Below are 144,179 nucleotides of genomic sequence, written 5' to 3'. Positions count from 1 at the left end.
GTAGCTCTTCATCTAGGGGAGGGGCCTTAGGACCCCCAATCCATGCTGGTGTGTTAATGGAGTAGCCCTATGGGGCAACCACATTGCTGACCGTTCTTGGGTGTCGCACTGTCTCACAGCGGCTCGCTCAGTCCTCTGGCTCTTGTAATCTTTCTGCCAGCTTTCCCACTGATATTCCCTGAGCCTTAGGTGCAGGGGTTGTGTGATAGATGTCTGCAGAGGCTGACCTTGACCCAGATAACCCCTACAGCCCTCTGCAGAGGCTGACCTTGACCCAGATAACCCCTTACAGCCCTCTGCAGAGGCTGACCTTGACCCAGATAACCCCTCCTGGTGTGCCCCTGGAGGCTTGGTTCCTACGTGATTCTAGATTCTGTCCATTTGGCAGCTGACATTAACCATCATGGGGAGTGAGCACGGAAACAAAGATCATTTTTGGCAAAACATTTGGTATTCCCCAAGGCTTCTACCATCCAGCTCAGGAACTGTGGAAACTGCACTGATGGGTCACAGTCTCTTGCTGGCCAGCAGTTAGAGGAAGGATATTTTACTCATAGCTTGTCAGGACATTAGTTAGAGCTTAACTGTATTACATTTTAGCAGTTCAAAAGATTTTGTGACCATGTGAGAAACATAATTTTTCCTTCCAATATTTCCTCTTCAAAAAATTAATTAACCCAAGTACAGCTGGGGATGATTATAATTCTAACACTTGGGAGACTGAGGCAGGAGGATGGCAAATTGAAAGATAGCCTGGGTTACACAGACTGCTTAAGTAAAAATAAACATGTTCATTCATTTTTTCACTTGTATTTTCCTTAGTTCATTCATTGAATCGGAAAGCCCAGTAATTATTCTGAATTGTCTGTGAACTTGAGGGAGCAGGCTGCTCACAGGTGTTCAACACAAATGGGTCACGGGTCACAGGTCGCCACTGCTGGTCACAAATATGTCTTGCTCTGCCCACAAATCAACTGTGATCAGTAGAGAAATTACCTGGTTTCAGTATGAAATGGATCCCATGAACTTAGTGTAATCAAGAGTCTCTGGTTGCAATGGTGCATGCCTCAATCCCAGCGCTGGGGAGGCTGGGAGAAAAGAGGATTGCTGCAAATTCAAGGCCAGCCTTAGCAACATTAGTGAGTTCCTTATGTTGAGGGTCTAAACTCTGGTTCTCACATTTGTGATGGCAAACATTTTATTCAGAAAGCATTCTCCCCGGGTCTCCAGCAAGTGAGGTTTTAAGCTTTGTTTTATATTTTGTGTTTCTGCAATGGACAGGACCACATGAAATGCAGTGGTAGAGATTATGAATATTGACTGTGACGAAGAACTATGATGAGAGACGACATCTGTTAGGAACGTGGAATTAGAGCCATATACGCTCGATGCCTGTATCCTCAGCCATGTCAACAAACAGATATAGGAACATATGCTTTTGCTATTTTTGGAACAATGTTCTATCCAAAATTAGCCTTGAATTCCCTGTGTAGCAAAGGATGATATTGAATGGGGAAAAGTACTCAGGGGTTAGAAGCAGGGGAGAGAAAATGACAGCCACCTCCACACAACTGTATGTAACATAAAATTCTGAGTAAAACAAATAACTTAGAAAATGATAAAACAAAAAATAATAAATTAGGCCGGGCAGTGGTGGTGAACTCCTTTAATCCCAGCACTCAGGAGGCAAAGGCAGGCAGATCTCTGGGAGTTCGAGGCCAGCCTGGTCTACAAAATGAGTTCCAGGACAGCCAGGGCTACACAGGGAAACCCTGACTCACATAAACAAAACAAAGTAAAGGTAGGTATACCAGTTGGAAGGGTCATTTGGCCTTTGAAGAGAGCTCAGGTGTGCCTCCTGGAAGTTCTTGATTATACTGGAGCTCACAAGCTGCCCAATTGCCCTGCTCTTAGAGTGGAATAAAGCCAGGTCTATTCTAGGTGTGGCAGGCTGGATTCGCTGTTCATGGGATTCTAGGTATGGCAGGCTGGATTCGCTGTTCATGGGTCCTTGGATTTTATTCTCGTTTCAGAAGCTTCAGCAGAGCATTTTTGGTTACCATGGGATGCTGTTTATTATACATGGGGGCAGGCATAACAATCTTAGTTTCCTGGAAGATTCTTGCAAAATTACTCTTAACTTCTCCTTCAGGGTTGGTTAGAATTCGTCTTTGATACTGTCTGGGTCTACAGCGATCTCTTTCAGGAAATGTTTTTAATTGATTGTATTTCTGTATCGAGTAGAGGGCTACTGAAGTAACTTGTTCTGAATTGGTTGTGGAACTGTGGTTGGGTGGTATTTTCTATTGCATGTGAGATCCATGTTGCCTGTAACACACATAACCAGCACCATTTGTCCTCCCCTCCTGTCTGCTGCGGAGTCACGGGAGTCCCGTGCCATTGTCCTTCACTAACTGCTCTGGTGGCTTCGGTCTGTTCTCTTATTCAAGCGAATCCCACAAAAGGTCCATCAGATCCATGATCTAGCCCCACATTTGGGCTCATCCGTGCCTTTTCTGTCTTTTTAGAGTAAAAACTAATTGGTTTTCATTCTTGATCCTTTCCCCACTTTGTCTTCCTTAAATTTGCTACTCTGTCCAGGCCCCAGGTCTGTGGAGCAGAAGTTTCTAGCGTGAGGACTTTGGACAGCCCTCCCAGGATTTGTCACCTGTCACCCACAGACTCTGGAGAGACGCAGAGAAGCCTCCACTTGTGCATGGATCCATTTTATTTTACAAAAGTCTGAGGTTTAAACTGTATCCGGGGGTGAGGGGTAACAGAGGGATTAGAACACACATTTTTCTCCTTTGGTCTATTCACTGCTAAACTCCTTGGCAGCTTTCTGATGTAATGAAAAACTTGCTGTAATGAAGAAGAAAAGAGAAATTCACAATTGGGTCAAGAACCAGACCTGCTTCTGGGTTTCCACCTAAAGTTACTTTCAAATACACAAACATGAAAAATCAAGCCATGCAGACATGTCTAATGGTTAGGGATCTGTCTAAGAAGTGTGAAAGGGAGACGGCATATATGCTTTAGACGGCATAGATGCTTAGTTAGTATTTATAATCTACATTTTGGACAAACAGATTACAGCCACGAAACAACTATAAAACAGGGCACATTTCTTTTTCTAAGTTTGAACTTTTTCTTTTGCCTTCCTTTTGTTTGTTTTAAAGACTGGTAGATTTTATGAAGCTCCATTGTCTTGCTTTTGTCCCGCCCAAATCCCGCGGTTACAGGTATGTGCCTCCTGGTTCAGCTCAGCTTAACACGCTTTAATTCCTAGAGGGAAAGTCATGGCTTAGGGAAACTAAGTGGAAGATTAGACTTCTCCTGTGTGTATTAATGCAGAGTTCACTTGTGAGAAGGCAGTGGTTCTCAACCTGTGGGTGGAAACCCTTCCAGGGGTCGAACGACCTTGTCACAGGATTGAATATCAGATACCCTGCATCCTAGATATTCACATTACGATTAATGACAGTAACAAAATTACGGTTATGGAGCAGCAACAAGATAATTTAATGGTTGGGGGGTTACTTCAACAAGTGAGACTGTATTCAAGGGTCACAGAATTAGGAAGGTTGAGAACCACTGCCCTAGACCCTGGGTGGTCAATACCCTCATAGTGACCTGATACATGGAGACCTCAACAATAGGTACCCCGGGGCACCCAAGGATACAGACTTCAGGGCACTCCTAGCAAGGGTACTAGGCATGGTGCCCATTGATCTGGGAGTCCAGGCTGCACACCAGTATTAATAGCATGCTGTAGCTAATGTTCAGATTGGTAATTTGAGTTCCAATGAAAGCTGCAAGTTCTTATTTACTCATTCTCAGATAATACATATTGCTGTGATAAAGTGTCCACAGTATAGAATTAAATCCTTTCCTTCCCAAGTTGCTTATAGTCATGTTGTTTTATCACAGCAATAGAAACCCTAACACACACACACACATATGTGTACACACAAACACACATACACGCATAACCACATATATACCCATACATGCACACATATACACACAGAGATACACAAACATACATGAATACCGTCACATACATATTTAATAGTAGAATTTAAATTTTCAACTTGGAGAGTACGTTTTCCTACATAATTAAATTGTTCATCAATGCTTGAATACATATAAGTAATATCTCTATAGAAAAAAAATAAATATAGAACACATTAGCCTTAATTAGAAACCAAAATGTAGTAAGAGAAGCTTTGGCAAATGTCTAGGCTAGCATTTGGCAAAATTTTGAATTCAGATCTATCAAGGACTGGTGGGCCAACTCTGCCAGGCTGAGCCATAACGGTGGTTGGATCCTTTTGTTACAATGAATGCATAGTGACATCTTGTGGTCATTCCAAAAATTACAATTGAACATTTTAAGTAAAGTTGATCAACACAAGATGTATGAAAAATAATTTCACTGTGAAGATAGGAGGACGCTGCTCCTTCCAAATCCTCAGGGGACTAATAGGTGGTCTAGAACCTCCAGGAAGTGTATTATCTGTAGTCCGTGACGTGTGGCAGCTTCATAGGGTTCTGCAGGTAAACACATCCAACCCCAGCACCATAAGCAGTTTATAGAGTGTGTAGGCAGGGTTCCAGGGACATGTGAAAGGGTGACAACTGATCCCACTGGTGGCTTTTTGGAGATGCAAACTCAAAAGGAGCACATTTTTATGACCCCAAACGCTTTTTTTCACTAAATTTGGTAAACAACCTAAACTCACAAGAGGCACCTGACTTTCCTTAAACGATACTGACCGACAGCCGTACCACCGGAGGCCTGCTCTTTGTGTGCCAGACTTTAAGAGCCTGTATCTTGCGGGCATCTGTTACAATAGGCTCATGGGCAGCGTGATGTAAGCCTGTGTGGGCCAGCTTGGGAACTGTCTTAGTTATTTGCCTATATATTATTCTCAAAAAGGAGGGACAATTCTGCGCTCTCCCCTCCCACCCTCTGGTTTCTCCAGCCATAAAAATTAGTGGATACCGGTTGTATTCATTCTGCTTCTCTAACACATACTGACCTGAAAAAATTCTTCCCTTAATGTACGATCATTCTTGAATTCCCCCGCGCTATACAGGGAATTCAGCCTGATGTTAAAGAATTCCTTCAGCAAATAGAGTGTTAATTATCCTTTGTCCATACCACACAATGAACCCATCCTTCTAGGACGGGAGACCCCACCCCCTACCCCTACCAGGGCAGCCAGTGACATCACCAGCGTCACTACTGACAGCCTGTGGTTTCAGATCTGCATCTTCCTTCCGGAGGGAGACCAGGTTTTTTTCTGGGGTTGATTTGTGTGGTGCCATCATCTGGAAAGGCTGGCAATTTACCAGACAGCAAAGCCTTCAGGAGGCACTAACAATGCAGTTCACCAACTGAGCCCAAACGTGTAACCTCTCTGAGACCAGTTCCACACAGCCAGGTGTGGCAGACTCGCTTCTGTGGCTGGCAGCACACACCTCAGCTGGTCACACAAGGCCACAAGGCTTTTCAAGAGAAACTGCAGCTTGGTCAACCATGGGTTAGGGATCTAAGTCACTGAGTTCTTGAGCCTGGATTTCTCCAGACCCCACTATGTCCACGTCATCACTCACTTCCCTGTCCCAACAGCAAATGATAGGGCAGATTCTCAGGGCAGGCAGCCTAAAGCTCGAACTGGATTCTGAACTCATCTGGAAAGGCCCATTTCCCCTTCCTACACTTTTAAAGGATTTATTTTTATTATTTTTTAAGTGCAGGTACATGTGTGTGTGCGTGCATGCTCATGTGTGTATGTGCGTGTGTGTGTGTGTGTGTGTGCGTGTGTGTTTAGGTATGTGTGCTTGGGTGCAGGTGTCCACAGAGACCAGAAGCATTAAGTCCCTGGAGCTAGAATCACAGGCAGTTTTGAGCCACACTCAATGCATGCTGGAATCCAAACGTGGCTCCTCTGCCAAGACAGTATGTGCCCCTAACCACCGACCCATATCCCCCTCTCGCCCACACACTGTTTAATTTTAATCAGAACAGCCTGACACCTTCATCCTCCTGAAGCCAGGGAGCCGTTCAGAAATGGAGCAGCCTCCGGGACTTACCAGCGCCTCTGCACTCTGACTGCAAATGCTCATTTTCTCTCTTCCTCTGGGGGAGAGAGGAGTGTCCTCGTGGAGAGAGGAGGAGTGTTCTAACCCTCGTGGAGAGAGGAGGAGTGTTCTAACTGACATTTCAGAAATTAAGTTCCCAGTCAGTGTGGAACACAACTAGAAAAAGATCCAGGGAGCTGAAGTACTGAGAAAGAAAGTTAAAAGAATTCAACTTCTGTGGGGCCAAAAATAGTTCATATTTAAGGAGTCAAATAACCTAATAGAACATAAACCACCAAAATGCAGTTCCACTTAACCCAACAGGCTGGTACTATGGATTGTATTTACCCCTCATTTTTGGCATTCTCTCTGAGGCAGGATTTTCCTCTCATTTCTCTTCATGATCCCAATGATGAGACTTAGGACAAAAGGCAGAAAGATGAAGAAGCCCAGGATCATCCAGCTGTCCTGATGCTTGCTGAAGCGCTTTGCTGTCAAAATTATGTCTGGAAAGGAAACGCCAGAGCGGACAGGTTCATCTGAAGCTTAGACTCCTTTTATTCCACTTTAATCTCATGTATGCATAATGTGCTTAATACTTTGGCAAACTACAGGCAACTATCTTGGGGGAAATAAGACAACACTTCAAAACTACATGACATGTTTTCCATATGTCTTTTTCTGCATATTTATTTAATATTCTGGTGCTCCCTACTTGTTTGGAGGGATGTTGGTTTCGTGTGGTTCATTGGTCATATCAATAATTCAAGATGCCATTGAGCAACCTCTCCACATCCCAGGGCTCTAAGTTCTTCTAGAATGGGGACAAGACCACTGTGCCCTCAGCAGAGATCTGCAGATGACCACATGCTGGGTATTTCAAATGGAATGCGACAAGGAAAGATGCTGAGGGCTTCCCACTAAGCCACAAATGCTGGAAGAATCAGGTCTGCTCAACCTGACTCAAATTCTTAGTTTATCTATAACTTAATAGTTATTTTCATTCAAATATTTAAAAATTCACTATGTTAACAGAGTTTAAGTGAAAATGCAAGAAAATTTTGTTATAAAAACTTTGGTCCACTGCCTTGCTAAGTAAGTTCCTCTCCTTAGATGCACACATTCTTATAAAACTCCATCTTTCCATGCAGTACTAACGCTTTAGGCACACAAAGCCTCCTCTTTCCACCTTCACCACATCTGTGTGCATGTGCTGAGGACCTTGAAATAAATACAACCAAGGCAGTGAGAGATTTAGACAATGAAAGATTTAAGACACTGAAAAGAAAAAAAAACCCTGAAAGATAGATCACCTATGCTCGTGAATTGGTAGGATTAATACTGTGAAAATGGGCCAACTTACCAAAAGAAATCTATAGATTCAGTGTGATCCATACCAAAATCCCAATGCAATCCTTCATAGAACTTGAAAAAAAATTAAATCTCATATGGAAACACAAAAGACCCAGTAGAGCCAAAATAATCCTAAACAATAAAACAATCTGCTGATCATATAACCATCTAGACTTCAAGTTATGCTACAGAGCTATAATTATAAAAGTCAGCATAGTGTTGGCATAAAACATTGATCCATGGAAAAGAACTGAAAACCTACATACAAGCCTGAACTGTAACAGGCACCTGAGTTTTTACAAAGAGACCAGAAATATACATTGGGTAAAAGATAAAATCTTCACTAAATGGTGCTACTCTTATTGGCAACTCCAAGTACAAGAATGAAGCCAGATCCTCATCTCTCACTCTGCAAGAAGACTAAACTCCGAATGGATCAAAAACTTCAACATGAGACCTTATACCATGGATCTGATAGAAGAGAAAACAGGGAGCAGGGGTTGGACTCAGTGGCACAAGAAAGGATTTCCTGAGCGGGAGCCCAGCGGTGTAAATGTTAAGACCAACAGTTGACAGGTGGGGCCTCATGAAACTAAGAAGCCAATGTACAGCAAGGGGCGTGGTCAGCTATAGGCAGCCTACAGAATGGGACAATCTTTATTAGACACATGTCAAATAGAGGGTTAGTACCTAGGATATAGAGAGGACAAAAAAACAAAACAAACAAACAAAAAAAAAAAAACAGCAAACAAACTCCCCAAAACACCTGAACATCAAGAGAAAGCAACAACAACCAAATTAAAAACTGGTGTGTGGAGCCAAACAGAGTTCTCAAAAGAAGAAACAAATGGCTGAGAAACATTTTTTTCTAAATGTCTGACATCGTTAGCTGTTGGGGAAATGTAAATTAAAACTCATATTATCCCAGTCAAAATGGCCAAGAAAACGAAAGCAAAATCCCCCAAACAGATGATGACAGATGCTGATGTGGATGTAGGGGAAACAGTTATTCTCTACCGGTGTGAGGGCAAAGTTGTCTGGCCACTGTGGAAACCAGTGTGAAGGCTTCGCAAAGAGCTCCGCCATCTTGGGCAGCTACCCAATGGACCCTGCATTCTGTTAGATACCTGATTGCCCATGTTCAGGATTATTCTATTCATAATAACTAGGAAATGGACACGGCCCAAATGCCCACTAGCTAGTGCATGGATAATGAAAATGTAGGGGATTTACACAATGGAAGATTATCCAGAAGTTCAGAAAGATGAAGTCCACAGGTGAGTGGACAGAACTGGGACAGAGCATTCTGAGTGAGACAACCCAGACCCAGAAAGACAAACATTACAGTTTTCTCCCATTTCTGGGTATTGGTTTTGGGTCTTCAGATATGTGTGTTTTATTTGGAATAGCCACAGAGGTCAGAAAATTAATAAAGGGACTTGGGGGGTCTTTTAAAGGAGGGGGAGTAAAACGGTGGCATAAGGGTGAAAGGGGAGTAATACAACCAGAAGGAGGGAATAGGAGGGGAGGATGGGGGGTACGGGGAGGGGACAATAAGACTAAGGACATTTTTAAAAAGTCATATGGAAATTTACACTGTAGCAGCTTCCTAAAACTTTACATACACACAGAACAAAGCTGCAATGGACTTATGCAGTAACGAGGTGACGAAACCTCTCCTAGACACCAGAGCCCAGCAAGTGACCAGTATCTGGCATGGGTTACCTCTTTTGGAGTACTGGACCCATGATGTCTCATAGTTCCAGGAAACACTACAGGCCAATACTCTTGGCCACCCCTAGAATGAGAAGGTGAGACCCTGCTGTCGAAGACACCACACGCTCCAGTCATAGGACATAAACACAGCAGTCTGTCACCACCTGGAGGTTTGGTGTCTACTGGGTGGCTGGCGAGTGCTGTGTAGATGACCAGAAGGAAAAGTAAGCCGAGGTCTTCCCCAGCTGTGAACCACGAGAGCTACAGTGACTGGCCTGACGGGGAACTGTGGCTAGAAACGTCATAGGCCCTAGAGAAAACCCACCACTACTGGGATTCAAAAAAAAGGGAGGACCCGAAATTGGTTGGGTAGGAAAGCAGCAGAGGATCTACGGAGAGCTGAGGGAGGGTAGTGCATACGGCCAAAGTGCTTTGTTAGAAATCTTCGAGGAACTAAAAACTGAGAAAAATCTTGAATATTTTTATGTTTTATTAAATATATTTTATTATTCTGCTAAGTGTAAATAATATTAAACTGACCCGGACTCATCATTCCCGTAGATTTGGCACATCCTCCCATCCTCATTGGAGAAACTTCTTTTTGCAGTAGGTGAAAGTTAACAGAGACCCATGCATGGTCAAGACGTAAATAATAAAACTGCAGAATGCCCAGCTGTAAATGAGACAGCCACACCATACCCCTCCCCCACCAAGGCCCAAGATCCAAGATTCCCTGAAGACGAGGGCAGAATGATTGGCAGACCCCGAGGTGGGGGATGACTACAAGAGACTGTCGCTTTCCGGACACAGCAGGACAAATAGGCACTCAAGAGGCTTTGACTGAATGCCCCAGACCTGTGCAACACTCAGCCAGACAAACACGTGACGTGGAGGGAGGGGGCGCAAAGTCCCACCCGTGACAGAGCAGACTGTCAATAGCTGCAGGGAGAGGGAGAGTTGAGCTTCTTTCGTCACATAAGCCCCAGTAAATAGACCATGTTCTAGTGGAAGGGCACACATCCAAGAGTATAGGACCAGTAAAATCCATACTTCATGGGTTGCAAAAAGAGAGAGGACCCGAAGTTGGGTAAATTAGGAAGAGAGCGTGGATCCAGAAAAAACCAAGGGAGGGTGGTAAATATGGTCACAATATAAACTATTCAAAGTCTTCAAGGAACCAATGAAAAATATGAAATAAAATTCAGTTCTGGGAATTTTCAACTACAAAATCCTTTTCATTCCAGTAACCACAAGGTTTCTTCTTTTCTTCTGTGTTCTCCTGGTGACATAGTTGCAGTGCAGTGGACAGGATGCCAAACACTGAGTCCGTCTCCTTGTCCTCTCTCCCTTCCCTTGTTGCATAGCCATAAACCTAAGGTTTTCTCTACTGCTCCCCCTGATTGGACTACAGTGCTGACAGAACTGGCTGAGGGGAGATGATGTCCATCAAGGGGGGAATCTATCACTCACACTCATTATTCTAAATACTTCCCGTGGCCCGGCGGTGGTGGCGCACACCTTTAATCCCAGCACCTGGGAGGCAGAGGCAGGCGGATCTCTGTGAGTTCGAGACCAGCCTGGTCTACAGAGCTAGTTCCAGGACAGGCTCCAAAACCACAGAGAAACCCTGTCTCGAAAAAAAAACAAAAACAAAAACAACAACAACAAAAAAACCAAATACTTCCCGTGACTAGAAGACTGGGTCTCTTTGGTTGACGCGTCATTTAACGATTCTAGCCGTTCTCTCCCCCTTCCTTCCTTTCCTCCGTCCTTCCATCGCATTGACAGGAATGTTGAAGCTGTCTCACCAATTACCCTTAAGCCTATACTCCTCTCCAGTTACCCGTAGGCCTACGTTCTCCTCTCTAGTTACCCATAGGCCTACACCTCCTCCAGTTACCCATAGGTCTATACTCTTAAGATTTGACAAATAGTTCATGCAGTTTTCTGATATTATTCTGTCCTGACTAGAAACAAGAATCTAATTTTCTGTTTTGTTTTCTGCCTTTGTTTTTCAGACCAGATTTCACACTGAAACCCAGGTTGGCCTCAGACTTGGAGCAATCTTCCTGCTTCAGTCTCTCAAGTGCTGGGATCTCAGGCAGGAGCTACCATGGCCGGCTTCAACCACTCCTTTTTTTAGTATATGTTTTTAGCATGGGCGCTTGTCTCAGACACTGTGTTTCTAAAATGCCACGGTGCCCTGAAATTACACAGTGTCCTTCCCACACTAATTCCCGTGGTCACCTAAGACAAGTATGAACTATGGATTATGAGCTCTTCGTGTCCTTAGTGAATTACAAACAGCATTATTAAAAAAATGCCTTCGCATGAATTCCACAGAGAGCCAAACTGCTTGCTATTCAATTTCTTTTCCTTTGAGATAGCGTCTGGCTAGTTGCCTCTCAGCTTGGCTCAAGTGAGAGTTGTTTTGAAAGAGGAACTCTCAGCTGAGAAAAGGACTCCGGAATGAATCTACAGGGCATTTCGTTAATCAGTGACTGATGTGGGGGGGCCTAGCCCATCGTGGGTGGTGCAACCCCGGGCAGGTGGTAGTCCTGGGGTTTATCGGATAGGAAACTGAGCAAGCCAAGGAGAGCAAGCCAGCAAATAACAACCCCATGGCCCCCACAGCAGCTCCTGCCTCCAGGTTCTTGCCCTGTTTGAGTTCCTATCCAGATTTCCTTCAGGGACAGAGTGTGGTCTGAGAACTACAAGGTGAAATAAATCATTTCTTCCACAAGTTGCTGTGAGTCATGGTGTTTTATCACAGCAATAGAGACCTAAATAACACAGATAAGGGTCTTCCACTTTAACCCAGGCTAGCCTCAAACTCGTAGCACTCCTCCTGCTCCAGATGCCTGTGTGTTGAGATTGTAGTCGGGTACCACTCTCGCTGTACAAATTGAAACAGATTGTGTTCATGCTCCCTTCTACTCTTGACTCTCAAAGAAATGTGTCCAGCATCCTTGAACCTCTCGTTTCAGGAGCCAGGCATTAATTCACAACCATGTTTTAGTCATTGCTATTTTCAAATACTTGACATATTAGACAATTTATTCATTGTCCACTTATATATCTACTCAGGCCAACACAGCTGAGGCCATTGCTTTTCAGGTAACACACTTTCATTATTAAACTTCCATGTTATTGATTATTTTGACTTTCTGATCTCCATATTATTCCTTCTCCAAATACCCACTGGCGTGCTCATGGAGGAGATATATGAAGGAATAAATGATTGTACCAGCGAATGGCTTGTGACCTGGCTTTCTTTCACCATAGGAACAAGGGAAAATATGAGCACGTACTCAGAATGTGACTTACCATTATCTCCTGGTAGGGAATACACCTACATTTTGTTGTACATTTTTCTAAGTCTCAGTCAGAATGAACAGTGTATTCTAGGGTTGCTTTTCAATAATTTTCTGTTTTAATAATATGAAATACGAACCTTGCATATAGTTTTCATTAGTCTATATATGACTTTTAAAAGTTTTACTTCACGACATTTCTGAAACTTAAGGAGTGCATTTCTATTTTAGTTTACATCGCTAAGTTGGTTAGAGCTGGTCAGGGGAAACTCATTACAAAGATGGCCCCCAGCTAATTTACCATTAACTGGGCTGGGAAAGATTTCACAAAGATGTCGCTCTTCAATTAATACCACAGAAAACAACAGACTAGTTGTCTTGGAGATTTATTTGTACTGACCTGATTTGAGAACGTTTCCATCGTCGATGCTGCCCCCTGGTGACCCAATCTGTAATTTACAGTCTGGAGGCATGTAGTCAGGAAAGCATTGGCAATTACCAAAGTTATTACATACCTAAAACAGAGAAACATGTAGTCATTTTGAATCATCTTAGCAGGTAAATCTGATGTATGTGACTGAAATATGTAGAGGTTTTATAGCATCTCATGCAGACAGGCCATTGTTGTAGGCCACAGGGTTTGTATCTGGGCAATACTGGTGATTACTCTTCTCCTCCAGCATGCAGAGGACCTTCCAGCAACATGAATGGTAGTCACTAGGGGTAATGTTTCTAGCTGGGTACCAGCTTGACTTCTCATGTTTTCTCTTAGGTATGAGTGCTGTAATCCAAATAGTCATGGCTGTTCGGTCTATAGTAAGGGACCAGGAGAGGAGAGAATCTCATAAGGAAATGGAAATATAATACAGTGTTATAGAGGGGGAAAGGAAAAGCATAGGAAGAATAGTAGGAGGACGAAGTAGGGAGGGGTGGGAGAGCAGGCTACACGCGGGACGATGAGGGGGGACTTCCCGGAAACCTGCTCTTACAGGAGCTTCTTAAAATTATTTTCATTTTTAACGGTGTGTGTGTGTGTGTGTGTGTGTGAATATACTGAACTGAGTAAGAAAACGGTCATACAAGTGTATGAATAAAGGAGGATATTTGATAAATACAGTGCCATATACAATGGGCACTCTTAGAAAACAGAGACTAAACAGTAAACTGCTTATAATGAAAAAAAAATCTATGAAAATGCAGCAAACAAAATGCACCCTGTGATGGGTGGGAAGCCAGCAGCTGAGCGTCATGGAGTGCATCTCTTCCATTTCTTTACAGCATGCACTAGAGACTGTAGAAAATGCAGCAAGACAGGTAAAGGAAATAAAACACACAAAAGTGAGAAAGAGATAATGCTGTCCTTCAAGGCAGTCCGATGCAAGCTTCAGACATATGTCAATTGTTTACAGTAATGGAAAATAGGAATTTGGAATTAAAAATATAATTTTTAATTATATTCACCATTTACACAGATGAAGTGGCACACTTATTTATGAACATAATTACTTATAAATATGATTTATGTTAAGAAAACAGCAAAAATTGTACTAAACTAAATTTTTAGTAGGTCAGTGGTGATGCATGCCTTTCATACCAGAACTTGGGAGGCAGAGGCAGGTGGATCTCTATGAGTTTGAGGTCAGCCTGGTCTACAGAGTTCCAGAACAGTCAGGGCTACACAGAGAAACCCTGTCTCAAAAAAAAAATTTTTTAAGTATAGAAATGGAGAGATAATCCACGCTAATGGAATGCTTTTAGGATGTTTGATCTTACCAAAATGATCCATAGATTCACCATGACCCTAAACCAAGTCCCAGGCAAGTTATCTCATGATACAGACTACAGAGATCTGTCAAGCTAAATTATGCATTTAAAGAAAAAAGGTCTAGAACAGCAATGCTTATCACTGTTGACAAAGAGCTAAGATGAATAGCTTCATTTTATGATCATTTTATGAACCATAAACTATGGAAATCATGAAAATGTGGCGCTGATAAAGAAATAGAGAAATAAACCCAAAGAACAGTAAAGAAAGTTCAATTTTGATCACATAAGTTAGTTTTCCTTTAAAAATATTTTATTGGACACCATTCTCACAGGTCAGTCAGAAAATTAACAGAGAAATAGGGAAACTAAGAGATGTTAAGAATCGAATGGACTTAACAGACATCTATAGAACATTCCATTCAAACATCTCAGCACCTCATGGAACCTTCTCAAAAATTGACCACATACTAGGTAACAAAGCAAACCTCAACAGATACAAAAACATTGGAATAATTTCATGTATCTTATCGGATCGCCATGAGTTAAAATTAGAATTCAACAGCAATACTAATTCCAGAAAGCCCACAAACACAAGGAATTTAAACAATGCTCACCTGAATCATCAATGGGTCAAGGAAGAAATAAAGGAAGAAATTAATGATCTCCTAAAATTCAATGAAAATGACCTCACAACATACCCAAATTTATGGGACACAAAGCAGTGTTAAGAGGAAAGTTCACAGCACTAAATGCTTACATAAAGAAGCTGGATAAATACCACACTAGTGAGTTAACAAGACACCTGAAAACTCTAGAACAAAAAGAAGCAAGCTCACCTAGGAGGACTAAACAGCAGGAAATAATCAAATTGAGAGCCGAAATCAATAAAATAGAAACAAAGAAAGCAATACAAAGAATCAATGAGACAAAGAGTTTGCTCTTCGGTAAACCAATAAAATAGACAAATCTTTATCAAAACTAACCAAAAGGAAGAGAAAGAATATCCAAATTAACAAAATCAGAAAAGAAAAGGGGACATGACAACAGATATAGATGAAATCCAGAGAATCATTAGGTCATATTTCAAAAACCTGTACTCCAAAAAATTGAAAAACGTAAAAGAAATGGACAACTTTCTAGATAAAAATCACTTACCAAAATTAAATCAAGACTAGATAAGCAAATTAAATAGACCTATAACTGCTAAAGAAATAGAAACAGTCATCAAAAGTCTCCCGACCAAAAAGCATCCCAGGGCCAGGTGGTTTCAGTGCAGAATTCTACAAGATTTTCAGAGAAGAATTAAGACCAATACTCCTCAAATTGTTCTACACAATAGAAACAGAGGAACATCCTAAACTTTTTAAAAGAGGCTACAATTATCTGATACCCAAACGACACAAAGACATTACTAAAAAAGAGAATTACAGACCAATCTCACTCATGAAGATTGTTGCAAAAATACTCAATAAAATATTGACAAACCAAATCCAAGAACACATAAGAAAAATCATCCACCATGGTCAAGTTGGCTTCATCCCAGAGATGCAGGGATGGTTCAACGTATGAAAATCAGTCAATGTAATCCACCATATAAACATTCTGGGAAAAAAAGCCACATGATCATCTCATTAGATGCTGAAAAGGACTTCAACAAAATGCAACATCCCTTCATGATAAAGGTCTTGGAGACAGCAGAAATACAAGGAACATACCTAAACATAAGAAAGGCAATATACAGCAAGCCAACAGCCAACATCAAACTAAATAGAGAGAAACTCGAAGCAATTCCACTGAAATCAGGAACAAAACAAGGTTGGCCACTCTCTCCATATCTATTCGATATAATACTTGAAGTTCTAGATAGAACAGTAAGACAACAAAAGGAGATCAAGGGGATACAAATCAGAAAAGAAGAAGTCAAATTCTCACTATCTGCTGATAATATGACAGTTTACGTAAGTGACCCTAAAAATTCTACCAAGGAACTTCTAGAACTCATAAACACCTTCACTAATGTAATAGGATACAAGATTAACTCGAAAATTCAGTAGCCTTCCTTTACACAGATGGTAAATGAGCTGGGGAAGAAATCAGAGAAGCCTCACCCTTCACAATAGCCACAAATAACATAAAATATCTCGGAGTAACTCTAACCAAACAAGTAAAACACCTGTATGACAAGAACTTTAAATCTTTGAAGAATGAAACTGAAGAAGACACCAGAAAATGGAAAGATCTCTCATGGTCTTGGGTAGATAGAATTCACATAGTAAAAATGGCAATCTTATCAAAAGCAATCTACAGATTCAATGCAATGCCCATCAAAATCACAGCAAAATTCTTCACAGACCTAGAAAGAACAATACTCAACTTCATATGAAAAAAAGAAAACCCAGGATAGCCAAAACAATCCTGTATAATAAAGAAACTTCTGGAGGCATCACAATCTCCGACTTCAAACTCTACTACAAAGCAACATTACTGAAAGCAGTCTGGTATTGGCATAAAAACAGACAGAAGGACCAATGGAACTGAATCAAAGACACAGTTATCAATCCACACACCTATGAACACCTGATCTTTGACAAAGAAGCAAAAGATATCAAATGGACAAAAGACAGCATATTAAACAAATGGTGCTGGCATAACTGGATATCAACATGTAGAAGAATGAAAATAAGTCCTTCTATATCGCCATGCACAAAACTCAAGTCCAAATGGATCAAAGACTTTAACATAAAGCCAATCACATTGAACCTCATAGAAGAGAAAGTGGGAAGTGCACTTGAACTTGAAAACTTAGGCAGAATTCCAGGTACACACTCAAGATGGCTGTACTGGCTGTTTTTACATCAACTTGACACAAGCTACAGTCATTCAGAAAGAGAGACTCTTGACTGAGAAAGATGCCTTTGTAAAATAGGCCTGTGGGCAAGTCTGTAATGCATTATTTTTTGATGATTGATGTGGAGAGCCCAGCTCACTGGGGACAACACCACTCCCAACACAGCCATGTGGAGCAAGCCAGTAAGCATCACTCCTCCACGGCCTTGCTGAAATTCCTGCCTCCAGGTTCCTGGTCATAGTCATGGCATTTAAGAGTGGTGCAGCCATCAGTTCTCCAAAGCAGGAGACTGGAACTGCCCGCAGTCACCTGCATGGTCACAGTCGCCTGCATGGGCCTGCATGGGTGGAGTCACTTACCCCATTCCCTTTGCACTTCTTAGTGGCATTACAGTCATTTCTTGTTAGATCAACTTCTTGGCAAGTTCTGTTTATGCAATACTAAAATTAAACATAGGGTATTTCATGGTCACAAATGTCACATAAAATAAGCCACTATTTGTAACATAAAAGGTACATATTTGTTGCCTAAAAGATGTCCAAGGTCCGCTTATCCATTTTGCTTTGATTCTAATACCAATGTTCTAGCTTTCTAAAATAAGCCCCCAGCAGCAATGGTATCAAAGCAGGAGGAGCCTCTCTACCGGGAGCTAGACAGGGACTATGTGTGGTTGGAATTTTGATCCCTACAGTTTGAACTGACTGAAATCCGCATTGCATTTCCTACAGTGTCAATATTTGTTAATGGATTGTTGGATAAAAGTCAAAATTGCCTCCTTAAGGCTGGAGAATAATCTTTCCTATGTCTCAAATGCAATTCATAGGTTGTTTTGACTCTTTGCAGTGCACATATCAGAATTGTAAGGTAAGAGAAATAGTTTAACTTTGTTTTTTTGGCAATTATCAAACCTTGTCCTGTCAAAGTAGCAATCAAATGGTAATCGGTAATCTGGGTATGTAATTATTTTGGTCTCATTTAACTTTTTCTATTTTGTTGGGCTTTGTGGCTTATGTTTTTCAATTGTTGACACAAGATGTAATTAAGTAATTCACAAAATGAATACATCAAATGTGGATGAAAATGACATCTTTGTATTTATTCAAAATTAATATGTAACCAATAAATAAATCATAAATTGTATATACTAGCCTTTCTTTGATCCTTACATTCAATATTCAATGTAATATTAAGTATTCTAGCTGGAGCAATTTAGATATTAAAAAGAAAGAAAAGGGGGCTGGAGAGATGGCTCAGAGGTTAAGAGCACTGGCTGCTCTTCCAGAGGTCCTGAGTTCAATTCCCAGGAACCACATGGTGGCTCACAACCATCTGTAATTTGATCTGGCTCCCTCTTCTGGCATGCAGACCGAACATTGTGTAATAATAAATAAATAATTTAAAAAAAATAAAAAGAAAGAAAAGATATTCAAATCATAAAGGAAGTAATAAAATTATTTGTTTGTAGATGACATGATCATATATGTAGATCTCCAATGTACGCAGACAGACTATACAGAGATGCCCATGCCAATACACGCAGACTGACTGACTGTGGACAGATGGCTATGTAATCACACACGGGCTTGTAGATGGCACAAAGATATCTATTTAAATACACACAGGCTGACAGATTACATACAGATGGCTGTGCAAACACAGGCTGACACACTACATATAGATGTCCAAGAAAACATACACATAGATTGACTGACAGACTGTAAAGTCATGATCAGGCAAACACACCCAGGCTGACAGACTGTCCCCAGATTCATCTACCATAGTCTCATGCTACACACTGATGCCTTTGTAAACACACGACAACTTACAGACTGCCACGGAGGTAGTGCAAGCACACACAGATCGGTAGACTCCTCACAGATGCCCATGAAAATGCACACTGACTGATTATACACAGATGAACGTACAAACACACACAGACTGACAAGCTACACACAAATGTGTGTCTATAAACACTCGCACTAACACACTATGCACAGATGAGCATGGGAACACACAGGAAGTGACAGAATGCACACAGATGGATAGGCAAACATACACAGAAGGGCAAACCACACACAGATGTCTATGCAAACACACAGACTTACAGATTAGAAATACACAGGCAAACACACACACACACAAACTTGATACATCAATGAATTCAGCAGTTTCAGGATAACATATCAAGTTGAAATACATCAGGTACATTTCTACCAATTAACAATGGACAATCCAATAAAGATATTTAAAGTTTTTGTCTTTATAATAATAACACAATATTTACTTAGAAATAAATTTAGCCAAGCAGGAAGAAAGAGACAGGTTTGGGCCATAGACTTGAAAAGCCAATTCCCCCTGCCAGGCAGTGACCTGTGTTCCTGACCAGGAACAAGACACTATCTTCTACAAACTAACAACTGTAGCTTTAAGGAATTTTTTTTTTTTTCTAATTCTCCATTCACAAGGCAATCATGCTCGGCACTCTTGGAAGTTTGTTCCCACTTAGATGATAAGAAAATCTGGCATGCTGTCCTGGCAGCCGTGGAGTCTGGGCACACTATCTGGGGTGGACTAGGTCCCAGTGCTTGGAGCTCCTACCTCATAGTCCTGTGTGGAATTCTGATCATGGTATCTGGGGCTACTATCCTATTGGAAGATCTGAGTTGAAAGGTACACCTTTGCTAATGGCTTGCTCATTTATTTGGGGGTGGAGTTCTATTCTGTCCTGGTCATCAGAGTAGGGCCTACGTGCATCTCAGGCTCAGAACTGTGGGTTTCTCCATGCCTATGGCTCAAAACACCAAAATATTCTAAGACAAGGGAAACAGGCCAGGTCCACCATGCACCACACTTCCCTAACCGGATATTCTAAACCTTCTCTTTATTCTATTTGTGAGAAGTGAGCTCATAGATGTATCTCATCTATGAGGAAATTGGCCACACAAGGCAGGCAGACCCAGGAACTGGGTTACTCAGAACAAATAAGCATCTCTGGGGTTCTGGAACCTCTGATTTTGGAGTTTTGAGTTGGCTCTGTAATCTCCAAGTAAAGTGTGCTAAAGTGTTTATAATCGCTACTTTTAACCTCAAAGGGCTATTTGTGTGCTTTCAGAGCTGGGTCTCCTCATCCCCTAGACTGATAAACTCTGAACTTTGGTTCTGTCTGTGTATAATGACTATGTGAGTGTAATGTGCGCATGCGTGTACACAGCTATGCTAACACATAGGAGCCTGTCTCTGTGCAATAGCCGTTAGCCACACTTTCCTAGGTCAGCTTTGGCTCTTCCAAACTGTTCACACTTCCGCTCTGATCAGATACATAGCACATAATTTATTCAGTATGGATATGGCTTGCAGCAAAGCAAGGTGAAGTGAAAGCTCAGAATTTACTATTGGAAATGATTAGGTCTAAAAATAATAGCACTTGGTGGTTAGTAGACTCGTGTCAAAAACTTGTACGTTTTAGCTGGGCAGTGGTGGCGCACACCTTTAATCCCAGCACTGGGAGATAGAGGCAGGCGGATCTCTGAGTTCAAAGTCAGTTTGGTCTACAGAGTGAGTAGCAGGACAGCCAGGACTACACAGAGAAACCCTGTCTCAAAACAAACAAGCAAACAAACCAAGCCCAAGCCCACAGTTTTTTCACATAGGGACTGAGAAGAAGCAATGCAACCCGCTAACTAAGGCTTATTTCACACCATATCGGAAAGGAACACAAGCTTCAGGGTCAAACTGTGATCACCGTCCTGGAACACGGCTGTGGTAATTACACAGCGAAACGTAATCCTCAGCCTCTTACCATCTGGGGTCCACACACAGTGCCATCAGCCACAAACGCGTGATCTCTGCCATCTGACCTCGTAGATAACCCAGGAGGCGTGGACAGGCACACCCTGTTATGGACGTATGAATAGACCACAGACCGGGCTGCGCTTTTTTGATTCTTGTGTGGCTGAAAGCAAGCTAATTTCCCACAGAGAACATCCCTGGAAATGGAAAGGACAAAATTCATCATTTTACTTTTCAGCGATCCCAGCTTCCTTAAGTGTTGCGTGGATAGTGGCCTGAATGCTTGGCTCGTGTCGTAAAATGGGAAAAATGGCACAGTAGCAACATTGTTTTATGATGTTATAAGATTTTTTAAAAACATAAATGGCTAAATGCAAGCAGATTAATTAGCACTGTGGCAGAACTGAGATGTTTACACATCTACACATGACTCTGTTTTCTAGTGCAGGTCTTCAGGGACACTTAGGCTGACTTTAATACAGTTCAGTCAGGCTGGACCTGTCACCTGAAGTTGCCCAGTGGTGGCAAACCACGTATTCTTTCAGTATCTTTTGATTATGTGCCATTATTATTATTATTATTATTATTATTATCATTATTATATGTATATTATTATATCCCATAGAATTTAACAATACATTTGTCACTCAAAACTGTGTGTACATAGGTGCCCATACATGTATGTGTGCATGTACATGGAGGAAAGAAGACAGCAATGGGGGTTAGGCTTCAACTGCCAGTCACCTTTACCTTTTGTCTTTCGCTGGCCTCGGGCTCACTGAGTAAGTTAGGCTGGGTGACTAGTGAGTCCCTGAGAGCTGCCTTTCTCTCTCTCTCTCTCCCCAGCACCGAGATCACAGTGTCGACCACCACATCTTAGCTCTCTTCCCATGAGTTCTGTGGTTCCAACTCTAGCAAGACTTTACAGGAGCTAGAATTTGCTAGAATTTGCCCAGCCCCTTGCGACTTTTTTAAAAAATACCCAAGTAAAATTCTGGCAGCACTTGCTACAGGGCCGTCACTCCCAGTGCAGACCCAGGAGCTGTTTTATGCTACAATAAACCACGTTACAATAGTCCAGTCGAGCCATTGAGACATGCTCTGTGGCTTTACATATCAGTCATTTGGAAATAACAAACAAGGTGAAAATTTCTTTTCTCTCAACAATCATCTGTTTAAAAAAAAAATCAAAATACCCGCTTTAGGATACCTACAATGACAGACAGACTCAAAACATGAGCCAACTTTAATACTTAATTTAGAACAGAACACCCTATTTTCTGAAAAGTGGGCAATTCCTCTTAATACATTTCATCCTATTCCTCATTCAGTCGAATTCTTGGGGGAGGGGAAACTGGAGGAAAGTGAAAACTCTGAATTTCTAGGAGATTACACACACATACACGTGTGCATGGTGTTCATGGCACATGCGCACATGAGTGTGTTCATGCATGCATGAGAATATTTTCCTATCATACAATTTGATAGTTGTTTTGATTTAGTATTTGTCACTTGTCAAGCAACGGGACTCAGAAAAACAACCACACTTTACATACATACTTTTGTGCACATTGGGATGAATTTTTGAAACCACAGCTTGCCAGTTTTTCACGTGGTGAATTAACTTTCTCAAAACAGGCATAGGAGGCGCCTTTCGAACCTAAAATGGGAAACATGTCCTTTAGGTTATTATCCTTAATGCAGCCTACGCACTCTTTAGTCACCGACTAATAAAACTGTCCTTTCAAAATAGGCATGCGTTTTTCAAGCTTTGCTTGATTTTCATGGGCAACATGCCAATGTCATAACACAAAACAAAATGGATCATATCCAATGCTAGTAGTTACATTGATGTATTTACGTATTTCTTTGTTGTTCTGAAACAAGGTGTACTGTACATCTCAGACTGGTCTTGGCTCAAAAATCTCCTGCCTCAGCCTCCTGAGGGTTAGCATTAGATGCATGTCCATCTTTGCCCCCTTAAATTTTTTCTAAAAATATGTACTGTGTGTGTACCTGTGTGTGTGTATATGCATGTGCATCGTACCTGTGTGTGTACACATCTCTATATGTAGAGATCAGAGTGAAAGGTTATGTGTTGCTCCTCAGGCATAATCCACCTTGCTTTTGATTGTTTGATTATTTTATTTATGTGTATACATGCCTATAATATTCAATCCTCTCAATTGGTGATCAGATAAATAACCAAATCAGGCCTGAACAATTACAAGAGTGGTTTGAAGGCTCTCTCTCCCTAGATGAAGACATACAGGCAACCAATGGCTGATGAAAGAGGGAAAACCAGTTTCTCCTGTATCAAGCTCTCAGGTAATGTTACTCAATCCCAAGTAATCTTAAACACATGCGCACAGGCGCAACACCAAATGGGCTCAATTGGCTGTACTTGTACTACATACGTGCGTATGTTTGAAACAATAAAGAAGAGGTCATGAACTTGAGAGATGGGGGACCATGTGAGGAGTTGGAGGAGCAAGGGAGTATGGAAATCATGTAAATATAGTGCTCATGTCTGAGATTATTTAAAAATTACATTTAAAAAGAGTTTAAACAGAGTTAACTTACAATAAGGCAACTTAGCCCCAATTAGTTTTTATAAGGTAACAAGTCCAGTGTCAGGAACAGGTTGCCTCTTATGAGGTCCTATAGCTCCCCAAACATTATAGATTATTGCCATTGCTCTTGGCTACTTTCCAGAACTTAACAGGAAGATCCTGTAGCTGAAGATGCTACCAAGCTGGTATAACCTGCAAGTTTCATCCTTACTGGCTAGCTTTAATGGTACTAGTACATGATGCGCATGTTACCAGAACAAAAAAGTCATTATCCTACTTATCCATCTGAGATCTTGTACACTACAATTACAAAGGCCCGGCGAGATGTGTACACTGGTACACTAGTGGTACAAATGTCCTGGGAGTAACCAGCCACTTTCTGTTTGGATGTAAGGCCAATCCCATAAGGTGGAACATATAGCTAGTACTGTAATTTGGGATAAGAACATGTGACTAGACAGGTCATATTGCCTAGGGGAGAGACTATTGTTCTCACAACATTGACTAGATTCCTAATGACTTATGAACATACCCATACCCACTCTCTGGAGCATTTTTCTGAAGGCTCCCTCCCCCACATCAGGCCACCCTTCATGTTGACTGTGGCAGATTTTTCTTACTCTCTTCTTTGAAGCTCTGTCTTAATGAAGTTCCTCTCCACGTTTTAATTGGAAGCCAATCTTTTCCTTTAAAGCCCAGTCATGTTATCTCAGACAGGAAACTCTGTCCATCCTAACTGTTTTCCCACCTCAAAGTCCAGTCATAGCCTACACGCCCATGGGGTTCTCTGTTCATCCTGAGGCGTATTTCCTGTTATTTCCCAAACCCATTGCTCTGGTGTCTAACACTGCATTGTAAATCTGATATGTATTCAAACTATTTTAATCATTCGACATATAGATGATCATATTGGGGCACACTAAAAACACCAGCAGGCATGCAGGAGTCTTATCTGGATTTCTCTAAAATGTTATTTGAAAAAAATATGAATAAGGTCAAAACAGGAGGATGGTGAGTTCAAAGTCAGCCTGGACTATGTAATGAGACTGTCTCAAACAAACAAAATCTGTCACAAATCAGAAGCAGGAGTTCTGGCCAGGTAGCCTGTGGCTGCTGTTGCATTACCAGTTTCTTGGTCAGAAAAGAGGTTACATGTGGATGGCATTCACTTTCAGCTTTGTAAGGCTCATGTTTTCAATACTGGATTATGAATGTGGTAGATAATAGAAAATTAAGCCATCACTATCTGTTTATTTGCTACTTATATTTTAATATAATTTAGGAGGAATGGGCAACATATTTTTTTTCAAACCAAACCTACATGGCATTTTTCTTGGAAAATTTCAATCATGCTTTTAATTTTTTTTCTTTAATTTCAGTTTATCCCTCCTTAAAACTGTGACCCAGGCTCTTCCTCATTGAGGCCCTATGGCGTATAATATATACTCTACAGAGCAGTCCAAGTGCACCACAAATACAAAAGAAAGCAGTACCTTTTCCAAACAAACTGACACACTGGTCGTTGAGAGCTTGGCACTGTCCGTTGTAGCAGTACGCAGATCCCAGCCTGCACAAATAACCATTCAGCGCAAAGGTGTCAGGAACACAGTGGTTAGAGGATCCATTGCAATATTCTGTGAAGTCACATTCAGGGTCAACAGCCTTCCTACAGGGAGTGCCTGCTGGTGACAGCTAGGGACAGGAGGAAAAAAAAAAAAGATCAGGAGCTGCGAATGACTCTATAATTATTGGTCAAAGGAGTCAGCTAAACGTGTGTGGTTGTGGCTGAGGGACTGACACCTCCCCAGACTAAGAATTCTAGAAAAGTAAATCCAGGTAAAGTACCCACTGGGAAGCCCAGAGAAGGGCAACTGTCTTTGTGATAGACACAGATCCCCACGGACAGCAGGCTGGCAGCTGCCCACAGCCTTGTGAACTCTGACATGAGCAGCATGTGCATGGAGAAGCACAGAACATTTGGTTCCACCTCTGATGCTGGCAAGACCCAGAAGCCAGGTCCAGCTTTGACTCTTACTAGCTTATTCGTGTGGGAGAGACAATGAATCTCTTTAATATTTGCAAATTCGTAATGAAGATCACATTCTCATTTAATGGAACGCATGCTTAGAATACTGAACAATCGGCACATCTCACCACCACCGTTTATTATTCTGAGAACAAAAGGGTCTCTCTGCATAGTTCAGATGCATTTTTATGGCTGGTTGAACACATTTCTCATCTGTTGCCATCCATAACAAAATTTATACTTTCCAAATGTTGAACTACCCTATGTATTGAAAACACAGATACACACACGCATGCACACACATACACAGACTATAGCATCTGTAATTGAACTAATGTTTAATAATGAAAAGATAATTAATAAATAAAAAAGTATCTTTAAAGAAATGAAAGAGAAAAGTCACAAGTTAGAGTTTCATACCCTGGAGATATACGTCAAGATGAATGAGAGGGCCAGCAGGACGCTTCAGTGGACAAACGTGTCTGCTGCCAAACAGGATGAGGACAAGGGCCCAATACCTGGAGAACTCATGTTGGAAACAGAGAACTGGCTCTTACAATTGGCTCTCTAACTTCCACTTATGCTGTGGTGTACACATGACAATTCATACACACGCAAAATAATTTTTAAAAACTAATGAGAAATAAAGCCTTTCCTAGGCAAACAATAGCTGAGAGAACCCACTCTCGGTAGACCCAGATGACACAAAATAGTCAAGGGAGGCTTTCAGATATAAGAAATGCAGCATAAGGGGGGGTGTGGCTCAGTGATAGATCACTTGCCTAGCATGCACACAGGGCAGGGGTGTGGCTCTGTGGTAGAGCACTTGCCTAGCTGCACACAGGGCAGGGGTGTGGTTTGATATATGCCTAGCATACACACAGGATGGGGGTGTGACTCAGTATATGCCTAGCATGCACACAGACCTGAATTTAATCCTTCACAGAATAAAGAAACAAACCATTAAATAAGGGAAGTGCAATTAAAATATAAGAAATATGATAATCCACAGATATTTGCAAAGGGAAATGAACAGAGTAGAAAATGGAATACAGGGCGTTATCTTCTTTCTCCTTGTGTGTGAACTAAAGGATACAAAGGTGGCAGCAGCATTGATGACTACAGGAGTGTTTTATGTAGCATCTGTATAGATATGGCAGGATGAAAGGGTAGATTATTGAATCTACTCTGAAAAGAGAGAAGGGAGGATATAGATTTGTTCACTATGTAAAAGTGGTTTATTATGAGAAGGTATTATGCAATTAATCAAAGATTATTAAAGTCTGGGCAACTAGTAGAATAATAGCTAAGAAGTCTAAATAGTAAAGGTAAAAGAGAGATGTAGATTAATGATTTTATTTTGTGTTTAATTTACAAAGCAACTTAAGTATCATATGTTGGAACTTAGAGTAGAACATTTTCTTTGGAAAATCATCCTGCCATTTTCTAAAAAGTCTCGAGTCCACTTGCTGCAGGATTCAGCAGGTCTCATGACAAGTAACTAGCTAAAAGTGAGATGCTGCTTCTAAATACTGTGTATGAATATGTCACATGACCCTGCACGGGTCTATAACCGTGGGCGTGTCCTAAATACTGTGTCTGAATATGTCACATGACCCTGCACTGGGGACTGTATTAATAACCTGTGGGCATGTCCTAAATACTGCTTATGAATATATCACATGACCCTGGACCGGGGACTGTACTAATAACCGGTAGCATGCCATTGTGAGACTTTTACACTATTCAGCAGCAGAGAAGTGATGGACTGATGTGAAAACAGATCTTATGTGCATTACCCAAGATGCTCAGTTTGTATGTTTACACATATGGCTCACCTGTGATGTTTCTGTGAAAGCAAAATGATAAAAGTAGGAAAAGTTGGTGAGTGATAGGGACTGTGGGTAGACTCGGGGCAGACTCGGGGCAGACTGTGGGTAGACTCGGGGCAGACTGTGGGCAGACTCGGGGCAGACTGTGGGCAGACTCGGGGCAGACTGTGGGTGGGCTGTGCCAGGACTGTGGGCAGACTCGGGGCAGACTGTGGGCAGACTCGGGGCAGACTGTGGGTGGACTGTGCCAGGACTGTGGGCAGACTCGGGGCAGACTGTGGGCAGACTCGGGGCAGACTGTGGGTGGACTGTGCCAGGACTGTGGGCAGACTCGGGGCAGACTGTGGGTGGGCTGTGTGAGGACTGTGGGCAGACTCGGGGCAGACTGTGGGCAGACTCGGGGAACACTGTGGGAAGACTCTCTGTGAACTGACTTTTGGGAGGCTGTGGAACCGCCCCACCCTTGAGGAAGACGCTGCTATGCTGTTGATCGTGCTAACACTTAGAAACTTTCATTAATCAAGCTTTACTATATTAAATTAAATATTAATAGAAAATTTGAGCTAGATAATTAAACAAGCCTATAATCCCTGAACTTGGGAGGATGAGACTGGAGGATTTAAAGCTCTGAAGTCAGCCTGGGCTGCAGAGTGAGAGCCTAAAGACCCAAGGCCTGAGAATGTACAAGCCCCCAGGTTCAAACTTCAGCACCACAGGAAGCTGAGGACAATTGGGGGAAAGGAACATATGCAATTTTTATATATTGTTGACTTGCAAGAATGGGGATCCTGAGTATTTGCTCTCTCACCCAACCACATTGTGTTAGGGATAGTGTGGCACTACGGCTGCAATTTATGACCTAATTTATCGTGAATTTGTATAATAATAAAAAAATGCATGCAACCAGGGCTGGTGAGATGGCTCAGTGGCTAAAGGTGTCTGATGTCAAGCCTGAAACCTGAATTCAATCCCCAGAACCTGCATGGAAGAGAAAGTATGACTGCAAGTTATCCTGTGCCCTTCACACATGCATCGTGGCATGCTTGCATGCACACACACACGCACACACACACATGCCTGCAACAAAAATTAACTAAAAGGTAATCATTGCAATGCCAGAACCAATTCTGACTGCTCTCAATGTGATTTTACTTACCACCCTGTGAGGGCTTTGCACTGTGTATGTTTTGTCTGTTGTGACAATTATAATTTCCATCGGCCATCATTTATCTGACTTTGTGAGCTCTCTGACTATTGACATGCTCCACGGTGTAGTGTACATTTTTTATCCCGTTCAAGCATCTAGAAGACGATCAGCTCTGTAGTTCCCATACCACAGACTCAGAAGCACCAGTCTGAGATGTCTTCTTTCAAGCTCGCGGTAGTTTATCATGGAATCTCTAGAGCCCACATTCTTTGGATCATTCCACGTGGTTTGATTTAATCTCGTCTTGCATTACTGCGGCTCAACTTCCCTTTGCTAAGTACCAGCCACTCACCTCACAGCTTGGTGTGCAACATCGTCCAGAGCCACACTTTGCAGAGGCTTTCAGCCTGCATGTTTCAGAGTTGCAGCACTCTAAAAACTGGCATTCCTGCACTTTCGGAAGAAAGAGGATTCCGGTTAGGATAGATGCCCCAGCTCTCCTTCCTTCTCCCCTTTCTTTCTGAGACAGGCTATCACATAGCTAAGATTGCTCTACTGTACAGTGGAGGGTGCCAGTGACCCCCCTCACTTTCCAGCCCCCACCTCCCAGGCTCTGGGATTTTTGGAAAGCACCACCACCCACAACTTGATAACTCTTGCTCTTTTATCTCAACTTTAATTCGCATGCTGTGCTCCTAATTACATTCAATGAGGCTTCAGTACCCTCAGCTTTCATTATTTCCAGAATTACCGAAAGTATGTGCGACTGAAAGCACTAAGGAAATAGCACTTAAATCAGTTGTTGATCTCTAACATGAAAATTTTGGTGATTGACTCAGGATTTACTAATATGGAATGCATTGGGGTTGGGAGGAGTGTGACTTCCCAGGAGAAACACAAACTTTCTTCAGTACTCTCATTAATGATTTGTTTGCTACACATTTCTATTGAGAATGAAGCTAACCTTTAGAAAGGAAACCAAGACACGTTAAGCATTTACCCACGGACCCTTTTCCCATTGATAGTGTTGGCAGTGGTCTGTCTATGACATAAGACACCTCCATTTGCTCACAAAGTCACAGAACATGGAGTCTGTATATTAAGACGGCGTTGGAGGCTTCTGGTGCCACGGTTGTTTGAGATGCTTCTGTGATACTGTTGCTATTCATTTCAGGTGGTTAAAGTGACCCCCGCTTCTCTTGATTTCTCCATCTAAGACATAGCGGCCTCTCTTATTTTCTATCCTGGAAATTTCGGGTCTTTCTGATTGGCCTTTATTCTCTGGATGACTCTGACTGCACATGAGATAGGGGACCAGTATGGGAGGTCTATAAACTTCAGAGTAGGGCCATCTCAGGAGGTCGCAAGACATTGCAAGTATCAGTTGTAGATTTTGTTTATAGACCAGGTTTGAACACTGGGAGCAGCAGTAGACACAGTCGGCGTGACGGGCAGTAAAGCCCAGAAGGATCAGCAGTCTCAACCTGCAGGCCAGTTCAAGGTCATGCTGGGCTACACAGAACCATGTCTTACAAAGAGATGTGGGAAAGCAACTGATTTATCTTCATTCTCATATATCAGTTTTACACTAAAGATGCCATGATACGCCCAGCGTGTACTATGACAGCATGCTCTGTGCTCTTTGGATTAGAACAACTATGGCCAAACTTGAATGTCTAGTGCTCACCATGTCATTTCCACAGTCACACTCTTCATTAGCTTCCACAATTCCGTCACCACACACGGGCTGACTCTGTGGTGATTTTTGCACATTTGAAAGGCTACCAAGACATCCCTCAAAAAATTTTGAGGCGTAGTGCTTGTAGTCATGCATGCTACAGTTGCTAAAAGTCTTCACCCCACTGGAACTCCTAAAGCAAAATAATAGTCTCAGAGAAATAAACTCAGCTACTAAAACACATTTAGACAATGCTCCATTAGTAACTCATAGAACCCACAAGATGAAACAAATAGAAATATATACTTCAGCAGAGGTTAAACGTTATGGAGTAAGATATGTCACTGTGATTGGTTTAATAAAAAGACGAGTGGCCAATAGCTAGGCAGGATTGCCAGGCACCGAAGATGCTGGGAAGAAGAAGGGTGGAGAAACCAGCCAGACACTGATGTGGTATTTCTCTCTGTATACTGTGAATATGTTTTTTTTTTTTTTTTTAACCATTGGTTAATAAAGAAGCTGTGTTGGGCCTGTGGCAGAGCAGAATCGAACTAAGCCAAAAAATTAACTGAATGCTGAGAGAAAGATGGCAAAATCAGGGAGAAGTCATGTAGCTGCTAAAGGAGACAGATGCTCTAGAACCTTGATTGTTAACCATGAGCCTTGTGGTAAAATATAAAATAATAGAAATAGGTTAATTTAAGATGTAAGAGCTAGCTAGAAATTTCCTTAAGCTATTAGCCAAACACTATTGCAATTAATATAGTTTCTGTGTAATTATTTTGGAGCTGGTCAGCCAGGAATGAATGAGCAATCTCCACCCACAAGACATGGAATGAGTTGGACACACACATGGAAAATACTTTATATGCTATCTTATTAAGCATAATATAACATTCCAACTTATAATGTAGAAATTAATAAAAATATTTCAATGTTCATCAAATCATAAGATCAATATTGGAAGAATATGTATAAAATTAGTTACAACTGGGGGCTAAAGAGATGGCTCAACAGTTCTAAGCAGAGGGCCTGGGTTCAATTCCTGGCATTCACATTGTAGTTCACAACTGTAATTTCTGTTCTAGGGGACCCTGGACCTGATGCCCTCTTCTGTCCTTATTGGGCACCATGCATGCACATGGCATAAAGACATACATGCAGGCAAAATTCACATAAATAAAATAAATAAGTCTAACAAAGAACTTAAAGATAAAATTCATCATAAAAATTCTTACATGGCTCCCTGTTGCATTATGCATGGAGCTCTGGGGCAGGAACAATTACTGACATCATCATATGATAATCCTATTTGAAGGCCAATGAGCTGAGTGATAACTACCGATAATCCCTCCAAACCTATGTCTTCTGGATACTAAAATAGAGAAGATTAAATAGAAAAAATATTATATAAGAATAAAACAAAGGCAAGTGACAAATGTCTTTGCAATCACAAAATTTTATTCTATAATTTTTTATATTGAATGTACCTTGTAATAATTTTCTTTGCTATGCATATCCATGGCTACTTTAATTTAGCTGTATGTCTTTATTTGTACATTTATTAAAATAATGTGACACAAACCCCACAAAACTACACATATTGTAGACATGCATGTAACTTAACACAGAAAAATTTTATGAGTATGAAAAAACCCTAATAGGTATGCTTCCCTAATGATGTGGTATCTAAGTTTGAAACCTTAGTTTTGACAATTGAATGTTAAAGCTGGAACATGGCATGGGTAAAGACACCCAATTATGGAACACCAGATTTTGAGGTAAAATATGGAATCTGGAGTCTTAATGCCCAGTAACACAGGACTTATATGAATATTGAATAAAGTCATTCAGATGAAGAGAATCCTCAAAATAAGACACCTTTCAAGTTAAAGTGCTCAAAATGATTTCTGCAGATTTAAAAAGTGCCAAGACACATCCTTCTCTGGGGTCTAGCTTAATTATCTACCATGGAGACTGAAATAGGAATAAAAAACCTCCATCTAAAATAACTCCAAGGCCAGATAGATTCATAGCAGAATTTTAGCTAACTTTCAAAGAAATTATTCAGAATTGTAGACATAGAAAGAACAGTTTAAACCTTCTATGAAGCCAGTACACCAATCCCAAACTGGAAAAAAAAAACTGTACACAGAAACCAAGTAGACAGAGAGGGAAAACTTGGGATCTCAAGCTCTGCCGATCAGTCACTCCAGCTCCAATCTCAGATAAAGACAGCCATTGAGAAGCAGACTGCAAATCAACACGGACCCTCAGCCAGCTCGGGAAGTGTGTTGATTTTAGTGTAGAGCCCACCTGTTTTATTATTCATAGTTTTGAGTACTCAGTATCCATCTCTATTTGTTCCTCTGGCAAACGTCAGTCTAGAAGAGCAAAGTCTTTTCTAAACTGTCCCCTTCCAGAGAACCCCTTCCTATTTTGATGATGTTTTCTGAGCATGAGACCTGACTGGACTATTACAGGGCTGGCAAACAATTCAGATCAAATCCAGCCACTGCCTGCTTTCCTGTACTTTACAACTAAGAACAGTTTTTATATTTTAAAATACTTTAAAATTTCAAGAGAAAAATATTTTTCTGTACATGAAAACTATATGCCATTCAAATATGACTATTCATGAATAAAGATTTACTGGCACACAGGTGACTTGCGTTGCAATGGCCACAATGAGCTCTTGTAACTTGTTAACATCTGAACTAGAATTTCTCTCATACTATAAGGCATACAGTACAGGTGAGATCATTATAGGACCTTTAAGCGAGAGAAGCAAAAAGCCTGACTATGGCGTTAGTTTTGTCAACTCGCCACAATCTAGAAGCACCTGGAGAGTATCTCAATGAGAGATTGTCCATGTTGGTTGGCCTGTGGGCATGCCTGTGGTGGGCGATCTTACTTAAGATAACTGATGTAGCCGGGCGGTGGTGGCGCATGCCTTTAATCCCAGCACTCGGGAGGCAGAGGCAGGCGGATCTCTGTGAGTTCGAGACCAGCCTGGTCTACAAGAGCTAGTTCCAGGACAGGCTCCAAAACCCACAGAGAAACCCTGTCTCGAAAAACCAAAAAAAAAAAAAAAAAAAAAAAAGATAACTGATGTAGGGAAACCCAGCCTACTGTGGGCAACGCCATTCCCCAAGCAGGAGGGTCCTAACCTGTATATAAGTGGAGAAATTGAGCTGAGAACAAGTAAGCAAGTAAACACATAAGATTCACTTCTTTCTGCTCTTGACTATGGGTTTGACTGCTTTAATATCCTGAGGCCGTGACTCACGTGATACGATGGACTGTATCCTGGAATTGGAAGCCGACTGAATCCCTTTCTCCCTTAAGTTGCATTTTGTCAGCAATGAAAATGAAAGTAAAGCATTCACCCACCAGGCAGATGAGCACGACCTGCTTTAGTTGGCAAAAGCATCAGAGAGGGACTCGGGGCTTCACTTATCTACAACTGCCTTACATTCCAGCATTCAGTCGATCCCAATTAAAGTCTCATAGTAACAGATTTAGTGAAGCTGTGCACTAATTTGCATTAAAACTCCGCAAGAACTAACGAACAATAAGGGTGAGGCATGCTCCTCGGGTACATGTATCTCTTGCTTACAAGACAAAAACAGTTTTCTATCACGGGATCTGAAAAGCACTAGTTTATCAGGCTACAAATCATTGATGAGGCAACAGAAGATGCTCAAAAATCTGGGATTAGGAAACCAAATTATACTTCAACTAGATGCCATATGCTACCACCATCAGCACTAGGAAAGGGTTATCTCCTGTTGAGTTGTTGACCAGTGGATTACCCTAGACTCCTCCCCCACCACAACTGGAACAATACAGGCTATCACCAATGTTATTGGTTACTGTCCACAACTTGACAGTAAGCTACTACTGCTGAAGACATCACATATTCAGTCATACAACATGTACTCAACTGGAAGCTTCAATGCCTAATAGCTAGCTTGCATAGTGCTAGAAGGTGCTATGCACACTCCTGGGGGAGAAAAGTCATCATCAGCTTCACACAGTTATGAACACTGAGGGATACGATCAAAGGCCAGGCTGCAAGATCCGCCCTCTGGCGCAATAGTGGCATGAGTATTTGAGAGTAACCAACCACCTGTTTATTGTATTGAAGGCCACTCTACGAGGTGGAACTTATACCTGTCACTCACTGTCAATAAGATCAAGAATCTGTGGCTAGATAGGTCATGGTCCCTAGTAGAAAACCTATTACTAGTCTGCTAAATGGATACAGCATTAACAAGATGCCTAATGACTTATTGTTATACCTATATATAGGTCAGCGCATCTCTCAGCCTTCATCGCTTCATCTTCCCGCGAATGGCAGTTAACACAGAGAGCCACAAGTGGTCAATGCACAAAGAACAAGAGACTGGGGAGTGCTCAGCCCTAAGTGGGACATCTATATCACACTTCTCCACCTAAAGTTCAGGGGTTTATATGGAAGAGGGGACAGAAAGATACAGACTCAGGGGTGATAGATGACTTCAAGGAAACTCTTTTCCAGATGTAACAAGCCAGACAGATGCACATATGAAATCACAGCAATTATGCACATATGAAATCGTAGCAATTATGACAGCATGCACAAGTCTTGCACAAATTCAAGCCACACAAAATCCCAGTATGGAGGACGGGAGGTCTCACCTCCTAAATGAGGAACTATTGACATTTGATTGTTGCTGAGAGAGGGAAAGTCATTTTTGGTAGTGTGAAACCTGGTATAGCACATTGCAGAGCAAGCTCCATACTTAAGAATAGTGTGCCAGCACAAACTGGATGGGTAGGTTTAAAAGAGGAGAAAGACGGGCTGGAGAGATGGCTCAACCATTAAAGCCTAGGCTCACAACCAAAAATATAAAAGAGGAGAGAGCAGGGAAAGGAAGAGATGTCGAGGGGGTGAATGTAGTCAAAAAACACTGTACAAAATTTTCAAAGAATTAATAAGAGCATTATTTTAAAAACAGAAAAGTAAGCTAATTCTCAATTCAAGGCATCACTGAGGAGACCGGGTCTAGCAGCGTGCAGGTGAGGGACTGAGGCCCAAGGAAGGGCCTTGAAACACTGCAGAATGAAGCAGAATACTAAAAGCAGAGAAAAGATGAAGTAAAATGATTTTATACGTGTGAATATAATTAATATAGACTACTGTTCTGAATCATAATGTAAATGTCTGATAGGCAGGATTATCTGACATGCCACCCCTGTGAAAGGATCATTCAACCTGCTTCAAAGAGGTCACGACCCACAAGTTGAGAACTGCAGCTATAGACGCTGCAAGCAAGCAACACACCAAAGTTCCCGAGGGGATTAATAGAGACCAGTAAGTTCCAAGGTGTGTGCATGTGTGTACATATATATACATATATTATTATATTAGATATTATATACATACTCTAAATACTACAATTAACCAGAAATTTAAAAGAATCAAATCCCTTCTCCTTCATCCAGCTCCCTTGATGCCTGGCTTCTTTTTTTCCTTGGTCATTTTAGAGACGTAAGTCGGTGGAATGTGAAACAGAAATGCGCATGTTCTAAAGGAGACAAAGCAAGAACTGTCACGTCACAGCTGTGCACCGTGTCCTCTGTTCAGTGTCAAGAAGAGAAGACACACTCCCCAGAATGTCGCTAGCATAGAGAAAGAGGACTTGCTCAAACACAGAGGAAGGCAGACATATTTTATTAAAGAATTTGGACAAACCAATGTGATGTAATTATTAAATCCGGGAAGAGCCACTTGTGTAATCAAAGCAATTTAATATTAGTCCATTATTTGGCTCATAAGAGAATAAAATGAAATTTGTGTAGATAGCATGAAGGGTTATGAAATGGCAAACTCAAGTTGATGGCTTTCGCTACTGCCTGAGCTTGGGCACACGGAGGCGTCTCTACTTTTGAGCTAATGTTTGTGCTACTTAAAAATTCTAGGCAACTTTAGCAAATGTCACAACTAGTTATTTACAGAATATACTAGTCTTTGTATTATGTTGATTATGCTTGAAATGTGTAATACAATGGGATGTTCTTAGACTCAAACAACTTTGTCCCAGCAGAGTAATAATGAATAGACATACATAGGGTAGAATAAGCTGTTGGAAACCATTTAACTCCTGCATAAACACTTATTTAATAATCAGATTGTTGAAAAGTAGTAATATAAAGAAGATGAAAACTACATACCATGACAATACCCGCAACATAGCTTTTATTGCATATTTCACCCGGTGATGTTGCTCCAATAGTTTTTGGATGTTTCCTGTAACTACACCATGATGGTTTGACTTTGTATTCATGTAATCACATAGCATAACATATAAGCATTTGTTTACCTCCTCATGAAGTTAAAAAAAAAAACTTGAGAAACATATAAAAGTCCAATCTGGATATCTAATAAAGTTTGAAAAATTTTCAAATTATTGTAACTATTTGATATCAAGCTTTTTTCTTCACTTAGCTCCAGGATTTGATATTATTCTATGATTTGAAACGCTACCACATCTCCCTTGTTGTGCCATAACTCCTTAAGCCGCTAAAAGTTAAAAAGTAAGGAAACTCATTTTTAACTCGTAGAAAAAGTCATTTTGCTAACATCTTAAACATAAGCCCTTATTTAATAATAAATTATCACAAAGCAACCTACACAAATCTATTCCTATGAAAAAGTGACATGAAATACATCAATTTGTATAGGTAAAAATAAATAAACAATTTTTATATTATTAATTAGATTAGGCTGACATAATCTGTAATAAAAGTGATATATAAATTAATGCAATTCAGGATTTGTTCACATTAATTCTACTTTAAATATAAAATATGCTAATATGAAATTGGTCGTCATTGTTTAAACTATTGTCTTCATACATGAAGATATATATATATATCTTCAATGTGTCCTACAGAAAACTGAAGAGTATAATGAATGCAAAAACTGACCTTCAGTGGAATTATTAATCTGTTTATCATGCAGAGCACTGTCTACTTACATGAGTAAGTGTGTTATCTCATGGGACTGTAGGGTAAGATAGTCTCGTTTCCACTCCAAAAGTCTTTGTAAAATGTCATTAGCATCTCCATCAGTAGAAATTTGATTTTTATCTGACCACAGTTCTAAGGAGGCTAACACAACCGTCAGTTCCAGCTGAGTAACCATCTATGAACAGGATTTACAGGGTATGTTTAAAATGCATCAGCTAGTATATAAAAACTACAGAAGGATGTTCACTAGAGTATTGAGAAAATTGATCTAATAAAAATATATTCAAGTCATTAATTTTCCATACTTATAAAATGCAAATTATATTCAATGTTTTTTTCATGAAATTAGAAATCTGAAAAATTAAAAACTTACTGTGTTGACAAGCTCAATAATCTGGAAAATTTTCTGTGTTATGGCCATAATGTCGGATCCCATATAATCGTACTGAAACACAAATTTAAGTTTTTGAGACTTTATTAGTATAATATGACAGTAAATTTTCAACAGCCAAATTATTTTGGAAATTTAGGACAATCATAGGTTTATCAAGTATTTCTACATGTTAATATTTTTTATTAAAGTTTCATTTTATCAATGACATGTAAAATGTTATGCTAATTATAATACAATCATATATAAGCTATATTACATAAACATAATTATTATAATAAACACTACAGTTATACAAATATAACTATATAATAATTTTTAAAATAGCAATTTTTATTAAAAAACAAAGACCCAATGGCGCACTGGCATTTAGAACAGACTCAATGTAAACTTCTAAGACTGTCAAGCAGAAAAGGGACTAAATGAGAGGCACCAGCAAGCTCTGCGAATTCCACCTCGTTATAACTGGACCTCCGCAGCTGGACACAGGGGTCCAACTGCCTCTCTGTGCCTGCTTGGCAAATGAGGAAGAGCAAATGCAAGAAGGAATGGGGGGGGAGGAGCTAAAATTCAGAGTGCTCCTGGTCTCTTCCCCCCCTTGGCTTACTTTTTATTTGTTAACTTATTTACTTATTTATTTTGTGGAAAAGGAAGATATGGCTTTGACTGGGGCACAATCAGCCCTGGACTGCTTCCTCCACTCTTTCTCGGTGGCTCAATTCCTAAGTGCTGGCATCTGATGGTACAAGTTTGGAAACAGATAGTTAGGGCCCCACAGCAGTGTGGCCCTTGGATACCAACAAGGCCCCAGGTGGTGGCCCACCCTGCTCCGCCCTCAGTGGTAACAGGGGACTTAGACTTCATCTCAGGACCTTTTGTCTGCTTCGTGGCCTTGGGCCTTGGAATTGGATGGCAAACAGGTCACACACATTGGCCTGTTCCTCAGTACCCTCTCCTCTTCAGAAGCGTCCCTCTTCTGAGTCCATGAACCACACTCCACATCTCTCTCTCTTCCACCTCTGGACCCTGAACTCACTCGCCACATGGGGGCCCCACAGCCTGGCGCCAGAGACCCTGGTCGGACTCCTGGTTAGCACCAGAGCTGTAGGTCCTAGCCCTGGGCCAAATTCTCAACTTTCATTGGGAAGAAGAATATGAACCTGTGTACTTAGGCTCCGTAAGCATGTACAGAAGATAGGAGTTATTCAACCTATTTTCTGGCTAGTATTTCCCAAATCCTTCTTCACAAACCCACACTCCTGGGATGATGGCTATATCCATTCCAGTTACATCAACTCGCCTATCACTCAACAAACAGAGTAGCTTATTTCAGAGACACCTGATTTTGGCTCCTACAACTGTGAGCATCTGCTAAATTCTTTGCTACTTATCTTAAAAATCTTTCCTGTGAGCATTGCACAGCTACTGCACCTCCCAATGTTTCACCATTTCACAGTTTATATTAACATACACTGCGTCACAGTGCAATTCTCTTACTGTTTAGGTCTTTTCAAAATTAAATTTTATAAAGCAGACAATGTAGAATGAATAACAAACTAAAAGACCTGTGAGCTCAAAGAAAACAAATCATTTCTGTCTCTAAATTTTTTATTAAAAGGAAGGAAGAGAAAAAATGGAGAAGAAATGGAGGAGGGTAGGAGAAATGAGAGGGTGAACAGAAAAGAAGAGGAAATAGGAGAGGGAGAGAAAAGGAGGGAAGAGAAGGAAATGTGACTAAAGGGGACAGGAAGGAGGAAAGAAGGGACATTGACTTACCAAAGATTTTCCCACTATCATGTGCAGTTTTAGACTTTGAGGTAATAGTTGTGAATCATTTTTATCCTGGAAAACAACCAAAAATATTAACTGTTAATGTGTACCGAACTTTCTAAAAGCAAAGTTAACATGCAAAGAAGTTAGGGAAGACATATATAAAACTATCATCAAGACCTAAATATAAAAAACTATTGCAAAACATAACTTTTGCTTCAAGATGTCCTTGACATGAGAGGTACCTTGTGAGGGCTTCACCTTCAGAAGGAGAACTTTAAGCACTGGTGGTTGCCTATGAATCTCTCTCTCTCTCTCTCTCTCTCTCTCTCTCTCTCTCTCTCTCTCTCTCTCATTCTCTCTCTCTGTGTGTAACAACTACAATTAAAAAAGAAATCATGAATTCAAAGAAACCCACAGAAGAGTCTTCATCACATCCTCCCTGTGTGTATCTTGCATATTTGTTACTGTCACATGACTTTCTGCAGATTAAAACACTGTGACTTTAAGAGAGGCCTGGTGTGGGAAATCCTTCTATGTGTTGCTTTTATTGGTTAATGGATAAAGAAACTGCCTTGACCTGTGATAGGGTAGAGCAGAGCTAGGCGGGGAAAACTAAACTGAATGCTGAGAGAAAGACGGCAGAGTCACAGGTGAGACACCATGAAGCTGTGAGGGGAAAAGATGCAACCTGCCAGTTGGAACCTTGCCAGTAGGCCACGAGCCTCATGGTGAAATATAAAATAATGGAAATGGGTTAAATTAAGATGTAAGAGCTAGCTAGCAATATGCTTAAGTGATTAGCCAAGCAGTGACTTAAATAATATAGTTTTCTGTGTGATTATTTCGGGAGTCTTTGTAGCTGGGAAATGAACAACAGAGGCCAGTTGGTCTTTCTTTTTTTCTAGAGGTTGTGCCTTTGATTTATGTCTTGGATTCTAAAATATTTTCAAGTTCCTTTATTGTCAATAATGGTGCAGTCATAGCTGCTTATGGTGTAAGATTTTGTCTATGGCTCATTTTATTGTGTAAATACATATTATCTTATAATGATATATAGTACCCATGTATGTACTTATCTTCTTGTTAGTTTTTTTAACAATTATGAGAAATTCATATGTCACTTTCAGAGAAAACATAGTCCTTCCTATGGCAAATCTTACAGTCCCATAAATAAATAGTATTTCCATTTAATTAGTTTTTTATTAAATCAGCACTTTGCAGTTTGTGTGTACAACATTTCTACACTCCCCCTGCTGTTTATAGGAGTGTGGTGGATTTTTATATTTCATATAATACTCACTACAGGTGTATTTCCATCATTGGATTTAGGAGTATCACATAATCCACCAAGGAATCCTTTATCATGATGGGTAGAGTGATAAAGGGGGACGTCCCTGAGTTTATCAAACTTTAACAAGAGAGCAATCGGTATTGTGTCACTGAGCATCATATTTGATTAGGTTTCCATGGATAGTATTTATCAGGGGCAAACCCCACTCTATTACAAGATTGCTGAGTGTCTACATCAAATGAACATTGAATTTTATTATCCTCTTTTACTACACAATGGATAAAATGTGGTTGAAACAAATGGAGGTGAAACAATTCATTCCATGGAAAGTTTTTTACGTTCAGGAAATAGAAAACTCAAAAGGTTTGGGAAGTCCTTGAAACTGACCAGATTCATTAAATCTCTCACTTCCCAAGATTTATATGTCATAAGGCTAGCTGAGAGACACCCTCAGTCCAGCCTATATGGGAATGGTATTTCTGAGGAATATTGTTTAATCTTTGCCTTTAAATTCCAACTGTTACCCAAATACTTCAAAGTCATTTACAACTACATATTCCTTCTGTCTATATAGTATATGCTGAATCTATTTGGAATTAATGGATCTCAGAGAAAAACATTTTAATTCCGACTGCTATGCTTTGGATGGCTCAAAGTACCTTGTTCCCTGTTTTTCCTTTGTGACTCTTTCATGGTTCTGACTCAGCAACGCCTATGTGTGGGAGAGGAAGACCATTTGGTAGAAGCAGTGAAGCCTTGAAAGCAATGCCCCTCCCCAGTCCCCATGGGTTGGAAGCCACACACAGGTGGTAAGAGCTGATTGTGCCTTTGTGTGTTCTGAGTCAATAAGGCCAGAGAAGCAATCGTCTCCCTTATGAGACTCTTGTAGAAGATTAATTAAGACAGAAGTTCCTCCCTCCTTTTCACTACTGCGCAGAATGAGATTGGATAAACCTCTTCTGAATAAATCAGGCCCTCTTTTGGGCAAAGGGCCCTGAGAGTTAGTCCTTCTTCCTCAACGCAGCATGGCTGCAAGTGTGCATTGCTTGGAACAGGCGCAGCCAGTCTGAGCTGCCTAGAAGAGACACCCTCTATTCTGCCAAGCTCCTTGCAGGAGCAGTGCGCACAGGTTTCCAGTCTTGTTATTTATTAGTTATTGCTAGCCGCTCCTCATGCTCTGGTGATATTTTAAGGTGGCGCAGCTGTCTTTGAGTCATCATTTCCGTTTCTGTAAATAACCTCCCACCCACAGCCCTGTGGGGAACCCCAATAAAACATCGGTTTACTCAATTGGACCTCGTCAGTATCCATACTCAGATCTGTCTTTGTAATCCTATCTGGAGTGGTCAGATCTCCCCAGAAACAGTGTCATATGGTAGCAAAAAGTGGTGCTACCCCAAAGTAGGTGGGTCTTCCCACTAATAAAGATAATCCCCCATAGACATGCCTAAATGCTGACTGAAATCTAGACAATCTCTCTCTCTCTCTCTCTCTCTCTCTCTCTCTCTCTCTCTCTCTCTCTCTTTCTCTCTCTCTCTCTCGTCTTTTCAAGACAGGTTTTCTCTGTGTAGCTTTGGAGCCTCCTTCCCCAGGTGACTGGAGACTGTGTCAACTTGGCAATTAAAGCTAGGCATCAGGAGTAACATTGTGAGAATTAACCGTATCCAGGGAGGCCTCCACCCAGGCACTGAGAGAAAGGGAACTCTGTGATAGCACATGGCCTGGGCTCAGTGCCTGCTGTAGGGGGTCCTGTCACAGCCGGAAGTATTTAAACATAGTTTATATCGGGCAGATTACAGTGTTGTAATCATATAGATACTTCCATCTGCGGCTGGGTTGTTATGCTTTCTGAGGGGCAAAGAAGTACAGATGCAATTGTCATAAAACCAAATAAGACACCCATCCTCTGGGCAGCTGACAGCCAAAACCGTCCTCCCAAGGCAATGTGATAAACGTGTTTCTTCTGATGGGAGGAAAGGGCTTTGCATTGGCAAGCGGCTCTAATAAATAGGTTTCAAAAGGCACAACACTCCAACAAACTTAAAATTCTAATTAAGTCAGAAGTGTCTCTCTATTCTCTTTATCTTTCTATATTGGCCTAGAGAAACTGTTCAGTACATACCCATCTTACAGTCACACTTGAGTGATGAATGAGGCAGAACCCCTCAACTACATTTCTTATTTCTATGTAACTTAGTATTTCCAAGGTCAACTTATTAGTGAACCTTATTTAAGTCATAGTTTAATTGGTTCGAAAGCTTGCTAATATTTCTTTCCACCTCTGGTAACATAGCAATGATTACCTATTAGAAAGTATGTCCGATTAGCATAGAAAGCTACATAAGAAACACTGAAATCACTTTGAGCAGACTACTGAAATTAGTGGTATCCTTTCATTGTTCAAAAGATTTTAATAACAAATGTTTCTTTTGAAAAATACCGATGTGAAGATGTTACAACTAGATCATAAAGCAGGAAATGTGAAGTAGGATCCCAGGTGACCTTCCAGGCATGTGCAACCTGAATGTTTCATGTCAAGGCAGAGAACAAAGCTATGGAATGTACTCTTCATACTCATCAGTCTAGTGTCTCTTCGTGACTGATGAGCAACGGGAGGGATTCCACAGTGTTCCTTACCACCAGAACTCCTATGGTTACCTGTGCATTGAAATGACCTTTATCGAGCTGGTCTGTTTGCCAAATACGACTGTAATTTTTTGCTAACGTTGAATTGCCATTTTTCACTTGATAGACTATGTGCTCAAATCTTGCTGAAGATTCCAGTGGTTCAATTCCATAGGTGATATTTTCAAACTGTAGGAATCCCCTGAATTCAGAAAGACAATCATTATCAAAACCATGTACAATGCCCCTCAAGCCATTGTCCTAAATGTGAGAAATAAGAAACCACCGTGAAACAAATGGTTTCGTGCATTTTTCCTGTTTGTGTTTGCAGGCAGCATTATTTAAAATCACCACTATTGTTCTTAAGTATAGCTCAGGTAGCCTCAAACCTTGGATCCTCTTGCCTCTGCTACCAAGTGCTGAGACTCATGTATGCATACATCACCCTAGGCAACACTGCACTCCTTTTAACAGACAGTATTAGAAACCAAGGTCTATTGAGGTGCAGGGACAGTGGGACAAAATTAAACTCTACTTCGTGTGTTCCTGGGAATAACAGGCATCAGAGAAGCACAAACAAGAGAAGTTCTGCTCTGGTGAGAGGAGAAGGGAAGTGTTGTGGGAACAGAGAGAAAATGGAATCAGAAAGGCAACTTAGAGCAAAGTACAAAATCACAGGCAACTTCAAGTTTGGCTCCTTGGCAGTGGGCAGAGCCCAAGGTAAGACATGGTGAGCACACATGAGACTAGCAAGCCCACTGCAGGAGAAACCCCTCATCTTTATGAGCTTCAAACACAACATGAAATAAGGCCTGCCAGGGATAACAGATTCACTCTGTCTCTCAGCATCACAGGGGGTAGTAACCAGGAAGTATCTAGAAGAGGCATTACTGTTGGGGACCACACCACTCTTTGGGTCAGGAAAGGTACAGTTTAGGGTCCCTGAGGATACCTTGCCACAGTGACTGAGTGAAACACAAGTTTATGAGACAGTCACAGACAGGAGAGATTCTAACACATTGCCAAAGGAAATTTACGGATTCGGTGCAATCTCTATTTAAAAACAAAACAAAACGAAACGAAAAAGCCCTAAATCTTGGTGGTGAGGGGGAATCTTGAGATTCTTGTGGGAGGACAAAAGACTTTGATCATCCAAGTAATTGTGAGCAAATTCAAAAATCTGATTGTATCCAAACACTGAAGTTCAAGTTACACTACAAAGCTATCTATAGTACCAGAATGGCACGTTATTGACAGAAGCACAAACCAATAGGGTAGGACCAAGAAGCCAGAAGTAAGCCCACCCACACATCTATTGCAAACTGATTTCTGACAAACAGGCCAACATCTTGGGTGGGAGGTCTGACCTCCTTATGAACATTGTTGGGAAAACTAGATATTCACAAGTAGAACAGTAATGTAGATCTTTTAACTTATATAGAATTCAACAAAAATTGACCAGAGAACTTAGAACAAGACCTAAAACTTTAAAAGCACTAGAAGAAAAAAATAAAGGAAACACTTCAAGAATAAGTGTTGACAAGGACTTTGCTTAGAAAAGAGGAGCATTAACAGGTGAGATAGAATTAAAGTAAAAGTATCTGCATGGCAAAGAATCAACAGAACAATGAATGTCATTTGTCTCACATCAGACAATTGCCAAAAAACTCAAAAATTAAGAAGACAAAGCAGCAACTGAGTCAATAAATGGATAAAAAGACATAGAAGTCACTTCTCAAAATATGTTCAAGGGACCAGTAAAGACATGAAAAAGTGTTCAAGTTCACTAGCTGTCAGATAAATACAAATCAAAGCTGCAAGGGGGACTGGTGGGTCCGAGTCTGTGACCAGGCATACCTTCGTGGCGAAAGGAAGCACAAAAGAACAGTTGCCCAGTTCATTTCAGGCAGAAACCAAGGGGAGGGAAACGAGACAGACACTTCAAAGACCCACTTCAGTGACCTGCTTCCCCCACCTAAGCCCCTCCTCCTCATAGGTCATTCCACCACAATTCCATCATGGATTAATCCTTCAACAAGGTTAGTGTCCTTGTGGTCTAATCATCTATTCATTGTGACACCACCTGGGAGTGGGCTTTCAACTCACAATCGTATGAGTTGGCAGAAGCAAACCACAACGTACATAAGGGCACAAGGTCAGGGCCCCTAAAGAAAACAGCACTTTATGACTGCAGCATCATTTACAGTAGCCAAGGCATGGAAGGAAATGGGATTAGCCTATGTCTCCAACAGATGACTACACAATGAAAATATGAGATCTCTACAGAACTGAGTATTATCTGGTCATAAAATAGCATGGCCTCTACAGGAAATGGATGGTATTAAGTGATATCACATCAAAGCCAACTACGGGGGATGCAGAAAGCTAAGTATAAATTTCTGTTTCAATGTGAGCTAGAAAACAACTTTTAAGGGTGACTGAAACCAGTAGAGAGACTGCAAGAGAAAGGAATGTATGAGCAAGAAGAGAGCTGGAGGTTAGAAACAATCAAACCACAGTGCAGAGCTGTATGGAAATGTCGCCAGTAGATCGACTGAGACATACAGTTAATATGTGCTCATATATTTATAATCAAAACCATGTGTTAAGAAAAGCAACGTCCTAGGAACTGATGAGAAGTCCGCAAGGAACTTTCTCGTGGTTATAAGGTAAAACTAAAGGAAAATAGGATGCAGAGCAAGCATCCCAAAATGCACTAACAGGGAAAGGTGGCTGCGGACATCATTGCTCTGTTCTTGAATCATCTTCCCTGGATAAACTTTTCATGTTTCCTACAGTAACGAAGAAATCACTTATTGCTGTCCTTGTCCACTGAGGGGTCTTCTTTGTCAGCTGCCTCAGCCACGGCACGAAACTGACACCATACTGAATGGGCCTATAGACTGAATGATCAATTAAGGGCGTTTTCCATAGTGAGATAATGACACAAAAAGAGAAGCGCTAGCCTTAGAGCAGTGGTTCTCAGCCTCCCGATTGCTTCGACCCTTTGAGACAGTTCTTCACATTGTGGTGACCCCCAACCATAAAATTATCGTGATGCTACTTTATAACACTACTTTTGCTACTGTTATGAATCACAATGTAAATATTTTGGGGAATAGAGGGTTGCCAAAGGGGTTGCAACCCATAGGTGAGAAGCACTGCGTTAAAGCGCTCTGAAGTCCTCATTTCTCAAACCATCCCTTCCTGCCCAGCATCCCGGAAACACCTCCACTCAAGTGGCCTCAGCTGAGTTAGTGTGAGTGACAGCTTAGGTCCATGTGTTGGCACAGATAAAAGATCATCGGAAAAGAAAGTTTCAGAGTCCCGCTGGTGGGTCCTCTTGTTTGTATCTGCTCGTCACGGCTTTGCTTTAAAGTGCATCCTTCTGTGCTTTTACATAATCGGTCTCTAGGATGCTATTACCTGAGGCCAGAGCAGATGTTGAGGGTCACAGTGGAATCTGGAAATTCATCAACATACCCTCGGTAATGGCAATGCGTCTGCAAAACAGATCACACGGGTGAAGACGCAAATTCTTTTTATAACAACAACAAAAAAAGTGTGTTGTCAAATATTTTAGAAGGCTCGTGATAGCAAAAGATTTGATAATATTAAATCATGAATTGTGTAGAATTTTTAGTGTAAACTCTCAGGAAATAAGATTTGGGGCCCTCTCTTTACTTGTGGGTTTTCTCCATTTTTCTATCTTTTTCCCAGGACATTTCTATGTATAGAAGTCATCCATACAATAGGTCACAGTCCCAAGGAGTTAAACATTTGAATTGGTGTCAACATGGGTCTTGGAGAGTACATCATGATAGAGTTTTCCTAGACTGTGCAAAGGCCCAGGGTTCGTCTTAGCAACCAAAAACAATGTCTAAGAGGGAGATGTGGTCTAATTATACTACAGATCCTTTTCAGCAACAACACATAAGATAACAAATATTAAGACATCTAATTCTTACCATAATGTGTGAAAAGTCAGTATACAATGATCCATTTTCATTATATGTATAAACCAAAAAATCCCGGGATAAGAATGAGCTAGAAGGAAACCAACAGATAGAATTTCAGTCATCATTTAAAATGCATAAACACATTAATAAAATAATGTTTAGTGCAATGGATTTATATAATAGCATGATTTAATAACAGTAATTTTAGTGTGGTATCATTGTTGATACTATTTTTTAAAAACTGATATATGGGCAGAGCCAGGAGAATTCAACCCTGGGACAGCACTGTCAGGTATTTCTGTGTATGTCTTCATTGAACAAATACTCACTAGTATGTATATCACCTGACAGTCCCACGTCTGGGCCTTGGAATATAGTCCTAACAAGACAGTCAGAGTCACATATGGTTATATGACAGAGAACAAGGCCTGGTTATTGTGGAGTGATTACACAGAGTATATGGTCAGACATGACAGCACTCGTGAATAGATGACCAGACACAAAGGACAGGCCAATGGGACCTTCAAGACGAACTGGGACAAAATGAAAGGGTCTTGAGCCAGACATAGCTGTGCACATACAAAGAGTAGCAATGAGTACTGGGTCTGGCCTAGAGTGTGGAGTGACGGAGTGAGATTGAGTCACAGAGGGTTGGGGTATATGTAGATAGTAGCCAATCAACGTTCTAAGAGAGTCACATGCAATGCTATGTTGAGAACAATGTGCATGGCAAATACACAGAAGCCAAAGCTAGTTAGAAGACGGAGTCTGGCATGGTGATGGAAATCATGGTAGAAGCCCAATTAGACCTGAAAAACCCACTGAACCTTGGGCAAGGCAATGTAAGAGAGATGCTAAGGATATATTTGTCTTCTTTCTTGTCTTTTTCTTCTTTTTCTTTTCTTTCTTTTTTTATTGAAAAACTGGAAGAGATGACTTGCCATTTACTAAGATGCTCATGAGTAATGCAGATTTGGGAAGAGCATCTGGGCTCCACTTTTAGCATGTTAGCAACACGACTTGGAGCAAACATTTGATTATGAAAAAGAAATAGTGACTGAGCACAGCTTTCGTTGCAATGGAGTAATGTATGGATATAAACTACAAGCAATCAATAGTCAGAGAATACAGGTACAGCCACCAGACTGAACTGAAACACTAGCTGACTGAATACACATTGGACACGAGGTTCATTTTGTGTCCTCAGCTTGGAAAGGTGAAGAAGAATCTGCAAAGGGCTGATGCAGAGAGAATAACAAGATTAGGAATACTGGTAAGAGTCAAACCAGGGCCAGGGGTTGATGACATTCTGGAGTCCAGTGGAGTCCATTTATGGAAAGGACATTGACCAGTTGTGCCAAATGTCCTCAACTGGGAGAGAATAAATGACTAAGTGAAGATTAAAACACATAATATTGTTAAAAACCCTAAGGGCAGTGATAATCTTATCAAAATTTCTGATCCCGTTTAAATGGAATGCATTGTAGAAGGAAAGGTCCCTGTAAAGCTGGCAGACACCATGGATGAAGACAACCTTTTCAGCCACAAAGCAAAAAGGAAGACAAGCGACTCATCTTTGTTGCTGCACATCTTTGTTGTCCCTGAGGCTGCAAAGAGGCCACCTGCTTCCTCTCGTAAGAAAGGCTGAGAAGATGCAAGGATGACATAAAAAAGATTGATTGGTGCTTTGAACTGTGGGTGGGAACAGAGATGGATGAAAATGTCAAGCTAACTGTTTTTTAAGGACAGAAACATTACTGCAAAGCACTGAGAAGCTGTAGCTGACACAGGAGATTTTTAATATACAAAACATACTAAGGAAGACTGTTTTAAGTCATATAAATAATTAGTGCACCATAAAATTGACCCTACCTGAATTTCTCAACAATAGGCAGTTGAGTAGTAACTCTTTGACTTCAGAAATCCATGTAATTTACCATGCTTGGGTCCAATTGAAGATTTTCAAATACATAATTCATTTCTCAGTTTAAAATATAAATCTGAAAATTTAAATACAAGAGCCTCGTACACCTAATATCCAGGACCTAACAAATCCTAAATTGAAAAGTTGATTGACCATCATACTATTGGATTTAAATACTGCATATAAACTTAAAAGAGTAAAAACTAAGTATAGATATTTACTTTTTCCAAAAGAAAAAATACATCTTACTAGTTCCTGAGACGCAGAGAGTGGGATTTCCCATCAATTGAAATGACATAAGCCACCTAAAATAGAACAAATTGAAAAATAATTTAGTAATGCAGACATATGCAATGTAAGACACTATTTTTCACTCAATAAAACTATCTCAGCACATTAAAAATGACCATATTCTTTAAAATATATTGCATTAATTAGTAAGATTTTAGAGTTGGTTGACTTTGGAAGAGTGTGATTTAGTGTGTTGCTTGAAATGTTTAAAAAGGAAAATATTTTGAAAACTATAATTCTAGAATTACTGATATTTTATTAATTTCTTTTATTAGAAAATATATATTTCTAATAAAGATAAATAACCAATGATTGAGGGTTATGCTATACATCAACCAGTGAACAAATAACAATTTATAAATACATGCATATTATAGTATACACATCTCAACTCTCAACATGCAAAACTTCAAAGGGGTTAAAAAAAAAAAGCCTAAAAGACTAAGCAGACAAGAAGCCAAGAACAATTCCACAGCCCAGGGTCAGGGCTCCCAAATATCAGGAACTGAGTAACAATCACCCTCCTCCATGTCACACAAAACCAAGCGAAACGGGAGGTGATTGTAGAGCCGCTGTTCACGTCTACAGATGGAGATCACACCAACCCAGCGACTCACTTGTAGTTAATCTACCAGAACCTGTGAACTTTGCAGGAGACATGGGCAGTGTTGCTCATGACCAGACACACCCAGGAAGTTCAAGAACACACAGTTTTAGAAGGGAGGCTCATAACCCAGATCTGGGGCAAAGCTGATGCCAGCACCCCTTATGACCCATGCTAAGCAGTATATCAGATCCAACACACTGTTCTAGAATAAATGAAGAATCAAGACTGCAGTGATATATCTTATGAAAAAAAATTCTTATGCTGGAAGAGTCTGGAACTTTTGCTGGACCTCACAACTGAGTTAATAATATACCATGTAAGAGTCCCTTGGTCTCCAAGCCTCAGGCTCTTAAACTCTCTCCACCCCCTCTTCTGCAGTGTTCCCTTAGCCTTAGGTGTGGGAGGGTTGTGGGGCTGTATTATACGCCTGTCCACAGAAGAATGCTTTAGGATGCCTGTGTGTTTTGACACTCATTTTTTTTGAAAACAGCAAATAGAACAATAGTGTCCTTATACAGTAAACATCTGCATTAATGCTGGAAATAACATTCATTAAACAACACAGAAAACTGACCACAAGAAAGGAATGAGGGTTATTTTACAGAAATCTGTAAGGTTTTGCAAGGGATTAAGTTACACACCCTGACTGGTCCACCTAATTCAGGTACCAAACAGTACTGCAAACACCATCAGTAAGCAACGTCCTTATGCTTTTACCAGCATTGCTGGTGGATGTTTGTTGTAAGAATGCTTTAGACCCGTTGGCTGTACACACACACACACAGACACACACACACACATACACTGCTCTTAGTCAGGGACATGGGAGAGATTACAACCATGGCCATGCATTAATTTAGGATGTAAAAGCTGATTTCATGGGAAATACCAGGCAATTAAGGTTAATTGTTACTCTTTTCTGTTACAGACAGGTTAAATAAATAAACAGGCTGAGTACACAGTAAGCTAATTCCTTACTAAGACCTCAGGGTATATGATTAATTCGGCTTTTGGGTCCAGCGAAAGTTCTAGTCTCTTAGAATATAAGCAACATTTTCACAACATTTTAGGCTGCCTTCACCCCCAGTTAACAGCTTTCCTCAGCAGGTATCCCATGACTCTGGCATCTCCAGCATCTTGGGGTCTCCAAGGCAACCCAGGCTTCAACTTCACAACTTCATGCAATGTAGTCTCCTCTAGGCCTCCACTCAGGGACACCCCTGACTCAAGCCTGGCCCCAGCAGCATTCCTTTGATGCAGAAGCAATTTCCATAACCTGTTTCTCCTATCCTGAACTCCAAAGCCAGAAGAACATGGCTGAAGCTGCCAAGTTATGCTGTTTGCTCGAGCTGAAACATGGCCCCCTTGGTCAACTACATCTTCACCAGCTTTCTGTGATTGCTTCCTTCACTGCCTAAGTTTGGATGTTCTAGAACTTGGTCTGTAGACCAGCCAGTCTCTGCACCACACCTGGCTCTAAGCTTTTTTTTTTTTCTTCAATACCTTTTCACAAGATGGAAATTTACCCGCATGAGCTCCACCTGCCTCTGCCCCCCAAGTGCTGGCATTAAAGGCGTGCACCATCACACTCCTTCAAAGCTTTCCTCTAGTCCTCCTCATGATAAGTCTTCATTAGAGTTGCTACTAAAAACCGCATGACAGTCTATATTAACCAGAATCGTCAAAATTCTTCACTTTTGTCTTGGGCAAATTGTTTGGACAAGGGCAAAAAGCAACCACTTCCCACATCAAAATATCACAAGAATAATCTCTAAGCAACATACTAAAATTCTTCTCCTCTGAAACCTCTTGAGGTAGCCTCCCTCCCCCGCCACAGCTCATGAAATTACATCAGCACCATCTTCCATGTTCCTATCAGTATGGCCTACTAAGTAGTACTTAAAGTTTTCTGCTGCTTCCCTAACCCAAAGTCCCCAAAGTCCATATCACTCCAAACAAAAGTATGGTCAGGCCTATCACAGCAATATCTCACTTCTAGTACCAACTTCTGTCTCAGGGTTTTTATTGCTTTGAAGAGACACCATGACCATGGCAACTCTTATAAAGAAAACATTTAAATCGGGTGGCTTGCTTACAGTTTCAGAGGTTCATGACAGGGAGCATGGCAGCGTGCAGGGAGACAAGGTGCTGGAGCTGAGAGTGCTACATCTTGTAGGCAACAGGAAGTCAACTGACTGTCACATTGAGGGAAACTTGAGCAAAGAGACCTCAAAGCCCGCCCCCACAGTGACACACTTCCTCCAACAAGGCCTCTTAATAGGGTCACTCCCTTTGGGGGCCATTTTCTTGCTATTTACGTACGAGAACAAACATTTTATACCAGCCCAGGAACACCGCTTGCTGCTTTATTTGCAATAACCAAAACTTATAAGCAACCAGCGTGTTCTTCATAAATTAACTGATTAGCAAACTGTGGTCCATTTAAACAATGCTTAGTAATAGAAAGAAAGTAGCAATTACGCCATTAAAGGGCAGGATAGAATCTTGAATACATATTCTTAAGAGGAAGAAAGCATGTATACAGTCTACATACAACACCAATGTGATCGTAACACATTCAAGAAAAGGCAAAATCACTAAAACTAAAATGAGATGTGGCCAGCAGGGTGTGTGTGTGTGTGTGTGTGTACATGTGTGTGTACATGTGTGTGTATAGAGCGCAAGAGAATTTAGTGTACACACATGTCATCATATTTCTGTCCAAGCTGACAGAAACTGTAGCACCAGTGAGTTGGAACATGCACTCAGGACAGGATATTCTCTGGCCAGAGAAGACTCGAGAGTATGCTACGATGGGAAGACAGCATGGAAATGTACAGAATTAGAGTTCAACAGGTCTAAAGCAAACAGGAAGTGAAAAGTGAAGAGAAATCGGTAACACTTGAAACACGAAAGCAATAAAATAATTTGGGGATTTTTTTTCTTAAACCTTGCTACTTCTGATCAAGAATTCCCCGTCACATCTCACTAACCAAATTGGTAAACACGCCGATTACAAACAGACAGCAGAAATGAAATCAATGATGCTGACACACATGGCACAGACATCAAAGGGCAAACAGACAGCAGCACCTATGATTCGCTTGAGTAACTACAGTTAAGCTGATTAATGCTACATCAATGGCACAACTCAAAAAGATAATTTGAAGAACTTTGACCCCGTTGTGGAAACTGAATGCTGATTAAATCTAAAAAAGGAGAATATTTTCCCTGGAAAGACAGTATAGAGGAGTGAAAATTCGATGATGATTGTCTACAAGATGTCCCTAGCCCTCACACGTACCACTGAAGAGGGACGTGAGTAAATAGCCACGTTCCAATTGGCTCAAGAGCATGTTGAGATGTAGGAAGGAAGATGTGGATTCTGTGCATCCCAGGAAGAGCTGAGAGGGACACACCTTGCTTCTCTTACCTCATACCCCTTTTGCAACCAACTTGGAGCCAATAGGAACTTCTTCCAATTAGAAAAGGGTAAGGAGGATGCCAGAGGCCCCCAGTGCTATGACAAATACTGCCATCATTCCGAATGGAGCGTCCTCCAGTCCTGCCACAGGCCCTGGAGTCAGCTGCACAGCTGTCTCGTTTACACAGCTTAAGGTTGTGCTATACCCCAGCGCCACCGATATGCAGCATCCTTGTGAGTCCAGAATGACTCTGTAAGTGTGGTCTGCTTCTGGAACCAGCAGAATAGCCACACGCCATTGTGGCAGCCTCACTAGCATGGTTGTCCCCATCTTTGAGTAAGAAAACTATCCCAGTCGAACATCTGAATCTACAAATGCCTGAACTGTCGTGACATCTGCCCCACAGGAGACCAGGTCTTCTTGTGATCTGGACCCACTGTCCAGAGTCTGAGAGGCTGGGGCAATCCTCTCCCCTGGGGAGCGGAGCTACTGGTCAATGGCTTGCCAAGTCCTGTAGCCCATGCCACAGGTGTGCTGGGGCATTTCAGTTTTTGCTGTCATTATGCCCTACTTCACAGAGTCCATGTTGCTGTTGTGTTAGAGTTTGGTTCAAATTTCCTGGAGTCCAAGTTTTCACTATGCTCTTTTGCTTCCCGGTCCCCAAAATGACATACATCTAGACCAAAAGGAAGGAAGATCTTCGAAGGAAATGGCATCTGGGGTATAACTGACAGAGATGATGACTGCTTGTCATGTAGGAGTCTTGGGCTGGGTCTCCAGCACCTTGAAAGGAATAACAAAGATGTCCTCGATCCAGTTAGAGCAAATGGAGGGGATGGCATACAGACTGTTAGAGATTATTGGAAGCAATGTATCATAAATTTAATATCTTACAAGAAATTTACAAATTCCTAGGACATGCACACCTTACCAAGATTTAATCTTGATGAAATTAGACCCTGAACAGAACGATAACAGCAAATTGATTCAGTAATAAAATATACTGAGATCTACGAGATGGATCAGTGGACAGAGCACTTGATGTGCAAGACTCATCCAAGCTCAGTCTTTGGAATTCACACAAAGGCAGAAGGACAGAACCAACTCCTCCAAGTGGCCCTCTGACAGTCACATGTGTGGTATGGCAGAGATGCCTTCATACCACACACATGGGATAAAATATAATAAAAATAAATTTAAAGTTTTAAGTATCTATATTAGGGAGTAAGGTTACTGTACCTGGGAACCAAAGTTCAATTTCCTAGCCTTATATAGTGGAAAGAGGAAACCAGCTCCTGTAAATTGAACTCACATGGAATACACACACACAAAAAAAAAATGAAAATATTTCAAATTATTTCATTAGTCAGATTTTTCCTTTGTTCTGAAAATATCTAAGAAAACTTAAAGGGAAGAATTACTTCTTTTTCCCTCACGATGCCTATGGTGAAGATTTCACTTCCAAATCATAAAGTTCTTCTCTTTAAAAAAAAGCACCAGACCCGACACCCCACTGTTTCATTCTACATAGATCTGCAACGTTAACAGAAATTCTTCTTAAATTATAGCAGAAACTGAAGAGGAGAGAATGTTTCCAAAGGCTTTGTCAAGCTGAGAATAACCGTGGTAATCAAGCTAGACAACAGAGAGAAACAGAAATATGGACAAAGGCACTACCGCCAAAACTGAATAAACATATGTGCAGAAATCCTAAAATATGCTGGCAAGGCCCATCCAGCCACACATTAGGAAAAATTTATCCACTATAATCAAATGTGATTTATCCCAGTGATGCAGGAATAGTTCAACATGAATAAATCAATAAATGGGACAAAGCATAAATGTCAGATCTCCTGGAAGTAGAACCACGGACAGTGGTAAGCTGCCACGTGGAAGAGTGCTTAGTGCTCCTTAACCCCCAAGCCATCTTTCCAGCCCCAAGGACTAAATTTTTAAAAATCAAAACAAGGGTAATTCCAAATTTAAAAAAGTATGCCAAACTGTAGTCAAGTATTAAAGCCTCCCTGTACTCAGTGAGGAAAATTATTTTCTATCTACAAAAATGGCTATTAGAACCTTCATTATCTAGAACTAGAAAGGCAAACTATCTTCCAACTTATTTGTATATAACACACATGTGTATGAATATATACTATATATTATACATATTATACATATTTCTTTCTCTAACTTCATTCAGCTTGTGCTAACATTTGTCCAATTTTACTGCAAACCAATTTATTGTGTAGAAGCTACTAACAGAGCTTTTGATTTGCACGTTGGGTCATTGTCATGCACATTTTACATGAAATTATTTTATATTGATTTCACTATTTCTTGAAATTTAAAATGTTCACTATTTGGGGGGATTTAAAAATAAAAAGAGACTTTAAAAGGAGATGGGAGGGGCTGGAGAGATGGCTCAGAGGTTAAGAGCATTGTCTGCTCTTCCAAAGGTCCTGAGTTCAATTCCCAGCAACCACATGGTGGCTCACAACCATCTGTAATGGGGTCTGGTGCCCTCTTCTGGCCTGCAGGCATGCACACAGACAGAATATTGTATACATAATAAATAAATAAATATTTAAAAAAAAAGATTTATAAAAAAAAAAAAGGAGATGGGAAAAGGGAAGTAGCACAGGAGAGGAGAGGCTGAGGGTGCTTAGGACCGATGCATAGGTCAATGAAAGGCCACCCTCAGGCTTGAGGCATAAGCAGAAAACCTGGACTGACCTTCTCTCCCGGAACTTCGCCCTCGGGCAGGTCTATCTTCCTTGGCACGGTGACTTGCAGCCATATTCCTTCCGAATCTGTAGCAAGAACATGGATTTTGTTGTTTGGGGCTTTTAATTTTGGTTGCTTTGGTTTATTTCCCCAATCCACAATAGGACCACTCCAACCAGCGTTGCTCAGTGCCTGAGCCCTAACATGGTCAATAAACTTACTTGCTCTAAACCCACTCTCTTTCTCAATGCACAACTTCCGGTGACGTTCTAACTATCCATTAAAAATGATGTAGATATAGACAAAATATAGACAACGTTCAACCCTGCCTCCCCGCTCCTCCTCAGAATCAAGCTGAAGCGGGTGTCTCTCAGGGGTCTGGGGAGCAATTAGACGAGGATGGTGGTGCACAGGCACCTCCGGCCTCCCTTCCCAGAATTCGGGGATCTCGGAAGACTAGTCGGATTTCCTCTTGTTGGTCCAGACTTAAAGACAGAGCAGAAGCCACCATGATTATCCTGGGTTCACCTGGCCTGGGCTGGGCTGGGGATGAGGTGGGGTAAGATGGAGGAGGGGCATCACTAGGAATCCAGGAGCACAGTGGTCCTCTCTCAGTTATGGGAAAGCAAAACAGAAGGAGTGCGAGGCTCGCAGGGCCTTACCGACGCCGGCTAACAGCATGGCAAATTCAGCGAGCATGAAGAGCAGAGGCATGGCCGGATCGGAGTGCAGAAAGAACAGCGGAGCCCAAGACCGTTGGCAGGCGAGGGGCACGTGGGCAGCGTGGGAGACGCCCACCAAGGGCTAGCCCGAGGCTCTCAGGGCCTCCACCTGGCAGAAAACAGACGCCAGCTTCTAGCCCAGGCCCTCGCAGGAGGCATAAAAGTACACACAAGCAGAGCTTGTCTTGCTTGGTTATTTTTGTTCTCTGCACAGTTGTCTGGCATTTTTTCTTATATTGTAATGGAAGACAGAAAGCAAGCTAGAAATGCCACCTATTAATTAGCAATGTGACAAATGAGTAAATAGAACTTGTTCTTGGCAAGGCAATCATGGAGCGTAAAGCGCTCCTCTCCTGTCTTCCTTTCTTACTGTGCTCGCTTATGATTGGTAGAGGGAAGGGAAGGCTATCTTAAAATGCAACTTGTGTGTTCTGTTAATGGTGACTATCTCAGGGCTTCTATTGCTGCAACAAACCACCAGCTAAACCCTGAGTCTGATAGACTTTCCCCCGCCGTCCTTTCTTCATTTCCGGTGACCAGGAGCCCTGAAACAGTTTACTAGTTGTAAACTAATTCTTGCCTTTACACATGTGTGACATGGTCTTTCCGAGTGATTTTAGCATAATGACTATTTTATATATGATTTTATATATGACCATTTTTTATATGATCACCATTTTATAGTGATATTCATGGTCTGTTCTTTTAAAGGCAGACTAATACTGAGTTGGGTGGATGTTCCCCATTTATTCCATTACAGTTGAAGGCATTTGAAAAAAAGAGCATTTGAGTCTCTGCGATGAAGCTTGGGTCATCTTTGCTTTAGGCAAAGGTTCTGGGTCATGACCGAGCACTTTAACTCGGGTATAAGGGTCAGATGTACCCTCAGCCTAAACCAGGAGGGGAGTTAGGGCCGTGAAGGCTGAAAATCACCCAGAAAGCTCAGCTTCAGGAAGGATGTGGCAGATTTCAGGCTTACCACATCTTGGGAACAAAATTTCAACTCACACATAACTCAACCCAAGACTAGTTTATTGGGGTTACTCACAGGACCAAGGCAGATGCATCAACCAGAAGGCTGTGTGAGCTTGGCCGTGACTCTCGTGAAAAGGTACATCCCTAGAATTCCTTGCCTGGTTGACAGGCAGCTGAAGAGAACCACAGGGAGGGTCCTCTGAGCCTTAACAACTACCCAAAGGGAGCTCCTGTGTCATCCGCTTCTCATGAGTTTTATGGCCCTGGTTCCTTCCCATTAGGAGGAATGCTTCAATTCAGAAATAGCCCCACAGCAACAAATAACAAGAAATTTCTAATTCTAATTTCCAAGGGGCCATAGGGCCATTATCAATACCTCTGATCAGGAACTCAGTCTAGGACATTCCTTTACAGAAATGAAAATATTGACTATTTGGGACCCACAGGAAGAGCTCCCACCCAGGAGATCTCTCTCTCTCTCTCTCTCTCTCTCTCTCTCTCTCTCTCCATCCTGAAACTTGACATAACAGAGCAGGGGAGTGAAGGAGAGAAATAGGCTGTCGTGCTTGCTGGCTCTTGGCTTTGGGCACTTGGCAAGGAGTAGCAGTAGATAGTGGGATGCTGAGTGCTGATCTCCCTGACTCAGAGGGAAGAAGCCACAGACACAAGTCTGTATACTTTCAGCCATAGGTTTTATTTGGAGGTATGTAGAACTGAAATCTGTAAGCCAAAGAAAGAGAGACAGGCTAGCTCTTGTTCTCGGACCAGACTTCGTAACAGTGAGTTTCTTGGTGATGTCCTTCTTCCAGTGTGTCTTTGGATGTTGCATAACAGCTATTGTAAGAAACACACACACACAAGAGGTAGACAAGCTTAATTCTCACCATTATTCTCATCATTAGAAAATTCTCATCATTATTAAAAAGCTACCCAATTTATACTATGCAATTATAGGTATAGAAACTTAATTAACTAACGATGAATTAACAAGATAAGCCCATGACTGTACTCCGGCCTTCTCTGTTTGAGATCCACAAAATTTGTAAAGCTAAATTTTTTTTCCAAGTTTGTTTTATTTTGTGTGTAACTAGTTTGCAATGGCCATATGGAAAGAGTATGTTGTCAGGTGTACTTTATCTGTTTAAGCAGCATTTTCTAAACTTAATGTGAGGAACAGACAACCACCCAGAAGGTAAGTCCCTACTGCTGAAGATACCATGCCCTTCAGACACAGGGCCCAGAGACGCCTGAGTTGGTGCTGACCTGAATACCCCCTTCCCGAGCCTAGCTTTCATCATAGCAAAAGGCACCATGCAAACTTCCAAAGGAGGGAAGCTACCAGCACCCCTAGGCAGCTGTGATGCCCATGAACTACAAGAAAAATCAGCATGGCATAATAACCCTAAGGGTGAAGGAGGGGCACGCATACCTTGATGCTAAACAGTTCCCTACAAGGCTCACTCAACCAGAGGGAAGCCACACCTGGTACTGGAAACCTTGCCAACTACCCAGGGCTGGTTAAGCAATGGGTCCTGGAAAAGAATCTAGAACCAACACGTTCCTAAACCAGCCTTACCCCTAACTACATTTTAAGTATTCTAAATATTTGTCCTTACATCCACAGGTAAGCATAGTCCTTACCCCTCAGCAAGGAAACTTCTCCTTAGAACAAAGACCATGACAGAAAACCACAGCCTATCAAAACGCAGAGTCACGAGCCCAGTCCTGATGAATACATCTACAACACAACTGCCTTGCTCGGGGAACACTCTGGAGGAGGGGACGGAAAGGCTCTAAGACACAAAGAACCGGGGAGTTTGCTGTGAGATCGAGCCTCCTAGTGGTGTTAGAAGCTACACCCATGAACATCTCACGAGCATGACTGCCTAAACCTGAGCTGAAGGAGGACGACAGACACGCTGAAGTAGGAGAGGAAAAGCTCAAGATGCCTCAGCCCCACACAAAGAATGATAGGGAACTAAGGAAAGCTGTGAGCAGGAGAAACAGTCTTTCCCAGGAAAGAACACATCAAGGAACTGTCAGTACTGAATGGTCCTGGAACCCTATGTACAAGGAACCATGCACAGACAGAGCCTGTAACAATTAATGAAGAAAGAGGCTGTGACTTTGAAAGAGAACAAGAAGGGTGTATGGGAGGGATTAGAGGGAGAAAGGGAAAGGGGGGACGTGATGTAACTGTATTATAACACACACACACACAAAAAAAAAAGAAATAGAAAGTGTAGTGCGAATTCAATATGTCTTAATAATAAAACCCCCTAGTGCTGGGATCAAAGCCATGGAATTCCAAATCCTGGGATCAGCTTTGTATGATCTCTGATTCTCTTTTAGACAGATATTCAGTCTTCTGTGGCCAAGGGTGGCCTTGAACTCACAGAGATCCGTCTGCCTCTGTTTCCTGAGTGCTGGAATTAAAGGTGTGAGCCACCACCGCCCGGTCTCTGTGGCTAACCAGTGGCTTAACTCTGCACCCTGACCTCCAGGCACGCTTTATTTGTTAGATCACAAAATATCGCTATGTCTGTGTGCATCACTAGCAACTGCCTCCCCTACAAGGGATCAAAGGTCAAGCTCACCCGCCCCCACACACATACATGACTCTAATCGTGTGTAGTACTTGGTCACTGTCACACGTCCTCACTCTATCCCACCTGTCACCACCCAAAGCTTTTCTTTTCTTTTTTCCTGTGATACAGACTTACGTTTTTCACACCTTTACTGTGCGGTCAACAGGCTATTTTATGCCAAGAAATGTGTAAAATAAATACCACGTCTGGTCAAATCCTGCTCGTACCACTTCAGAAATATTTTGACTACACCCCCATTCACATGTGGCTAAATGAAGGCTCTTATCATGGCCCCCTCAAACTTATGATTAGCTTGGGATTTGTCTTAGTATATTTTCTCTCTCGGTGTTCATAATCTCAGAAATCCACTTCTGGAGGAGTAACAAGACAGCAAACATTGGATACAGAGAGGGCCTATAAATTTCAATACTTAAACAATTTTCTGTCTTATTTACGTTATTCTTTCTGCTTTGTTGGTTGGCTCTTGTTTGTTGATTTTGGCTTGTCATTTGGTGGTGGTAGTGGTGCTGGCTTCCTGATGTATGTCCACAAACATTATTTTTTTTTATCAGTGTTTCTTTTCTTTCTCTTTCTTTTCTGTATTTTATTTTGTTTTGTTTTGTTTTTTTTCAAGACAGGGTTTCTGAGTTTCTCTGTGTATTCCTGGCTGTCCTGCAACCTGTTCTGTAGACCAGGATGGCCTAGAACTCACAAAAATCCACCTGCCTCTGCCTCCCCTCCCCGGAGTGCTGGGATTAAAGATATCCACCACCCAGTTTATCAGTGTTTCTTAAGGAAATACATTCACCTTCAAAATTTCTCTGTGCGCTATCCTTATCACCCCTAGTCTGAAACGCTAGGGTTTCTACACTTCTGCCCCATGCTATTCACAAAATAATGTGAGACAAGCAGCTTCGAGCATTTAAAGCAGAAGTTTGAATTCTCAGTGGTACAGTGAGTCTGGCCATTTATTCAGAGTGAGAGAGACATGGCCTCCAAGGACCCTGCTGAGCTTCCCTCTCCTGGTTTTAGTAATCCTCCTGCTGCCTGACTTCCAGTTCTGCCAGCCACACTGTCATCCTTGCCAGTAACCAAGCAACCTGGCTCAGGCTCTCGTCTGGGGTATTCATGTGTTAAAAGTTACCCTTGAAAACGTGCACCCAGGTAATTCTGCCAGCTGTGTGCCTACAGAGTACGCACTGACTGTAGCCGCCTCTACCACTGCCTCTAATGTCACCTGGGTTTGCTTGTCACCTGGCAAACATGTTGCCAAAATACGGGCGATGAGATTGTGCTGAGCTGTTTACAATTTTAAATAAGAATTTTTCAGTCTTGGTGTGTCCCCCACTCTCTCACCCCAATGTTTAGTGACAGATGAGGATACAGCAACCCATTAACTTAGCTATCAGAGTCAGATGCAAAGGAATGGAAGACAGGAAACTGGATGGATGTTTGAGGTGATGCTTTGTTGAGCTTTGGGATTTTTCTACTTGTTCAGGTGTAGTATATAAAATGTCATTAATTTTACATAAATGAGTAAAAATTTTGTAAAATATATACGGATCTCTCTTTTGACTTGTCTTGTGATAAAGGATTGTCTTTCTGGTTGGCAAGGTGTGCACTTATCCTCTTTCCTGGTCCTCCATCAACACAATTCCACCCCTTGTTTCCAGTAGATTGTGAGGTATACCTGTCAAGTTGGTTCTGACAGTTTGAACTTGAGAGGCATGCCTTAAACTTCAGCAACAGCTACACAATTTACTGACATTCTGTAGGCACGAGGCATTGTTACAACTTTCTGCATCTACTTCCTCATCTCTAAAGCTAAATAGCGGTTCCCATTGAGCCTCGGTGATGAAGAAAAATATAGAAATGTTGGGGACAACCTCCTGTACCTTTGCAAACTAGACTAAACGAAGGGTGTATTTGTTTGTAAATACTTTTTAAGAAAATATGGAAATTTCCTTTAAAGAGATTTCTTTTAAAAACTGGATTACTGGCGGTTTACATTGAAGCTTTCCAATGTAAAACAATACAAATAGCAAACGCTTTCTGCTGGCCTTGTTGCAGCCTGTGACACTAGCAAGTAGGAACCTGCGTGAGGAAATCCAAAAGCAGCTGTGGAGCCATGCTGAGGCCTTGTTCACAGAGTATAGTTACAACATTTTCTTGGCAACTTGATGCCTGCAATCACCTTTGACTCTATGACTGGTTGCTGCCTTCAGAAATCGATCTGTACAAAAGAGATAGGATTGTTTTCAGGATTATATAACATTGCCATTAAGAAAAAAACTATCACAAAAAAGTGTCACAAGCCAGATTTGTATTAAATGACCAATTGCTGTGTATCAATACCCTCACAGCAGGTGATAGCCAATGATGAGCTAGTCCAGTGTTTGGTTCTTCCAAATCCTGACTTTCAAATTCTGGGTTGTTACTTATTTGTCTCTTTACATTGGACGGTTTCGGTTTATATAGTTTATATTTGGACTAACAGTCTAAATTATTGCTCGCCTCTATCTTGTCTACATGGAAATTGATGAGATATTAAAATACCCATCATCAAAGCAGTTATTATATTATTTACATATATATATATATATAACAAATTCTTAACTCCTCTTCAGTTTTGTTTCTACCTAGTAACTATACATAATTATTTAGATGGATTTACCCTCACTAATGAGGCTTCTAATAAGATCTTTCAGCCACATTTAACAACATTAGTGGTACTAGAGAGTGTCTTGATCCCTTATAACACACTAGGATAATATACTAGACATGCCATTATAGTGGTCAAGGTTCTCTTGGGCCACCTATGGTGGCTTCCGGTTTGAGCAACTAACTAGGGATCATCAACTCAAGTAGAATGTAGGTGACTTTAAGTGATTTTTGCATAATTCTTTGCTGCTCCGCGTCAAGAGTATGACCTGTAGGCTTGTGAGTGTGGATATATGTCTGGTAATCTGCTTGAAAAGGAAAAGAGAAAGGCTGGCACCAACGTGCCGGTCAAGGGAGAACACAACCATCGCCATCCATGGAGTGCTGAGGGCCCCACTTCTGGGCTGCAGCCCCATTTCAATTTGGCCTCTTGCTAACCAGGAAGCCACCTATATTTGTAAATCTTATCTGCCTCAACATGGTTTTGCTATGTTTTTTTAAACCATGATACCTTTCTGTGGTACTTCTTCCAACAATCAAAATTTCCAGCAATTATCCAGGTTTTCCCAAAATGTTCCAACAGTACAGGAATCTTTAGGCCAATTGTCATGTAATTTGGTGACTTGGAAGCAATTTGATTGCTTGATAGATGTCTACATAAACCATCAGGAACATTGCCCTGAATATAACTAGTTGCTGCCACCTCCTGCCTAATCTGAGAACTAGAGATGGTATTGGGGATTAAGCGTCATTGTTTGCTTACAGCGGGGACTCCGAGACCGACTGTTTACCCTTGTTTCGTCATCCTGCCTTCCCTGAAAGCCCACTAAACCAAGTGTGGCTTGCACTGAAATTATGGCTGAAACAAAAGCTGCACAACACCTTAATTGCAGCCTAGAAACACACGAGCGGTATGAATCGCTTGCACACTCTGGAGCAGCCTTGCTCTGCGTTCTGGCTTTTCTTGCCTTCTGCGTATTCTATTCACAGATCTGCTCCCGATTTGTCTCTACTGATCCCACTATGTGCAAAAATGTCTTGCAGTGTGAGAACACTTAGGTTGCCTGGGAAATCAACAGAACCTTCTAAATCAAGTACTGCTCTGGAGGATTTTCATTTGAAAGGTCCTGAAGATTGACTGGGTTGCTCCCATTGTCTTTGGCACAACAGGGCATGAAAAGGTGCCCATCAGAAGACGGAAATAGACTTTGCTATATCCTGAAAAGCCCTTGCTCAGTCACTCTAGCGATTAGTGCAATCAACCATTCATCCAAAAAGCTGTACATACATTACATAGTTCAAATACTTGCGTAGTTCATTTTCAATACCAACACGCTTACTTACCCTCCAATTACAGCCTCTTCCTTGTGCCAGAATCCCTTTGAGATGTTCTGCCTAACAACCATGATGGCAAACATGATGAGGAAAGGTAGGAAAACATAGAAACTGATCAAAAGTCCCTTCTTATATCGGCCATCACGCCGCTTGACAATCAAAGGTGTGCTCTTATCTGAAAATGGGAAAGTCTCATTTAGGTTTCTCAAAAACAATCATTGACGCAGACCAGGGAGTGACTTGGATTGCTTTGTTTGGTTCTTTAGGACTTCTCAGTTTTACTTTTATATACTGTTAGTTCCTTTTGAATTAATTTTTATGTGCAGCATATGGATATGAACATTCTTTAGCATGGAACTGTTTGGTCTCCTAAAGCAGAGAGATGAACAACACTGGGCCGGAAAAGGATGCAGCCTGGTTCTGATTTGTTTTTACTTTACTTTTGTTTTATTTTGTTGCTTCAAAAATCTTCATCCTTGAATTAAATTATCTATAGTTTTAAAGTCAATCTGTTGTGCCACTTGAATTAAATTATCTATAGTTTTAAAGTCAATCCGTTTCTGAGCCTTTCAACTACATTTCTGCAGCTACACCCTTGGCCACAACTCAGACTCTTTCTCTCTTTGACAGACTTCACACTCCTCCCCGTCTCTCCCTACTTACAGTCTTCTGTGGCTCGAATGATTCCAGAGCTCCAGTTACTCTAACAATAACTCACTCCCTCTTACTTGCTTTTCCTTCCTCTATTTTTTTTTGTTTAAATAATAACCCATAGTCTTGATTCATTTCTTCAAAATCTTTCCCTTAGTTACTCGCATCTTGGTGTGTACTGTATTATCCTTGTACTTTTATCCCCCCCCCCCAAGTTAGTGGACATGGATAGGAGATTGCTTAAATTTAACTGACTTTTACTGTATCTTTATTACTAGGCATGTCTATCAATTGTGGCTATTTCTGTAGTTAATATTCTACTCTGATGGGGCTGGAGAGTCCTGAGTTCGATTCCTGGAAACTACATGATGGCTCACAACCATCTGTAAAGAGATCTGGTCTTATGATGTGCAGGTATATATGCAGGCAGAACACTGTATATACGTAATAAATAAATCTATTTTAAAAGTCTACTCCTAGTTGTATTAGAAATCTTGCCTGGGACCTGGAGGCTTATTTATAGAGCTATACCTCAGTTTGAGAAAGAACCAGCACTGAAACCTAGTAATACAGCAACATTGCAAAAGTGGCAACTAAAATAATGTGGGTGATTAAAAAATTCCAATCAATGAGTCAGATGTAAGCTCTCAGCTTCTGTTCCAGCACCATGCCTTGATTGACTGCTCCCATGCTCTGCCCCTCCCCCATAATGGTTATGGACTATTACCTGCTGGAATCATGAGCCCCAAATTAAATAATGTTTTATAAGTTGTCTTGATCATGGCGTTTTGTCACTAAAACAACAATCATGTAGCTGTTAAGAATATGGATTGAATGTGGGGCCTCAGTTCTGTGCCATTGATTGATGATTCTGCTTTATGCCAGCGCCGCACTGCTTTTGATAAGTTTTGAATCCCTGGCTACTGAAAATCTGCCACTGCCAATTTTAATCACTGATGACAACTTATGCTGGAGAGGATGTGGGGTAGAGAACACTCCTGCATTGCTGGTGGGAGTACAAACTGGTACATCCTCTTTGGATATCAATATGGCAATCTCTCAGAAAATTAGGGAACAACCTTCCTTAAGACCCAGCAATACCACTTTGGAGTATATACCCAAAGGATGCTCAACCATGCCACAAGAACATGTGTTCCACTATGTTCATAGCAGCATTGTTTGTCATAGCCAGAACCTGGAAACAACCTAAATGATGGATAAGGAAAATGTGGTACATTTACACAATGGAATACTACACAGCAGAAAAAAATAACGACAGCTTGAATTTTTCAGGAACATGGATGGAGCTAGAAAACATCATTTTGAGTGAGGTAACCCAGACACAGAAAGACAATTATCACATGTACTCACTCATAGGTGGTTTTTAAACATAAAGCAAAGAAAACAAGCCCACAAATCACAATCCCAGAGAACTTAGACAACAATGAGGACACTAAGAGAGACTTACATAGATCTAATCTACATGGGTAGTAGAAAAAGACAAGATTTCCTGAGTAGATTGGGAACAACAGGACCTTGGGAGAGGGTTGAAGGGGAAGGGAGAAGCGGGGGGGGGGGGAGAGAAAAATGTAGAGCTCAATAAAATCAATAAAAAAATAAAATAAAAAAGAATTCTAACTGTACAAAACAGATCAGATAAATTAAATGGGCAGTGATTGTTCATGACTTTCCACTAAATGTATTTTTAAATGTTTTGGTGGCCTACGATACTCATGATCTGAACTTTCCGCATTCAATAGAACAATTCATTTTAAACTTGCCAGACAGAAGAGATGGTTCAGCAGTCGAGTACTTAACTGCTCTTCTAGAGGACCTGAATTTGCTTCTCAGCATGAACACTGGGCCACTCACGTTAGGCCTGTAACTCCAGCTTCAGGGAATCTTTTTTCTTCTTCTAGTTATCTCAAGCACCCCCAAACTCACTCTTCTCTTTGCCACCTCTCATGCATGCATGCATGCACACACACACAAACACACACATGCACACAAACGCACACACACCTAGTTTTTAAACATGCAACTCTGTTGTAAACTTGAACATTTTCCCGTATATCTCTCTGGGGAGATGCAGACTGCAGTAAGTTTTTGTTGTTTCTGAAACTCACATTTCTACAAAAGTATATGCTGCATGGCATGGAAATGTTCCGCAGGTGACAGTGAAACCAGGGGAATGAGGTTTGTTAGATATTCACACTTCTAGTTTAGACTGGAAATAGCCTCACACGGTTCTGTAAATCTAAATAAAGTCAAGCAAAGGAGATATACCACCTTCTCGGTTGTCCTTCTTAAAAGTCAAATCTTCGGTGGCCACAACGACCAGCGGAGATGGTGTGTACTTACATACATGCGGACCCTACTCTGGACACTTACCCATGGGCAGCCAAAATCCATCATCTAAGCTCCCTCCCGGAGATGAAGGTGTCATGTCACACTCTGGAGGTGAAAAGCCAGCTTCGCAATGGCAGTTGTTTAGATTGTTGCAAACCTAAAACCAGATCCAAATGAAAAGTGAGCAACCCAAGGGTTTATATACATATGCCTGTAATTTATTATGCATAAATAGGATGCGTAAATTAATCAACTACTGTGGTTTAAGTTAAGCAGTTTTAATATGAAAGTAAAAATAGTAATGATCCAATAAATATGCTTACATTATGCTTTTTAAATCCTATCTTTTATTCGGCATGTTTCTAAATGGAAGTTATAATGTTTTTGATGTAATTGAAATGACTAGTTAGTTAGAGAGGCTATGAAGTTAGAGAATACAAATTGGTGGCAATTACAATCTATTATTAATTTAGACTTAAAAAACAGCTATGATGGGAAAAAAGAAACTTCTATGGAAAATGAAAGAAAACCCCTTGAAGGAGACAGTGGACCAAAGGCAAATATTAGTTCATCCAGAAAGCTAAAAAGACTCTTGTGAAAATAAAAGGAGTGCCAAGTGCCCAGGAGCAACTCCAGCGTCAGCCCCACAGAAAGTGAAAAATGAGTTAACCTAGGTAAATTCCAATTCTATTGCTACAAAAAGCCCAGGGTTTAAGGAAGACACCTTGCTGGCACATTTTAAGCAAATGCAAGCTGCGAAACCTTCCGACCTCCCATAGCTCGCCATATAATTTCCCAGCAGCTGGGGAGGTTGAACTACCAGGGGTAGGTGTGACAGGTGGAACTGAACCACTAATGACTGAAGCCGTGTCCTCAACAATGCATTCAGCACGTTGGAAGAGATTACAGCCTCGCCGGAATAGGAGGAGACATCGGCTCTCATGCTCTCTCGCATGCTGTGTGGGTACGAAAGTCCCAGTAGTTCTTAAAGAGAAACTACTACCTATGTTGGGCCCCTTGCATTTCATTGCTTATAATGTGGGGAAACGGAGTGATTTGAATGTACAATGGCAGCTGTTTTTTTTTTTACAGTATTCCTACTGGTTACATGTTATCTGAAAGAACGTCAATGTGAATCAGTAAGGGCTGCACAGAAGACACAGATGAGGAAATTAACTGAGGTCACTGAAAGATAAACCTAATCCGAGTAGATCTGAAACTCTGGTTTCTTAAATGCCAGATGAGAAGTCATGCGTATATTAAAATAAACGAAGTGTGTGCGCACCTACATTCCCAGAAAGCTCACGGATGCGTGGGGATAGCCCATACGGATGGTGCTTTAACACACTTACATGTTAATAATCCAACCTTGGGACAATGTTTCACACTCTTTGTGCACCGTTCAAACCTTATCTGCTCAGTGCGCCTGTCACGGTCACGTGGTGCGCACAAATCAGGTACATCTGCGTAAATAGTACAGCCTGCGCTCCTTATTGAGCAGCAGTTTTCGAAAGGGAATTTCCACATCAAAGAATTCCGATCCTGGTTATTCTGGGAAAGGTTTATGTCATGTGAACTGAAATGATCGCATTAAATGAAAACACAAAATGGTTACAGACCCCTTGTCCTTGGCACTTCACCTCTGAGTCACACTTCAATTCTCCTCTGTAGGCATGCACACGCAAGCATTGCCCTTTGATGCAAGCCTGAAGGAAATATCAAAGCGAAAAATGCTCAAATTAAGCAACAGCAGGAACTTCAAAAACAAAGTCTGGCTGAAAAAATTGTATTTGCTACAAAATTATGTACAGGGATAGCATTTGCATAAGGGTGGATTTGCGTTTCACAACGTCTAGTCATTCTAAGGAAAGGGTGTGCCCACAGACTTCATGCAGTTTGCATTTTGAAAACGAGATGCAGCTTCTTTTCCTTGAAGCAACAGAGCTATCCACACACAACAATGACTTGGCATGAAAATGAACGCAGCCAACTTGTGCTAAGAGCAGAGCTCATTGCTCGTATTCTTCCCACTGCTGAAAACACTCTCTCACCTTCTGTTCTAACCTGGAGTGCTGTAGAATTCCTCCAGAGACCAGTTTAAATCATCTATGCATTGGGGACTGCATAGAACTATCTCACAGGTCAGGGAGCTGCAATAGCTTCCCACAGTGAATACTCAGTCGACATCAGTGTGGACTACCCAAAGCCGAACTGAATTTGAATGTCTTTTCTAAGGGAAGCGGCTGACTTGGCTCAGATGATCTGTTGGAATGTTTCATGTAGGATGAGTGGTCTTTTTTAAAGAGATAAACTGAGGCACAATTAAATGAAAAGTTTAATGTTAATAAAAGGTGAAATTTGTGATCCAGAAGTGACTTGGAAGCTGCAGGGAAGAAGGATGGGGGGAGCTTTTCTAGGTGGACATGGAAGGAAGGGAAAAGAAACACCAGATTTGATAGGCTGGAGGTGTCTAGTTCTGTTCCTGGTTTTATGCCTTTCCTTAGTCAGATGATGGCAAGTTGGTTAACTGCTTCTGCTTGTTTTAGCTTAACATTTCTATTACAGGCACTTATCTAAAAAAAAAAATACCTCAAAGTTATATCTTGCTTATTTTTGCAAATCAAACAAGCTTAATGTCACTTAGAAGCCTTAACTGGCTTTGGACCCTCTGGAATTCTCTCTCTCTTCCTTTGTAAATTATGTGTATGTGCGTATGTGAGTGTGGTGGTTTGTGTGCATTTAAGTGTAATGTCTGCAGAGGCCAGAAGAGGGCTAGCAAGAGCAGCAAGCACCATTAACAGCAGCTGAGATATCTCTCCAGCCCTTGGTCAGAAATCTCCAGACCCTATGTCCATTTTAATTTATCATCCTAAAATTCCTATTGCCCTTATTCATAATTCTTTCTCATTAAAAGAATTTCCAAATGAAGCTCAGAAAGGAAAATTATGTTATATTTTGCATATGCTCTGGAGGTAGGAGGTCCTTCTGTATTTGTGTTGCTTTCATTGGTTAATCAATAAAGAAACTGCTTGGCCTGATAGGGCAGAACTTAGATAGGTGAAGACAGAACTGTATTCTGGGGGGAAGAAAGCAGCAGATAGAGCTGAGCCGCCATGAAGCTGCCAAGTCAGACATGCTGAATCTTTCCCTGTAAGCCACGACCTCGTGCTGACATACAGATTATAAGAAATGGGTTGAATCAAGATGTGAGAGTTAGCCAATAAGAGGCTAGAGCTTATGGGCCAAGCAGTAATTTAATTAATACAATTTCTGTGTGATTATTGGGGGATTAAGCTAGCCAGGTGGCGGGACACAGCCAGCTCCTCCTACTATAATGCTCTAAGTTATTTGACCAGTCTATAATTGGCATTTATTGTGTCTTGAATTTTTTCTATGCCACTTTATATTTCTTTTTAAGATTTATTTATTTATTATATATACAGTGTTCTGCCTGCATGTCTGCCTGCAGGAACAGAAGACAGCACCAGATCTCCTTACAGATGGCTGTGAGCCACCATGTGGTTGCTGGGAATTGAACTCAGGACCTCTGGAAGAGCAGCCAGTGCTCTTAACTGCTGAGCCATCTCTCCAGCCCACACTTTATTTTTCTTAACATCTAAAAATCAGTTTAACACTACTCTATTAAAATGCATAATGTCTATTACACACTCATGCATATGTATGTTCACACTCATAAATCCATTCATTATAAACATAGACTGTGTAAATGTCAAGTAAAAGTGTGTTTACCTTGCCACCACCACAAATGGTGCCATCAAAGACGTAGGTGTCGTCAGGCCCAGAATGTCTTGAGTGTGCGGATATGCACACTTGGCCCCCAATGTAAGTATACTGGAGATCATATTTTTGTGTTGGCACGATTTCTTCATGGTTCCAGTAACAAGCCACTTTCCCACAAAATAAAGCACTGGCGTATAAGGCAGAAAATTGGCATATTGTCACTTAACTGTCTTATCCATTAGCTCAATAATAATTCAATATGTAAGGATAATGCAAAACCTTCAGGCAGATTATAATAGCAAGTCGTTGAGAACATGTCCCTGTAATGGCAGGCAACACATGACCTGCCCGCAAACACTAGGCGCACCTCTTTGCACTGCACACACCACACATGGAAAAGGTACAATTTGTCGAGTGTGTACCTATAATTACAGCGTCCGTGGCAGTTTCCAAATTTGTCATTTTGACTGTTCACTTCTTGCATGCACAAATAATTAGGACCCTTAGCATCTGAAAAAAAAAAAAGAATTTCAAGTTTCTCATGCTAAAAGCCAAAAAGTAATTTACAATATTTAAAAGTGTAGGATATTTATACTGAGATAGTCAATGTTTTGAAGTATAAATGGGAGCAGTGGGCAAGAATACCAAAAACTACTCAGGAAAAAAACTGTATTGTGTTAAGGAAGATTGTTGAAAAAACTACTCTCTCCCCAAAGCCACACGCTAAAACTCTACACTTCTCCCACCAATGACCTCAACCCTGACTCTCACATCCTATGTGGTTTCAATGTTATAGTCGTTTCCTTTTTAACATGGAAAGGATTTGCTTTGATTTAATTTTAAATATGGGTGTAGATCAATATTTTATAATAAGGCTACAGGATAGATTAGTGGCTTTAAAATAACAGCAATTCAAAAACAAACAAACAAAACAAAACAAAACAAAAAAAAAACAAGGAACATCTCTTACGTTTCCCAAATAAATCCATGCACTGCCTATCCAGGTCGCGGCAGATCCCACCAAAGCAATAGGCAGTCTTGTTGTTGCAGGGCTCTAGGTCAGCAGCCATTGTGTCAGGAACACAGTATTCGGAGAATCCATTGCAGAACTCAGGGAAATCACACAGGTCTTTACTTTTCCTACATGGGCGCCCCCTTTCGGCTAACTGAGAGACAAAGAACAGACTACCGTTACCAGGGTGACTGGGTTCTCCTCTTCCTGGAAGTTAGGCAAGATTTCTCTACTCCTTTGAAAGATCATGCCATATGGATTAAAAATCAAGTTGTTGTTGTTGTTTTTTTTTTAAAAAAAAAAAAGGGGGGGGGGAGAAAGATGCAGTGAAGTTTCTCTGCAACATAGGGACGGAGCTTGTTTGCGTGCGGTTCCCCAAAGACACACGTAACAAAGACGCCACTCACTGCCTTACTTCAACTCAAGGATTCATCATCTTTTCTTGTCTATATACCAGGGGACATCATTATAATATGATGCCAGTTGTTTTCAGAGTGGCCTGTAAGAGTGTCGAAGTGCTGGTTACAAACATCTTTATTGCTAGGACCTGCGGGTAAAGCAGCTGGCCCTATTGATGTCCATCATAGCTTTGCATGCACAGCTGTGTCTAAACAAAAGGCATTAAGGAAAAGGCTCGGATCAAATCTCGCAGCTTCGGACAAGGTCTGGTAGAAGCTCGACTATTTGCAAGAACGCAAAGAAGAGACTAGGGCCGTCTCCATCCCGTATGGTTAATCACAGCTGACAAAGTGAGGATGGACTCGGTCAACCTGTTTAGCTCTTCTCGACGAGGCTTTCCCTGATGACCAACACTCCGAATTCTCACTCCAGAATGGAAGGGCCCAACTTGGAGATAAAAGTTAAGAAAGGGTAAGTACAAGGTCTACTGTCGGGTGTGGATGCCCTGCGTGGACCCTTCCATTCAGGCACCTTGAAAATGAACAACTCTGGCTCTAACCATCAGTTCCCAGAGAAGACACCCTGCCAGGGGCAGGCTTCCGTGTCTGTCTACTGCATCCCACTGGCTCGCTCACCTGCCCTGGACTCCTTTTTATGCTTTTCAGAATGGGATTCGCTCTGGCTGTTTTGTCAGACAGACCTTGTTAGTTCTCATTTTTGTTATACACTATTTGATCATAAAGAACTACGTTCAGGCATTGACTAGGAAAAATTCGTGGCCCAATCATTTTGAATGGTACTGCCTACCACAGCTGAAGATGTCTTTGGGACAGATTGAAAGGTGATGAAAGTAGAGGTGAGGAAGTGATCCACAGGCTGAAAGTAAGGACACAGTGGAGATTAGAAAATACCCTTACTATCTACCCCATGGAGAAATGACACATTTCCTTGGGGAAAAAGAATGTGCTTCAAATGGTCATAGTCTAGCTTTTAAGACTTAGACCAAAAGAAAGCTCTCCAAAGAGAAAGCAATGAAAACCATGTCGGGGATACTTCCAGAAACTAGGAAAGAAGTGCACCAAGCCAGACCCCCGAAAGGCCAGCCCTGTGTCTGAGACTCACCTTGCATGTCCTTTTGTCACAGCATGCTCCTGTCCCACACTCCGCAGGATTTATCAGAGTGCAATCCTTAGGGTTACAGCATTTTTTATGAGTACAGTCCTAGAGAAGAAATGATAACCCAGGTAAATATAGGAGTTAGAAATCAAATATATGATTTTTATCTCTTTTCCGAGTCCAGCTGGGGGATGCTCAATGGACCTTCACTGGTTCACAAACTGCCCTTGATAGTCCCAGCCCGGCCAACAGCAGACGGTTCGTCACTGCAGAGTGCGCTACACACCGGTGTTCACTGCAAGCCTCCCACCAGTCAGGTTCACACAGACACGTGCAGCCACTGCCTCCATAGCCCTGACCACGGGATGGAAACAGGGAGGTGGCAGTGTTTCACTTTATCCTTGGCTGATAAAGAACAGAGAGACACATGCTAAAGGCAATGTGTGACCCTCAGCTTGCTATCCAGGCTGTGGGGAAGCCATCGCTGAAACTTGGGAGCTAAAACACTTGGCTTGGTGAGAAACATGCCATGGCATGAACACTATAGGGGTGACCAGCTACATTCTGACTGGGGCCAATGCCTGATACTGTAATTGGAATCAAGAACTCGGGGGTAGGTATGTCATGGGCCCTCTGAGAGAACCTATAACTACCATTTTGCCAGTTGGATATAGTATCAAATCATCTTCTACATATTTCTTTTTTAATGTATTTTCTCTTTTTTCATGTGGTTTTATTTTGTTTTCTTGGTTTAGGTTTCTGTTGCTGTTGTTGTACTGCCTTTTTACTTATTTTTAAAGAAAGAACCTAAAGTTGGGTAGGTTGGGATTAGGAGAGGATCTGGAGGAGTGGACCTTAACCTGAGGTTACCTCCCCTTGTGGGTCAAACGACCCTTTCACAGGGGACACACATCAGACATCCTGCCTTTCAGATATTTATATTACAATTCATAACAGTAGCAAAATTACAGTTAGGAAGTAGCAATGAAGATAACTTTATGGTTGGGAGTCACCCCAACATGAGGAACTGTATCAAAGGGCCACAGCATTAGGAAGATCCAGAACCCCTGGTCTGGAGGGACTTGGAAGGAGAGAGGAATGCTATCAAAATATATTTATAAAGTTGTGTTAGATAATAAAAAATATGACAGTAAAAAATAAAACCCCAAATAATGTTTTGAGAGATTAAAAAAATATTCTGAGATTATAGCATCCTTACAACATCTCTCCCTTCCCTTCCCTTTCTTCCTTCCAAGCCCTGCCATATACTCCCCCTTGCTCTCTTCCATCTTTGTGGTCTCTTTTTCCATTAACTGTTATTACATGCATGTGTGCATATGCATATATATTCTTAAATATAGCCTGCTCTGTCTATAGGATGCTACTTGTACTATTTTTTCAGGGCTGGACACAAACCAAGTGTCGGGATGAGCCGGGACAGTTTGACTCACCTCTTCTGAGCCGCAGTCACACTCCTCTGGCGCTTCCAAGACACGGTTGCCACACTTTCGAGTTTGGGGCCCTGCGACAACCTGTAGCTCTGGTTTATCCCGAAGGCAGTCTAGTCCAGACTGCGAAGCCAGCTGCTTGAATCCATCCATACTGCAACTGCTAAAAACCTTTATGCCTTGGGAACGTCTAAAAATAAAAGAATATTCCTCCGATAAATGAAATGCAAATGGCATTCCTTAATAAAGCGTATGAATCCCCGAATATTCGCCTTAAAGGAGAGCCGAGGAGGAGAGAGGGAGTTACCTCTAGCTTTAGCACAGGCCATAACCAAAGCAGTGTGTTTCTTCCTCTTACTATTTGTTAGAAACAATAAACAGAGGGTGGGGGGAGGTAAAGAGCTGGACACTTCATCTTCAGGGCATGGGAGGAAGCACCACATTTGTTTCAACAGAATTATCTCTGCAAGAAGCTCGCACGAAGGCGTGAGTGTGGGGTAGCTGGCCACACCCCCCTCTGACATATGGTGAAGATGGCTTTGCTCCCCTAGTTTCTATTTCTTTTTCTCTTTAGTGCCTGGGGAGACTGAATCCACTGTTTTTGACTGGATGTGTTTTTGCACATGGCTTCCATGGTCTTCTTCATTCATCACATGCACACCCCCTTCCTCGCAAAGATTCCATGCCCTTCGGGACCCCCTCTTCCTGGCTGAGGCTTCTCTTTTCACCCTGTGAGTTCTCTTAACATAATTTTTTATTTTTTAAATCTGTACATAATTTTAATTCTCTCCCATCAGCTGAAGATTTGTACATTCTAGAACACTTGTCCTTGAGGCACAACCTGTGCAGCTTATTTAACCTCATGATTGGATAGCCTGATGGACAATGGAGGATAAGCTGGATGCAGCGAATGAAACTGGTCAGAAAATCTCAGTATTCAATAGTGAATTGTGATAGCTGGCAGCCCATGAATGACTCCTCAAGGGCTTTCCTTCTCAATGTTGGTAAACTTCCGTGGATTATTATGAGAACAGCGACCTCCCTCAGACAGTGTTGCTCTCCCTCAGTGTTGCTCTCCCTCAGACAGTGTTGCTCTCCCTCAGACAGTGTTGCTCTCCCTCAGACAGTGCTGCTCTCCCTCAGACAGTGTTGCTCCTCTCCCTCAGTGTTGGTCTCCCTCAGACAGTGTTGTTCTCCCTCCGAAGCATCATACATTCACTTTGCAGGGCACATTTATTCATCCATGCTGTGCAAATTGATTGTATACTATTTTGTTTATTATAAAATCTCCCATTCTGCAACATTTAGTTTCTGCCCCAAATCTCAGGTTCTGTCTCCACCTCTCTCTCACACCTCAGGTTCTGTCTCCATCTCTCTCACCTCAGGTTCTGTCTCCATCTCTCTCACCTCAGGTTCTGCCTCCATCTCTCTCTCTCTCACCTCAGGTTCTGTCCCCATCTTTCTCACCTCAGGTTCTGTCTCCATCTCTCTCTCTCTCTCTCTCTCTCTCTCTCTCTCTCTCTCTCTCTCTCTCTCACACACACACACACACACACACACACACACCTCAGGTTCTGTCTCCAACTCTCTCTCACCTCAGGTTCTGTCCTCTCCCTCTTCCCATCTCCTTACACTTCCTCTGAACCAGACTCTTTAGCCAGGTTGCACTTTACTTTGTTTTCCCATGTCCACAATTTTCTCCCTTGTAGTCTAAGTAGCTTCTAAATTTTTGTAACCTTTTCTTTCCCTTCTACCCCAATATACACAGCTAAATCTCCTAATTGACGGACCTGTTGAGTCCTCAAGCCTTGTGCTACTTCAGCATTATTACATTTCTTCAATAGAAGCATTTCAGCGATGCTAACGGAAGAACCCATCACTCACTCCACATACAAGCAGCACACTCGCTGCTAACTGTTAAGAACTGGTAGGCGTGTTTTCTGTAATACCCTAAGCTCATGTTCTTCTCTGGGCTTCCGATAATTGCACGTGCATTCATTTAAATTGTTCTTAGTCAAGTCCTACTGTGAGAGGGTGTAGGTCAGAACACACTGCGAGAGTTTCCCAAGCGTCTACAGAGGTCTGACCTGGAAAACACCTTACATTGCTGAAGGATTCATTATGCAGGTGCTTCCTGGACAGAAGCAGTTGTAGACGTCATCGTATGTCAGTCCCAGGTTAATCCCAAGCAGCTGGGACAGAACAGCGGCAAAGCCCTCCACGGTTAATGTCTTCGGGTGCTAGACAGATAAAGACAACAGAATTATTGTGCCAGTTCTCCTTCTTCCTCCTCCACCTCCTCCTCCTCCTCTTCTTCTTCCTGTTTGCTTTTGTCAGACTTCGTCTGACCATGGCACATAACTACGATGCAAATTCAAGAAAATGGGATATCAAAACTTTCAAGAATGCAAATGTGAGAAAATATGAGCAAGTTGTGATTTTCTTTTCTAAGCACAAATCTTTCAGTCCGAATGGAGCTGACATATAGGAAAAAGAAGATTGCTACATCAAACCTTCAATTTATGGTATGTTACTGAATAAAATTCAAACAACCATAAAGGCAATTAGGGAAGTAGATTAATTTTAGGAACAATTTTTTGAGGATATAATTAGCAAAACTGTAGACCACAAAGAGTTAATGAATGGGCAATTAATTTTTACTTTAGAAATTGTCTGAGGAAATTTAAATAAAATTTTACTTCTAATTGATTTAAATTTAATATTGTAGCCAAGTGCAATGGCGAAGAAAAGATCTATGGAATGTAGATGCAATGAAAGGAGATCCCCAGAGTTAGTGAGACACACAAGACCGTAATTCCGAGGACAGGAGGGGTATAAACATCTAGAATCTATACAGTGCATACCCAAGAAAGACAGAAAAATAGTCTATATGATAGTAAAAATGGTAGCATGAAATCTTTCCCTACAACAAGCTATTCTAAACATAAATGAATTAATATTCTCAATAAAAGTGTGATTTAGCAGAGTGGATTAAAATCAGAACAGCCAAATGAAAAAGAGCATTCATTTAGATTTCTATATTTATTAAATATATATATATATATATATATATATATATTAAAAGCTAGCTAAAAGCAAATTCAAGAGCTAAGTGAGAGATTCACAACTGTAAAACAGATGATAATAGTGGAAAGATTCAGGACGTCATCACCAGCATATCCCTGAAGAATGGGAGCAAAAGTGAAGTCGGGCAAAAAAGATTCTGCCACTGTCTCAGACATCCCTGCTTCAATGCCATGATAAAATCAAAGTAAAGACAAACACACAGAGATATAGGAAAAAAAATTAGAGACCACATGTCTGACAAAGGATTAATGTCCATAATGTAGAGAATGCGCACAATCCAACAACAGTGCATTAAACCACTTAAAAAATGAGTCAAATACTTGAATAGCTATTTCTCTGCTAATACATGGTAAAGTTTATCAAGCATTTGAACTGGAATGGCAGCATTGGTGACTGCAGAAACACAATTGAAAGCCATGAGAAGATGCAGCATCATGCACATTAGCCTGTCTCTATTAACTAAGTAAGTTTGATTGGCTGTGCAGCCAATTATATGTTGGTAAAAGGATTATAGACTGGTTAAACACATACCAAAACCAGTATTATAGTCTCACAATAGATTAACAAGACTGATGCAAAATTCAGCAAGCTGACTTCTGGGCAATACTGACCCAAATTAGGCCCTCAAAGAGATATCTGCTCTATCAGATACACTGCAGCAGGGTGCATAACAACAAAGACAGGGGAATAAAGATCTGTTGGTAGAGTGGATACATTAACTCAGTCATATAAAAAGGAAATTATGGCGTAGATGAAACTTTAAGTGCATTGTATTGCTTCAAGTAAACCCCAAAGCTGCTATAGCAATAGAAACAGAACAGAGTGAGCATCACCTGGGGCAGAGGAAGGGCTGCTTGATTGACATGGAGACCCATCTTTAAAAGGTGAATGTATCTTGGGACTTATTTCACAATGAGGGTGAATACAGCTAACATCACAGAACTGGTTAAAATTTGAAATGTTTTCCCCCAATCAGATCAACTATTTTATAACATCGAAAGCCTAAAACAAAGTTATAAAAATTGCCAAAAGTATACAAAAAATACATTCTCTGTCTTTTCACTCAGGAGACAGGGACAACAGAAGGCATACCAGAGCGATTCCTGCTGTAAACTTTGGGTCGCAGACCATTCCGTGATATGTTGCTCCCACATAATCAGGATAATCCTTATACCTAAATTAAAATTTTATGTCAGTGCACTTGTTTCAAAATGTCGCTAGAAAGGACATTTAAACAATGAATTTCTGAAAGTTCCGTATCTTTGAAACATGGTATTCATCATACATCATGCTTTGTGCTACCAATAATTCATTAAGAAGTTAAAAACACAAATAGCATGTCTGCCATACTTCCCAGGAACTTAAGTTTAAAATGATGCTTAAAAGTCTATGTTATGCAATCTAAAACCTAGAGGAGCCTAGTATTTCCATACCCTGTTCCTCAGGATCCCCATCACCGGGTGGATATTGACTCTAAGATCTAAAGGCCAGTGTATCTACTGTTGGGCTTTTCATTTACTGAACAAATCTTAAAATTGTAAATAGCATTGAACTAGAGGAGAGAGAGAGAGACAGAGAGAGAGAGAGACAGAGAGAGAGAGAGAGACAGACAGAGAGAGAGAGACACAGAGAGAGAGAGAGAGAGAGAGAGAGAGAGAGAGAGAGAGAGAGAGAGAGAGAGAGGTGCACCAAGAAAACAGAGATAGCGTGCATGCAGAGATCAGCCCAGTAGGGCTGCCTTCAAATACCCAGCCCTGGCCTTGAGCCTAGCAGGAGGAACAGAAGACATGTGGTTCCTCTTATATCTCTGGAGATCTTCGTGAGTGAACTTCTCGTATTTACACATACCATGATTGACTGAGTAATGATAAAACCTGCATACAGACTCTAGAAACACCCAGAGCAAGTAGCTTAAAACTACATCCTAGGTCACTATGGAAACGCTGGAGCGTAGCCCCAGGTGCAGGGAAGAGGCCGGTCCATTTCAGTTATTTACTTTTTTTCCCCCAGCATCATGGGCAATTATTGCACTTATAACGTTAACATCATGGTGCTGGTGCGACCATTTCCCGGTGAGGGCTTTGCAAACACAGAGGCCCTTGTTCACCCTGCTGCTTTTCATACCTGGCCTTGGTACTGAAGTGCAGGGGGGGAATGGGTTCTGGATGGGGGGGGGACTGCGTTTGGTTATTAATCACATCTTTACATTTTGCTTATACTGGCACAATTACACATGCACGACTTTGACAGCTGACGTTAATTAGGCAAGTCCCCATCCGTGGGGGGCAGGTACTTACAGGAGTAAGTACGTGATAGCCCTGGTGCTTTCTGGTGGCTGCTTTTGTTTCCACAGCAGAAACCTTTGCAGGACTTCATCGGCATCCCCATTTGTTTCGATCTTATTTTCGTCTGACCAGATCTCTAGGGACGTTAGCATCACAGTCATCTTCAGCTGGGAAAACATCTGAAAAGAGGACACACGCGGCTTGGGCTGTCACTCACCCTGCCGTGTCTGTAAATGCTGGGATTACACGCACTTTAGCGCTTTGAGGAGATAACCCAGCTCCTGGATCAAAGTGCCGGGAGGAATATGCATCTCACCAGAGCACGCAGCCGTGCACACAGACTGTGTTAGCGGGTTAGCATTAGCCTCTTACGTCATCGGAAACGGAAGTACTCACAGTGTTAATGAGACCAAAGATATGAACAACTTTCTGAATGGCGAGTCCCATCTTAGAGCCCATGTGGTCGAACTGAAAGGCAAGTTTGTTTCTCAGGTACTCGTACAACCAATCAAACAACCACTCTTTAATAGTTTCAGATACAAACGTGAAAATAATGCAGTACTCAGCTGAAGAGGCAAAGCCAAAATATGTTAAAATTGGTTGTCAGTGACTCCTTCCTGTCTGTAAACTTTTCCCGATTATTGCCTTTACTGCTTTTTACACGTAACCCTGGGGTCTTAACAACTAAGGCTACTAACAGGGGTATTTGTGATTAACTTCCTTTTTATGGGCACAGGAATTAAGACAGGATATGGTAAAGTTGCAGAGCACGTGACCAGTAAGGGCACGATCTAGGAGTCCAGTGGCGATCTCGGGACGACAGCTCATCCCTACCATGGCTTTATCCATGACGATCTTCACATTCAGAGTCCTCTTCATCAGTGTCATGTTCGAACCTTTCTGTGAAAGAATAAAAACACCAGTGTAATAAAACCTTCAGTCGGGCATGTACACAGCTGATCACGGGGCTGACTTAGAACTGTTTACGGTACTCATTTTAGTAACCTAGGTGATAGATACGCTCTCTAGTCGCGGGATTCTTTTTTTTTTTTTTAATTTTTTTTTTTTTTTAATTTTTGAAACAGGGTTTCTCCGTGGCTTTTTGGTTCCTGTCCTGGAACTACCTCTTGTAGACCAGGTTGGCCTCGAACTCACAGAGATCCACCTGCCTCTGCCTCCCGAATGCTGGGATTAAAGGCGTGTGCCACCACCACCTGGCTTTGGGATTCTTTTAGAGTAAGATGCTCTAAAGACAGCTGGACTGGAAAGAAACTGCTCAGTCTCATCATGTGAACAAGGAAAACCATGGCTGTTTTAAAGGTTGTTTCCTGTTCATATTTTTCTATCTTTGCTGAATGTCTTTCATTGAAGATAAGATGGGTATGGAATTAACTCATTATTTATTAATAAAATCAAATATATTAGCCATATTATGTCTTCTTACTGATTTGGTTTGTGGCTTCTTGAACATTTTCTTTGTAATAAGGCTTACTTATTTCAACAAACACTTAATATTCAATTACATGAAATGTGCATACATGTGCACAAATATATAGATGGAGTTAGCTTCTGTGATCATAGAGGTCAGTTAGTCCAATGTCTAGACCTCTCCAGAAACCTGGAACTGTTCCAGGGCCAGAGCTCTCAGCTGGAGACCCAGAAGAACATGACACTGAGGTTCTAGTTGGATCCAAAGAACTGTACGTGAAGACTACTGCATCCCACCACAGCACCCGGCTGGAGAAAATAATATTTTGGTCCATTCTTATTTTCATTTTTTCTTGTACACTCTTTTACGTAGCATTTTAATAGATTTATTGATACTTGTCAATATTATTTAATTTAGAAAGTAATGATTGTAAAATCAGCAAAAATATGAAATCATATTAACATAAAAATGAAAATTTTTAAACAATAGCCACAATTAGATTATTTTTCCTTAAGAAATCCTAGATATTTATGGTGAGGAAATGAGAGCAAATACACCAACATTCTCCACACCATCTTTAGAAGGGGAGATTTGAGCCGGTTTCTAGTTATTGTATGACTCATTTTTCTTTCAAAGTTTGTAGCAATGGAATGCTTTTTTACAAAGCAAATATACTGACAAAGAAAATACAAAGTATCAGTAAGTAAATCCAGAACCAATTATGTTAATGGTATGCAAATTCATACAAATAGCAACTATGTACGTCTATACAAACGCCTCATATAATAACTATACAAACTATTGCAACAAGCTTGATTTTTTTAAAAAAAAATATCTACTTGTTATTTTCTAAAGACTATCCGAGGAAACAAATGAGTTCTTAAAATAATTACCATACAACAGTTTAACTTTGTTGTCCCAATGTACCCAGTCTCAGAATTTCCATGTAAGTAGCACAGATGAAGACAAGACTCACCTCCGCTTTTACAAGAATTCGGTAGGATGGACTCTCATGCTGGGGAGTTACGTTTTCTTTTAAGGGTGAATAATCAATTTTATTATTCTTTACTTGATAAATCATGTGTTCAAACGTAGCTGAAGATTCGAGAGGCTCAATTCCGTAAGTGATGTTCTCTAACTGCAACAAGCCCCTAGACGTACAAAGAGAAGAAAGCACAATTAGTATAGGCTTCCCCTGAGGAACCACACTAAAAGCATTTTCCATAAATTCCTTATCTAACCTCCAAGAAGCACTCAGTCTTACTTGGGTTAAGTTTCAAACCCAATGTTATACCTATTTTCTTTCCATTATGGAATTTAAGAAAAGTTGTAGTCTGATGTGACTAGAAAATGTGAATCCTTTTCCTGCTCATGGGAGCCTTTTCTGCTTAAGTTTTATGATGGCAAAAATACAAAGAAGCCCCCAAAAGTACATGAAAGGACAAGAGAAAGAGACAGGAACAAAGGGGCTATATAAACAGGGCCACCACAGTCTACAGGTCTGTGTTATTATTTTTGGGCCTCATTCTATCCTTACAGACGATGGGGGAAGATGAGGGTTGACATACAATCTTAGTTCACACTTTCAGAATGGTACCTGAGACCTGAGCAAGTGCTGAGAGTCACAGTGGATGCTGGAATCTCGGCAGCGTGTCCTTGATAAAAGCAATGGCCCTAAAAAGGGACAGAAGAAATATTCCATCTGATTCCCAATGGAAACCCGGGGGCAGGGGGGGTAGTCATTCTGACTTCCTGACAAGAGCAAGCATCCACCCACATTCAGCCGTTACATCATGTGTCCGATGTCCAGTGTCCTTCCCATCACCCCACACATGCTTCCTCAGCACCTTCCTGGGCTTCACTTGCCATTCCTATTTTCCTCTCTCTGAAATTTAATTCTTGACCGCTATTGATATCATTTATCCATATCTTTTGCGTTATAGAAAGATTGCCTAAGAGTATAGTTCATATACTCTAGCTTATGATTTATAACATTTGGCTGAGTTGAACTATGAACATTTCATTCAGTTTTGGGGGGTTATGCGAAAAGGGTTTTTGAAGTATTTGCTCATTTATTTTTCATGTCTGTGTGCACCTGTCACAGCGGGCATTCAGAGGTCAGGGAACAGCTTTTGAGAGTCGCTTTGCTCCCTCTACCACGTGGGACCCGAGGATGGAACTCGGGCTGTCAAGCTTGGCAGGAGGCATCTTGCAAGTCCCTAAGTATTTAGCTGACATTTGTCCTCCTTGCTTTCTCTCAGGATTTCACTAGAAAGGTAATTAATCATCAGTAATTCGCTCTTCCTCATTGATTTTATCAGTGTTAATGATTCCCAAACTCTCACACAATAATCCTCTTAGTGAATTCTTCTTCCTAAGTCAAAACTGTAGTGATTTCCAGGAACCCCTTTGTTCCTAATGCTGTGAGACTTCACTTCCCAATAGTTCATTGACTCCCTCAAATGTGTCTATGTATGAAAAGCATCCAGGCATAGATTTCCACTTAACACGACATAAACCCCATCCTAAACCTCATTCCCATCCATTAGGGTAGCAAGCTGGGTCTAGATACAAGGGCAGTCATTAGAGTCCTTATAAGCCAAACATAAACCTTCAGCACGATGCCCTCTGCACTCACAATGACAGGGCACTGCCCAGACAGGGAGAGCTGCACTATACTGCATGTTAAGCAACAGGAACAACAACCTGCTCCTCCGGAGATGCCAACAGCCCTTCCCAAGGAAGCAGACGGAACTGCCCCATGATTAACCACAGGAGAGAAGAGCTCCAAGGGACCTCCTGACTGTGTTTCCCTGTAAGATGTCCCCCAACAAAAGTCACTCAGACAGAAGTGAAGACAGTGAAACTCAAGGTCAGAAATTAATGAGAGGAAAGCCAGGGACAACTGGGTCTGTCCCATGAGCCTCACATGACCTGTGCAGCATACCATACCATCTGGCTTAGGGACCAGCTGTGCATGTGAACCTACAGCGGTATGTCAGAATACCCAAGACCTGTGCAAACTGCAGTTGGGGATGGGAGGTAGAATGAAGATAAGGAGCTCCCACCAACCCATCTGCTGGAAAGGTGGGAGTCAGGATTTTTTTCTTTTTTCTTTTGGTGAGTTGACCACACTCCAGTGAAAGGCTGTGCATCCGAGGGGAGCACAGATTGAACTGCATGGATTTAAATGATAAGAAGAACACAGAATTTGGCATGTAGGGAGAAGGTCTGAGCTCGGAGGAGTTGGAGATGAAAATGATTAAAACACGCTATGCGAAATTCTCAAAATATTAATAAAATATTTCTAGGCTTCATATAAAAACTTAAAAACTTAAGTGCACAGATTTAAAATAAAAATGATACAAATTATAAAACTATCCCTTTTGAGGACTGGCAAAATGGCTGAGTAATGGAAGGCATTTGCTGCACATGCATGCATGCACAATGATGTAAGGAATAAATTTCCCTTAAAAACACAATATACACACAAACCTATGGCCAGCATTATCCCTGACAGTGCAAAACTCAACACTCCATTCCTGGGGGTGACCATAGCAGGAGCATGTCCCTCCATGTTGAGGGCTTATAATGTGCTGTCTGTGATATATGTATATATATATACATATATGTATGTATGTATATATATACACACATATATATATATATATAGTCTTTGTTTATACATCATGGTTTCCGGTCTGGGGTTTTTATGGGATTTCTGTTTGGGTGAATATGTGTGCCTCTGCATCTATATGTGTTTTGTGTGTTTTTTTCTTTGGCCCTTTTTTTCCATTTGTTTGTTTTGTCTAGTTCTGGTTTGTGTGTTTTTAATTTTACCTTTTCCTCGATGCCAGTTTTCTAATGAGAGAGGACATGAATGGGTGAGGATTTAGAGTGAGTGAGTGAGGTGTGGAGGATCTGAGAGAGGTTGGGGGAGAGGACCCATAACCAGAATATATTGTATTAAAAAACATTTTCACTAAAAAAAAATCTAAGCTAGATCTACCATAAGACCCAGCTAACCCCACTCTGGGTTGTACATGCAGAAGAAAGGAAACCAGCATTCTAAAGATCCCTGTACACCGTGGTTGGGGAAATACTGCTCACAATAGCAAAATATGTAATCAGTCAAGATCTTTTTTCAACTGATGAATAGAAAATAAACTGTGATCATGCACACAGAGTGGAGAATATTATTGACAAAGAAAATTAAATCTCATCGCTCTCAGTAAGACAAATGGAAGTGGGGAACTTACTTCCATCACCACCACCACCAACAACAATTCCAACAATAATAATAAGCCAAGCTCATTCAGACAAGTAGCACATATTCTCTGTCATATGTGGAAGCCAGAAAGGTAAACCCGAGTCTAGAGCAGAGGTGACTAGGAGCTGGGAAGGGCTAAAAAGAACGTACAAAGAGAAGCTGGATTTGTTCACTACATGTGATATACACATGTTGAAATACCACACTAGGTCCTGTTAATATGTTAACAACTAATAAATGCTCATCAATTTAATTGTAAAATGGAGACATATAGCGCCTCCCACTCAGCCCTGATACTGTGGTGTACAAGGTTGTGTCTGAATCCCTTCAGCAAAAGCGCATTGTTCCCAGCAGAGAGCCTGCAGATGCGCCCTCGTTCCCACCGACCCGCTCATTCTCCTGTGTTGATCTGTGCAGTCTGCTTTTGGAGTCACCTCTCACCGTTTTCCGACCGTCTTTCTGTGTGGTAATTCCCACAGTCCCCTCCACTGTTCAGAACCTGTGAGACCACAGTCCCGACCTTTCGCTATGCCTTGACCCTCAGCCTGCCTTTTCTTTCCCTTCTCATACTTCTGATGTCTTCCGAGCTGGTTTAATTGTACTTTCAGATGAGTGATTTCCGAGCTCCAGTCTTCCAAGGCAGTCATTTTATTCGGAGTGCTTTCCGAGAAGTTCACGCGGGCGTTTGGATTTGGGCTCTGTCTGACCAACAGCACCATAGATTGCAGAGCGTTTCTTTCTCCTCCCAACCACAGCACCTTGCACATATTTTTAAAACAATGAATCCAAGTTGCTCACGATAACCACAAACCTGCAATTTCAACACTTAAGAGTCGAGGCAGGAGGATGGCGATTTTGCCCCCAGCCTAAGTGCCTTCATGATACCTTGTCATTATCACCACAGTTGGAAGGAAGGGACATGTGAGAGACAGGAGGGGGAAAAGGGAAGGGGACAAATGATATAATAATATTTTAATTAGAAATAAATTTAAAATGCAAAAACCTGTGTCTAAGAGTGAAATATCATGTTAATTCATACATTTATAAGAACACATATAGTCTACATATAAATGTATGCATAACTATTTTTAAATCTAAAACTATGGATATATAATGGGGAAAACAGCACTACACATGCATACACACACAAAAAAAATCTACACAGCAGAAGTCTAAACTAAACTTACCTTCATTAAAGAAGAATGTGGTTGCAATGTTCCTAACTTGGTATGCAAGTATGCCAGAAAACGTGGATGCAAAAATGACCTATTTCAATAAAAATGAAATTTCATTGTAATATATCATTAATAATAATAAAAACTCAAAGATGCCAATTAGGAACAAACCCAAGGACCAGCATGGGGTTCTGAGAAATACATACAGCAAACTGGTGCTCACACCCACCCACATCTTCTCTTCTCAGCTTCAGTTTCCCTGACCACAAATCAGTCTCAAAGGACGACGACTGCAGCATGTGCTAGTGAGTAGACTGGGTTGTTTCTAAAGCAGCATCAGATGGTTTTCACAAAATTACAAACCTCCTCAAAACTCTTGCACCTGTTTCTACGTCATCTTCCTACAACTCTGTTTAGTTCCATGCCCCATTTTTCAACTGCTGTTTCCTTGATATTCAGCTTTGTTTGTTTGTATTAGCTATTTCTATATCCTAGTTACTAATTGTCAGTTAGATATGTAGCTGCTAAATATTTATTTCCCACTCTGTAAGCTTCCTCTTCACTCTAGGGACAGTGCTCTTCATTGTACAGAAACTTTAAACTCATGAAGTCCTATTCATTAACTGTTGGTTTTAATGCTTCCAACTATTAGCACCCATTCAGAAAGTCCTTTCCTGTGCTTATGCATCCAGACATAGTCCCAACTATTCCCTCTGTCAGATTTGGGGTGTCTGTCTTAGACTGAGGTCTGAAAGCCATTAATAGTTGAATTTTCTGTGGGCTGAGAAATAAGACTCTAGCTTCCGGCTTTTACACATAACCATCCAATTTGACCAGCAACATGTGTTAAAGATGGTGGCTTTCCTCCAAAGTGTATTTTGGGCCTCTTTGTCATAGATCAGGTAGGTAGCTTTAGGAGTATGGACTTATGTCAGGGTCTTCACCAGATAAACGTAACAGACATCGACAGAACATTCCACCCAGACACTAAAGAACATACATTTCCTAAGCAGTCAATAGAACGTACTCCAGAATTAACCATGTGGAAGAACACAAAGCCAGTTTTAACAAACAGGAAATGGAGATGGCCTCCTGCATTCCAGCTGATCCCGAGGGAGGAAAGGCGGACATCAGCAATGGAAACTAGAGAGAAAGCACACAGACTCATGACTGACTATGGAATCATTGCATTGAGGAGGAAATCAAGAAGGAAATATAAAATGCCTGAACATAGTAAGTGAAAATGGAAGCACAACATGGAGGCAGTCATACAAGTAAGTCTAGTATTGAGGGTCTACGTCGGGAAATTTGAGAGATCCTTAGTAACTGAATGATTGCACCTCAAGGCCTTGGAAATAGAAGAGCAAGCAATACCCCCAACCCAGATAGGAAGAGATAATCAAAAGCATGGTTGAAATTAGTGAACTAGAAATGAAAAAGATAATATAAAAAAATAGTGAAATGAAGAATTGTTTTTTTGTAAAGATTAACAAGACTGACCAACATTTGGCCAATTTAACCTAAATAAAGAAAGAAGGTATCCAAATAATAAAATTAAAGATGAAGTGGAAGATATTATGATTCTAAGGAAATTCAGAGAATCTGAAGAACACAAATTTTAAAAATCTAAGCACCTTGCTAACCAATTATGCTACTGGAGCTTCAGTACCAAACTGGAAACCTAGAAAGAAATATGTGTTTCTGAATTTATATGGCCTGCAAAAGCTAATTAGAGACGTAGTCCTGTAACATCCAATGAGATAGAAACAGTGGTTAAAAACCTCCAAAATTTTTCTTTAAAAAAAAAAATGGAACCAGATGGATTCAGAGTGGAATTCTTTCAGATCTTCAAAGAAGAACTAACTCCAATACTCCTCAAATTACTCCATAAAATAAAGGGATATTTTTGAACTATTCTTATGAAATAAGTATTGCCCTGATGCCAAAATGGACATGAAAAGATCCAACACCAAAAGAAAATTACGGGACTTTCTCTGATGAATTTGGATGCAAAAAAATCTCAATAAAATACTTGGAAAACAATTCAATAATACATAAAAAGATCACTTGCTATGACCTAGTCAACTTTTATCACAGAGATTCAAGAATGATTCAACATACATCAACCAATAGAGATAAACTACCACATAAATAGACAAATAATCTCACTAGATAGATGAATGCCTTGGATAAAATGCAACCTCTCTTCTTGAAAATAGTTCTGGGGACTCTAGGGATACAGGGGACATACCTCTACACACTAAAGACAATTTACAGCAAGACCACAGCTAACATCTTGCTAAATGGAGAAAAAGTCAAAATATTTCCACTAAAATCAGGCATAAGACAGGGATATCCACTCTCTTCATCTGTGTTCAATATAGTGCTTGTATTCCTAGCTAGAGCCATAAGACTACTGAAGGAGACGAAGGGATACAAATTAGACAGGAAGAAGTCAAGACAGCCAGGCAGTGGTGGCGCACACCTTTAATCCCAGAACTCAGGAGGCAGAGGCAGGCTGATCTCTGTGAGTTTGAGGCCAGCCTGGTCCTACAAGAGCTAGTTCCAGGACAGGCTCCAAAGCTACAGATAAACCCTGTCTCGAAAACCAAAACCAAAACCAACCAAACAAAAAAGACAGCTTTATTTTTAGATCCTGTGATTGGATAAACAAAAGACCCAAAGAATTCCATCAGAAAAACCCCACAACTGGTAAACAGAGTCATCAAGTCATCATTTAGCATGTTACAGAATCAACACACACCAAAAACAAACACTACAAAAAGTAACCTCCTATAAACAAATGGCACCAAGAATAAATTAGTAAAACAAAACCATTAACAATAGCCTCAAAAAAATCTTTGACTAAATCTAGCCAAAGAAATGAAAGACTTGTACAGTGAAAATTTAAGACATTAATGAAAACATTTGAAAACAATACCAGAAAAGAGAAAGACCTTCCATGCTCCTGGATTGGTAGGATTACTATGCTGAAAATGATCATCCTACTGAAAAATTTTACAGATTCAACATAATCCCCCTCAACATTCCAACACAATTTTCCACAGAAATTGAAAAACACAACTTTAATTTTTATATGGAAAGACAAAGGACCCAGGACAGTCAAAACAATCCTGAACAATTAAAAATCAAACAAAGCTATAGTAATAAAAACAGTATGGTACTGGCTCAGCAGACACAAGACTCTTCTAAAACCTCTACTGTGTCACTCGGCTTCTCTTTGGCCAAATCAGTATCACAGTCACAAAAGAGCGATGTAATTTGTAGGTTTCAGGATGGAATGAAACCATCTCAGCTCACTCAGAAAGCTTTACATGGCACTCAGAGCATTAACCAGATTGCTTGGATCTGTGGTATTCCCCAGAGATCATGTGCCAATGCCAAGCCTTCAGTCCTGAGGGCTATTGGGATAGGGCAGAGCCTTTTGGAAGTGGGCCTTCCCTAGTTTAGTTTTTGTTGTTGCTGCTGTTATTTTTGCTCTTACTAATATACTGTTTACATCTATTTAAATGTATACTAAATGTTCTGGACTTTTGAAACATGGAGATTAAATATGGCATAGAGGAGCCTGACCATACTTTGATTACAACTGTGTATTGGGATGCATAGTCAGATGTAGCAAAGAAAGCAAAAATGGTGTTTCACCTTCATCTCCCATGTGCCTTAGACAAAATGCCCGTTTGAGCATGGCAAGATTCTAATTGTTAATATTATTTTCAAAATTCATCGAGACAATCTTTGTTAAACAAACAAAAAAAACTCTTATTACCTGTTACACACTACACTACAAAATTCTATACTGAATAATGTTGTCAGATATATACCCACACTAAGAAAGTGTACCCTGCACACCGTCAAACAAGAACTGACCGTTTCAAAATGATGTACACATTTGGGGGGGGGGGATTTTTTATAAGTTTCTGTAAGTTTTAAATAAAGACAAAATATAGACAGTGATGAAGTTTGTATACAAGGTTAATGCCGTTCACAGAATAAAGGGAGAGAGGAGGGAAGTCAAAACTATATTGAAACAAAATGGGAGAAAAATAATTGTGGGTCGGCAAAACATTTTGAGCATAAAGAGAAATGTATAGTGTAAGCAAGAAACAGCAGCACTAGAGCAGGGAACATAAGACAAAAGGGGGCAGGGGGCTGGAGCTGGGGCAGTGAGGGGAAGGAGCTGGTTCCAGGGCACTGAGCGGAGGGAGCTGCACTGGGGCAGTGGGGGCAGCAGCTGGTGCTGGGGCAGTGGGGGCTGGGCACATGGAGAAAGCAGATCTTCATTGGCTACAGCTGTGGGGAGCAGTCTGCTTTGCCCCTGTGACACCATACAATTGGTGTCAGCTCACTCAAGATTCATTCTCTCTAATCAATGGCCACAGCAAATTGGTCTGCGTTTTCAAGTTAAGCCACACTTTAGCATTTAAACAGTCTACCTGATTTCCTAGGCTGGGATATTTTTCCAGCCTGGCTTCCAATTTTTTAAGGCGTATGTAGTATACTGAATAAGATGCTTGAAATCCCGCAGCTATGCAAAATAGTGTACACAGGTGCAAAGTTATACGTAGCAACTGTACCTTCATGACTACATGCGTGGATATGCTTTAAGGACTTTGGTCATTTTCATTTACCAGATGTGTCTTAAGACATCATTAACTTAGAATGTAGAATATTGGATTTAAGATCTCCGTTCTGCAGGAATATTAAAGACAGAGCATGCCGGGTGAACGGGGTCTTTATGCTCAGCTGAGGGAGTGGTTGAAGAAGGGTGAGTGGAAACAGCTGTGTGGTAGAGCGAGCACTTAAGAACTTACTGTTTTTCAAGATGGAACGTGTACGCTTTGCCCTCAATTCTGACCAAGTAACTGACCTGCAGCAAAGTGCCAGACAGAGAGAGAGAGAGAGAGAGAGAGAGAGAGAGAGAGAGAGAGAGAGATAAAGCCATTATTAGAAATGTCAGCTCCTTAAAAGTAACAAGCAATGGTCTATGTATAGACACATTTTATAGGACCAGACATTAGAGCCTATATATCCCCAAATTGAAATGACTCCACAATATAGTACCTACTATTTCTCACGCTTCTAACACATATATACCTTTCCCAGTTCATGCTTTATTCCCTCACTCCAAATCCCCTAATCATTTTGCTATTGAATTAGCAAAATAACACACACAAACCCCCAAAACTATAAGCTACGTTTTCCTCACCTACCACTGTCGCCTGTACTGCCACCTATACCCTATAACTGAACCTACGGGTAACAAATAAAATACAAATGCCTTCTACTACAGATTAGCACCAGGACCATAGACACTCAAAAGAAGCCATGAAATACATCTGCATTGTAAAAGGTAGCAAGTCATTATTAGCGACCATATACAATGATGTATACAGGTATATTTTTCTTCCTATAAAAGGAAAGATAAACAATTGGAAACACGTTTTATAATGTCAGTTTCTATAACCTAGGAGAAAAAAATGTTCTGGAGAGACGTTCTAGTGACATCCACAGACAGGTGCAAATGAGGCACGTGCCTGGTTCCGAATGACAGAGAAAACATACATCTTTTTTGAAAATCAATTTTCAGACTTAAAGGACATTAAGGTGGAGGCTACAGGCAGCTGTGAGGGTGTGGAGTTGGATATGATTAAGATATATCATATACACTTATGAAATTTTCAAAGGCTAAATAAAAATGTCATTTAAAATGTTAAGTTCATGGTTTGAAATGTGAAATATTGACGTGTAGGCTGAAAACTATCTATTGTCAAATCCAAAGAGACTGGTTATAAAACTAGGCAAGATGACATTCATGTTATATAGTAAATTAAAATGTCTGCTTGCTTCAAAGACAGTATGAAATGTCTAAATTAGCGTGTAACTTTGTAGAAATTAATGGTCACTCTGGAAAACACTAATAACATCCTGATCTACTTTGCTAAAAAAATTTTAACTGCTTCTTCATTGGTCCAGTGGAAATGGCTCTGAGAAAATACAAGGCTATCTGCTGGTCAGGAGTTTTACACATATATGAGGCAACAATGTAGATGTTGAAAACCAATATTGCCATAAACAGCAATAAATTGATTAAAATTAGTGCCTCAGACTTATGTGGATGGATACTAATTTTTTACACACCTCTCTGTATTGTTTACAGTAACTTTGTAATTTTTATACTTCACTGGTTTGTTTTGCAAAAAAAAAAAAAAAAACAAAAGACAAGTTCTCCTGAGTAACTTAGGAGCATGGAGGTCAGGGGAGAAGGGGAGAACGGAGGAAGGGAGGGGAGGGGAGCAGAGCGGACAAAAATGTAGAGCTCAATAAAAACAATTTTAAAGACTACAACAAAAAAAGCAGACCAAAAAAAAAATCACGTATTTGTTTACATACCTGTGCACTTATAGGCCTGGAGACTTTTATGTTGCCAGTTTAAAAACCATGATATAAAGTAAAATTTAGTGCAGTTTTGTGTGTAAGAATATGTAATTACTGTGCGTGTTTTCTCTGAGTTCAGTAAGCTGTGCACAGCAGCGTGGGGACCGGAAGCTATAGCAGTTAAGTCTCACACGAAACAGTAGTGTAGCGTTCATACACTACTTGTTAAAAGAGAGAGAGCTAGGGATATTTGCCCCTCCTCGGACCACCCGTCCTTAGATCACTCAATTGGGCATAAACAGAATTTCAAAGAGGCTGTGTAGAAATTCACTGATGTGGGCCAGAAGTGGAGTCCTAATTAATACCCGTCATTTCCCCCATAATCCAGTTTCTTAATTACATGTGTTTCTGGCTCCTTGGCATCCTTGATGTTGCTCTCGATTTTCTGTGGCACTATGATCCGCAGAAGAGGCGTTTCAGAGTCTGCAGAGAGGGACACAGTGAGGACACCCCAGCGCAGCAGTAGACATCCTCTCTTAGCTAAGCTCTTCTCTAGCCAATAGGAGAACACATGGGGCATGTGGGCCCCTCTGTCTATCTAGCTCCCTCTCCATCATCTCTGTCTCCTCCCACTTGGCGGACCACTTTGCGCATGTTCTCCTGAACATTGTATAAAGAATGAGGGTCAATGGGCTTTGGGCTAAGTCCTCCAACCACCGGACAGAGGTGGACCCCAAGACCCTGGAACTGGGTGGGCTCTGGGCACCTTGTTCTGAAGCCAGCATGGCAGGGGGCCTGTCGACAGGTGGTCCTCTGCCCAGCAGCGTCTTCACTTACCCTGGTCCGCAGTGATGAGTTGGCCCAGGCATGAGAGGACCAGGAACAAAGACAGCATGGTGTGGCCGCTGGCTTTGCCACAGTGATGGCAGTTGGTGCAACGGTGGTAGCAGCGGTAGCTCGCGGCCCCTGCGCCTGGGCTCTTGCGAAGTAGGAGAGGCAGAGCCAAGCAGGAACAGGAAGTCCGGCAGCGTGGGCGCTACAGCAGCTCTGTGCCTCAGGGACCAGCATTTTGCCTGCAGATGCCACAGGATGCCTGGGAGCCTTCCCACGTGAGGGCAGGACTCGGGAGGAGTTTTGCATGCTCCTAAGGCATGAGCAATGTCTCCAACCACCTAGTAGCAGGTTTTGTTTTGTTTTGTTTATTCTAAGTAAGCTTCGGTTTGCATGCCTTTACATGCAGTTTTTAACATGGAAAATAAAATGAATACCTTTCCCATTTTGTAAAAGGAAACAGAAAATAAAAAAATCCAAACACTTTTCTTCATTAATTCTTACTAAACATCTAAACAGCTTAAGAAATAGCTGCAGGAGCTAACTATTAATAACAAGAAAAATCGAACCTTTGTTTACAGAAGAATTTGCTCTTGTTTGTGTTATATATCATATTTATTTTAATGTTTCAGTATTTCATAAGGCGAGATGGTTTTCATATTCTAAAAAATTAATCACCTAATCATTGACAGCAAATACTATTTAAGGGCTTTTACATGGTTGCTCCTAAAATACATGACTTCCTAGCTGGTACCTTCATACATTTTTGATATTCAAAATAGGCCATGAAAGTTATGATAGGTGCTAATTAGTTATTCATGATTTTATTATAGCCTACGGATGCTAGCAAGGTAACCAAAATCAGAAACATGTTTATTGTTCAACATTGTTGGTGCTTTCACCTGATTAACATAGATGCCCTTCAAGGTGTTTGACTACAAACATTGCAATTGTTTAAATGTAGCTCAATCTTGAACTTTTTGAAGGCCAACAAGCAATAGGCATGGAGGGTCAAATGATAGATATTGTATTTGTGTCTGAGTCAGGTACAAACAGGAAGGCGGATGTGTGCAAAAGGTGCCCTTCCTAAAAATTATGTGAGTCAATAATAGGACGTATGATGTTTTGTGTGAATGCATGGAGACAGCTTCTTTTTTTTTCTATGTCGCTCAATAGTGACTACAGGACAGATGTCACATTTACGATGAGGCATAACCGAATTAGTAATTGACTTCTTCCAAGGGTTTTACTAGTGCTACATTTCTATCTCAAAAAATAATCTATAATAATCCGGACATGAGATCAGTCATGAAAAATGGAAGTGAGAACTGAGCATAGTCAGACCACAGATGCCAACCCACGAGGAGAACCACACATTCTCAGATCACAGATAGCGACCCATGAGGAGAAAAGAAAACGGTGAAGGATCCTTACCTTTTAATCTTTGAAAATAAAAACTTTTGCAGAGAAAAATAAATCTCTCATTTAGCCTTCAAAGTTCCCTTCTTAATAAAACGTGTGTGTGATTTTTTACATTTATTAAATGTATCTAAGAAGGTTACGGCAGACTAAAGACAAAGAGAAATCCCATTCCTGTATAGTCGTACAGATGCATCAATTTCATAGGTAGTCACCATCTTTATTAAAGGGTGTTTCTTAGAGGTGACCACAAAGGTGTACTCAAACCCAGGAACCAAGACCACCTCGCTGAGCAGACAGGGCTTAATGACCTGGCAATACGTTCCTGATGGGGCTCTCTCCATCCCTAGACTTTAGCTCTTCTTCATGGCAAAGACGGTCAGGGTCCTTTCTGAGTCTGATGTGATTGGCAGGCCCGCAGGTGAGCTGAGGATGAGTTAGAACAAAGGGGTGTGGGATTTAAGCAATGAAGTTAAATCTAGTGAGGCTCTTTAGAAGCAGCTGGGCAAGAGTGGATGAGACTGTTTAATAAATACACGGGAAACGTGGTATCTATAAACGTGATGCAGGCAGAGCTATGCAAGAGTAGAGTGGAATGTTAACTGTGTATCACAAATTTATTATGACTCGAGATGGTTGAATGTCATAGTAACATCTTGCCGTAGACTAAAGTGTGTCTTCCATAGTTTAAATCTATTAACTATGTATTACAATTTACTATATCCTATTATTGCTCTTTCTATCCTCTTTCCTAGATTTTATTAAAATAATTACTTTTGGGGGAGGTGTGGAGTACAGATAAGATATTGTGTAATATTTAAAATTTAATATTTTGGGAAGTTCTATAAAAACTTTAACAAGAAGATAGGGTGGCGAGGTGGCAGCACTTACTGCTCTCGTAGAGGACCTGCACTTGGTTCCCAGTACCCACATCACAGCTCACAATAACCTGTAACTCCAGTTCCAGGGGGTTCAATGCCCTCTTGACCTCCAAGGGCTCTTGAGCACACATGATGCATACTAACTTATGAAGGCACAGGCATACACATAGAAATACTAAATACAACCTTAAAAGCTTTTATAAGGAGAACCCACATACGTTCTTTTGCATTGTCTTTTCTTGTGATAAGACATGATACACACAGATGACATGTGTATGTGTGTATGGGAAAGGGCGGCATGCAACTTAATCACATTTACTTCCCTGTAACCATAATTGCATCAAGAAAAACTATACAATGAAAATAAAGCTTTTTGATAATTAACTTTACAGACACACACACACTTTCCCTTCCTTAAACTGGGATGAAACACAGTGACCAAAAGCAACTGGGGATGGAAGGGTTTATATCATACTCCGGGTAACAGGCTATCACTGAGGGAAGTCAGGGCAGTACCCCAAACAGAAACTGATCCAGAAGTCATGGAGGGATGCTATTTGCTGGCTTGATCCCTATAGCTTGCTCTGACTGCTTTCTTATGGCACCCAGAATGACTAGCCTTGGGGTGGCCACGCCCACAGAGGAGTGGGTATTCATGCATCAAGTGTCAATCAAGAAAATGCACCTCTGGCTTGCCCACAGGCCAATTGAGTGGGAATATTTTCTCAATTGCAGTCCCCTCTTCCAAAATGACTCGTGTTTATGTCAAGTTGACATAAAATGAGCCAGCAGAACACCACCACTACCGAGTGAGGAAATGGGGGCGGGACTTTGGGTAGTTAGGGTACAGAGGGGTCTCATGACAGCTTCTTGAGTGTCCAGTCCTAGTCTGCTCAGCATGAATTCACTGTTTCTCCAGGTGCAGATCAAAGAGAAATGGAGCTGACGATACAGAGAAGACGCCAGACCTAGGTTCATCCACTCAGGCACAGATGGTTTATTATTTCATGTTTCAAGACCTCAGTCATCTCTGCAGAAGGAGGAGAGAAACTGTGGTCTCTGTTTTTTCCCTCTTCTTCTTCTTGATTAAAAGGCCAGTTTCTCATGGTCATGCCCAAGTCTCTTCTTTCTAGGTAGCAGCACTTGCCGTGGCTAGAGGGGCGCTGTGGGGGAAGCCAGATCACAAGCAGTGAGTTAACCAATAGCATTGGAAATAGCCTGCGTTGTTTGGGAGTTTCCTTAGGGCCCCTTTTACCAACAGCTCATTTAGATGTAACCCAGAAAGACTCCCTTAGAGAAACTAATTTGTCCTATGTGAGTGGTTGTTAATTAGAGATAGTTTATTGTTTTGGAATGGGAACTTTCAGCACTGGAACCTTGTCTGGTTTGGATCTGGGAAAGTCCTGTGCATGCTGCCATAGTCTTCATGAGTTCATTTATATGTCAGTCCTGTTGCGTCTGGAAGACAATGTTTCCTTGGAGTCATCCATCCCCTCTGGCTCTGATAGCTTTTTACTTCCTTGTCTACATTTCTCCCTGAGCTTTGATCAGAGGGATTTGACAGAGACATACCATTTATGACTGAGTGTTCCAAGGTCTCTTACTCTCTGCACATTATCCAGTTCTGAGTCTCTGTTTTAGTTCCCAAATAATTTAGGAGAATGCTTAGGAGTCATTTTATTGCTGCATCTTCTTAGCAGAAGAATAGTAGCTAGTTTTCCCTTAGATCCATGGTCTATGTGGTCTTAGATTCTTGGCCACCCAATCAGTGTCAGGCATGGGTTCCATCTCATGGAGTGGGTCTTAAATCTAATCAGATAACTGATTGATTACTCCCAACATGTTTGTGCTACAATTGCATTAGTGTATCATGCAGTTAGTTCACCACTGTAGATCAAGGGTTTGTAGCAAGGTTGGTGTTCACCTTCCTCCACTGGTAACATGCAGAATACATTCCGGTAGGAGTAGAGGCTCTAGTTAGGAACCAGCTCAACTTCTCTGCATTGCATGAGATACCTAAGTTTTGTCTTCAGTAATATGGCCATATCATCAGTTTTTGAAGAGTATCCAGTAGCCTTGGCAATAGTCTGATGTGTTTTGGGAATTTGATGGGGCCAAGCAGTTATCTCATTTGTAAATATAAATCATGTTCCCTATTTCTTTGTGGTTTATTTAATGTTTCTTCATGTCACATGCTATTTGTTAGGTTCTGTGTCCAATAGAACTCAGTTGCTTTATTCTAAAATATGATATGTTCAGTGCTGTTCAATATGTTTGATAGTGGACAACTTCTTAATGTTCAGTGTGATGGGTTTTTTTGAATTATGTGTATAATGAAATCATCCCTACAGATACAATGCAACTCCCATCAAAACTTCAATGCAACTCTTCACTGAAACTGAAAAACAATCTTGGATTTTATATGGAAACACAAAAGACCAAGAACAGTCAAAAGGGTTCTGAATAATAAAGACAGGAGATATTATAATCATTTATGTGAAGTCATGTTACAGAGCTATAGTAATAAGAACACCACTGAACTGTCATAAAAATAGGCACATTCATCAGTGGAATAGGCCTAAAGACCCACATATAAGGAGTATATCCTTCAGTCACCTAACTTCTGACAAAGAGGCGAAAAATACATGTTGGAGGAAAGGCAACACCTTCAACAAATGTTTCTCAACAAACTGGAAAGCAACATGTAGAAGAAGGAACTAGATCCATAGCTTTCACCCTTCACAAGGCTGGAACAAAGACCTCAGCCTTGAATCTGGTAAAGGAGAAAACAGAGAATATGCTTTAATCTATAGACATGGGAAAGGATGTGTTTTAGCAGGACCCTGATAGCATTGACCAACAATTGACAAGTGGCTCTTCGTGAAATTAAAAGGCTTCTGCACAGCAAAGGACACCATCATTCTAATGAAGAGGCAGCCCACAAAATGGGAAACATTCCTTACCAGCTCTACATCTGACAGAATCTTTATTATCTGGTTTATAAAAGGAACTCAAAAATCTAGACACAAAGAAAACAACCTAATTAAAAATGGAGACATGGAACCAAAGAGATTTCTCAAAAGAAGAAATATAAATTTCTCAGCAATATAATTTAAAATTTTCAATGTCCTTAGTCATCAAGGAAATGAAAATTAAAACTACTATGAGATTCCATCTTGCCCAGCCAAAATGACTGATTACGCACACGCACGCACGCACGCACGTGCACACACACAGCTGGATAGATATTGGAAAAGAAAAACACTTATCCACTGCTGGTGGAAAAGTAAAACGGTGTAGCCACTATGGAAATCAGTGTAGATGTTCCCCCCAAAATGCTGAAGACATGTCTTATCATATAATTCAGCTAAACCACTCCTGAGAATATTCGCGAAGAATACTACAAAGATAAATGCTCACCTGTGCTCATTTCTGATTATTCATAATGTTTGTGAAATGGAACTGGCAAGGGACTAGATAATGAAAATGTGGTGCATACACACAATGGAAATGGAGTTTGAAATATTCATTCTGAGTTAGGCAACTCAGAATCAGACAGACAAACATCCCATCTTCTCTCTTAATACACATATGCCGGCTTTGAATATTTAGGTATGTGTGTTTAAATTAGAGTTCCCATAGAAATCAAGAAGGTAGCAACAGAATGAGAAAATGGTAGAGGATTTCAAGGGAAGGAAGACAGGATGCAGGTGGTATGAAAGGGGAAGGGAATAATGAAACCAGAAAAGACATGTGAGGTGGGGAACGAGAGAGCAATGCAGATGAGGAAAATGGGGAGGGATACCTAACACTAAACAACTTTGCGATTGCCATGTAGAAATCTACTGTAGAAGCATCCTAATACACACACACACACACACACCTATACACACACACATACACACACACACGCACACACACATACACACACACACACATATAGAATGAGTATAAATGAAGCTGCCCTATAGCAAGTGTAACAATACCTATCCCAGATACCAAAAGTTACCAGCAAAAGCCCAATGTCAGGTATGGGTCACCTCTTTTTGAGATGTTGGCCAGTGGAGTCCCACTGACTCTCCCAAACATTATGGGCTATTGCCATGGCTCCTGGTTGTCCTCCAGACCTTGATGGGAAGACTTTGTTGCTGAAGACACTGCATACAGGAGTCATGGGACATGAAGAAATCAGACTGGCCCGGACCTGAAAGCTTCATCCCTACTGACTAGTGGTCATAGTGCTGGAAGGTTTGATTTACATTGCCAGGGAACAGAAGTATTCAACAATCTTACCAAGCTATGATACCCAAGAGCTACCATAGCAACAGGCCTGGTAAGACATGCCCTGTGGTACAATAGTGGCATGAATTTTATAGGAGTAACAAATCACTTTCTTTTTGGACTTAAAGTCTGTTCCATACAATAGAACTCATGGTTGGTACCATTAACTACCCCCCCCAAATCATGAACCGTTAATTCATAGGCCCTCAAGGAGAACCTAGTACTATCTGCTAAGTCAATGTGGTAATAGAATTTCTTATTGTCATTCCCATAGATTAGTGCATCTCTCAACCCATATCAGAGAACCTTCTTTTTGTAGTAGATGATTAACTCAGAGACCCACAATTTGTCAGTATTCAAAAAATAAAAGTCCATGGAGGGATTCAGCTCAAAATAGGACATCAGTATCCCACTCCCTCAACTCAAGGTTCGGGGATGACCGTGGGAAAAGAAACAGACAGATTTTAACAACCAGGTATTGTGTATCTGGTGCCAAACAATATTTGCCCAGCATGACAGAGCCTGTGGCCACACACACAAGACCTATACAAGACAAAGCAGTGGAAATCCAGCATAGCGGGTCCAGGGGCTCATGAAGTCCCACCCTAGCTGAGGAGCTACAGGCAATTAACGGCAGCCAGATGAGGGGGAGGCAAGGTTTCTTGAGGGATGCAGCTCCTGAGAAGTTACACCCTTGCACACGAACTTGGGGGAGAAATGTGGGGAGTGGATAGGGAACTAATTGGAGGGGGTAAATTTGATAAAACACATTATATGCGTGTATGAAATTCTCAAACAATATAAAAAGGAGAAAAGATAGCACCCTCAATAAATAATGCTGGTCAAGCTGGGTATCTGTATCAAGGGGAATTAAATCAGCTCCTTATCTCTCACTTTGCCCAAGTAGAGAAACAAATTCAGGATGTAGGCATTGGTGAGGACGACCTCAATAGAACTGTATGCTCTCAGGAACTAAAGCCGACAATCCACAAAGGGAACTTCAAGAAATTAAAAGTTTCTGTGCAGCAGAGGAAACAGTTAATCTAGTCAAGTTAACTAAACTTTGGAAAGAGGAAATTTTTTTCATAATTTTGATTTTTTTTTCTTAAAATAATGAAAGTAAACACATTTTTTTTTGTTTTGGAACTTTATGACTGTCATTGTAGCAGGCACCTGTAATCCTAGCATCCACCAGGCTCAGATGGAGTTATCAGTAATTCATGGCCAGCTGAAACTACAAAATTGTTATTTGATCGTGGTGAAGCTCCTGACGTGGGGTCAAGCTTAACAGATGCTTCCATGCAGTATACAGTCTTGCTCATCATGAGGCTGTGCTGTACATGACTCCAGAATTTGTTCATCTTAATGTTTGAAGCTTCATTTCCATGGATTAGTAACTCCCCGAAATCACTGTAACATCCTAAATCTGAGTTCATTTAATTGATAAGAGCCTTCCACACAGATGTGAAGCCTCCCGTGATAGGTATGTCTCTGCTGATTATAGTCTTGAGCATCTCTTCATACACCTGCTGGCCATCTGCATGCATTCTTTGGCTGATGGTGTGTTGAAGGCTTCCATCCTCATTTCTTACTTGGGTCGTTAAAGAGTTAGTTATGAAGTTGGAAGCATTCCTTGGTTTTGTTTGCTTTAGATGGCTGGTTGAGTCAGCTCTAGTGAAAATTCTATTTAAGTAACTAACCTGTTTTGACAATCAAGTTATTGTCATTAGCAGTAGCATTGCTTCGGTGCTGTGCTATTGAGTTGTTTCTACTTTTGAAATTAATAACTTATTCTAGTACTTGATTTCCAAGATTGTTTTTCATCATCTTTTTATTCTTATTTCCCTTTAAACACTGAAGACTTTTGATTTAATCTTGTGCCGACTACTTTTTTTATGTCAGCACTTTTACTTCTAAGGGTATGATCATTCCACCAGACATGCAGACCTTGACACAGGACTGCAAGAGCCATGGAAAGGAAAGGAAATAGGACAAGAAAGCACCAGGTAAGATTCCACCTCCAAGAGGATGCACAGTGACCTCCCTACGCTAGCTAGACCCATCTCCCATTTTACAGAATCTCTATGTCGTCATATTATGCATGCACCGGGGAGCAACTCCATCCATTAGGCCAGGATTCTTAAGATCCAATCAAAGCCCAGATTCTGGAAAGGAAGCCTTTAACACATGGAGAGGAAGGGACATTTTATGTTCATACTTCATCAGATATCCTACAACAGTTTTGAGAGAGAAGTTTGCAACAATAAATGCTTGCAATAACAAAGGAGGATTCCAAATAAAGCCCAAGGTTATGCAGTAAGAAAAAGAGAACTAAACATACAGAGGACAGGATAAAGCAAATTGATAAATGTCACAAACACGGAACAGCAACAGCAACAAAGCGTACAAGTATTAAGTATTAGAAAAGCAAAGGATCGGTTCCTTGAAAAAGTTAAGTGCCACTAATAAACTATCTGGACTAAGACTAAAGGACAGAAAACTCAAGTGAAGTCCTAAGTACCGGTGCTGTTTACAAAGGCAAGTCACTGCACCGGCCTAGATGCCCAATGACAGAAAGAATGGATAAAGAAACTGTGGTACAAACTGGACACTTGGGAGAGGGGGCAGTAGAATCCAGATTATGGTTGGACTATACTGGTTAAGTAGCTAGCTTAAGGCTAGCCTGGGATACATGAAAACCTGACTTGTAAGAAAACCAAAGAAAATCCAGGAGTGATTAATACTTTATTTAACCAGAAAGAAGAGTAAGAGAGAGAGAGCAAGGTGCACTTGACAAGGCCAGCATCATTCTAGTGCCTCTATTAGTTTTCTCTCTGGTTGCTATAAAATACCATTGCCAAAGCAACTCAGGGAAGAAATCAGCACACAGTTCTAGGCTATAGTCCATCATTAGGACGAAGTCAAGGCAGCAGAAAGTTGAGGCAAATTTAGTCATATCCACCGTCAAAAGCAGAGAGAGAGAGAGAGAGAGAGAGAGAGAGAGAGAGAGAGAACATGCAGGCACTCTTGTTCTCACTCTCTTTCCCCACTCTTTAGACAGATCAGAATCTCCTGGCAGGTAATGGTACCCACCACAGTGGGTGGAGCTTCTGACCACAATGAACATAATCGAACATAATCAAAATAACCCTGCCCAGGCATGCCCATGGGTCACCCTGATCTAGTAATCCTGTTGTGACTCCGACTCCATGATTGTGTCAAGATAGCAATTAAAATAATTATCAGGATGCCTAAGTTAGACAAAAGTAGCAAAAAAGTAAAGTATGTAGACTGATATCGTTAATAACAATTGATGCAAAAATTTCAATAGAGCCAAACTTGATTGCTTGGACCTGTAACCCCAGCGATTGGGAGCCATAATAATGTTATTGATTCATCCTCCCAAGGGCTGGAGTTGTAGGTTTGCGCCACCATAGCCGACAAAGAGAGAGTTTAAATTGCAGATGTCTGATTTTGAATAGATATACAATAATTGACTGTTTTTACTATTGCATCCTATGAGACTAGAGACAGACATGTTTGGGGAAGGGCATATATTTCATCTAAATATTTTAATTTACTGACTTTAAGTTCTTCTAATGCCCAGAAAATAAAAAATGTGCCATTTTACATTAATAACTCATATCATTTCTCTTTTGATTTGAGTTATGTAACAATTTGTGTAAATTTTATGAAATTTTCACAGAATCATCTTTTGTCTTTGCTTACTCTTTCAGTTATTTTTCCTGTGTGGATTTGTTTCTACTTTTCTTTCTATCCTGTGTCTTTGAGTACAATTAACTTGTCTTTTTCTGGTTTTAGGGTTTGTAATAAATACATGTCTTATGTAGCAATTCCATCTGAATTAAACATTTTTCCTCGATGGAAGTTCATTATGACTCAAAATTATAAAGATTAAGATTTAAGATTCAGGAAGTGAACAACTTACAAGTCTCAGGAAGTCCCTAAAACTTACCTGACACAAAGACTCCTTTCTCCCCAAGGTTATATGATTAGTAAGGACTGATGAGGAGAGAGACTACCCAACTTAAGTGCTGCTGCAAGTCATGCATAGAGAGAAAGCCAGGGTTCCATCTTTTATTGTCATCACAGATTCTGGAGTAACCTTTTGGCGATACAACTAGCTAGCTGTCTTTGAGTCATTTCTTATCCTGTGACTAAACTTTTCATCCATATTCTTCAAAATCACCCCAATAAAATCATCATTTCACCAAATCAGACTTTAGTAGTATCATTATTTTGGTCTGTCATTGGTTCCTTATGTCTCCCCAACCCCCCAAAATGTGCCACACTAAATATACCTCCTTATAATTCAAATAAAGACATTCCTAATTTTTACAGATTGTAAAACAGGTTTGTAACAATAGGATGACAATAATAACAGCCAATACATCTCTTAGAATTCTTCCAATTCAGTTATTAATCTCAAGTTTTACTTGTGATGTCATGCTATGGTGGTGGTGGACTCAAAATACTCATAGATTCTGCATTAAATAGTTTCCCCTCTTATATTTTACCCACTTTTTGTAAGGGGAATTTTTATAACTGATAGTCTGAAAGATGCATAATTCACATAATTGATTTATTTTTCCATATGTAACTCTACTTTCCTAGATGGATCAGGGGAACAAAACCAAAAACTCCAAGGTCAATATTGCTAACACTTATTTCTTTGAGATAATCTCATGACTATATGTGTAAACGGCATCTTTATCAAGACATCTTTTTATGTAATGGGAAAATATCATCAGAATATAGATCCTTCATCCTTCTGCTAATAAATTCTTTCCTCTACATACAATTGCTAGTCCAATTGTCAATCTCCTGCACAAATCAATGGGAGAGACCAGAATATCATGCGACCATGTTTCCCTGCTTACTGTTATAAGACAGTCTACGAGGACAACTGTAAAGACTACCATAAAGAAATGTGTGGTCTATAAACTAGCCATTCTCCGCAGCCCTAAAGGCTAATTATTACAGAGTAATTAACTACAGCACTCCACACTTACCTTACTTTACTAGTGGTCATCTTGGTGACACTCCCACTGTCTTCTGATGTAGATCTATAGAATTGATAAAGTCCGTTTTAAACTGGAGAAAACTAAATCTCAAACATTAAATACAGAGATGGCTGTTGAAGGAAACAGCATGTCTCATAAACATGAAATGCCATTTCTTAGTGTGAACAGGCATTATCTCTGCATGATTCTTCTCACTCTAAAGTAGTTCAAGTATTTGCACTATTAACCCACATCTCCACACACAGAGAGATATAGGATAGGAAACCCTATATTTCCCTGAGTTGGATTAAAAGCAAAATCATTAGCAAAAAAACCAAATTAATCAAAACATACTAGCCCATGAATAAAGTTCTGATGTTTTTATGAATATGCCAAGATAAGTTTGAATTTCAGAAAGCTTCTAACAATCATATAATAAACACTAAAGTATTTTGAGAATTTGTGTTATATATGTGTATTTAACCAGTATTTATATTTAATTTTTTTTTGTTAAATTACCTTTACTTTAGATGCTGACAATGTTTATATGAATAAACTGTGTTTTTATCAACTCACAAATACTGCACAACAAATAAGCATTTCTTAAATTTTTGTGAAAGACAATATGTACATGTGTGTGCATACCTGTTCATGCATGAGTACATGTGTGTGGTGATGCCTTCACACATGCTACAACCTTTTTAGGGTGTGGGAGGCAGGGACACAGAGTCTCTCTTGGGACTCAGAACTCATTAATTCAGCTGGACAGCCCCCACCCCAGTTCCTCCTGTCTGTCTCTCAGGTTGGAATTACAAGTACATGCCACAGCACTCAGGTTTCTGCATAGGGACTAAGCATCCAAATGCATGGTTTCATAGTAAACATTTTCCTTTCTGAACCATCTCCCCAGTCCAGTGGTAGGCATTTCTACTTCGATTTAGTAATAATTTCTATTTCTACTTAATAATCATTTTACTCTGTTTATTAAATAAATTCTAGAAAAAACTGGCAGTTTTCTCTTTCTTTTTAAATATATTTTCCTTATCATGAAAAATATGTCTTTTGAATATTTTCCTATCAATTCTTGAAAGGTCAAACCAGAGAAAAATATTATGGCAAAATACTATGAAATACACATAGGGTGGTCAACATCATGGCAACTATTTCTGTAACTGGTTCCATATAATAGGGTGATTTTACTTATTAAATTTATGTTCCTAAAGATTTGGGATACACTGGAAAACCTTCTTTATTCCAATATTATAGCATTACCAAAAATAACTACAAGTATACAGAGGTTACATCATTGATCAAGATAGAGTTTTGCATGCAAAACTTGTAATATAAAACCAAGTTTCCGGAAGCTAAGTGTCATCCAACTCCTGTCTCTGTCTGATACTATTAAGTATTCAGCCAATTACTGTGTGAGTAAGAAACATAAATGTTTAGGATAATAAATTTAGATTTTCTTATTTTGATAATACAGTTCTTCATGATGTTAGCCTACCTGTAGTTGGCAGGGTCAGTGAATACAGAGACTAGATTTGCCTCCAAGATGCCTAGCCTACAGCAGCACTCTCTTCTTCATGCTAGTGGTAAATTGAGATTTTTAGTGATGGGAATGCACGCACATGGAAATGAACCCAGTTTGCAAGTTGTATCTGTGCCTCTCTTTGTATTGTCTTACCTCCAATCTTATTTTGAATAAAAGCAAATAAATCATTTTGTTTTAACCCATTTGATGTAACAATAGTAAATATTTGTGCATATTTAATATATACCTGTTGCTTTCACTTCCTGCTCTGTAGCATAGATGTCTCAGTTTACTTTGCCTTATAAGCAGAGCTATAATAATGATAATTGCAGGTAGAGATATGTAGAAGATGAGCTGAAGCCACTGGCGGGAAGTAAGACCATAAACTTGCCTCCACATAAGGCTTTTGCCTAGAATGGAAAAGACCAGTTTTAAATCGTGTCTGAGATTTTATTAACCAGATGGAAAAGATATCGTTACCAGAATTCTTCCCCAACATTGAACACCTCATTCAAATATTCTATAGTATAATAGTAAAAAAAGAAAAACCATAAAATTGAACAATGAGTATATGTGTTACCTCCTTTTAAAATTGTTTTCCCTTTTGAGATTATAGCTACACCATTTTCTCTTCCCTTTCCTCCCGTCAAGCCCTTCCTGTCCTCTTTGCTTTCTTTAAATTCCATGCACTCTTCTTCATTTACTATTATATGTATATACATATACATATCTATATACAACCTATTAGTTATTTCAGTTTCAGTGCATGGTAATTTCTTAGATGACAAAATGATTATTTAATTCCTTTCTAGCTTAGCATCCCACCCTGCCAATATAAGGGACTTTGCCATCTACATAACAGTGTGATCCAGTTTCACATATATCAAGGCTGGGAAATCCATCACTGTATCTTTGTACATCAACTGTTCCTTCTGCTATCCAAAGGTGCTTAACAATTACAGGTTTGGTAGTTGGAAAAAGGCTGCTGTTCTAACAAATCCTTAGGAATATGGACCCAGCGTTAGAGAAGGGCAAGAGTAAGGATTGGAGTAATTGTCAGGGGCAGACTACAAAGTGCCTCAGTCACCATGAAAGGACTGCTGGCTGAATTACCAAGATTATCAAGACCAACAGTTACTTTAAAGTATGAGCTCCAGTGGAAGTTGGCTTGCTAGGTTCAGACTTGCTCTGAACCCATGCCTTTCCTTCTTTTCATGGTCTCCCCTTCTGAACTTCAATCCCACTCTTCATTCATCACTGTAGTTAAGAATGTAGCTTTGATTTCTTAGGACACTAGCCCCTGAGGGGCTTTCCCTCTATATTAATCATAATTTAAATGCAGTTCATATCCAATTTAGGCAACATTCATATGCAACTATGGACTTAGAATCGATACTAGAACTGGTGATGATTTGGCGGGCGAAGCTAGAATGAATGTATTTACAGATGGGAAGACCATAAATTTTCTGAAGAAAATGATATGGTTTAATAATGTTATAGATGACATTGATTCTTAAGGAGATAAATAAGGTTAAATGAGGTTGTATGTAGGTGTCCCAGTAGTCAAGGGATTCAAATCATGTTTCTTGTGCAGAAGCCAGTAAGCTCTGTTCTACAGAGAAGTAAATGCCTTTCATGCAAAAGTCCAGATGGGGAGGTTTGAAAGAAATTTACAATAAAAGGCTTGGCAATTAAAATCTATGAATAGATAGAGATAATAGATAATCTTAATTTGTTTTATTATCCTATATATGTAATTTGAATACATAGTTAGAAAAAACACCATAGGAAACAATATGGAAATAAATCGAAGTCCATCATCATGTTTAAATAGGAAAGGGAAGAAAACAGGGAGTCAGCTGGCCTTTAACAATATCTACACAACATTCCATCCGAACACCAGAGAATATACATTCTACTCTGAAGTCCATGGGAGTTTCTCCAAAGTAGACTACATTCTGGGACACAAAACAAACCTTGAAAACTTCAGAAAAATTACAGAAATGTCAAGTATTCCACCTTACAACAATGCAACAAAGCGTAAAATCAACATCAGCTGACTATCTCCTAATTACACAAACCCATGAGATTAAACAGCACTTGCTGAACAATGAGCGCACATGTCAAATAAGAAATGAAGAAAAACACAATTTATAGAGACAAACAATAATGATGGTACGACACAACACAACCTCTGGGACCCCTAAAGAGCTGCCTGGGGTGGAATTTATAACCCTAAGTTCCAAAATTTAAAACACCAGAAAGAGCACAAATGAATGAGTTAATGGGGCAACTCAAGAATTTAGTAAAATAAAAGTAAACCCAAACCAAATCCAACAGATGGCAGGAAATTGAAAAAACAAAATCAGAGCACATTAATGAAATAGAAACAAAGAAAACAATAGACAGAATCAAGTGGCTTCTTTGACAAGATAAATAAGACTGACAATTAATGAAAGAAAGGAAGTAAGAAAAAAAGAAGGAAGAAAGAAAGGACCTAAATTAACAGAATCACAAATAAGCATGGAAATTGCAACAGACACCAAAGACTGTAAAGGGATAGTTTTAACCCTATATTCCATTAAATCAGAAACTCTTGAAGAAACTGATTTCTGGATTCCATCTAAACCACCAAAAGTAAACCAAGAAATTCAACAACCTAAACAGACCCATAACAAATGAAGAGGTTGGAGGGGTAATAAAAACTTTCTAGCTTAAAAAAAAAGTCCAGGCCCAGATGGATTCACAGAAGAATTCTACCAGGCTTCGGAAGAAAAGCTAAAACTAGTTCTTCTTAAATTATTTCAAGCCTCCATGAGATCCAGCTGGAAGGCATTTTCTCAGTAATCAACGGAAGAGGGCCCAGCCCATTGAAGGTGGGGATATCCCTGGGCTAGTGGTCCTGGGTTCTAGAAGAAAGCAGATTGAGGAAGCCAGGGGAAGCAAGCCAGGAAGCAGGACCTCTCCATGGTCTCTGCATCACTTCCTGCCTCCAGGATCCTGCCCTGTTTGAGTTCCTGTACTGACTTCCTTCACAATGGGGAACTATGATGTGGGAGTGTAAACCCAATAAAACCATTCCTCGCCATCTTGCTTTTCGGTCCTGGTGTTTTGTCGCAGCAATAGAGACCCTAACTAAGACACTGGGTAATGCAATAGAATTTGAGGTTAAGTCCCTGTTGCTAAAGACACCAGAGTCTCCAAATACAAGGCCTGGAGAAATAGAGCAGCAGCTTATCCATAGGCCTGCTTCCTCAATGAGGATTGGCTCTTAGGGTAAGGAGCTATACAAACGCCCAAGGGAAAAACAGCAGTCAAGAGTTCTTCCAAGCTGTAAAATCTATGAACTAAGACAATGACCAAAATCACAAAATACCCCTAAAGATACTATGGTGCACTTATGTCTAGGAAATAATCAGCTGCAGTCTAACTAAATTTAAGGCCTGCTTTGTAGAAGAAACTCACACCTGGGGCTGGAAATCTACCTGACTGTCCATGGCTGGTGAGGCTCTTGATAGAGTAGAACATACAACCACCACTTTCCCAAACCAGTACAGTCTCTGGCGGTGTCTTTAATATTTATCTTTATGCCCAAAGTTAAGTAAAGCTCTCGCTCCTCATCAGTGAAACTTCTTTTTGGAGTTTGGAGAGCATTACAGAAAGCTATGACTGGTCCCAACGAGCAATTCTGTGCTGTCCGACCCCATCTGACAAATCTATACTATAATAAATACTATCCACTAGCTCTATGTTTTGTTCAAATGATTACATTTATTTGAGTCAAAAGCAGTCAATAGCCAGGCAGTGGTAGCTCACACCTTTAATCCTAGCAACTCATGAGGCAGAGGCAGGCAGATCTCTGTGAGTTCGAGGCCAGCCTGGTCTACAGAGTGAGTTCCAGGACAGGCTCCAAAGCTTCACAGAGTAACCCTGTCTTGAAAAACTGAAAAAAAAAAAAGCAGTCAACACAGAAAAATGTATAATTAAAACCATCTACTTCCACATATATTGTGAAATAAAACTGTCTGGATAGCTGTATTCCTATTCTTCTCGAAAAGCTGGTCATCTTGTAACATCCGCAGAGAAGCACATCCAGATTTCCACAAGTCCTCTGTGAAGCAGCAACACAAAGGAGACCAAGGCTTCCAGGAATGCCCAGTTACGCTGAGTGAACGGGATGCCATCTCCATCTAAGAAACCCTGAGTTTTCTCAGTCCCATCCATTCTTGTGTCACCTCAAGATACTGCTCGGGCACAGCACAGTGGAGATCTCAAATAGGAAATCCCTAACTATCACCCGTACAATGGGAGAAAGTCAGCCAGTTTTTCAGTCAACTGGAAGAAAAGGCAGCCTAGAAGATTGAAAGACACTGATGCTGTTCCAAAGTAGGCCTTCTGGAGACAATGCAAGGCCGACAGCTGAAATCAGCTATCCAGATTATATGAGATAAATGAGTTTCACATGCAAATTGCTGACACTGGGCACACTTTCACCTTAGTATGCAGTGACAGTCCTGAAAGGGAAAGAATCTAAGAAACTGTACAGTCCATGTTTTTAAATCGTGTGAAAAGCCCCATTTGCTACATTAGTTACTACATAATGAGGATGTGAACCTTTACTGTAGCCTCTTGCATACTCCATTTAGTCAATAAGATGTTAGGGTTGCTAACCTTCAATATGAAACTCGTGTCCATCGTCAATGCTTCCAAACTGTCCTCTCATCTCCTCGCAGTGAGGAGGGTTATACCCTTCCTCACAGTGGCAATGGTGGAAATTGTTACAGAACTGAAAAAGTTCCAAAACAGCAATTGAGTGCCACAAAACACTGCATTCTAGGAAACACAGTTTAAATACAGTAGTAACTCACCAAATTTTCTCTCGTAGTTGTCCATAGGTTAGAGGGTACATCTAAGTTCCTGTGACCAAGTCAGCTATTTCTTTTTTTTTTTAATTTTTTTCAACTTCTCCAAAAACATACCTAAGTATCACAACTACCAATAGCATCCAATTAATTGTCACTTAATACCTGCTAGCTCCACGGGGAACCCCAGAATCTAGTAAGGCCAACAATGATTTTCTAAAACCATTCGTTCCTCTTCCTGCCTTGTCTCTATAAGCGGAGGGTTGAATAGCTCTGTGGCTACACAAGGATGGATATCCTCCTGCCCATTCCCCTGTCCATCCCCCTGTCCATCCTCCTGACCATCCCCTTGCACATCCCCTTATCCATCCTCCTGTCCATCCCCCTGTCCATCCCCCTGCCCATCCCCCTGCCCATCCCCCTGTCCATCCCCCTGTCCATCCCCCGTCCGTCCCCCTGTCCATCCCCCTGTCCATCCCCTTGCACATCCCCCTGTCCATCCCCCTGTCCATCCCTTTGCACATCCCCCGTCCATCCCCCTGTCCATCCCCCTGTCCATCCTCCTGTCCATCCCCCTGCCCATCCTTCTACCCTTCCTCCTGTACATGATAAATACATAACATGATAAATATAAATGATATATAAATATACATTTTATATAATATGCATAAAATATAAATTATATAAATGATTTATAAATCACTTATAAATTTATAAATACACCTATAAATAAAATACATTACACTTATATGATATATGGAATATATTTTGTACATTACATATGATAGAATATGATATAATAGATATATAACATAATAAATATGGAAAATATAATAAATATAATCAATGACACCATACAGAATAAAAATAGCAAAACAAATCCAAGTCAGTTTTAATGTCTTGCTTATTAGATTGCCAAAGCCATATTGCTGAAATAAATACTCACCCCATGATTATTGCAATCTCTAGTAGCATTGCAAGTGTTAAAATTTGCGACAAATCTCAATTCTCTGCACACTGCCTCCTTACAGTACTAAAGCAAAGCAGTGAAAAGATAAACAATAAAGGCAGTCAAATCATGAAATTGAGAGCATAGACAAAGCACAAGACATATCTAGGAAAACCAAAACTTATATTACCTATAGTGGGATTCAAATCTCTGAGACTATAGCCAAGAAAAAGGTAATTCTTATATACTGAAATGAGTTTTGTGCCTACAGACTGCAAATTATGCAAGGACTTTTGAGTCTGACTTTCAAGTCGTCTATCCTAAGTCCTATCAGAAAGATAAAGCACCAGAAGGAGATGATCTCAGTTTTGATCCCAAGTGGGGGGAGCCTGTGTGTCCTGCAGTGAGTGAAAGTTCACAGACAGACCCTCTGTTTGATGAGGTATTACACAAAACTAATGAGCACATACACTTGCTGTCAGAAGTGTGATCATTGCTGAGCTCAAGCTGTCTGGAGGCCTTTGGAATTGACTCGCAGGGAAGATATAGAGTTTGAAGCTAGAAGATCCCTGGGAGTTTGAAGCTAGAAAAGCCAAAAAACAAAAAAAAAAAACAAAAAAAAAAAAACCATTATGCTAGGGATTTGTAAGGTCAGCCTGCTGAGAGTAACACAGGCAGCAGGGACCTGGCACATATGCTTTAGAAGACGGCAGGGACTATTGCTAGGGATCTGGCTGTTCCTGTGATGACCTGGCAGAGTCCAGCAGCATCCTGTCTGTTATCACTCAAATGAAGCTAAACTGTAGAGCACCAACTCATTTGTTTGGTAGGGGCCATAAAAGGCAAGGGCATTCAGGCTGTTGTAGTTACTATCACTGTGCCCTGGTTAAAGTGAGCAAGAGCAACAAGCAGAGCTGGGAACCACGATGTTTGTCAGGGGAGGCGTGGATTTAATGTTGCAGACAGAGGTGGTGCTGAGGGAACAACGGCCATTCTTCAAGATTAGCATCCTTAAGTAGACATGTGCTCTAAACTGGTACAACAGGAACACTTTCCCGAAGGAAAGACCCAATCCTTCAACATTTTGGATCTTGTGAAAATCCAAATTCATTCGAAAAGGAGAGACCCTAAACATAGGATGCAAAAGAGGGGTCTTCTCAAAAACATTTTTTGAGAAGCATTTCCTTAGGATCAGCACACAAGGGCCAATGTATCTGTGATCCAGGAAAGTCAGGCTACAGCTGAAGCTGGCAGCAAACCTTGACAGCATCAGCATCATCCACACGGTACTGTTTTCCCAAGTGTACCGAGTACAAGACTGAGGAGCTTGGAGACCTGCTCCATGGACAAAGAGGGCAGCTTGTGCTTGGCGATACGAGGCACGATCAGTTTTTTTACAAGGAGTCCTGAGGGGGGGCACTGCACAAAGCTGTGAAGGTCAAGGCTAAGACCCCATTAGCCCCTGGGATAGAAGAGACTCCCAGCAAGGGGAGCGTCCACTGATGAAAGCGACAGGCACAGATTGGAGCTGGCCCAAGAGAAAGACTGTGGGGGGTAAAAGACAACAGCTGGAGATCTAAGGATGCTAAAGCTCTTTAGATCTCATTTGTTTCTATCATGAAACAAATGAGTCTCTGAGCCTGTCCATAAAGGGTTGAGGTAAGATGACGCCCCCTTCTCTGACAGCAGACTGGGTTGATGGTAAGCACCCAGCGCTCTCTGGCTGCAGCCGCAAAGTGACCAGTTGTCACCATGGCTCTGACCCTCCCTTAACCTGTCTCAGTCACAGCGACGACGTAACGACCACAAAGATTACCAGCAGGAAGGCAAAGGTGACTCCTGAGACAGCCATCTCTAAGAGTGCCATACCACACAGCACAAGAAAGGGAAAAGGGAATGGGGGAAACAATGCTAGAAAGGGATTTCTTTAAGAGGACTCAAACAGATCTTATTAACTTTTTTTAAAGAGAGATAAAGGGGACAACAAACCAACCTACAACTAGTTGGAATACAGAACCAAAAACCAGAGCACGGAGAAACAAATTAGAGAGCGGAAGCAATGAAGTCGGTAAAACCAAACACTGAGGTTCTTTAAAAGAGAGCAAACTTGGCAAAGACTCTAGTTGCAAGTTAAATTTTTTTTTAATTTTCGATTCAAGTACGTAAAACCAGAAATAAAAAACCAGAACATTACTCCCAATTGTGCAGCAAGAAGAATGTGGGACACCTTTTCGCCAAACTGGGTCGCGATGCAACCGGACCAGTTCCTAGAAGCGCAAAGCCTGCTACAAGCTGTTACACTTTGAATATTAAGTGTTACCCAGCAGCCCCTGTGTCAGAGGTTTAAGACTCAAGAGTTTTGAGAAAATGGCTGAAGCCCAAGGCTCTGGTCTCAGAGTACATCAACCCATGCGTGGACTCACTATTTGGTGGCATTCCTGAGCACCGGCCGAGCCTAGAAGATGAGACTTCATTGGAGGAACCGGGTCACTGGAGGCGTGACCTGTGTGGTCCTCCTTTGTTCCCGGTCCCATGGTCACTGCTTCCCAGCTGGAAAGAGATTCCCCACCTCAGGCCACAGCAGTGAAATCGCCCATCATTGACTGAAACCTCTACACTCTCGAGACGACAAGGAAAAAATCCTTTCCCCTGGAAGCTATTTTCCTCGGGAATATTGTCACGAGTGACCAAAAGGGCCTAATGTGACTATACAAGGAACACACACAAACAGCTCAGAAAAGAACCACGAGCAGGTAGGATTCTGAATCAGTAACCACATAGATCTCTATGGAGAAAATCCGTGTCCATGGCCCTGGCTTCACAGTGGATTCTGACAAATAGTTAAGAAGCACCGCCAGCTCTCTTTCCAATTTTTCTGCAGGTGGAAAGAGCAGAGCATTTTCTAACTGATTTTGTGATGTCATTTGCCTAATGCAAAACCAAAATACAAAGCAATATCTGTTTAAAAGAAAAAATATAAAAATACTAAAGCAAAGCCAGACAGCAGTTCTTAGCAATATATTCAAATTAGGTAGCATTAAATATAAGTTATTTCTAGACTCCGAGATACTTTGGCAAAATGGAGAGAAAAAAAAAGACACCCAAAACAGGTCCGATCTCCAAATGAGAAAAAGCCCCCATAAGATCAGCCTGTGCACAAGCCTGTGGGCCATTTTCTATATTAGTGGTTGATGTGGGAAGGCCTTGCCCATTGTGGGTGGAGTCACCCCTACGTTGGTGGTCCTGGATTCTATAGGAAAGCAGGAATGGGAAGCCAGCAGTAAACAGCACTCCTCCATTGTCTCTGCATCAACTCCCACCTCCACGTTCCTCCCTGTCTGAGGAGCTTCCGTGACTTCCCTCAAAGGACTGTGATATACAAGCCAAGCAAACCCTTTCGCTCTAAATTGATGCAGTCATGGTGTTTCACCATAGCAACAGAAACCCCAACTAAAACATAAATTGAAGACTTTCAAATATTTACTGGTCATTTTTATTTCTTCTTTTGAGCGCCGTCTCTATAATTCATTAGCCATTTATTGTTCTGATAATTTAGGGTTTTGCTATTAAACTTTTGGAGTTCTTTACATATTCTAATGCTCCTAGGTCTGTTTCTGAAGAATTCCAAGTCACCATAATGTTGAGACACTTGCACATCTTTGCTTACAGCTTCTCCACAAGAGTTCAGGACAATCTATGCGTCACCTTCCTATTGCTGTGGTAAAACACCATAACCAAAGTAACTTATAAAAGAAAGTTTTATTTGGGTTTGGTTTTTATGGATTCACAATTCGAGGGAGATGAGTGTCTATCATCGTCATGGTGAGGAAGCATGGCAGTAGGCAGGCATGATGACCAACTAAGCTGAAAGCCTACATAATATACCACAAGCAGGAAACAGAGAGCACAAACTGGAAAGTGCCATGTCTTTAAGCTCTCAAAGGCCGCCGTCAGTGCCATATTTCCTGAGGTAGGGCCATATCTCCTCAGCCTCTCCAGACATCATCAGCTACTGGGGACCACGCATTCGGATGCTTGAGACTATGGGAAGACATTATATTCAAACCACCACATGAACCAAACCTACATGTCCCCAAGAGATGAATGGAAGAAAACATGGTACGTGTACACAATGGAATATTTCATTTGGTTGTCAAGGAGAACCAGAGTGTGGCGTTTGCAGAAACATGGATGGAACTAAAAGTATCAGCATGCTAAGAAAAATGAACCAGGAAAGTGGCTTCATACAATTCCTCTCATGTTCAGAATCTAAGGATGTTTAATGTAGGGCTACCAAGTGTTTTGAGATGTAAAGATGTAATTACACTCGCTTGCTCTTTGTACCACGGGAGTCTTGTGCCCTCCCCTTTTGTTTGGGGTGCGTAAGGACTGTGAGTAATAAACTTGGGGCTTTTGTCCCAGTATTCACTGGAAGTCCTCCGGACTCTGCTGTCTCTCTCTGTGCCTATTTCTTTCCTCAGTCCACACTCCCCTTCTAGGAATGTACCTGTTGAGCCGGACCCATTAATACAGTCCATCAAGGTAGAGATAACCCAGCAACAGGAGATCACACTGCATTCATATTCAAGAAAGAGAGAAAGGCAGGGTAGAGAGAGGAAGCAAGAGGCAAAAAAAAAAAAAAAAAAAAAATGAGAGTGCTCAGTCTGGAATTCCAACTTATGAAATGGTCTCATCCGTATTCAGGGTGTGTCTTCCTATCTCAATCACCTAAAAGGGACACTTTACAAATATATCAAAGGCTTGTTTTTGAGGTGATTCTAGATGCTGTCAAATTGAAACCAATATTAATTATCACACATACACTATTTAAAATGTTGGTAAGAATACAAAATGCTCTAACCATTATGGATAACAGTATAGTAGTTATTCAAAATACTGAAAACAGTTACCTTACAAACCAACAATTCTACTTCTAAGAATATACTCAAAAGAACTAAAAGTAGGATTATGAACATTTTGGGTCCTATAACATTATTTACAGTAGCTAAAGTATGAAAATAGTCATGAGCTGAAGAATGAATAAACAATACGTGAGATATCCAAATAGTGAAATAGTACACAGCCTTGAAAAAGATAGAACTTGGAATTTCTGCTACATGATGGATGGTCCCTGAGGATCTCAGCTAAGTAAAGTAGATCATCCACTTCTGTGTCATATCTATAGTGATCACAGAGCACAGAAAGAGTGTTCCAGAGACTACAGAGGGGAACAAAGAGCAATCCCATAGGCAGAGTTTCAGTTCTACAAGAGGAAAAGGCTACAAAGATGCACAGTGGTGTGGTAGCTACTCAATACTGGGAGTGAACTTAGTACCACTAAATTACACATGTCTTTTAAGAGGGGAACCTTTGTTACGAGCTATGAGCATTTTATCACAATGAAGAAATTGTACAAAATACAGTGCTTGATATAGTGTCAAGACAAATATGGCTACAAAATAATTTTAAATCAGTTTAAAGTATCTCAAATTACCATATCAGGGCCACAGATAGTGCCATCTTCTACAAATGTTTCGTCTCTGTCTTCAATAGTGCTATATGTTGTTGGTGTGCTCTTAGGTATCCTCCCGCCTTTATAGAAAGATATACATACGTCATTTTGTACGTGCGTATAAACCGTAGATATATTGACGAGCTTCACTATCCTCTTGAATGGCCATGTACAGACTAACTTCCCACACAGAACATCTCTGGAAACATAATGGGAATGGTCTCTTAGCATTTATTGACATAAGTAAGTTGCTATCACGGGCTAGCAATTAAGGGTCCACACTAGGAAAACCAGCAATGCAGCCCCACCTCTCTGAACGTTTTCTTTCTGTCTTAGCTCCCTATACAATGTGAAACTAGAGTTTACTCTTCTTTAACTTAGTATACATCTAAGTTAAAAATAATTTCTTACTAAATTAAATCTAGGTTGAATCATTTTTAGAATTAAAAAATAATCATCATGACAGCTTTTTTATGCTTTGTTCTAGCTACTGGAATTTGGATTTTAATGAACATTGATTATACATTTTTTAGTAAGTAAAACAAGATAACTTTTGTTAGATACATTTTGTGAGGTATATCATGTTTACCATAAAGATATACGTGAACTACTTAACACAATGGATAGTTCCTCAAAGCTATATACAAAAGCTGTTTCCAAGGTCACTGGAGCTTTAGCATTATTGGCGCTGGACAAATGTTCCATGGCAAGAGACAACAACCATTCAGTTGAGACCACGCGCCAAAGGAAATCTGACAAAGTACCCCACTGTGGTTCACACAGAACACATTCTAGTATTTGAGAATCTGCATTCTAGATAAAAGTATAATTTTCTAAACACATACTCAAATTTACAGTGATGAGAAATACAGTTGCCAAATCTATCACCTCTGGAATTCAACTCTTCATGACACCAGAAAGGAGCCCCTCTCACACCTAAAGATAAAGACAAAGAGAAGTGAGATGGATTTTAGAATTCAGCTCACACTCCTGGACCCATAGAGGCAGACTGGAAACTGCAATGTGACTTCTTAGCATCATCCTATAAAGGTAAAATGATGGTTAAGTTTCAAGGTTGCTGTTTTGTATAATTGTAAATGGTCTCTGAGTATTTACTATTGTTTTTCTGAAATTCTTATTTGGAGTTCTGGCCAGAACATTATAAGAAGGTACACCATTTCTGAAGCTGGTACCCCCAAACCAGTCTCATAGTAGTGCTGTCAGAATCATGATGTCATATTAGTCAGGTGGAGTCATTGTTGTGGGGCCCCAATTCTTCCTGAAAGCTTCAAAGATTATTGCAGGGAAAACCCACTGTTCATTGTTGAAACTTTAACATTATTCATATAGACATATATTCAATGAAAGATACGATATAAACAAAATGGGCATGGAGAAAAGTAAAACATTTCCTTAAAGCCTATCTTCTTTCTGTCCCATACCAGATGGCTCCTGAGATGAGACAGAAATTCTGAAATTTTCGTTTAACAACATGCTTGAATTTAGAGAAGGATAGCCAATGTCCAACTCCAAAGTCAGCTCTGATTTTTAAGTAGAGATGTATACACGTCCAGATAATCAAATTTTTCCATGCAGATAATCATAAGTCAGATTTCTCTCTGCTTGTTGATTCTTTCTGGATAGCTATCTTTTCGTCTTTAGGCAACTAGATGTACAAGGTCTCTTGATTCTTTAAAGATGAGTATTTTCCTGCAAAGACAAGAACAGAACCCTGACCCAACCCTTGTGAGGTTTTCATACCACCTGTATAATTGTGGCCTCTATGGATGAGCTGCCATTTCTCTTTCTCATGAGGCTTCTCTTTTCAAGCTGAATCTTTATTAATTTTTTGTTCACTGATGCAAGCCACAGCAACATCCTTCACCCTGAGCTCCGCTAAAAGCCTTCACTGATGCAAGCCACAGCAACACCCTTCACCCTGAGCTCTGCTAAAAGCCTTCCCAAGATGTCTTTATCATGTTTCAAAAAAAAAAGTCAGTGATGCTATTGGCTGGGAGATGACTCAGTCAATAATGGACTTCTCTCACACATCTGAGGCCTAGAGTTTGAATCTCTGGAACCCACAAAAAATCTGAGCATGTAATTCCAGTTATGGTAACATGAAAAGGAGAAACAGACAGATCCATGGCCAACCAGGCTGGCCTCTGTGACGGAGTCCCAGGTCATTCTTTCTATCACCTCCCCCCCACATTTTGGCCAGAGACAAATACTTTGGGGGAATATGTTAAGTTTTCTAAGTCATGCCTTTATTGTCTCTTGTCTAAAGGGACAATTCAAAAGGAAAGTCCTTGTTCTCAGCTAACATGAACTTTGTCCATTCAGACACTATTTTTCCACGCAGCAAGTGACCCAATACTCAAGTAAGGAACTAAGTTGTCAACAGTGATGAGAAATACAGTTGCCAAATCTATCACCCCTTGCTCATCAGAAAGCTCTTGAAGCCCCTCACTTTGCTCTACTGGAAACCAAGCTTCCTTTAAAACTTAAACTAAACCCCATGACTACGAATACAATATAATACTGTAGAGCCTGTGTTTCTGCTTGTGCGTTCTTCCTCTCACAAACAGGAAGTCAATGTAAGTTCGGGGATCCTTTCTGCTGTCTTTTAGACATAAGAAAATGAGTTTCCTTTCAAATTAATAATTACCAAGCAAGACTTTGGCCAGTAATAGATGCCATACTTTTGTCCTATAGAGCTGAACTTTGGTGTTGGGATAATCAGATTTTAGAGGAACATTATAGCCCTTACCTTTTCCAAGCAGGTCAATACATTGCTTGTCAGTAGTCCGGCACAATCCATGGAAGCAGAAGGCTTGACCCGAGTCACAATACTCCCCATCACGCAAGTATGTGTCACGCCCACAGTAAGAAAGGTTTCCATTACAATACTCGGGAAAGTCGCATTCGCCAGTTGATTTTCTACACAGTGTGTTAATTGGTTTTAACTAGAAGAGAACATAAAAAATTACTTCCAGGAATGTTTTCTTTCTCTCTCAAATTTCAGTTTCCATTTTTTTTTTTATTGCCAAGATCAAAAAAAAAATCTCACTATGCAATGGTGGTGCATGCCTTTAATCCCAGTATTCAAGAGGCAGAGGCAGGTGGATCTCTGTGACTATGAGGGCAGCCTGGTCTACAGAGCAAGTTCCAGGACAGCCAGGGCTACAGAGAGAAACCCTGTCTCAAAACACCAAAAACAAAACAAAATAAAAGTTTGGATACTTGTGAGTGAAACTTGTGTTAAAATTCCATTACCAAAGGCCTCCCATAAGACAATGTAGCAGAGGACCCAGGTCAACCTGAATGTATCTATCAAAAAATATTTCTGTAGCTGCAGTGGAGTGGGGTTAGTTATGCCCATCCCAGGCTCAGGAAGATTTGTTCCTACACCTCTGAGCGTGTGTGGACATGGTTGGTTCAATCAAAAGTTCCCTTCAGGTATAGCAAGGACAACTAATTTGATTATCTTATTATTATCCTTTTTTTTTTTTTTTTTGGTTTTTAAGACAGGGTTTCTCCATGTAACAGTCCTAGATATCCTGGAACTAGCTCTTGTAGACCAGGCTGGCTTCGAACTCACAGAGCTCTGCCTGCCTCTGCCTCCTGAGTGCTGGGATTAAAGGCGTGCGCCACCACCGCCCAGCTATTGTGTCCATTTTTAAAGGATTTATTTATTTTATGATTTTATGTGTGTGACTATTTTTCCTGTAGGTACATATGTACACCATGTGCCTCTCTGGCGCATTCAGAGTGCAGAAGATACATAAGGCTCCCTGAGGCTGGAGTTACACATAGTTGTAAGCAGCCATGTGGGTGCTGGGAATCAAACTTGAATCTTCTGTGTAAGGAGCCAGTGCTCTTGTCCACCGAGTCATCACTCCAGCCTGAAGAGGTGATTTCTAATAAAGGAAAACTTCTCAATATGCACAAGAGACAGAAGTTTCTACAAAGTTGATTTTTCTAGACTATTTCATTGCATCTGGTTTTGTTTGTTTGTTTTGTAATGTCTAAAAGGAAATGGTAAAGTGAGTTAGAATCTGAGAGGGACAGCAAAGAATTCTAAAATTCAAACTTTTAAAAATTCTCAGATGATAAGTACACTGATAGGACCAGTAAAGCTGAAGGCATGGCAGTGGAAGCCATTACAAATGAAACAGAAAGTCAGTTCTTTAAAAGTTGGCAGAGAATCAGCCACCCGTGAGATGTTTTCCCATGCCCAGTGGCATGTGTGTGACATTCTCAAAGGAGACCACAAAGACGTAAAGACTGAAGCAAATACTTGACAACAAAACAGTTGAATGTTCCCCAAATATAATAAAAGCCAAGTTCAACAAACCCCGAGCAGAAGACGCATAAAGAAAACCATACTGATACACACTGTCATCAAATTGCTCAAAACCAATGACAAAGATAAACCTTCAGGTGGAAGGTAGAAGACATTATGTGCAGAATAGCAAAAAGTAAGAATAATCACAACGTTGTCATTAGAGATAGCACAAGCAAGAAAATAGAATAGCAACAACTTGAATGCATGACAAATAAAAATGTTATATTTCAGTATAGCAAGCGAAAATATGGTTTCAAACGAATAAAGATCAAGCGGATGGGAAGTGGCTCAGTCAGTCAAGAACTTGTCCAGCAAGCTTGCTGACCTGAGTTTTCATCCCAGCACCCATTTAAAAGTCTGGAATTACCAGCCTATGTTTGTAACCCCTGTTCTGGGGAAGTAGAGACCTGTGGAGCTCATTGACCAGCCAACCTAATGAGATCAACGGGGCACAGGTTAAGAAAATAGACAGAGAAATCAAAGACGATCCTGCCAGCCTCTGGCCACATCCACAGACACATAACCTGTGTCACATAAACACGGTCCCCAATAAAAAGCAAAAGCAAAATAAAGCCTGTTTTAGACTTTCAAAATCTGAAACCCTCTGTGAACTGAAAATCTAAACAACACATACACTATACCCCTGTACCACACACACACACACACACTTGCATGCACAACCATGAACACACATACTCCAAGTTGGAAGCAAGACAAACAAATACCCAAATGTTATATTTGAATCAACCTATTAATCTAAATGCAGCTATATAATAAGCAGCCAGCCAGGCTGCATAAAAAGTAAGATCCTATTGAATGCTACTTAAAAGGGATTGTTTATAGAAAGAAAATTTGAAATAAAATACAATGAGAGTAAAATAATAATGCTCAATGTACTATGCTAATATATAATGTTAGCTTTAGTGATAAAAATTGGAAGTGATGATATCAGTAAAGGCAGATCTCAGAATAAGGGATATTGTTATATATGAGAATTATTTTGAAATTATTAAGAGAGCTGTTCATCAATGCATTACAATCATAACAACAACAATGCAATAATAACAACAGTGTGAACATTGATGCAGCAAGTAACAGAACGTCAAAACAAGTGAAATTAATACCAAAAATCTGCAATAAAAGCCGGGCGGTGGTGGCACACGCCTTTAATCCCAGCACTCGGGAGGCAGAGGCAGGCGGATCTCTGGTAGTTCGAGGCCAGCCTGGTCTACAAGAGCTAGTTCCGGGACAGGCACCAAAGCAACACAGAGAAACCCTGTCTCGAAAAAAAAAAGTTAGTTAGCAAACAATTTTAACAAAACAAAAGCCTTATCCTTTGTTGCCCCAAATGAGAATGTTTACTGTGTTCATAATGGTTCGTAATGGTGTAGCGCTGCTGTAGACAAGGCATAACTTCTACACAGAGCATCCGAGAGCATTTACTATACTCTCTCCAGCTCCCCAAAGGAGATGCTGCTAGTCTCTGTGTGCAGGCAGAACTGACCTCCATGAGTTCCAGAGCTGGTTTGACAAGACCCAGACCCCTAAATGTATGGATTTCACTTCTCCAGTCTTGCCGTGGTTTTTCCTGGCTGAGACCCCAGAACAGAGGCGAGCTGAGCCATGACATTTGGACTCTATTGTTACCAGAGCACTCGATGAGTGGAGGGCTGCTTTTCTTACATGGCATCGTGAGCAAACCCATCTGGGCAATGGGATTTGACCATTCGAGTAGGTCTGTCTTTCCATTCATACCCGTTGACATCATTTTTGTATTTGGGTGCTCTAGGGTTGGATGCATATGGACTATCAACTTTATACCCTCTTGATGAATTGTCTCCTTAGTATCATATAACTACCTTCTTGTCTTATAGGAAAGGTTTGTAGGGTTTTTTTGGGTGGGGGGATTATAGATGTTTGTTTTACTTAAAGTCACAGTAGTCTGGAACCTGGACCCAATGGGGTCTTCCACATCGATCACTAAGAAGAAAATGCCCTACAGTCAGATCTGAAGGAGGCAGTTTCTCAATTGAGGTTCCCTCCTTTCAGATTAACAGCAGTTCATGTCAAGTTGGAATAAAACTAGCCAACACTGTGTGTGTGCGTGTGCATGTGTGTGTGTGTTACTGTTCCTCTAGGTAACCGTGACTAATACAATCCCACACTCAGTGAATTACAAGAGCATCACTTGGTATTTGAGTTTCTGCTGTTTACTTTGCCCAGTATCCTTTTCTTAGGATGTAAACATGAATGGAGCTCTCTTTAAACAGTTTACACACTGAGGAAGAGGACAACTGCCACATTAACTGAGTGCGGTCGAGCAAAGGCCGTTCCCAGAAGACAGTAAAGCGACTTCAGTGGGCACAAGAAACCCATCTAACTTCTTGCCCTCACATAAGCTACACACAGAAAATATGGGTGAGAAAGCCTGGCAGAGGCACACGTGATCAGACAGACACGTTGGCCGCCAGAGAGAAAACTTCAGAAAGCCAAGTTAGGAGAGAAGGAACATAAGAAATGATACACACAAGAGCAGAGGAAGTGATCGATTACTGAATGGACTCCAAGCGGGGAATGGATACAGAGTATCACTGAATCGTCAGCTAAGAGAGATACTGATGCTTTCCTCTCTTTGAACTATGTATTTTATTTCAAGAGAATTGTTGCCAGGCTGTTATCAAAGGTGGGTTTTCCTCTTACCGTGCAGTCTTGCTTACAGCACTCTCCAGAGCCACATAGGGCCTTGGACTTTAATCGGCATGACATAGGGTCACAGCACGCTCGGTGCGTACAGTTCTGCAAGGAAACGAAAGTCTTACTCAGCTCTGTGTGGTCGTGCAGCATCAAACAAAGCTCTGAAAATCACACCGTTTTTCTTACATGTATAGTAAGAATGTGTCAATAGACACATTCTCCTGGAAATAATCTTCCATTCAGCAGTTTGCAGAGACATTTTCTCCCTGTGTGGTGCAGTTCAAGAAGACCTACCATGAAAGCACCCAGGGGAGAACGCTACTTGATCTCTTGTTAACAGCCACTCTCCTTAAACATTCCTATATTCTGGTGTTTACGTCAAGCCTCGTTCATCACTACTGTTTATGTGTAAATCCCAACATTGAGCATCCCTAGTGGTCCTCAGACACAGAGCCCACTGTAATGAATAAGACTGCTTATTAAATATCAAACTGCTACACCCCTGAAATAAAGCCTGACTTATCAGACTAATATTTATTCATGGTCCCGTTACAATGTACTTCTGAAAGGCTTTGGATTTTATATTGCCTCACTCTGAACTGTGCCCCTGAAGTTACTGATGCCCATGCTAAACTCTTGGGGAAACACTGCCATCTGCCCGACCCCATCATAACTCTCTCCTCTGTATTCAGTTAGGTTCATTTGTCACCTGACGAGGTCACCCCAGAGTACATACAGGAGCTGTTTAGCAAAAAATGCTACAGTCGAAGGTCTATTTATATATTCATTAATTGTCTTAAGGACAGTATTGAAGAGGGCTGGCTTGATGAATATGAGTCAACAGCTGTTAATAGCCCAACGGTGAAAATAAACATTTAACTTGGAAAGGGCTAGCAAATCATAGCTGAGTCACAAAGCTGCATGGTGTCCCATGGCAAACAAAAGTGTATGCCAAGGGCAACGGCTGCATCAGATGTCCAGCGGAGAGTGTCGGATATGCCATCAACTCTCACAACTGAGTCATTTGTCCTCAGTCCTTCCAGGTGGGGGCTGGCAGCCTGAGGGACTCTTGGAGTGCTATCCTTCTTCAGTCCGTGTTGAAGCTGGGTGCTGATGCAGCAGTGGCAACAGCTGTGTTGATGCTCTCACCAGCAAAGGACGAAAGCAGGAAGGCAAAAGCAACACCCATTTTTTCTTCTTCTTAATGTAGATATTTCTTGCTATAAAGTGCCCTCTTAGAACTGCTTTTGCTGCCACATAGAGATTTTGAGAGGTTTTGGTTTCAGCTCTTATTCACCTCAATATAGTTTATTATTTTCTTTTTTATTTATTTCTCCATTGACTCATTAGTTACTCTGTGTCAATTGCTTACTTTTCATCTGTTTGTGATTTTCGCATATTTAAATTGGGACAGTGCTGTTATAGCTTAATGTTATAGTTGGTTGACATACACAAGGTAAGGATGTATACCCTACTGCCACTAAATAGGAAGGTATGTGTGCATGTGTTGTGTGTGTTGTGTCTTTGGTCTAAAGTGAAGTCTGAGAGAACTACTTCATTATTTACTTCCTGGATGGTTTTCTGACCAATGAAAGCGATAACTGAAGTCTCTGCTGCTGGTTTATGTATTTCTACCTTCATATCTTCTTCAATGTGTTCTGCGTATGTAGTTGCTCCAATGTTAAATAAATACATGCCTACAACCACTAAAACCTTCTCAACGATCTAACTTGAGTTTCTCATGACAAACCTTTGGACTTGGTCTTCTTTTAGAGGTATGTGTCGTTACTGCTCCTCATCCTTGTTTGTTTGTATAAAGTGTCTTTTGACCCCTTCACTCGAAGTATGTATGTGTTCTTAACTCAAAGGGAATATCCCACTGTCAAAATATGGCTGGTTATTATTTATGGCTGGAAAATTCTACTAAGATTTTATGAAAGGCGTTGTAGGGATGAGCTCCCTCCGCTTCTACTTGTCTCGGACTTTACTTCCTTATTTCTGAAAGACAGACTTCCTGAACACAAGCTTCTTTTTCCTGATTTCTCTCAAGGCTTTGGAGAGACAATCCCACTCTCTCTGATTCCAAAAGGCTACTGAAAAGTTCATGTAAAGCCGCACTTTTGTCCCTTTGTATGTCATCGGCTTTAAAACTCCTTTCCATTTTTGACAGTGTGGATGGAGACCTTATTAGGATAAAACCGTCTGATGGCCGCTAGCTACTTAGTGGTTCTCAACCTGTGGGTCATGACCCCTCTGGTGAGAAATATGTCAGATTTCACACTACTTGTTTCCATTCTTAAATATACAGATATCTACATTACAGCTCACAACAGCAGCAAGATTACAGCCATGGAGCAGCAACTTCGTAACTTCACGGTTAGGGTCAACACAGCTTGAGGACTGTATTAAAAGTTAGCAGAATTAGAAAGGTTGAGAACCACTGGCCCAAACTGTTTGAGAAAACGTAAGAGTTCACAAATCTTCCCCCTAGATTTGGGAAGTTTTAAGTAATTTTTTAATATGCTTTTTATAAAGTTTTTTTTCTCTTTTGGAAAGTTCCATAATAGGAATTTCTGCATTTAAAAGCACCACAAAAGCTCTGTAGTCTAAGAGAGAAAGTTTTTTCTGCTTTTCTTACACATAAGAAGCTGAGATGCATTGAGGAAAAAAGGAACCACCAACCTTCAAAGTGCCGCAGTCACACTGCTCTTTCCCCTCCAACACGCCATTGCCACAGATCCGTCTCGGCCTGCGTTGAGGTTTTCTCTCCATAGGCCAGTCCTGGAGACATCCAAGGTCTTTGCCCATGGACAACTGTTTAAAGTCATCCAAGCTACAGGTACTGAAACTCTTCATGCCCCCAAAATATCTAGAACATAACAGTGTGTGCATGGTCAAAGCTTCTGCCATGTACTTCAGTTCCCATAATGCCGTGTTTTGACAAAGATTTCAAGAGTGCCCGCCATCCTTCACAGAAAACATTAAGTACACTTTTGAACATTAAGTGCTAAGATGTTTTCTCAGACTTCTTTATATCTACCAAGAAAAAGTGAAAATTAATGATACGATTTTAAAAAATTGTCACATACTGTACTTATGTAGAACCTGGTGCAGGTGGCCCCTTGGTACATGCGAGGTACTGATCCAGGGATCCTTCCCGACTTCTGCTACCTAGACAGCAGCATCATAAACACTAAAGTCTCTTGCGTGTTATCATTCTGCTTCTCCTCACCAAGTATACGTGAAAATTCATAAAATAAGGCGAATTAACAGAAACCCAAGACCTAAAGGACCACATAGGGCCTGGACATTTTCTCTCTGCCTGCCCACCCAGGAGTGACGTGAGATTCATGACTTTGTAACTACAGAACTTGATAGGAAAAGATAAATCAAAGAGGCTCCCTCCTCCCCAAGATCAAACAGAAAACAAGAAAGTGGGTACCACCAGCCAGAGAAAGCAATTAAAGCATTGCTTACCTACTGTGAAAGAAATAGAAATTATTGTAGTTATTGCATGACACTATCTCAAAAGTGGGGTGACCCTACAGAGAGATCCAGAACGCCTGCTGTGTATGTAAACAAAGGAGATGGAGCAGGTGTCAAAGGAACACCTGGGCTCTCATGCTCACTGCCGCAGTCTTCACAAATACCATGATATGGGATCAACCCACATGCTCGTCACAAAATGGGGAGAGAAATCAAATGTGTGTCTTTGCAGCTATTCAGCCATAAAAAAGTACATAGTCCCCTCGTTTGCAACAATGTGGGTGGGCTTAGGGGACATTCAGTTAAGTGAGAGGATCCAGGAACATGAAGAAAAATGTCATATCAAAAATAGGATTTAAAATTTTGAAAAATAGGACTTAAATTTTTGAGTCTATAAAAGTTGGCAGTGCGATAGTAGCTGCCAGATGCCATGGGGAGCAGGGAGAAGAAAACAGAGAGAAAGGTCTGCCCTGATGAAAGAAATAAGTTCTGCCTTTCAGGCATGGCAGGGTGATAAGAGCTAGCGTTAATGCACTATGTATCTCAAAACCATTGGGACACGAGGACAACTTTGAGACAGTGTCACAAAACAATTAGGACAGCTTTTAATGTCACCACAGAAAAGAAACAAAGTGTCAAGCTAAGACGAGGCTCAACATTCAGTGTTGATCGGTGCATAATATACTCATGAATCAAAATTTCATAATGAACATCAGGATGCTGTAGCAGTGTTATATACCAAAAAGAGCAAAATAAACACCAAGAGAAAAGAGAAGTGCAGGTGGGGGCTATCAAGACACACAACACCGTGGGTGGGGTTTAAAATCCACATGTTCACTAAGGAAAACAGCATAACAGCTCCTCAAAATATATGTGTGTGTGTGTGTGTATTATATATAGCATACAGAATATATAGTGTATATATATGTGTGTGTGTGTGTGTATAATCAATACTTTAATTCAGTTAACAGAAACTGAAAGCCAGTTGAAAGCAAGAGGAAACGTGTGTGCTTAGTAAAGAAGGTTGTCTTACATTGCTTTGGGCGTCATTAGGCAAACATCTCCTGTACAGTGACAGGTGTCGGTGTTGTCGTACGTGAGGCCCATGCCGAGGCTCAGCAGCTGTGCGACGATGACACTGTATGACTCTAACGATAAGCCTTTGGGATACTGAGCATGAACAGAAGGGAAGGAGTTAGCAAAGCAACGCTGACTGCCAGGAAAACTGATTTATTAACACGTTCGAGACACCTCCATGGATGCAACTGTAGTAGTTATATAAATGTTTGGATGACAATCAATTTATTAATATATCTGAGACACCTCCATGCTGTAACTGCAATGGTTAAATGTTTTGATGAAAATCGATTTATTAATATATCCGAGACACCTCCACAGATGCAGCTGCAGTAGTGATATAAATGTCTTGCTAATGGGTTCATTAAACATGGGTGGATCAGTAGAGGAAGTTTGACTTCCGAGTACTATTATTGTTGTTAAATGACAGCCACACAGCTGCCTTAGGAAGGGTGACACCTGAACACCGCCTCATTTTTAAGCCTTCTTTGATGTAACTTTGACACAGTGCCTTTAATCTTCTATTCAATAATCAAATCTGCATTCATCAGTGGGTCCCAGTAACTCAGATTTCCCAGTATTAATGGCCTCTATGATGTCCTTCTGTTGTGGAGAGGAAGCTAGTTTTGACCTCTTCTGATTCATCCAATATAGTAGGGGGTTGGGGAATCATTCATGAATAGCTTGTGTAAATACTACCTTTGTGGGGTCTCTATCTTGACCATATTAAGAAAACAGTGGCTATGTGGGGAGTGGGGACTTTTGGAGAGACCTCCATGCTGGAGACATGTTTCCTGCAGTGTGAGAGCTGCCAGGTCCCTGAGCTGGGACTCTGAAAGCAACAGCAGCCTCAGACGATGTGTTTTGCCCACAAGCTAACTGGAAAAAACAAAATGGACAGTCTCATGTATGCTTTTCAAGTGACCATTATGACATCATTTAAAGTATCGCATTTGTTTAAATATTCTCAATTTAATCATAAATTCTTATGGATCTGCTAGCTGTGGTGTCCAGTTTGTACCTGTGAGGACAGAATAAAGGTGGTCGAGTTGAATATCAACCAACAAAAACTGTCCATGTTTAGGCTGTGAATATCATAAGCAGAGCTTGCCCACTAGTTGATACCAGGAAGGGATTCCTGTTCCCACCATTTCCTTCAACGCACAGCACTGAAAACCTAGCAGGAACATTCAGTCAAGAAAGAGAACAGCCATGCAAGAAGGGAAAAGGAAGTCACTGTGGTCTACAAAGGCATTCGCTCCTGCTCAGAGAGCCTGCTGATTCTCTGACGTGCTGTTGGGACACACAATGCTAACACATAAAGTTTAGTCACACTTGCAGTAATAATGCAGCAGAAAAAAACAAAAAAATCATGCTACTCCTGACACACAACCAACACAAAATGCTTAGACGGGGCCTTACTGCACCCCAAAATACAGACTAAGGAAATTAAAGTGACACACATACCCTGAAAGCTCTCCCAATCTCAGCGAGTAGAAGAGCAAAAATGGTTAAAAGTATCCACTTCATCTAAAGTTGTAGGCGGTTTTTTTAAATCCCAGTTAGATTCTTCACATAAGTAAAAGAGAACCCTAAAGTCTGTACACTATCACAAGGCCACAGGCCACGGCCGTCTAAAGCAAGAAGAACAAGACTGCTACCATCATTTCTCCATTTAGCTCAAGTTGTAATTCAAAGCTAAGTCAACCAAAACAAATGGTACTTATACAAGACCAAATATATAGACCAACAGAGCTCAGCAGAGGGCCCCACGTGAAACCATGCATATAAGCTGCTGATTGTTTTCTTCAAGAATTGCAAATATCACAACGAGAAAAAGTAGAGTCTTCAACACAGGGTGTCGTGAATCCTGGAGACACTCACCATTCACAAAAGCTGACTTAATATGAACTACAGACCTGAAACCAGCATCCGGGAATGAGCAGGGTGGAGGTTTCTGGACCTTGGCCTTTGCAAGTTCTTCCTGGCTAAGATGCCAATAGCTCAATTAACAGAGTGAAAAAGGAATGTCAGACTAAAGTCCTTAAATCAGATCACTTTTTTATAGCAAATGAATCAATCAACAAATCAAAAGGCAGCCTGTGGGAAGGAAGTTTGAAAAGTACGCATCTGTTGGTGTTAATGTCCAAACATGTACAGAACTCTCGCAACTCAATGGAAAAAAATAATTAATACATGACAAAAATGTAGACATGCGCTGAGACCCAAACTGACACTTTCTTTAAGGCATGCACATGACCAACAGTGTGAGGCCCTTGGCAAACTATTCATCAGGGAATCAGAAGTCAAAACCACAAGGTCACTTCATACCTAGTGCAATGGCCAAAAAACTGATAAAAAGAAAAACTACAGAACCCAAAAGAAAATGACTGAAACAGAACACAGGCCCAAGGAGTGGACATTCTAAAGCGCTCGAAGACCCTAAAGCTGCCCCATGAACATCAGAAGATGCCTGCCAATCAAAATGAAGATATTAAGTCAAACCACAAAAAGAAAAGGCCTGATAGCCTAGTCAACAATAAGCATTAGAGAAAAAAAAAAGATAGATGAGAGAGGAAAGGAATAGCCAAGTGCCACATTCGTCCACCATGTCTGAGGAAGAGAGAACAGATTCCTTCATTGAGAAATTCAGCCACAAAGAAAGAAAGCAGTTCCTGTCCTTTGGCAAAGGACAAAATTTCTCTCCCCGCTAAGAAATGTACCCAAGAAAGATATACAGAAAACCTAGCGAAAAGTAAGAAACTTGAAACTGACAAAATCTGGGAAGTCAGGATGAGGGTTTTCTGGTTTCATCTGGATAGAAAAGCCCTAAAGGACTAGAGAACAAGCCCTTGCATTGAATCCAGAATGTTCCGGAAAAGGAGCCTCCGATCAAGAGTATTCTCAGACAGACAGGGACTGTCCATAAAGTGAAAGCTGTGTTGGACAGATTAGAAAATATTGTGGACTTAATTATGAAGCATCAAAACATCTAAAATATACCTAGTTGGCATAAAATGATCGTAGATTTAAACGCCTTCAGACAAATTCACCATCAAGGTTTAAAAACTTGAGAAGGGAATCAAAATTAGAACAAAGTAATAAAAAAAGTATCAATAAAGTCAGACGTTGAAACAAGCCAATCAAATCTTAGTCACTGTAAACAGGAAAAGAACCAATAAACCCTAGGGGAAACAACCCCAAAGGAAGAACAAGAGGGAGGAAGGAAGGCAAAGTAAAATAATATAAGCAATTTGATCATAATTATGGCATTAATATATCCTTTGAAAAACAATATACCATCGCCTATACAACACGAGTCATTAAATCATTGATAAGAGTAAATTAGATTGATTTCTTTAAAATCATCCAACAAGTGAAACTTCTTTCAATAGCTTCATTGGTGATCTTTTTAAAAGAACATTTATTGAAAAATAACTACATCAAAAATAAAAGAGATGAGGTACTTGCTACCTCAATGATGTGTCTATAATTTGAAAAAATAAATCTAGCAAAGAATCATAAGACAAACAAATACAACCAATAAGCACTTAAAAGTGACCAAATCAAGGCTGCCAAGGCAAACAGCAGTGTGCTTTGAGTACAGTGGGCCACAGTTCAGGTTGATGCAAGGAACTGTAACATAAAAACTAGAAAAAGATGAGTAAACTCAGAAAAAGGTTTTCTCTGCCTAGAGAGAGCCCAGGTTGGAGGTCTCCATCTGGCCCCTCCCCTCAGAGCTTGGAGAACTCTGCAGAAAAGGGGGAGGAGGAATTGTGGGAGCCGGAGGGGTGGAAGACAGCCGGAGAACACTGAAGAGAACAAACTAAGCAGGGCACAGGAGGGCTCACAGAGACTGACTGGCTCAGCCATCACAGAACCTGCATGGGTCTGCACTAGGTCCTTGCATATATTCTATGGTTGTTGGCTTGGTGTTTGGGGGAGACTCCTGACAGTGGGAGTTAAGGTGTCTCTGACTCTTCCGCCTGCTCTTGGGACCCCTTTTCTTCTACTGGGTTCCTTTGCCTAGATTTAATGTGAGGCTTTGTACCTAGTCTTATTCTAACTTGCGATAACATATTCGGTTGATGGACTGGGAAGACTGTTCTTTTCTCGGGCAGGAGGAGTGGGGCTGACGGAAATAGGGGTATAGAACTAGGGCAGATGGGAGCGGGGAGTGGAAGGAGAGGAGAGTAGGAAGTATGGTCAGGATGTATTGTATGAGAGAAGACTAAACAAATAAATAGAAGATTTTCTCCTCTAATAAGATATTTAGGAATTTTTGAAACATGGAAAAAAAGAGTAGGGAAGGAAAATTGGACAGCAACCGCATACCAGGGCAACAGCAACGTCAAAATCCACTCTGCACAATTCCCCTGGATACAGGGCTCCGATGGAAGCAGGATGCTCGTCAAAGCTACAAAATGAACATGCATATATCAGAAAGCAGTGTTAGTAATGTCAGCAATTTTCATAGGATGAAATATTATAAAACATTTACTATATTCTCAGCTCTATGCCACTCAGGGTTGTACAATTTAGATATATTCCCCCAAAGCTTCAATATTAAGAATATTTCAATGTCAATTGTGAATTTCATAATTACCTAGGAATATATAAGGGGAAGACCTAACCATCTAGTAACGGCAGCTTTCAGTTTGATTCCATATACTCTGTATGCATGCGTATAAAACTTTGAGTATTTAGCTAGGAATCCCTAAAACTTCACTTTTGAGGCCTTGTCATTCATTTATCATTAACAGCAAATAGATCTTTATTTAAAAATAAAAATATTAACTAGGTGATTAATTAATTAGGTAAGAAACGGAACTATCGAGAGCTGATAGCAGGTTTGATTCTTTTTCACCCGCTTCTAATTTGCCATTATTCTTGAGGTTCTGTTCTGTTTGATAGGAAAGTGGAGCCGTTGCCTCCAGACCAGCGGCTGCGGCCACCAGCAAGCACTCCGCCATCTCTCCAATCTCTGGCGGTCTGTGTTGTTTAAGAAAAGTGTGTGCAGTTTTCCTCACATTAGTCCTAAGGGAGAAGCCTTCATAACTTGCATTTTTTATATTCATGATATCCAAGAAATTAGAAAACAATATACAGAAAGCAATGTGCATCTTCTGTAATTAATATGTCATTTGAGCTATTCCTTCAATGTCAGTAGAGACAGGATATATGCTTACGCCAGTAAGTATGAAACATGCTTCTGTTTCTGGTCTCGTTTCCAGTTTAAAAATGCAATCAACAAACTTTTAGGACTCTCTGGGACAGAAATTCTGTTTCCCTTTGACCAGATTTCAATGGAATGTATTACAACAGTCAGTTCTAACATGGAGAACATCTAAAAAGAAAATATAAAAAGATAAAGGAATTTCTATATGAATTTGAACATCCCTCGAAACACTTAAAAACATATTTAACATGGTATTTTTGTTTACACAATAAGAGCTCAGCAAACTATATGGCATAGGTCCCTATCTCTGGTTTTGCAGATTATATAGACAAATTTGCTTTTGAAAACTCACAGTGTTAACAAGGCCGATGACATGAGTAACTTTCTGTATCACAGTTTTAATGTCAGAGCCCATGTAATCAAACTGAAAAAAAAGCAATATTGAAGAATGAATGGATCTAAACTAACAAGGGCATGCTTTTAAACAAACAAACATGCTGTACTCTGAATAATCAATAAGACTACATTCTGATGGAAACCCATAAAATCAATAATGATAAGCAAATAATTACTTCAAAATACCCAATAGCATGAATTTTAACATCATTTGATACATTGTAGACCAGGAGTAAGATGGAGTCATGACGGCTCCAGCCATACTGTCTCCACAGAGGGACGTGTGTCAACAGTTGCGCACAGCAGTCCACATTCACAGTAGCTGAGGAAGCCAGGCAAAACACCACAATGGCTGGCAGCAATAGAGCCATAAGAAAAAGTGGTAGAAATACTCATAGGTCTTGGGATGCATGTCTACAGAAGACAGGAACTAGGAGGGGAGCCATGTGTGAGGAAACCACAGAAGAGATGGGGGTGGGGTGATATGAAAGCGTAAGGGAGGAATGCTAGGCACAGAGAGATTGAAATGGGTAGAGGAGTGGGAGGAGAGGGGAGGAAGGAAAAGAAAAGGAGGGAAGGGAAGGGAGGGGAAAGGAGAGAAGGGGAGGGCAGGGAAGAGGAGACGAAGGGAGGGGAGGGAAGGGAAGGGAGGGAGAGGAGAGGAGGGGAGGCGAGGGAGGCAACCCAAACCAAAGATGGTTTTAAGAGCATACAGAAAGCTACTAGTTTATAAACTAACTAAGCATTATCATTCTAGAAGAGCGTGAACAGAGGTAACCTGCTAGTGAGGATAATACTGCTCCCAGGAACAAGGCATAGGTTTTGAAACAAAAATCCCAGTGCCAAATGCCGGATACCTCTGATGCCAAAGGCTCCCAAAACAATACATACGATTGCCAGCTTTTTCTTGTTTGCCCATATGAAATAGGTACTGAAACTCTATTGCTGAGAAGACCACATACTTTGGATACACGACACAGAGCCATCAAGCCAGACCCGAAGTGAAAGCTCACTGTCCGTGAGCTAGCCCGCACCGTGTAAGAAGAGAGTATGTCGGCTCCTGTGGCGGAGAAGTCGTCTCCAGTCTTACCCAGCTGTGGGCTCTAAGTGCTACAATACCGTCAGGCAAGACGTGCCCACGGTTCAATAACAAGAAGGGGGCCACCAGAAGTGGAGGGAGGATGAGACAGGGGGATGGATGCAGATATGGTCATAACACACTGTTTACATCTAGGAGACTGTCAAAACAAACAATAGAAAGAATAGACACACCAGCTTCTTATCCACGACAATATCCATCTCGAAGTACCGTGGAGATAACTTGACTAATGAAGTTTTCTGAAAGACACACGACACGGGTCCTGAGAAAAGTTTTTAAATGCCATCTTCTGTTAAAATTATATTTATAAATAAGATGGAAGACATCTGCTACAAACTGTAATGAGGCTGTTCTCAAACACAAAATTTCGCTGCCATTCAAAGGATCTCCCAGCACAGAAATGCTGCCATTAGAAAGAACTTTCAGTTAGACATCTCAAGCTGGATGAGAACTCAGGAATCTTGATTTTGTAATATTTGAAATAAAATTCCAGGTTTATAACCCAAGCCTTGCTTTTCTTGATCCTTCTGATAATCTAAAACTATCCATGTAGGAAGATATTTTTGCTAACAAGTGTGAGGAATGAGGAAGCTGATTTAGCTAGCCATGTACTTCAGAAAAAATCCTACCAAAGTTAGCAGTTGATGACGTTACTAGAGCCAGGCATACTGCCAAGCCAGTTTATGGGTCTTTGCTAATGGAAAGGTCATTACTCTATTTTACCTTATGAACGCTATTGAAATTATCTATTTTTGAACTGACATAAAAGAGTTAATATTTTCATCTAAATGACCTGAATAATTGGAGGAATTTTCTGTGTTAATTATCTAAAAGCACGGGTATTAAAACTTTAGCCGCTTTCAGTTCTAAGCTCAAATCTCCTTGTTTCTGAGATTAATTACCTAAGTTTTTACTGAACCTGTGTCTAATTTCAACTGTAAATCCTCTAGCTATTAAAAATGGCACAGGACCTTCATTTAAAAAATAAAACCACATTAAAGTGTACTTCAAGAGCATTTTTCATTTCATAAGACTATATAAAATGAGTTGAAAGAGTGAACACATACCTTCACGTTCCTTTCGAACTGAAATTGTGAATCATTATACCAATAGTAACTCTGATCTTCTTCTAAGACAGGAATCTCAGTGTTGTCATTTGTGATCTCATAGATCACGTGCACAAATCCCGATATGGTTTCCACAGGTTCAATTCCATAGGAGACATTTTGGAATTGTATTGTTCCCCTGAACGTTAGAACAATCAAAGAAAAGTCTGAAATGATTTCAACCAAATCTGTAATATTCTAATGGTAGAATTTGGTCAGAATTTTCTTAATGCCAAAGTCAACTTTGTTTGCCTACTTCACCTGCATTTTCTTCAAGGTTATACCAGAACTAGATCACTGTACTACAAATGCATACGCCTGCCTATTACAGACATGGAAGAGATCAGGAACAGGCATGGATGTGTGCTTCGAAACAATTAACAGTCCTCTCTGGTGTGTTATGTATTGGCTTTCTGGACTAGCCTGTTGAGCCTGTAGGCACTCTTCCTTACTCTTGGGTCCTGTGCTGGTCATTTTTGTTAACTTGGCACAAACGTAGACATATCTTTTAAAAGAGGGGATCCTAATTGAGAAAATGTCTCCATCAGATTGCCTATAGACAAGTCTGCAGATGTGTTTTCTTGATTAATGATGGGTGTGAAGGGTCTAGGCTACAATGGATGCTGCCACCCCTGGGCAGGCGGTCCTGAGTTGCATATTAAAGCAAACTGGTCAAGTCATGGGAAAACAAATCAGTATTCCTCCATGCCTCTGCTTCAGTTCCTGGCTCCCAGTGCCTACCCTGACTTTAGCGATAGACTGTTAACTAGAAGTATAAAATTAAACAAACCCTTTCCTCTCCCAGTTGCTTTTGGTCATAGTCTTTCTCACAGCAATAGAAACCTAGCTATGACAATATCTTTAAGTAATATATACAACCTGAGTCCTGAGCAAATGCTGAGCGTCACAAGAGAGTTTGGAAAACCTGCGACATAGCCATTGTAAGTGCAACTTTCCTAAAAAAAAAAAAAAAAAATGTACAAATGAAAGCAGATGGTTAACTCATTCTTAAATACACACCCAAGACATGTCATTTATATTTATCATTTACCTACCTCAATACTTTGGTATAAAAGTCAATTACCAATAAATTTGTATCAAACAGAAAGTAGTGTGTTATATAATTCTGGTGAATGTATAAAATAATACTAAAGTAATTACTAGAGATTGTTTGTTTTAAAGAAGAAAACCCAGATAGCAAATCTGTATGAAAGAAACCTTAAGGCTTACCAGAAAAGACAGAGGTTGAGAACGACGGATATCATAGTTGTCATATGTGTAGATCACCGAAGTTGAAGTTATATATGATCTATGCAAAAATCCCAAAAACATCTTCCGATGGAACAAATGTAAAAGGCGACAGTCTTTACATGCAAAATAACTGAATACCTGTCAGTTTGCTATATTCTATTGTCTAAATATTTCCTCTCTCTGATATTAGCCATTTGAATAGAGAAAAAACTAACATGCTGATTAATGGGCAGCTTAGAACAGCAGATAACTCGAAGAAATAATATAGGCTCTGACGCCCATGGTCTTTCAAATCTTTGTTTCTGTCACTAATTGTTATCAGATTTTATATTTGAATCTCTAAGTAGAATGTGGGAGTAACACCAATTTTAAATGATTATCTTGGTTTTGCCACAAATTCATATTCAATCAGCTTGCTAAATCCAAGTCCCTGTTGTGACTGCCTTCTTCCTCCTTTTCTGCCCCCATCCTCTTCTTCTCCCTCTTCCCCTTCACCTTCCTCCTCCTCCTCCCTTGCTTCCTCCATACTCTTCTTCCTCCTTATCCCCTTTCCCCTCCTCCTCTTCCTCCTCTTCCTTCTCGATATAACTATGTAGACACAACTGAACCCAGAGTCATTGCAATCCTCCTGCCTCAGTCTCCTGAGTGCTGGGTCTACACTTCTTAATAACAAGGGTCAAAAATTCTTCCATAATCTTCCACCCCAGTAAATATTAAAGTACTTGACTCCGTTCCTACAATCATAACACACATCCTTCAAGCCACTCGCCCCCATATCGTCTGAGCCTGCCTTACTCCTTTCCTTAGTGTGGGTGACTTTCTTATTTCAGAGAAAGCCCTTACACCTGTGCCACGGATTCCACCCTGTGAGTGTACTGAGCTGTGAACTATTTCTCTCTACCATGGTTCCATAGGCTTTTTTACCCTGTGCTATTAGAAAAGTTGTCTACAAGTGACTACAGCCTAAAGGATTCCAGCTTGATGTCATGCTCCAGCACTACTCTGTGCTGTTTTAATTGTCAACAGATGATCTTTTTATCAGAAGTGCCATCTATCCTTACATCTTTTGCTTTCTTGGTTCTTAAGGTTCTGTGGAAAAGATCTGAACCCATCAGTTTTTTAAATCCAAAGGGCACATTTCTGACCGTAACTGTCCAGATTACGCAGATGACTGTCTGAAACAATGACGCTCCTTCCAATGTCTGTATTTATCACACCTCCTCTCCTGCCTCTTGCCCTGCGTCTCTGCTCCTTCCAATGTCTGTATTTATCACACCTCCTCTCCTGCCTCTTGCCCTGCGTCTCTGCTCCTTCCAATGTTTGTATTTATCACACCTCCCCTTCTGCCTCTTGCCCTGCGTCTCTGCTCCTTCAGCTTCGTCTTCCATGCTAGTTACACACTTTCCCATCTAGTTCCAAAGTGTTCATATTTCCCAAGGTTTGTAAGCATTAATAACATGGCTACTGTTTACTAATAAGTCAATATACGTATTGAACATCCTCAGAGAGCCAGCCTCACATATACTTCTCCAGTGGAAGATACCGACTTGGACATACATGCTCAGTCTTCCTACAAATCCTCCCACGGTGTGTAATCAGTACTTAACTGCACAATAACCTAACCTTTTTCTTGAGCAACAGCCTAATTATCTGAGGTCCTTCACTGTTTCTCAATTGTTCTACTGACTCTGTCTTGAGGTCTACGGAATCTGTCTTCCTCATGCTGTAACCGATGGTCCATCCCCAACAACCCTCCCACTGATCACCTGACCATATGAACATGGTGTTTGCATATATCCATATGCGTTGTCCTGACACATATTCTAGAATTTATCTCCTACTTATTTTTCCAAAACCTTTTATCGCTATCCTTTATCAAGTCACAACTTATTGCTATTTCAAAAAGGCTGCATTGAATTGCTAGGAACATTTCGTATGTATTTATCACCATATTTTAATAAAATTCTTTTTCTTGTGTTAGTGCCTTAGAATATATCTTCCTATATTATAAATGCCGTGTGTATCTTGTTTTGTTCTCCTTTTTATGCCTAGGGCCTTGTCTAATGACCAACATTCAATAGACATTAATACATTTGAACTGTAATGATTATAATCTTAACTCCTATAGACGTCAAAAAATTGAAATTTGGAATTACAAAATAATTACTTACTGTTTTTTAAGATGGACAAAATATGGTTTTTCAGCTATTGTAATAAGATATGCAATCTGCAACAAGAATATTTTTTAAAATGTCAGTCACATGCTAATTTACCTGTATACTCCACTTTATGTTTTAAATGAATAGTAAAACTATTAAAAATATGCCAGGGTCTTTCGACTTCCCTTTCCTTGTGGATTTCTGCGCCTTTAAGATGCTGAACTGAGAATTAAGTGATGAAGCTGAGCACCTGTGGCCTGGCGGTCTAGGTCAGAAGCTTGCCTGGTGTTAACTGGTATCTTCTGGCTTAGTCAGACACGCCCAGTGTCCCCGGACAGCCTACTTCACCTCACCCCCCATATCACAGCCTCGCCCAAATCCCATCCTGGAGGGACATTCTAGTCACTTGCCACCTTTTTGGCACCTGTGAGGCCCCATCCCGGAAGTTCCTATCCCACAATGCTCTGCTGCAGTGAAGCTTTGCTGGGCTCCAGCAGCTCCACCTCTATCTGACTAGCTTCAGTCATGATGTGCACAATTTCACACGGGCAGCCTATAAAGATGCTGTTGCTATTACATGATTTTCAGGGTCTTTTTCCACATCTAGTGATGAAATCTTTTCGGGAACTGTGGTCTGCAGGATGGTTTTCTGAGGGCCTAAAAACAAAAATAAGTGAGATCCATTTTGAGATCCGTTTTTAAGTCTGATTGTGCATCCGTTTCTCTGCTTTGGGTGATTTAAACATTTCTTCCTTTCCCTTTCCCACGATTTGATTGTTGCTAATCCATCCTCCCTCTCCCCTGCTCTCCCCTTTCTCCCTTCCCACTGTCCTCTCTCCTCTCACTTCACCGCTAAACTGCCTAAATACAGAACTACAGGGAAGTGAAAAGCTTAGAAACAGAGTACCATCCTAAAGAAAGGACGGTGGTTACTAAGAAAGCAAAAATTGCCGGGCGCTGGTGGCCCGCGCCTTCAATCCCAGGACTCAGGAGGCAAAGGAAGGAGGCGGATCTCTGTGAGTTCTGGGCCAGCCTGGTCTATAAGAGTTAGTTCCAGGACAGACTCCAAAGCTACACAGGAAAAACCCTGTGGGGGGGGGGGGGGTAAGAAAAAATAAAGAAAGCAAACATCAGTTTTCTCTAATGGAATGGCACTGTATATATCAACCACACTCCTGGGCAGCCGATGTGCCACGGAGTAGTTGGCCAGCACAAAAGAGACACTATGGTTTTTTTGTTTTAATTTGGTACCTTTTATCTTATTGGGCCTTTTATCTTATTTGATTTGGGGGCGGGGCTGAGTGAGACGCAGCGAAAGAATATGAAGTTGGGTAGGTAGGGAGGTAGAGAGAATCTGGAGCAGGGGAGAGAATATAATCAAAATACATTGTATAAATAAACTCATAAGTGGCTTTTAGACATAAAGCAAAGAAAGCCAGCCTACAAATCACATTCCCAGAGAACCTAGACAACAATGAGGACCCTAAGAGAGATATACATGGATCTAATCTACATGGGACGTAGAAAAAGACAAGATCTCCTGAGTAAATTGGGCTTATGGGGACCATGGGAGAGAGTTGAAGGGGAGGGGAGAGGATGGGAAGGGAGCAGAAAATATATATATATAGCTCAATAAAATCAATTTTAAAAAAGGACACCATAGAACAAAAAAAATACATTGTATAAAAAATATTAACTAAAATTTTGGAAAAAACTTATTTAAGGAGGGCAGCAGTTGCCAAAAAAAAAAAAAAGGATTTTTTTTTGATAAACACTTTTTTAATGTTGATTGGTTGAATCTTGACTACCACTTACACAGTAACAGAACTGGCAAAGGGAACACAATTCATTATCATGCACATTACAGTTAAGAAAACCCGTCCCACTCCAGGGACTGCTTTGCAACAGAGGAGGTGCAAAGAGAAAGCCAAGCCAGAGCAGTGTGTGAGCCAGGGCTAGGTGAAATCCACCCTGCCACGCAGTCACCCTGGCCCCTCAGAGACTCTTGGATCTCCGGACTCACTCTGGCCGGCCTGCAGCCCACTAAGACCCATAAACAGCACTAGAAGGAGGAACATGGCTCCCTCGGTGGTCCTGGAGCCGAACTGAGGAGCATCAGGCCTGGCAGGAGGGCGTTGTGGCCAGTAATGGCAGCGCGTGCACCTGAACCCTGTCTCCAGGGAAACCGGCGAGGAAAGGGCCGGGTTCTGGGATGCACACTTCCGGGTAGGCTGCCTGCACCAACCATCCTTCCAACTGCGAAAGGAAGGCTGCTGCCTAGGTTTTACT

At 40.8% G+C, this 144,179-nt stretch overlaps 3 protein-coding genes across 3 annotated transcripts; all 3 read right to left on the bottom strand.

The window, feature by feature from the left end:
- Positions 1-6,441: 6,441 nt before the first annotated feature.
- LOC130862637 (disintegrin and metalloproteinase domain-containing protein 18-like) lies at positions 6,442-56,874 on the bottom strand. Its single transcript, XM_057752347.1, has 19 exons — positions 56,823-56,874; positions 56,170-56,246; positions 49,363-49,418; positions 47,199-47,277; positions 46,657-46,733; positions 43,264-43,432; positions 39,318-39,383; positions 37,524-37,595; positions 37,159-37,325; positions 36,353-36,434; positions 31,372-31,508; positions 30,143-30,326; positions 28,808-28,903; positions 24,944-25,142; positions 22,438-22,537; positions 20,888-21,074; positions 17,448-17,528; positions 12,874-12,988; positions 6,442-6,596 (listed from the first exon to the last, which is right to left on the bottom strand). Exons 1-19 carry the CDS (start codon positions 56,872-56,874, stop codon positions 6,442-6,444), a joined length of 2,151 nt encoding a protein of 716 aa, XP_057608330.1.
- A 5,773-nt stretch (positions 56,875-62,647) lies between these two features.
- On the bottom strand, positions 62,648-94,697 carry LOC130862636 (A disintegrin and metallopeptidase domain 3-like). The gene is made up of 20 exons (XM_057752346.1): positions 94,640-94,697; positions 94,203-94,285; positions 92,239-92,294; positions 87,416-87,494; positions 83,556-83,632; positions 82,935-83,109; positions 81,364-81,429; positions 80,926-80,997; positions 80,542-80,708; positions 79,337-79,418; positions 77,261-77,397; positions 75,161-75,347; positions 73,716-73,814; positions 72,153-72,348; positions 71,605-71,692; positions 71,192-71,369; positions 69,061-69,147; positions 67,484-67,598; positions 64,451-64,616; positions 62,648-62,678 (listed from the first exon to the last, which is right to left on the bottom strand). Exons 1-20 carry the CDS (start codon positions 94,695-94,697, stop codon positions 62,648-62,650), a joined length of 2,199 nt encoding a protein of 732 aa, XP_057608329.1.
- Positions 94,698-96,405: 1,708 nt separating this feature from the next.
- On the bottom strand, positions 96,406-143,968 carry LOC130862635 (disintegrin and metalloproteinase domain-containing protein 5-like). The gene is made up of 21 exons (XM_057752345.1): positions 143,914-143,968; positions 142,468-142,547; positions 141,903-141,958; positions 139,711-139,789; positions 139,360-139,436; positions 138,442-138,619; positions 137,548-137,613; positions 136,232-136,303; positions 135,890-136,047; positions 135,036-135,117; positions 130,657-130,793; positions 128,820-129,006; positions 126,144-126,239; positions 121,866-122,061; positions 119,941-120,031; positions 119,078-119,294; positions 113,581-113,667; positions 112,444-112,558; positions 108,020-108,182; positions 106,248-106,301; positions 96,406-96,478 (listed from the first exon to the last, which is right to left on the bottom strand). The coding sequence occupies exons 1-21, from the start codon at positions 143,966-143,968 to the stop codon at positions 96,406-96,408; spliced, it is 2,319 nt and encodes a 772-aa protein (XP_057608328.1).
- Positions 143,969-144,179: the final 211 nt, after the last annotated feature.

Source organism: Chionomys nivalis, chromosome 20 (assembly GCF_950005125.1).
Source record: "Chionomys nivalis chromosome 20, mChiNiv1.1, whole genome shotgun sequence".
Taxonomy (NCBI): domain Eukaryota; kingdom Metazoa; phylum Chordata; class Mammalia; order Rodentia; family Cricetidae; genus Chionomys; species Chionomys nivalis.
The sequence above is the reverse complement of the archived record's forward strand: the minus strand, read 5'-3'. Positions and strand labels throughout refer to the sequence as shown.

Coding starts and splice junctions, on each gene's coding strand:
- LOC130862637 (XM_057752347.1), bottom strand. CDS start 56,874: ATGCCTCTGCTCTTCATGCTCGCTGAATTTGCCATGCTGTTAGCCGGC. Junction 56,247..56,822: donor CATGCTGTTAGCCGGCGTCG/GTAAGGCCCTGC, acceptor TTCTTGCTACAG/ATTCGGAAGGAATATGGCTG. Junction 22,538..24,943: donor TGTCAGTTTGTTTGGAAAAG/GTACTGCTTTCT, acceptor TTCCCATTTTAG/GTTCGAAAGGCGCCTCCTAT.
- LOC130862636 (XM_057752346.1), bottom strand. CDS start 94,697: ATGCTGTCTTTGTTCCTGGTCCTCTCATGCCTGGGCCAACTCATCACT. Junction 73,815..75,160: donor GTGACTGCGGCTCAGAAGAG/GTGAGTCAAACT, acceptor TTTCTTCTCTAG/GACTGTACTCATAAAAAATG. Junction 72,349..73,715: donor GTGACAAAAGGACATGCAAG/GTGAGTCTCAGA, acceptor TTTGTCTCTCAG/TTAGCCGAAAGGGGGCGCCC.
- LOC130862635 (XM_057752345.1), bottom strand. CDS start 143,968: ATGTTCCTCCTTCTAGTGCTGTTTATGGGTCTTAGTGGGCTGCAGGCC. Junction 130,794..135,035: donor TTGACGTTGCTGTTGCCCTG/GTATGCGGTTGC, acceptor GTTCATGCTCAG/TATCCCAAAGGCTTATCGTT. Junction 96,479..106,247: donor ATGACCACTAGTAAAGTAAG/GTAAGTGTGGAG, acceptor ACTCATCCTCAG/CTCACCTGCGGGCCTGCCAA.